At 32.4% G+C, this 144,179-nt stretch overlaps 6 protein-coding genes and 1 long non-coding RNA gene across 15 annotated transcripts in view; 3 read left to right on the top strand and 4 right to left on the bottom strand.

Annotated features, from left to right (window-relative positions):
- The window catches only part of LOC105317571 (SCO-spondin), an 18,855-nt gene extending 15,504 nt beyond the window's left edge, over positions 1-3,351 (bottom strand). For all 3 annotated transcript variants that reach the window (XM_066068994.1, XM_066068993.1, XM_034473940.2), the window contains exons 1-7: positions 3,217-3,351; positions 2,932-3,123; positions 2,727-2,845; positions 1,669-1,834; positions 868-969; positions 374-544; positions 55-207 (exon numbers count right to left, since the gene is read on the bottom strand). In XM_066068994.1, the coding sequence (XP_065925066.1) occupies positions 55-207; positions 374-544; positions 868-969; positions 1,669-1,834; positions 2,727-2,845; positions 2,932-3,123; positions 3,217-3,283 (970 nt within the window). In that variant the 5' untranslated portion in view covers positions 3,284-3,351. The remainder of the gene's footprint in view (positions 1-54; positions 208-373; positions 545-867; positions 970-1,668; positions 1,835-2,726; positions 2,846-2,931; positions 3,124-3,216) is intronic.
- A 26,804-nt stretch (positions 3,352-30,155) lies between these two features.
- Positions 30,156-43,300, bottom strand: LOC136270659 (A disintegrin and metalloproteinase with thrombospondin motifs adt-1-like). The gene is made up of 19 exons (XM_066068995.1): positions 43,157-43,300; positions 42,873-43,064; positions 42,660-42,778; positions 41,606-41,771; positions 40,894-40,995; positions 40,212-40,382; positions 39,889-40,041; positions 39,013-39,183; positions 38,755-38,919; positions 37,889-38,056; positions 37,149-37,313; positions 36,715-36,885; positions 35,555-35,719; positions 35,258-35,428; positions 34,847-34,996; positions 34,097-34,267; positions 33,242-33,445; positions 32,887-33,044; positions 30,156-30,340 (listed from the first exon to the last, which is right to left on the bottom strand). The coding sequence occupies exons 1-19, from the start codon at positions 43,221-43,223 to the stop codon at positions 30,299-30,301; spliced, it is 2,871 nt and encodes a 956-aa protein (XP_065925067.1). The 5' UTR covers positions 43,224-43,300; the 3' UTR covers positions 30,156-30,298.
- A 10,117-nt stretch (positions 43,301-53,417) lies between these two features.
- On the top strand, positions 53,418-65,380 carry LOC105348202 (DNA polymerase nu). The gene is made up of 21 exons (XM_066070430.1): positions 53,418-53,575; positions 53,935-54,870; positions 54,979-55,091; positions 55,429-55,587; positions 55,731-55,769; positions 55,913-56,019; positions 56,258-56,379; positions 56,712-56,821; positions 57,070-57,288; positions 57,525-57,608; positions 57,733-57,885; positions 59,094-59,286; positions 59,577-59,663; positions 59,861-59,975; positions 60,318-60,400; positions 60,576-60,654; positions 61,218-61,273; positions 61,691-61,801; positions 62,215-62,293; positions 63,932-63,999; positions 65,061-65,380. The coding sequence occupies exons 1-21, from the start codon at positions 53,434-53,436 to the stop codon at positions 65,198-65,200; spliced, it is 3,195 nt and encodes a 1,064-aa protein (XP_065926502.1). The 5' UTR covers positions 53,418-53,433; the 3' UTR covers positions 65,201-65,380.
- Positions 65,381-65,481: 101 nt separating this feature from the next.
- Positions 65,482-88,558, bottom strand: LOC105348192 (nicotinamide/nicotinic acid mononucleotide adenylyltransferase 3). 4 transcript variants are annotated; one of them, XM_034473944.2, is made up of 10 exons: positions 88,278-88,558; positions 87,042-87,130; positions 83,787-83,854; positions 83,346-83,518; positions 82,823-82,953; positions 82,442-82,543; positions 82,247-82,305; positions 81,636-81,731; positions 78,598-78,820; positions 65,482-66,654 (listed from the first exon to the last, which is right to left on the bottom strand). In XM_034473944.2, exons 1-10 carry the CDS (start codon positions 88,417-88,419, stop codon positions 66,562-66,564), a joined length of 1,176 nt encoding a protein of 391 aa, XP_034329835.2. In that variant the 5' UTR covers positions 88,420-88,558; the 3' UTR covers positions 65,482-66,561. The 4 variants fall into 4 exon arrangements, with proteins under 4 accessions (XP_034329835.2, XP_034329837.2, XP_034329836.2 ...); XM_034473945.2 differs by having other exon boundaries at positions 65,483-66,659; positions 88,278-88,553; XM_034473946.2 differs by lacking the exon at positions 78,598-78,820 and having other exon boundaries at positions 65,482-66,659; positions 88,278-88,557.
- On the top strand, positions 67,452-72,158 carry LOC136271109 (uncharacterized). 4 transcript variants are annotated; one of them, XR_010708942.1, is made up of 6 exons: positions 67,452-67,908; positions 69,512-69,554; positions 69,888-69,962; positions 70,103-70,130; positions 70,309-70,380; positions 70,632-72,158. It is a non-coding gene; the product is annotated as an uncharacterized lncRNA (long non-coding RNA). The 4 variants fall into 4 exon arrangements; XR_010708940.1 differs by having other exon boundaries at positions 67,455-67,908; positions 69,888-69,956; positions 70,632-72,157; XR_010708941.1 differs by lacking the exon at positions 70,103-70,130 and having other exon boundaries at positions 67,458-67,908; positions 70,632-72,157.
- A 216-nt stretch (positions 88,559-88,774) lies between the features above and the next one.
- LOC105348079 (nucleolar protein 14) lies at positions 88,775-100,976 on the top strand. The gene is made up of 23 exons (XM_034473943.2): positions 88,775-88,855; positions 90,645-90,904; positions 90,993-91,127; positions 91,492-91,627; positions 92,289-92,419; positions 92,605-92,703; positions 92,867-92,950; positions 93,086-93,154; positions 93,249-93,340; positions 93,532-93,773; positions 93,973-94,091; positions 94,201-94,255; positions 94,526-94,656; positions 95,035-95,259; positions 95,919-96,020; positions 96,274-96,336; positions 97,743-97,833; positions 98,036-98,108; positions 98,905-98,988; positions 99,092-99,236; positions 99,881-100,002; positions 100,118-100,276; positions 100,553-100,976. Exons 2-23 carry the CDS (start codon positions 90,725-90,727, stop codon positions 100,659-100,661), a joined length of 2,646 nt encoding a protein of 881 aa, XP_034329834.2. The 5' UTR covers positions 88,775-88,855; positions 90,645-90,724; the 3' UTR covers positions 100,662-100,976.
- Positions 100,977-101,683: 707 nt separating this feature from the next.
- Positions 101,684-112,284, bottom strand: LOC105348070 (trimethyllysine dioxygenase, mitochondrial). The gene is made up of 7 exons (XM_011457375.4): positions 112,154-112,284; positions 108,334-108,488; positions 105,712-106,166; positions 104,954-105,177; positions 104,061-104,236; positions 103,520-103,744; positions 101,684-103,094 (listed from the first exon to the last, which is right to left on the bottom strand). Coding segments are annotated over exons 2-7 (1,356 nt in total). The 5' UTR covers positions 108,336-108,488; positions 112,154-112,284; the 3' UTR covers positions 101,684-102,820.
- Positions 112,285-144,179: the final 31,895 nt, after the last annotated feature.

Raw genomic sequence — 144,179 nt, 5'->3', positions numbered from 1 at the left:
AGTTTTTAAGGATCTTGAGGACAAGACGTAGAGACAAGAAAATACACATCATACCTCTTGTGGATTTTTCACATAAAGTTGGCAGAGATTTTGTACAGAGTTGTGGATATGTGATCTGATAAAGGGTGCCGTCATTATTGACCTTGACCGCAACACAGTGACTGGAATGAAGGTTGTCTACCATGGTTACCAGATTTGAACCTTGACCTGTAAAAATATTGAAATTACATATTAACGTTTTTTTTTCTGCAATCCTTGCAGCATGTACCTTTATGCATACAAAACACCTCTACTGAAAGCATTTCGATGTTTAAATAGCATCTGAAGTTGATAAAATCGAATGAATGGAATATATTCTTTATTTTTCATTTACTTGGTGGGGTCCATTTCTCGATGCTCCTTCTATAGAATCCTGTCCACAATGAATAATACTTGACAGATTCCGTAAGACCATTATAGTATCCATTGAAGTTTGCTTGCAGCTTGCCACACCGTTTGACGGCCTCAGTCCATGGTATTGTGTCGCTTATTGATATCTGTCCGTCTGTAAAATATAAGAATCTTCTTTTGATTTTAAGAAGCTTGATGGTCAACAAAGTAGTCATCAAATTGTTAAGATATTATATGTTAAGCTGATCCAATCGATCGATTAAGCCACAAATTGTGATTTAGCAGTCGTAGAATATTTATAAAGAAAAATTCAAAATATTTTGACATCTAAATTTGAAAGGTTTCTTGTATCGTTATATTAAGCTTGTTTCTATCTCGTAGGAGACATATAAAGTCTCAAAATGGTCACAACTACCCAACCGTCAGAGAAAAAAATATTTATACCATACCCGAACGAAACTTGCCAAAAAAACTTACTCTCACAGATCCTTCCGAGTCTGTTCAAGCAGGAAGAGTAGGCGTGTCCAATGGGTTGCGTTCCAAAGAATCGGAAGCTGGCACAGTTCCCAAAGTCATTTTCTGAGCAAAATATATACAACAAATAGGTATTTGATATGACATCGAAGTGATTCGATGCACACTTTAAAAATTCAACAAAATTTGAATATTGATTTTATTGTGTAACGTAGATAGCAAGCTCTTTCATAGCTACATGTTCTTTATAGTAAATATGTATGATATATCTATAATCTTTATTTTGATTACCTCCTTCTCTTGTACTGTTTGCGGTGAATAGTATTGATTTCATTTAAAATGATAAAGAGGAATCGTGCGTTTTGGGATTTCGTCAGACGAATTTTTTCTTACAAAATTTTAATTGTTATGTTGTACTCAATGTACTTCTGCAGATGACTCTATAACAAATCATTCCAATTCTTCTATACACAGACTTGACAAGTAAAGTAAGATGACGAAAATTATGTATGAAAACGTAAATGTACCTTTTTATCAATACTTAAGGTTGGCATAGCAAGTTCCACCTCTCCTCTCTCTCTTTTCTCTCTATCTCTTTTTTTTAATCTTTTTTAATTAACTTTATATATCCATAGGAATATAAATTTATTTTTGCAGGATTTTTATGGAGGCAGTAGAGAAAGGTCTAAATAAAATCAACCCCTTTATTTCCAAATTTAAACGAAATTATTCGGCGGCATTGTATGCATATGGTTATTTGCTCTGGTTTGGTTTCACTGTAAAAATGAAATAGATTTTTCTTACCCGCTGCCACTGGCCTTGTTTGATGGTATTTGAATACAACCACACTTCCGGGATTTGGGGCGCCATAAAGTTCATCAGGGTTGTTGGGAAAATCTTGGTAATAACACTGTTCGCTGCCCAATTTACGGTAGTTGTCAACGTTGTCATAGCAATAGCATGTCTTTTCCTGTATTCGAAATAGTGAAATATTTTCACCTTATACCACATGCTAAGTTCTTTTGGGGGTTGTTTTCGCAGTCAGAAGTAAAACTTTATGATTACAACTCGAAGATGGTGAAATAAGGCGGTCAAAATGTTTATATAATAGAACGGAAAGATAACTAGTACTGAAAAATATAATTATTAACAGTTCTGATAATTATTTAAAAAAATTGTTTCAAGCAATGTACGTTGATATTGTTTATATGTATCATAAGATCCATCTGTAAGCGCTAGCCTCAAATATGTTCAATCCTTAAAAATGGATTTGTTCAATTCTTAAAATTTATTGATTTTAGTGTGCGTGTATCAAACCCTCAAATTGCATCAACATTTATATCTATAATTCATTTTTATTTTATTGAATGGACCTGATGAGCTCCATACATATATTCTTGTCAACAAGTCTAACGAATGTTTAATGGAAAACGAACTAATTTCAATGAAAGATTTGGAGTAATAACCCACTTTACATTAGAAATATCATTTTATTTTCTTCTTAACATTGTACATTTTAAAGACAATAATTTTTTTTTAAAGACATAAACTTGTGAACAAAGCCACATATATAGCATTTTCATTAAACGCTTTGTTGTGACTGAAATGGCTCTTTAGTTAGAGCACCAGAACTATGCTTTAAAGGTAAAGGGTTTCATATCACAAAAATTGATGTATTTTTTATTTCTTACTGTGTTAAATTTTTCTATCTGTTGATGTAAAAAAAATGTGCTTTTGTGATTTTTTTAGAATTATTACAGCAGATTTGAATAGAAAAAAATTAAACGTATTTCATCATTGATTCAATAGGCGTTAACGCTATCTTATTTAAACCCTTTAACATTTTAATTAAGACAACTTACCGATATACCCATTGTAAAGTAGATTCTGAAACTGGCACAAAACAAATAACAGGAGAAAGTGGGAAACGTCTCGTTGGAAATGTCGTGTTTTTCTGGAGCCGTGGGTGTCTCATAACAGCCTGAAAATAAAATATTCAAGCTTGAACCTCTCTCTCTCTCTCTCTCTCTCTCTCTCTATCTCTCTCTCTCTCTCTCTCTCTCTTACCAAGATGTGTAAACCAAGGTGTCTGTTGAACTCGAGCTCCGATCCAGAAGAACTGATCTTGAGGGTAGTTTGGGGGACGCTGAGGAACCTGAAAGCCTCTAACGCTGAAATCTCCGTCGTCCCAGGCCCCCAGCTGCTGGCAGCTTTGGGAAGACTGATCCCAAGTTCGAAGGGTATTATCATAGTAAGGTCCTAAAAATGAATTGGATTAATTTCTTATATGATCTTCCATATATATACTCCAAAAGTCCTAAAATGCCTAAAAGTAACAAATTAAATTACTACCTCTGTCCGCAACTGCAGTTACTATGAAACAAGAAATCAGGAACAAAGCCCACGGTCCCCGCGCCATTTTGGGAACGTATCAACGAAGCACCTTCTCCCTTTGCTTGACCAACAGGACAATGATCACCAAGGCCGAGTGCGGGGGGATGTCCGTGTTATAGGGACAAGGATACCATGTAACCAACCCAGATAGTTACGATAGGGTTACCGTGTACCCTAAACCAGTGCAATTATGGTTTCCAGGATTTATTTATAATGGTTTATAATGTCTTTACGAAAACGTAATGCAAACATTATTTGTTTTTCAGAAATCAGCAAAATCGTTCATAGTTTTTTGTTGACATGGATGATTTGAACAATTTTGACAAAACATCTGTTTGAATATTTTTTTATTTTGAACTAAAGAAAATATATCGATAATGTATAAATATTTTCTCCTTCCAGAAATCTTGTCTTTTTTTTGGTCAAAATCGGTGGTCAAAAAGTTATTTTTAAAAAATGGTTTAGCATTCTGTTTGCAGCTGTATTAAGATGACCTGATTGGCTGAGTCATAACTGATAACGAAGAACAAGAAAAAAGAGGTTTCCTTTTTTTATTATCAGAAAATTTGTTGTAATTAACAATGGATTAATGCAGCAACTAAATTTGAGGATCTAATGAAATTCATAAGAAAAAAAAGAAGCATTTCTCAATTTAATGTGGTTGTTAACTTTCTGAAGAAATGTGTTTAATTTTTATGTACTTAATTGTGCACTTTTATGCACTAATATCGAATTTGCTGGTTCATTAAATTGAGTATATATTTATAATAAACAATTTCGTCAGGATATACTGTAATACCCGTGACCCAAATAACTATTAGCACAGAAATCTAGATCCTGAATGTTTGCAACAGCTTGTAACTTTCTATAAAAGGATGTTTATTTCTTTATAACATAACAATTAAACACTGTCTTTTACAAGACGCTCTTGTAAATTTTTACTAATATAATTTCAATAGCTAATTATCTACCATTACGCATTAATACTTATAAATTGAAGTATAAGTATAAACAATTGTATTTTTACGTTATGTACTTGAAGGTAGAAAATAAATAGTTGACTCAAATGTACGCTGTTAAAAAGTTTAGAAGCTCAGACGATTCTTTTTTTTTTTTTTTTAGAAAATCTATACAAATGATGTTTACAGCAATATAAACCTCCACTATTATACGGATCAATATCTAGTGACCAATATTTATTAGCAATTTATATTCGTATTTAAAACGTAAATATATATAATCTTAATTTAATCTCTATATTCAATATCGTGTAATACTCGATATCATATTTCAAAAAATGCACAATTAAATCTTTAAAATTATTATTAGAAATTTCGGTTGGTAGATTTTTCTCTATTACAATTATTTGAATAAACGAATAAAAGTTTTGCATTATTGTATTACATGTAAACACCAGCCCCCCCCCCCCCCCCCCCCAAATTACTAAAAATATGCATCGGATTCCCCCTTCCCATGCAAATATAAATATCCTCGGACCCCCCCCCTCCCCCGGAAAAAGCCTGCATCCGCGCATGTATTGTGCGCAACATTAAAAATGAATTTTAGTTAACTTACGCTATACTTTTAAACTGCCAAACATAATTCGGTTTTTTATACTGCTTTATACCGTAAATCCATTAAATCTTTCTCTGTCTTTTATTTATAATTCCATTACTGATGAAAGTGTAAAGTTAGGAATCTTTTAATTTGATCAGCAAATACACCAAGTATTCCGTAGAAACACGTGTTAATTTCAGTACTTGGCACGACGAATTGTACGTATAATTAAGTAATAGGTCGGGTTGTGCAAGACAGGAATCGTCAGATTTCTTGTTGTTACATCCGGGGTTAAAATTGGAGGTTTAACACAAAAGGAGGGGGTTAGGCGGTGTCGACAGTCATGTCCATTTGGGGGGGGGGGGTAGGAATTTTGTATCATGCACCTTTGCCTCAAAAATAAAAGCTATGAATATAGTTTTACAGTATGAATGTGTTTAGAGATTATAAAAATCAATTGATAAGCATCTTTGTTGAAATTGCATGTTTAGTCTACAGAATTGTTCATAACATTAAATGATTTCCGAAAACATTCTTTATTTTTTTTTTATTGTTTTGAATGATACCCTTTCAATTCTACAACTTTCAATTTGAAAATGTGTGCACGTGTGTGTGTGTGTGGGGGGGGGGGGGGATGGGGGGGGGGGCTCATCTAAAAAATCTAAACAAAAAAAATTACTTTAAAAAAATCCTAAACTCTAACCGGGGGATACTTTTTTACATGGTCCTATAAAATGAGGAGCGGGGAGGGACAATGATACAATGCAAATATGTTAACGCCTCATTTTCTAAAATACAGTGCCAATGAGTATGTATTGTGCGTGATACATTATGTTCATTGAAAATCAGTACTAAGATTTTAAAGAGTTCCTACGTTTAAATTTATATCAATTTTTATGAAGTTTAATCTGATTCATTTAATCTTTATATAACAAGATTATTTTGTTTCATTTAAGATTAAATATGTATGTTTTCAGTCATGTATAAAATGACAATATTTATGTTTAAGTTTCGCATTAATTCGCAAAACTTTATAACGCTAGCTGTCGAGAAAAAAAGGGAAACTATTGCGAATTAAGGCAAAACTTTCGCAAACGAATGCGTAACTTTCGCGAATTAACGCAACATTTTGCAAATAAACGCGTAACTTTCGCGAATAAAAGCGTTACTATTGCGAATAAACGCGTAACTTTACTATAATCTTTACTATAAACTTTACTCATTTCATAAAAAACCCTTATGAAGAACAATGACTGAAAACAAACGGATCTTAGTTTTAAATAAAACAAAATCTGTTTTATATATAAATATAAATAAATCTGATATACATTCAACCGTGGGAAATCTTAAAAGTCTTAGTATTGATTTTCAAACGACATGATGCGTCGTGTTTTCCATATTCTCCCGAGCGCTGTATTTTAGAAAATAAAGCATCGCATCAACATTTGCATAGTTAAAAATTTAATTCGATTAAAAATTATATCAAATACTAATGTTTAATTAAAATTATATCATTGTTCAAAACGATATATAACGTCTAGTTGGACGGGTTTATATCAGGAAAATAAGTCAAGCTATGAATTTTCAAGCTATTATTCAAATTTAGATAACTTAAATTCGTCCTCTAAATTTATCACATATGTCGTTTGAAAATCAGTACCAAGATTTTAAAGATTTCCCACGTTTTAATGTATATTAGTTTCAGAAAAAAAGATAACTAATTGGTGCCTGTTCGAACACAGAGTGGGCGAACAAATGAAAAAAAAATGATGTTCTACCTCCTTATCTACATGAATCATCTTACAGTTTTATGATTTTTTTTAAGATTTATGCATATCTATATATACAAAAAAAATTGTCTTGATTAATCGACGTTAAACAGATAATGTAATATTAATAATGATAATAAAGAACTAAATACAATCTTCCGTTCGATTTTTTGAAACGATACGATGAAATATCGATAAAGATTTAGAACCCTCCCCCCTTTTTCAGATAAAGTATAGGATTGCCAAAATCTTTAACAATAACAATCAACAACGCTCAACATTTTTTTTTTACATACGGTGCATTGAAGGTCAGAGATTTAAGTCCCCTAAAAATCCCAAATTACATGATAAATCGTGTGGCAATGAGTTTTCCAAACAGATATAGTTACGATCAATAACTTTGCTTCTATATTGCATTACAAAATCTTGATCATTTTTAATTGCAACAGACTTTACGAGTCTCCTAATTAAAGGGACTAGCCGCTTTTTCTTGGGTTCATACAAAATGTCTGACGAATACTAACATTGTTTGTTCTTACTCCTCTCTAAAATTGTCGTTATTTTTTAGACACAAGTGATTAAAAATTCTAGGGGGCTAGCCCTGTAGAAAATTTTGATTCAAAATTCGAACCCAATTTTCGTGCCTGGAAGAACTCTAACGAAAACAAAAACAATAGGTACAACCGGGGTACATGTAAATCCTTGGCATATTTCCCATTCATTGGGGGAAAAAATGCCGATTTCATGTAGTTATTAACTTTTGTTGTTAGTTGTTTTTAAGTTACGGTTAAATCTATGTATTGAATGAATTCAATGTGTACTTGAGTTGTGCACTTTTATACGCGCAGCTTGGTAGATTTTACTGGATCATTGGGTATGTATGATTTATGGAGGATACACTGTAACATGCATCACCCAGATAAATATTGATCCTGAAAATTTGCAATATCTTGTAACTTTTTATATGTGCATGTTTATTTCTTCATAATATAGAATAACAAAGATATGTATGTTGCATTGTGGCAGCTCACTTTGAAAATTTTTTGAAGTGCGTTAAATCTGGGACCAAGTTAATATATTATGTATATCTTTATCATTCACTATGGGCAGGTATATGTCAATTTGAGAGTTATTGAAATGTGTGTGCTTATATATATATATATATTTATACATATATAGCTTCTGAAGATTTTAAAATGAAAGCGCTTAAGCTATATTGAACGTTTTTCGTGTTTTCTTATTTAATTTTTATCTATCTATCTCTCTCTCTCTCTCTCTCTCTCTCTCTCTCTCTCTCTCTCTCTCTCTCTATATATATATATATATATATATATATAATATTGTTAATATCTAGTGATCGATAAATATTTTTAAAAAACTTCTGGTTTATATTCGAATTTGAAACGTAAATATTTTTGATCGTAATATTCAAAGCGATGTGATGGTTTTTTTTTCAAAAACGTGCAATTAAATCTTTAAACTATAGACGGACCAATGGAGGAAATTATATCAGTAAAAATCCATTCAGAAATTAAACATGTGCATGTATATTTCTTTTTGTTACAACTACACTTTTTAAAAAAAAATATACGAATACAAGATTTGTATTACTGTGCAACATCAAAATTTGATTTTAATTTCAAAACTTGTGTTGCCTTTTTTTATTTATGGTTTCAGTTTCTTTTCATTTGATCAGCAAATACACATATTCAGTAGAAACGCGTGTTAATTTCAGTACTTGACGTATATTTAAGAAACAGGTCGGGTTGTGTAAGACAGGAATCGTCAGATTTCTTGTTACATCCGGGGATTAAAATCAAGAGTGCCTTGTTTTACACAAAAGATGTTAGGGCCATGTCCATTTTTTATAGACACTTAATAACATGCATTTTTCCCCCAAAAATGAAAGTTATGAATAGAGCTTTATGCTATGTTTGTGTTTAGCGATTATGAAAATCATTTATAGCTTTTTGGGCCGGTTTCAGAAAACTATCTTGTGACTAAGATCTGTCTTCAGATCAAAATTTGTCATAAGATTTCATCATAGCTGTCTCAAAAAACTGTCATATTTTATGATTATCTTAAGATTTGTCTTAGTCTTTTTTCAACACAGAAGGTCGAAGTGTTCATGTTCAGTCGTTTGTTTCTTAACTATTGAGTTTTTGATTAAACTGTCAATTTATTTAAATATTTTTGTTCAATTTAAGACATTAATTGGGTAAACTACACGGATAAAATAATGTACTAAAATGGCAAGTCCTGCTTCGGATCCGGTATTGTAAACTATAAATGAAGCCGAAATAAAGGTTTAACCCCCTCTAAAATTGAAGAAATTTCTTGACAGGAAGCATGTTAAATAGCACTTTATAATTTTATATTAGAAATACAAAAAAACAAGAGGCCCATGGGCCACATCGCTCACCTTAGCAACAATAGGTATGATAAAATCAGCTCAGATGAGTCATAATAAAAATATGTAGACAATGTGGTATATTACAGGAAGATCCTGTATAAATAAAAGTCCACCCCCCCCCCATATTCTATGATCCAGTGATGATTTTATAATTATATCACGTTGAGCATTGCAGTTCTCAAAAAGGTCCTAAACAATTGTTTATAAACGGGATATAAACCTACAACACACTCTAAACCCCTTGTGAGGCCCAAGAATCGTCCAGCAGGGGCTTAAGTCTAAACAATTTTAAAGAATCAGCAATATGTCAAAATGCTTGCATATAAGTAAAACCATACACGATAACATTTCAGTTTTTGTGAATAATTAAAGTGTTTTCCTTTGTACAACTAGATCCCCAATGTGGCCCCACCCTACTCCTCAAAATTTTGATTTTAACGAATTTGAATCAACACTATCTGAAGTTGCTTTCACTTAATTTACAGCTTTTCTAGGCTGAAGAAGTTAAGATTTTTCTTTATATATTCCTACGTAAAAATCCCCCCCCCCCCCGTTATGTCCTAACCCTGGGGATCATTATTTGAACAAACTTGAATATACACAACCTGACGATGCTTCCACACAAGTATCAGCTTTCCTGGTTGATTAGTTTCTGAGAAGATTTTAAAAGACTGTTCACTAATTACTCCTATATAAAAATTTGACCCCCCATTGTGGCTCCATCTTACTCCCGGGAGTCATGATTTTCACAACTATGAATGTACATTACCTGAGTATGCTTCCACACAAGTTTCATCTTTCCTGGCCAAATGGTTCTTGAGAAGACGATTTTTAAAGATTTACTCTATATATTCCTATGTAAAATTTGACTCCCAATTGTGGCCCCATCTTACCCCCTGGGGTCATAAATTTCACAACTTTGAATCTACACTACCTGAGGATGCTTCCACAAAAAATTCAGCTTTCCTGGCCAAATAGTTCTTGAGAAGGTTTTTAAAGATTTCTCAAGAATTTTCAATAATTCCTAATTATCTCCCATTGTAAAAGGGTGAGACGGACGGACGGACAGACGGACGGACAGACGGACGACAGACAAAATGTGAACAGAATAGCTCACTTGAGCTTTCAGCTCAGGTGAGCTAATAAGGAAAAATAACTCATTTTTTGCATTTCTGGCAAATCCCTTAGGTTCTAATGGTAAATATTGAGACGACTTCAATAAAATCGGGCTGCCAAATGTATGTTTTGAAATATTAGTAGAGTAGTAAAGTAACTGTAGAAAAAGTTTATGCAAGAAATTTCATGAGGATTTTATGAAATAAAAGAACCCAACTTCTTGGACTATAAGAATGATGCAAATATTAAATATGCTTCTGTGACCGTACTTGATTCGAAAACATCAATGCTCCCCTACCATTAACTCTTGACATTTTCGTTTCAACGATGATGCTCTTTCCCGTCAATTGAGCTTATGCTAGTAGCTATATATGTTGGATAGTTCTGGAAAATTATTTTTTTTAAAAATCAAATTTCTATCAAAAGTTTTTTTTTCTAACGACAATTTTCACGAATGTTACAATGTCTGCTTATTTCTACAGTCTTAAAACTTTGCCTTCTTTTTTTTTTAATTTGATCGGGTTAGATTTTTATTTTTTTTAAGTCATGTGACAGACACGTGGTTCAGCGTGCAGACGATAATGAATCGCCAAATAACTTGGAAACCAGTGAAAGATGCTCCGATTTTAAAGAAGTTCTCTAATTTATCAGATGATGTGTATTCTATCAGCATTTTACAAGGGTCAGCGTCAGTCGTCGAAATTGGCATCTCAGAGAGGTTGTTATGACTATTTCAAAAAAAAAAATTGCTCCTATAACTGTATATGAGTCACTATTCGGGATTTTCATAACCTGGACGAGTTATCTTTCCATTAGAGCAGGTATACGATATCTAACCAATATAAACAAATGGTTATCATAAACGTTTTTTGTCTTGTTTAATCGGTTATTGATGTAAATTGTGAATGTAAAAAGACAATTGTGCAATTAAAGGATGCTGTAATACTGCAAAATCAGCACGAAGATTTGACTAGTGCGTTTAATTGTAGCATCGTTTTTGAAAGTGTGTGAGGGGGGGGGGGGGGGGATCCAAGAAATCTTGACAAACCATGAAAATCCAAATCCGTTTGTGTGGGGAGGGGGTAGCGTACTGTACTGTATACCTTTAATTCTTCTTTTCACAAATTCATAATTCTTTTACATTGATGATGCTCTGGCCTAATAAGTGGTTGGGGGGGGATTCATGTTTATTCACTTTTAAATATGTAAACTTATGAAAACTAATTATCTGTTGCAAGAAGAAGCGGGGGAGGGGGCTCCCTGCCCCCCCCCCCTCCCCATTTATGCTACGCGCCGGCCATCTACCAATAACTAATGCAATTTCTTGCGGTGAAGTGCGTCGTTTCAGAAGAGAGCAGTTGATACATGTGTATGAACTTCCAGTGAAGTTGACATGCAAAACAATCATAAAGACATGTCTGTCCACCTTTCTAAAGAGCATAATTCATTCTATCAGTAGGTTAAAGTACAAAGATAGGCATTGTACCTACGCATCGCACTGATCATTGGCGGGCGTTACTACACTTCCTCTTGAAGGATTTCATTTAGATTAATTAATGACTAATTTCAATTTCATCATGAGAATTTAAGAGACAATGAATTAAAATATTGGCAATCTAGCTTTTGTGGAATTTTTCGCATATAACTTGCGATCATGTTTTCATTTAAAGTTGCGTTTCAATTTTGATCGACAGCATTCACGTTTATATTTCTATTTTAAAATAGTTCATTCCATTCTTAAATTACATCCATGTTTCTTTGTTTTTGGTTTTCATGTGCATGGCCAATTAATATTAATTTATATATATATTAACATATTAATTTGCTCTTGTGCATTTCTTTTGAAATTCAACTTTAATATGACCTTACACTTTACCATTTATTTGTTTGCTAGATGGTACGTAAATAAAGTACAACTCAATTATATAAAAATCACTATGATAAATGATAAAAATGATGAAGGTACTAAAAGTTAAATGAACAAACAAACTCCAAAAAGTGTTTTTAAGCAATCTCATCAAAGGCTTTAAAGAAAAAGTATGTCTTGTTTTAACCGAGAAAAAAATTCTAATTTCGATGAAACATGATCTATATAATATAATACTGAGCTCTAATTTCAACACTGTCATTCCTCTTAACCCTATAATATCTATTTAATACAATGAGTCTGTTTTGTTGAGTTCAAATGGTTGTCTTTGAATAAACATCGTACATGACAGGTACAGCGCTGCTTGAATTGATGACCGTCGGTGCCTGGTGAGATACTAATAATGCGTCTCTACTGACAGTATATGTTTCATGAATGCATGGCATTTTGAACGAATGCATCTCAACAGGCTAGCGCAAACATTGTATTTTGAAAGAGTGTGTGCGTGAAAGGGGAGCAGACCGACCTTAAATCATGATGAAAACAATTTTAAAATCAATAAGCTCACAAATTCCCAAAATCAAGGTCCGTAAATTTGGGGTCTCGTACATGTATATCTCAATTTAATCAGAATATTATTATGTGTAATTTCCCTTTATTACTGTTGTACTCAGAAAAAAAAATAAGGACAATTCGTTAGAAATTTATATTTCAGATCTATTGATTTCTAGAATAATAACGATTTTCAATTCCAGCCCTTTCTAATATTCATAACATCTTTCATTTCTGCCTATCAGGTGGGATTGTTTTATCAGAGAATTCACGATATCATCATCCATCCGTTAGCTCTAAAATGGACAATAGGAGTAATTGTTCGATAAGTAAGAATCAACATGTCTTTCATTCGCAATGTTTATCGATTGATCAAAAATTATAAATGTTATTGATTGTAATCAAAAGTTTTCTTTGCATTCTTATAATATGCTGATTTTAAAGGTACATGTTTATGTGGCGTATTTGGAGTAAAATTTTTGACATAAGTTTTAGTAAAAATATACATCATGCTTCTTATAATTAGACGTTTCACAAACTCTAGGCCCGTAAAACATGTTCTTTCTTTTTTTATATGTCTCTAAACTTTGATACTTGTCTGATGAATATTAATGCGATCAGCCATTTGTAACGCCACTGCGCATGAGTACAGGAAAACCTAGTATTGAAAACACGATGGAAGAACAGTTTGTTTACAAATTAGAATCCCGTTTTTCATGTCTTAAATTAGATAACTCTTATTTCAGATGATACCCGAAGCATTATTATTCCATTATTCATTAATGCATTAATGTTGAACGATATAAATTGCTAATTATGTGTAATAAAGATGAAACACTATTTTAGCATCAACGACACGGTAAAATGAGTGAATTCCCCCCCCCCCCCCCCCTCTAGCCTCTCCTGAGGGATGCATGTACTGAGATTGTTTATTTATTCCTTATTCAAAAATTTCTCTAAACGAAAATCCACTTGTGGTTCATATCATATCATCGTTATGTGGTTTTATAAAGTAAAGACATGGAACACGTACGAACCTGACTAGCAAAACCCCTACAACTTCATGATAAAAACATCAGTTTAATTCGGCCTTAAATTCCTATTCCATCAATCTACATGGTCTCCGATGACAATATTCCCTTTGTTCCTATCATTGTCAGACTTTAATTTTTTTTTCTTGGCCAAATCTGTCAAACTTAACGGTATTACGGGTATACCTGTCTTCATTGTTGTTCTGATAGACTGAGCGTGGTATCACGTGTCCGATATAAGGCGGGGTTTATTCAAATGCTGTATTTATTGTGGACGCGAAAATAATTATAAAAATTATTTATTAATTTCTATATCTTTTTAACCCGATATACATAAACTGCGTAATTTATTGTGAAGATATATCTTTATATAATAAAGAATCTGGGGGAATAAGCCGAGGCAAATGCCCACGTCCTTCTCATACCTCTAATAAGAAGTAATAAACGTACGAGTTAACTGGGCATTTAAACGATGGACAGTATTGATGTCCAAAAAAGGCTTAACTGTGCTTAAATTTTATAGTATTTACATATACTTTAAACTGGCAAATTTGAAATGACAATCACATACTCATTTAAAGAGTTTAAATACAAAAATGTTGATAACTTTCTAAAAATATTTTATTGACTAATTTACCTCAGTCATCATATACAACCCCTAACGCAGGGGAGTCGACAAAGAGTAGAGGGGAGTCGATTCCACCATTTGTAGTAGTCGATTTCTTCCGCTTCGGAAACGGGAGGAATTTAGGTAACACCATTTGTAGGTATTTAAAACAAGTTTTTTCAAAAACAATTGAGTGGCGTCGGAATCAAATTGAAAGTGGGGGGGGGGGGCTAGACTTGTACAAAATATTGACAAGCAAAAAAAAAAAGGGTCTTTGGAATGTATAAATTTGCAAAAAAAAAAGTTAGCGCCCCCACCCTCCCGGTTCCGACGCCTATGATATATACCATACGGAAGACAGCGGTAGTCAAACCACTACCGTATAACAAGGGGACTTGTTATTCGTCACTGGTCATACTTTGTGTTGCGCGGGGGTGTTAAGGAAGCATATGGAATCTGAGTTACATGTTATTCCGTGAAATCACAAATCTTACTAATTATGTACACATTCAACTATCTAAGCAACGAAACGTAGACCAAAAACTAATAAAAAATACTGAAGACAATTTTTTTTCAGAAATTAGTTTGTATTACGTAGATTTACACATTGATGACGTCATGACTAAAAGTTGAATGTCGTGTGAATTTGATCGGAAAGCATTGTAAACAGAGTCAAAATATAACTAATCTAAGAACTCTAATAAAGTATTGTGGTGTGATTTATTGAGAACTGAACATAAGAATACTGGGAAAGAAGTTAGTTTTATCAATCATTCGCTAAAAGGTATGTAAATTTGCTTTTATTTATCGGCCAGGCTTTCCTCTGTCGTTGTTTACGATATAAAAATCCGCCTAGAACAACACTACCCCGTATATATTGAACTTGAAATTTTATACGTATCGTTAGTTTGATCAATGCTTTATTTGAAAAGTGCTGCTAGAATCCCATGTTTTGAGTTGTTTTGATGGAACATACCGTTTTCCGTGCAAACTTAATAAAAGTTGGGAAGGTTTTACGAGAGCCGGATGAATAACTATTTAATTAAGAAGAACATAGAATTCTAGCAGCGGTTTTGATTAAACTGAGATGATTTGCCTTCACTTGGTAAGTTTATTTTATTTTAGAAACCGAGGGGTAGTGTTGTTCTATCACATTTTACGTTAAGGAATATACGTAAGCTATTTATAGTTGTCACGTGATAATGCACCAATGTGGCAGTAATGTACTACCCGATTTTATTGCACGGACATCTGTTTTAAAGGATAATACTAAGTTTTTGATCTTATTCAAAATATTTATTTAATTTCACGATTTTGAATATAACAGTCAAAGTAAGACGCTAAATTGTCCATATGCTTCCTTAACACCCCCGCGTGGTCATTGGTCCGAGGGGTCTATGTGTCTTCTGGTACAACTACTTTGCTTTTTCTTTCACAACAAAACACGCATTTGTAATGTGATTTTCCTGCCTAGTTAATCGTTGAATTTTCATTAGGCGCACACTGTACGTTTGACTTAGCTTGTATTCTGCATTTTAAGCACAACTACATGCTTTTTGTCCAGCGTATGTCCCTGTTGCGTTAACAAGACTCTCAAGGATTTAGAGATCGAACGTTTTATCTTGCCATTTAATAGTTTCTTGCATGCACAACAACCGTCTGTTTACAATATGAAATCGTGCAATCTTAAAGAGAATAACATACATTTCATATTTTATAAAAGTAGTAGAAAAAGCATATCAAATAATTTCAAGTTATTATTAGCAAATTTTTAATTATTAAGAAAAGAAAAGAAAAAGACATTTTAACAGTGTATATTATTAAGGTGGCAGGGGACAGTTTTTTAAATACAATTCATTGTAGCCAAGGGATGCATGTCTTCGGAACTCTGTAACTAGAATTTCCTCAGTTCCCATTCAGCACAAATACCTTTAATTCACTCTTTATAAGACCAATCACCAATTTCTGAAGAAAATTACTAATCAAAACCTGTAAAATTCTCTACATACTGGTTTTTATGAGATTTTGACCCTATCATATTTTGCTAATTTTTCATGATTTTTCAGCTTTTTGGACCTCCCCCAGCTAATTCTCTGCAGAGGGTTGACCTTCCGTACCGCGTGCATGTTGTACTATCACATGTCAGAATCTTACCGGTGCATAGTTTACAATGTCCCATCCACCTACTTTTCGTGTTATTTTACCTCCCGTCTGTAACTTGCATTTTCACTGTGTAAAGTCAGCACAACAGTCATGGCTGCAGGTTTCGCATTTTACTTCTGATTCTCATGTACCTAACATAAGGGGCCTACATATTGCATATCAATTTCAACAAGAGACACCCCTCTAACTTATGATAATCATTAAAAATCATTTCATGAATTTTAGCAACACTCATAAGCCTTCAAGTACAGCAACTCTCAATTTTACAAAAATATTGACGGGTACTTTATTCGAAACTGTCCCTTGCAACCTACAGTACAGGCAACGCGGATCCCGTGTTTCCCGCGCCCCGTCACGGTATAAACACATCGAGGTGATCGGCCAGGTGAGACAGGTATACCGCGTTCCCATCACGGTAAACTCATCATCTACCTGTCCCCGCCACGGTAAAATTATCGATGGTAAAGTATCGTATACAAGCGGGAGTTATCTCCCCGAATGACAAATAAATTGAATGTTTCTTTATATTTAATGACGATATTTAACCCGATTTTGACAGAGATTATAATCGAAATACTTGGAGTCTTTTTTACTATTTTTTTTATTTCATAGCTATTAAATAAATTATAAAAGTATTTAAAATTTAATACTTGTGCAGCAATTGCAAATAAAATATTTTTGAATCCATTATCATATTTTAAGAAGGTCGTTAAATTAAAAATTATCATGAAATGATTATAATTGCCAATAAAATTATAAATGTGTACGCAGTGTGATTGTGTTTTCTTAACAATTAATTGGTCCGCCTACATTTGTATTGTTTGTTTTGAAGTCCATGCGTGTCAACTAATGATGAGCAAGTGATTAAAAATTAGGGCTTCCTATAAAATTACCAACCCGGTATTTTTAGCATGTTCCGTTCATTTCTTACAAGGTCTTTTACGTGTAAAGAACAATTTTTGTGAATTCACGTTTTATTGAATTTGTGTTGCGTTACTTTAGGTACATGTATGGCTTGTCGTTTGTCATTGCGCGAGGATTCCCACTTTCAAGTGCGTTACGTTTGCGACGACAATCTTTGAGTGCGAAGCCGTGTGTTCTTATAGAGTCAGTCTGACTGAGAGAGTAAGGAGCCTTAGAGATACCCAGAGTTGCATAAAATTATGTAATCGAAAGATATTGTGGGTATCCCATGTCATGGTGTCGTGATGGTGTACCAGCTACCCGCCGTGACGGCGGTTAGCGTTCGCTCGCGACCGAACCCCCCCCCCCCCTCTCACTCTCTCTTAACAGAATAACTAGATAAAAAATTTTGAGAAGGAAATGTTTTTAAACTGTTCTTATGTTCTTACACATTTCAAAGAAATTAAGAACATGTTTTGAAAGTTTTGCATTTCATGCCGATAAAAAAACATTTAAACATTTCAGTAAATGTATTGATATCATTTTATGTGGGCATGTACATGTAATCTTATTGAATATAAAGCTACTACAAATATGTAAACCCGTATCCTGTAATCGTAACCTTATCCCCCCCCCCCCCCCCCCCCCAACCGCTTTAAGACTGTCGAAGTTAACATTATTTGACTTCAGTCCCAATTGTTTTACACAAAGGTGTGAAACCGTCGCACTGACAGGAAATCACTCTACGCTTGAACGCACAGAATACACAGGAATGAGGCAGGTAGATAATCTGTGTAATGATTGACCAAGAAGAATTCTACATGCATATCAAACAATTTTACTAATAGTTACATCAAATAATTGATTTATTTTACTGCGTTCTTTAACCGCTAAACGTGTTGAAGATGTTCCTTCCCGCAAAAAACCTCCATTATAAATTAAACGAGAGATAGAGAAAAAACACAACGAATTAAACTTTCCAAACACAGTATATCATGCATCACGAACATTGTAAAAAAACTTAACTGTTAATTAAACATACTTCTTATTTTCTTTATTAAAAATAAAACTAATAGAACGAAACTTTATCATGGAGGAAACACGTGGTAGAGCTAGCGGGTTGATTTGATTGACAGGTGCAGCACGTGGACTCAAATCTGAAATTGCATGATGGATTCAATCACAGTGTACCATATTCTTTTATGAATATTAATTTTATGAATATTTAGTATTGGATATTAGTATATTTCACATAAGTGTACGTTAAATTACGCCTAAACGTCTCTCTCTCTCTCTCTCTCTCTCTCTCTCTCAGTCTATCTGCTCTCATTTCTCTCTCTCTCTCTCTCTCTCTCTCTCTCTCTCGTAAGGTGTTGTGCGATTAGACGAAGCCGGACGCGATATAGACTTTTTCTTTTGTCGTGAATAGGTGTGAAAACCCTCAAGGGCATGTCGTTTTCTACCCTGAGTTTGTTAATCACTACATGTATACACAGAAAATGATCGTGACTTAAACTTTTTATGTATACACAGGAAACGCATACTGATACACGTTATGATTCCATGTGCTTTAACGCAGCACCAACTTTATATATGAATGATAATTTTATTAGTGAATGGAAAAATAGATCTCTTAGTTGATTCCCAACATTTGTTCATTTCTCAATTTAAAACATACACAAGTCATGTATTGACAGTTTACGGCGCTATGCGTGTAAACTTATAAAATGAGAAGATGAAATTGCTCTGCATTGATACGAGATCATCTAATGAAAATATTTAATTTTAAGATTGTTATAAAAACAGGATTATCAACTAATAGAAATAATAACTGAAATAAGCACGTCAAATACAAAGATATGTGTTCTTATTTACACATCACAAAATTAAACAGCATAATAATCATGTTATGTTGTATTTCGAATGTAGTTTCCGATGTCATGAAATTCTATTTCATAAATATAATTTATTAATTTTATAATAATATGGACCACAATATATTTACAATGCAGCTGTTATGCTTAAATCTGAAGTCGCATATTTGACGTGGATTTACGCGACCTACATTGCCTGTAATGGACAGTACAGGTAAAGAACAACAACAAGCAGCAGCAGGAATAACGGTAAATCACACCGTCGCGGTGTCATCACGGTCGCAATCCATACCGCGATCAAAAACCGCGATGGTGTATCGCGGGAACGATAAAAATACCGTGACGGTAACGCGGGCCAATACGGGATCCGCGTTGCCTGTACTGTAAGTATAAAAAGAAAATTTCATTTTAACAATGTAAACAAAAAGATAAACAAAAAAACCAAAACGCGTAAGATTCGAACACCCGCTTTTACAGTAACATTTGTTGAAAGAACTCCTCGCTTACCACTACACCACCGATTCGCTTGTTTAGAGAGTATAATATAGCTGATTGTATTGTTATCAGTATTACGCAAACAACTGGACTTAGCCATTTAAAGACCAATCTTAAAAATTAAAAGAAGAAAACTAGCTTTTTACCATACAGTGGGTTTTCGTACCATTTTTTGGAAAATCGAAAAAGATAGACGTTAATATGTGTTATCAATATTCGTTCTTTAAAAAATGGTACGATGACCCACTCTATGAAATAAAATAATTTGAACATCCGATTTCTATATCATTTTGTTGCCAAATTAGCATATAACTATTTTGTTGTCTTAATAACAATTAAATGTGAAGTTACTTTTTGTGGGTTATGGCAGCACTGACTGTATCTGATTACATATGTTTAATAAATGTAACAAAAGTAAAATTTGTTAAGAAAAAAAATGTTAATTTTTTTAATGGACCTATGTGGTTTTTTGCCTCAGCTAATTCCCCCAGATTTTTTAAATGATTAAATGAATCAAATATTTTTAAGCATGAAAAAATACGCCACATATACTTTTAATTGTTTTTAAATTTTTATTAACTGTTAATATTTTCTGTTTTTAAATATTATCAAGTGTTTTTGTCGTAAGAAAAGTCGTACTTGTAAACTCCCGCACTGCTTACTTATCTTTGAATACCCCGAAATAAAGCATACCTGCTGTAAGGGCTGATAACTCTTTTAGTAACGATAACTCTAGTTTATGAGAAACTGAATATGTTATATAACTATATACTTTCTGCTGGCGTTAAATATGATTAGGAATTTTACAATGTTTACGATATTTGCATAAATGATGGATTGATAGTTATATTGTAGCATTCGATGTCGTCTCAATATAATTAGAAATAGAATTGTTAAAATTTTATATTTGGAAGACATCGATTTTTCGTAAAATTAATCATTAAAAGTTGCTTTTTTGATAACTGTAATGGAGGAATACAGTAACTGCAGTAAAATTATTGGAGGATAATTTTTCCCACTGTTTTATATGGTCAGATGGTTCCAGATGATAACCAAGTGTAACCAAAGGCTAACATTTATGTCAATTTGACAAAAAAATCGTTCATGGTACTACCTATACAAATTGATACAAATGTTAGCACATGGTGATCAATGACTACCATAGTTCACCGATGCGACCAAATGCTCCCAGTGGTAGATCTCAATTTTGCCAATGGTACAACTCAGAACGCAACTAGTATTTTATAATATGTTGTAGGTGCATCAGAGTTTGCGCAGATTAACAATCTACTGTCTGATTCACCGAAATCTATATTTGATTTGATACGTAGAAATTCCAAAATACAGGCGATAATTCACCTCAAGTTAAAAAGCATAATGGAAATGAAACGAAAATCAAAACAAACTAAAACCACCGTCACAAGTGAAAATTTCAACGCATTAAAATACTTGACTTCAATTTACTTCACCAAATCGGCACAAATATATTTTGCATGTTTTCAAATATTCCCTTCGCACGTAAACTGTTGTATAACAAGCAATGAATCTTTGTAAGATTGACCCATTTATCATTCGTCCAACATGGCTGCTTCAAACAAAACACCTGGTTTTCGATATATATGAAATACCGTACCTGAAGTTATAAACTGGTTGTCTTCCGTCTCTATTATTTTGTAAATTACTCAAATTTGAAACAGGAGGTAGCCCATATTTTTTCAATTTCTATTTTCCTTTCCATAAGGGTAATCTATTCTAAATTAAGTTGAATTTGACTCAGTAGTTCTTGAGAAGATTTTTTTTTAAAGTACTCCATTCTTACATTTTTGAGTTTCTACGTTTTGAATAAAGATCAATCTTTCATTTCTGCAATTTATATTCACAATACCATAAGGATACTTTGTGTCAAATGTGGATGAAATTGGCCGATGGTTTTAGACAAGTTCAAAATGTGAAAAGTTTACAGACGAACGGACAGACAGACGGGCTACGGACAAACTGTGATCAGAAAAGCTCACTCGAGCTTTCAGCTCAGGTGAGCTAAACAAATTTAAAAAGTGAACACATATAGTGATGTTGTAACACGTTTAACTGTCTAATAAATTTCACGGCGTGCAGCTAGCTTTTTGTGTGAAATAAAAGTTGCACTATTACCAGGTTCCAGTCCGTTCAACTCATGCTATATTCTACATATGGTACATTGTTTATACATTGTAAACGGTAACGTAAAATATATTTGTTCACTAAACAATATCTGACGAATTTCTTGACAACAAAAATAATAAACAATATTCAATGGACGAAGAACAATCAAACTTAAACTTTATGCGCCCTTCCCTGTTTTTGGAAAGCTTTTTCTTTTGGTGGAGGGTGGGGGGGGGGGGGAGTTAACCACTAACATCCTTTAAATTTGTTCGTTGATATCGCTTCCTTTGTTCTAAAATAACTCTGTCATTTTCAACTTGCAAGCAAACCTTTCTTACTCCCACATTTGTCTCCCAAGTTCTAGGCATCCATGAATATGTTCAATGGGCGGATCTATTTACAGTTTCTTACCAATTTCTTCACATTAAGGTGGTTTCGAACCTCAGGTAACTTTGGGAATACAAAATTATATCACGTGACGTGTAAGGTAGGTAGAGTGTTATGTACAAGCTATAACAATGTTTTCGAACACGTTAAGTTGTCAAGCATTGATTACAAGTCTTTTGTACTTGCATGGGCGTGGTCTTATTGTTGGAACCATAGTAAATAGTATACTTGTACCATATAGAATAGAAAGGGCTATGGTGAAAGTGTAATCACAAAATGTTTATACATGGCATCGTTATTCATGCTAGTCTAATTTTAGTACCATTCTGATAATGCGAGCTCCACCTCTTATGCTTATTAATTTCAATTTTATGTTTGATTAAGGGCAGATAAGCGAAAACTCTCTTTCTTCGAAAGTTGAAACATTAAATGAGTTAATTCTATCTCAGTCTAAAATATTAATTTACGTTGGAAATTGACAAGAGTCTTTAATAAGATATTAAACATAAGTGATATTAGATTAAGAAATAAACGCAACAGAAGTGACCAAAAAAGACCCAAAACCCAGTCATTCTTTAACCTTTTCAAAAAAAAATTAAAACGTATTTTATGGTTAAATATTGTTTAATTTGGAAATTCTAAACCAGTGAAAGTACTTAAATTATAATGAATGTTAATCTATATTAGTATTGACAGGTGTCCCATACCACCTTAAGGTACCTCACTACACTTACACTTACATTTGTATATACTTTTTAGGACACTACGTCACAAGATGGCGATTTCAATGTTTTGTTAAACTGTTTATATCGTTCGATAGGGTTGCATATCGACCTAACTCAGTGGTTAAAGTATTGAACCGCAGATCATTAGTTCGAATCCACCTGGAGCTTTTGTTCATGTTAACTGAATTTAATTTTTGAAAATGTAATTTTTCATCCAAAATTGCAATTTTTTGCTAATCAGACCTAAATACTTCTTATCACCTAATATTTACATTCTACAATGTTTTTCCAATAAAATCTGTGATGTCTAAATGCAACACCTATTCACTGCGTATGAATTTGCAAGTAATTTACATAAGTAGTTCTCAAACAATGATTTCTATGTTATCGGTGAAAAAATATATTTTATAAATGTTGTCAAAACACCATGTTTTACAGTTATTCAACAAAACAGTTGACTTAATTATTAAAAGCAAAATTTTAAGAATTATTTTTCATGGATTATATTTTCATGCTCGTCGATCTCATCTCAACAGTCTATTAGATAACCAGTTTAAACCGGTTTTATAAACAGCTCTTCTTGCTGTTACTAATTTACTCCCTCGTTATCCGCAATTTCTATCGATTTATTTAAATAAATAATTGATTTCATCAGTAAGGTAATGTAAATATAAGAATTAAATGGATTATTTTTGACGTCGTCGTGTCAATTACTGCCGTCAGGTGAGCAGACAAATTATCATAATGCGCTAACGCGCGTTATTCATTTTGTCTGCTCACCTGACGGCAGTTATAACTGATAACTGATATAACCTTTTACCTGTTAAAGTAAAGCGTATTTTGAGAAAATTGTTGACATGAGTTTGAGTAAAAATATACATCATGCTTCTTATAATTAGACGTTTCACAAACTCTAGGCCCGTAAACCTTGTTCTGTCTTTAGTTATTTGTCTCAAAACTTTGCTATAAGTCTGATGAATATTAATGTGATCCGCCATTTATAACGCCACTGTGCATGAATGCGGGAAAACCTAGCATTGAAAACACGATGGAAGAACAGTTTGTTTACAAATACAGTCACGTTTTTCATGTCTTAAATTAGGTAATTCCTTTATCAGATGATACTCGAAGCAATTTTTTTCCGATATTCATTAATGTAGAACAATATTTATTGTTAATTATGTGTAATAAAGATGAAACACGATTTTTATGGGATCATCGACACGATATACTGAGTGAATATACCCCCTCTCCCTGAGGGATTTATGTATGTACTGACAGTGTTGATTTATTCTTTATTCGAAAATTCCTCTAAACGAAAATCCACTCTTTTATAACTTAAAAAGTAAAGACATGGAACACATGGAGCTCGAACCTGACTAACAAGGCCCCTACAACCTCATGATAAAAACTTAAGTTCAATTCGGCTTTAATTCATATTCCATCAATCTACATGGTCTCCAATGACATTCTTCCCTTAGTTCCTATCCTTGTCAGTCTGTTTTTTTTTTCTTTGTCAAATCTGTCAAACTTAACGGAAAACCAATCTTTCTCGTCATCGTCATTGTTGTTGATAGACCGAAATGGATGTAAGACGGGGTTTATTAAAATCGTTTGTATTTTTTACCGTACTGTATCTTTGTTATGCGATTGACGTATCAAGCGTAATTTGTGTGAAAGTCATATCTTTTAGTAAAAAAATGAATCGTATAATCAGATATTGTTATCGTTATTCACTAAAATACGCCACATATACCTTTAAAGGATAAATCATATCAATATTTCAGAGAATTCTGATCGTAAATACAATTTTAAGAACTTCTCTTTAAAAATGTGTTTTATTTTATCTTATTGGTTTTATCAAATTAATAAATAAGCAAATGTTGTTGACAACTTAAAGAGGACTGCTCCCAAGTTTTTAAGGAATTATCATAGTAGGCACCTATGGGTTCGTTATGATAATCGTTAATGATTTGTCAAATAAAAAATATTGGCATAAGGACTAAAACTGGCCAATGAAAATGCTTGTTTTATAAAATGCAGCCCGCGATTCAAATTGTTAACCTATTGCACCAAATAGTGTCGTCATTCAACATATCAGCCTATCGGTCGCTGCGTGTACACCCATGCTAGATTTACGACAAAAACAGTCAATGCTAGATCTTTTTTAAGTGTTACATACATGTTTCTTAAAACTCATTTTTATTCTCATATAACTACAAAATAAAATATTAGAGTTACCAAATCAAATGAATATTCCGGAGTGTTATGATCCTTGGTAAAAGAAGCTTTGTCATATGCGGTTAGTGTAAGTCATTCGCCCATCATGACCAAATGAACTATGGGATCAAAGGCTGTAAGTTAACCCCTAGAATCGTATTCCATTACAACTTACAACAAAAAATGAGGCTAGCTATCCCTTTTAATGATCATGCAAACCTAATTTCTTCTGATGGTCAAATAGACCTTTCTAGGGCCCTATCCTGTCCAACTATAAAGGCTGAAATATGGAATCCTGGATGTATGCAAACCCCTAGAAAAGTATCCTTATTATAACTCTAGTATACGAAATCTGCTATTTTAACCAGGCTTCCTTTACCTGTTTATGGGTTTGTAGGGTCAATTGGGTTTTCCCGGAGACTCAAGCCGAACAATTATGAAGGCTGGAATATGGTGTTAGCCATACCTTTGATTAAAATTTCTTATCATAACTGTATTATATATAATTTCTCTTTTTTCCCCAGGCTAGCTTTATCTGTTAGTGGCCGTGAAAACCCAATTCTTTTTGACGTTGGACTGGTTGTAGTTTTCCAGAGCTGCATCTTGAATAAATATGAAGGCTGAAATATGGGATCTAGGAAGTAAGCCAACCCCTTTAATAGTATTCCCATTTTAACTGTTTTATGAGAAAGTTTCTTTTTAACCGGACCAGCAATACTTGATAATGATTCTCTAAACCTAATATCTTTTGAGGATCGAATGGACTTTCCGGGTACCCCATCGTGACTAAATATGACGACTGAAATATGGAATCCTTGATCTCGTTTCCTAAAGGGTTCGTAGGACCTGACTTAACACTACGCGGGTGTAAATATGGAACTAGTTCGAATATTTGTGTTTCATTAAAGAGTGCATCTTTACGTCCGACTAAAATTAAGCCAAACTTTCACGTTCACTCATAGGTAGGCGTGACACAAGAAAGCATATATATTATGAAACGACGATTGCATTTTATCACTTATGCGATTTAAGTTACATGTATTGTCACATTTTGAATCTGAGAAAGAACGATTTATACTTTAAATTCTGGAATTTAATTGCCATGGGAATTTCTACCGAATAAATGATGTGTGTGTGTGTGTGTGTGTGTGTGTGTGTGTGTGTGTGTGTGTGTGTGTGTGTGTGTGTGTGTGTGTGTGTGTGTGTGTGTGTGTGTGTGTGTGTGTGTGTGTGTGTGTGTGTGTGTGTGTGTGTGTGTGTGTGTGTGTGTGTGAGAGAGAGAGAGAGAGAGAGAGAGAGAGAGAGAGAGAGAGAGAGTATAATATAAGGTGTGAAATACATTATACATCTATTTACACTTTTCGACATACCTTTCACAAAGCATGTTACATGTAATCAAATACCTTCATATTAGATTCATATGTGTTGCATTTTGTAAACTTACATTACATTTTTCTAAAAGAAATTTTCTTTCTACCACATTAACCCTGAACTAGCTTACATCAAATTTATAAATAACTTTACCTTTAAAAAATCATTCAGTAAAACGTATGCTTCCCGAGAAAATAGCTAAAAAAGTCTTCTTCTTTTTTTTTGGGGGGGGGGGGGGGTAATTTATAAATGAACAGTATATTTTTATAACCTACGATGTATGTACCTGTAGATGCACTAACATTAGATGCAATTATTACTGAAAATCGAAGCCGATTTAACTCAATGATACTGATGCACAATCATAAACTTACTTTGCGATTCTCTTTTTAAATTCAAGATATATTATTGATACAGGGTTCCTAACTACAATAATGATGACACTTTTTAGTTTTAACAAATTTGCAATTCAAACTGATTTGCTAATTACACTTTATAATTTTTTAATACTGGATAGAGAATTTCCCCCTTGAAATTGTAACTTATCATAATACATGTACATGTATAATAATATAGAAACAGCCAGACTGAAATCTACACGCCCCGTTTATCGATTTGTCGAAATCTGCAGCGGCTGAAACTGACGAGAAAGTGATAGGACAGAAATTGACACGCCCTGTTTATCGATTGGTCCAAACCTACAGCGACCTAAGAAAAATCACGGACTGCACGAAATAATCATGACGACGTCAGACTCAAAGTTTCACAGGAGACGATTCGGCCGTTTCTTTTTGCTAACGTACTTATGTACATGAACAGTAATTTAGTGATTTTTATTTACTCTTCGTAATCTTATTTATTAATTAATTAAAAGAAAGATGTTAATATGAACAATAAAATGCTTTCTTTGGTGATTCATAGTTATGAAGGTAGCGATCATTGCAGAAAAAATTTTAAAAAACCGCTATCGCAGGTTATGTATTTTTAATAATTTTTTTTGTTTTTGTTTTTGTTTTTTTTTTTTTTTTTGCAATTTCGCTAGCTTTATATCCCGAATAAATCATCAAAGAAAGCATTTTATTGTTTAAATATTGTATTGCGCTAAATTACAAAACATCGCATGATGATTAAAAACAAAATAACACGCATTGACCTTGTTTTAGAACCTTTAAAATTCATTTGAATTGAAATGCGCATCCAATGAAAAAGACTGACAAAGTTTAGAAAATTGAATGTCAACACAAAATTTACAGCATGACAACTTCTAAATTAACATCGACCCAGTAAATTCAAAATTTTCAATATGATGGAGGTAATAAGTTAACAAATATTTTGGACTTCTTAATTACTGAAAATGATACTTTGATAATTGTAAAACAATTCATAAACAATTCAATAGGCATGTTTTTGATTTAGCAACAGTAGTTGATTTTATTTGAAAACATTAGTTTTTACTTCAAATGGGTTACATTTTTGCACTTGTAGGAAGCATAACGGCTAAAAAGGAGCATATTCATCTTTGCTAGCCAAGGTTTTCTGATACGTACCGCTTCTCGCCAAGGGTCTGTGAGAAGCGGTGCGGGTCAGAAAACCTTGCTTAGCGAAGATGGGGCATATATATAATTGTAAAATATATTGTATTAGCTATGCCCCAGATGATACCATGTAAGAGGCGGGAATTTTTGATGTTATAGTGCATCTAGAGGCAGTAGCCGTAGTGTATAGGATTATTTTTCCTTCATAATATGAAATGAAATAATAACGACAATACACACTGCATGTACTGAATTGAGAGTCAAAGGAAATCATTTTCAAAAAATTTGAACTTTTCCTAATCCTTTTCTAATACAACACGATCATGTGACATGATATTTTGTATTTTTAAGCAAGGTATAAGTAACAGTTCATTATTAAAAGCATGAAATATTTAATTATGTCAAGGTAGCTACAACAATTTCATTATTGTTTTATGCTTATGTAGATAACGCATCGGCGAAACCAGGCAATAACGATCTTTCGTACAAGAAATTTTACTATGATCTTGATATCAATATTAAAGTTATATTTTAATGATTTATATTTTACCAAAAAAATAAGCATTCGGATTTGGCGCATTTTTTAACGTTCGTTTCTTCTCATTTACAAAATTGTGTAATCATCTGTACTAAAAAATGAACTTTTTATGACTGGACACGAATTGCTTTGCATTGCTTTAAATTAAACATGCTTTACTTCATATTCTCTTTTAAATACAGAACATAACATTTCCGAAAAAAAAAATTCTAATATGCCTGTATAAATGAAAAGATTCATACATGTATAATAGTGCCATATTTCGGATCAATGTTTTTTTTAACAATAAAATGCCTTCTCTGGTGATTCATTCGGGATATGAAGGTAGCTCATTGCAGAAAAAATACATTTTTTCTGCAATGATTGCTACGTTCATAACCCGACTGAATCATCAAAGAAAGCATTTTATCGTTTATATTAACATTTTTCTTTTAACTAATTATTAAATTGATTATGAAGCGTTCGTAAAATTCACTTAATTACTGTTAATGTACATATTTACGTTAGCTAAAAGAAATAGTCAAATCGTCTCCTGTGAGACTTTGAGTCTGACATCACCATGATTATTTTGTGCAGTCCGTGATTTTTCTTAGTTCGCTGTAGATTTCAACTAATCGATAAACAGGGCATGTCAATTTTAGTCCTGTTAATTTCTTCTCAGTTTCAGCCGCTGTAGATTTCGACCAATCAATAAATGTGGCATGTAGATTACAGACTGGCTGTTTCTATAAAGCTATGATTTAACTATAAGTTTCCATAAGAAATAGAAGAATTAATACTTGGTAAATGTAAATATATCAGTATAACTTTTTATACCCGCACTTTCTAAATAAAGTTCGGGTATATTGTTGTTACCATGTTTCGTCCGTCCGTCTGTCACGATTAACTTTCTCAAACTTCCCTTACATCTTAAAAAAAAATTCTAAAACGTCATCGTGAAAGAATTCTGATTATAACACTTTTATCCACATAAATATCAACATATGTCTTATCTATGGCTAAACAATGAAATGCTTTCTTTGGTGATTCATTCGGGATATGAAGGTAGCGACATTGCAGAAAAAAATGCATAACCCAAGTCAGCGGGTTATGTAAATTTGTTGTGCAATGATCGCTACCTTCATAAAGCATAAAACAGAAATTATGATGTATATATCACATGTGCACTCAATGCAAGAATTTTTCAAAAAATATGAATATAAGCATTAAATTATTTTTTTTTGAATGATATAGTCTCATAACTGCACAAATTTTCATAACGCGCTAACGAGCGTAACTCAATTTGTATGCTGCAGTGATGAGATCATATCTTTCAAAAAATAATGATTCAATGCTTAAATAACACACGTTAGCGCGATATCTGGTTTGTAGTCTTCTCATCTGATTTCATTCACATTCTTCTTGACTTTTAAAATGAGGTTTTTAATAACTTAAAGTGAGTCAAGCCCGAAAAGCAATAAAGATTGTTCGTTGAAGAACCTTAATACAGTAGTGCATTTCACCAATCTTCATTGTAATTTGTAAGATTAAACTACTTGTTCATCAACTTTTAGACCCTCTTTATTCAAAAGAAAGCTGCGGCATTTATATAATTGAAATAAACAAAATAACAACAAGAAATTCCGCTATACATGTATTTAATAGGAAAAGAATGTAAATAATTTGTAGAAACTAGTGTTATACAATAAAAATAGAAGAAAAAAACGGAATAATTTCAGGTTCTGAATCCTATGTCTTCGAAGTACTAGTAGTTCTGTCGTCTGTTAACAATTGTATCATTCGTTTACACTGTGATAGACAACGCGTGATTGTCTTCTCTAAAAATACAAAATAAAAAATACATTTAAAATTAATCATAGTCAAATTAATTTTTGTGTGCATTTGATAAAAAAAATCATACTAATTTTTATTTCTATTGTAACCTGCAACACGAGGTTTGATTGGCTAAAAAGCCGGTTCTATAAATTTCTGAACACCCAGCTTGAGCCGTAGGAAAATAACGTGACGTCAAAATGCATTAAAAGTGATGTCACAATGCATGAATTGCGTCAATAGCATATCTTGAAAGTGTAATATACCATTGATTTAAGGTCAAGATCTAGTACATGTAAATGGTTCCAGACTGTCTCTTTGGTGATAGAACCATTATGACGTCATAATTGATTTGATGAATCTTTTCCCGTATTTCACGACTTTAAAGGAATTACCGTATGTACAAAATAAAACAACATTTTGACATTCTATATTTAATCACGGGAAAAGTAATCCCGGTACCTATATTCAATTTGACATTATTTTAAAGAGGAGGTCAACAGCTTGTTTATTGCCGTTTTTGGAGAGACTGTAGGCATTCTAGATATATTTCATTAGTCAAAAATGGACAAAACTCCGAAATTTGTTACTTTTATCCTTCATATTTCATAGAAAATGGTTCTTTAAAAGCAATCGGTTTTTGGAACGCAGTTTGCAGTTCGCAATTGAATAGTGAACTACGTTCTAGAACACAGTTTGCAATTCAAACTTTAGAATTCATATTTGGGGCCCGAAATTTTCAGTGGCATCTACTAGTGGTATTTCACTACTACTGTGAAAATATGGTGATGCAGTTATCTCTAGTTTTTGAGAATCGGGCTTACATGTGATTGAATAGTGAACTGCATTCTAGAACGCAGTTCGCAATTCAAAATTTAAAATTCATATTTCGGGCCTGAAATTTTCAGGGGCATTAACTGGTTGTATACCAGTGTTCTAGAACGCAGTTCACTATTCAATTGCATATAAGCCCGATTCTCAAAAACTATAGATAACTGCATCACCATATTTTTACATTGGTAGTGAAATACCACTAGTAGATGCCCCTGAAAATTTCGGGTCCCAAATATCAATTCTAAATTTTGAATTGCGAACTGAATTCTAGAACGCAGTTTACTATTCAATTGCGAAAAAGCCAAAAATTTCAAAAACTAGAGAAGACCACTTCGCCAAATTTTCACAGTGGCAGTGGTATACCACCAGTAGATGCCCCTGAAAAATTCGAGCCCCAAATACGAATTTTAAATTTTGAATTGCGAACTGCGTTCTAGAACGCAGTTCACTATTTAATTGCGAACTTCGATCCAAAAACCGATTGCCTGACTTGTTGAAAACATGATTTTTCATTGTGTTTACCAAACATTTAAGCCCCGGTACACCCTATGAAACAAAGATATTGTTATGAAGCATCATTAAAAGAATTCATATCTTGAATTTCATAACCCTGTAGGCACCTTTCATTTACTAGATCTTGACCTTAAGGAATGAATTCAATGTTTTTTAGTTTTATACGATATAAAATGGTTTTGGGCAGTTTACGCTTTATAAACTGCGAAGCGGTTTATAAAAAAGCGTTAACTGCCCCATATCGTATAAAACTAAATGATATTGCATTGATTGTTTATAATTTAATTTTTTGCTATTAATTGTAGATAAAACCATGCAGTCATTTGACCTTTAAAATGACATCAAATTATACAAAATTCAAACGTAACGTCAGGCGGATTAATACATTTTTGACGTTAGTCTTACTATGACGTAGGCAATATTCTTTATACAATATAAAATAATTTTATAGCCAATCAGAAAGCGCGTTACAAACGGAATTTAATTCTAAGACAATGATACATATATATTAGAATTACATGAAAAATAAATTCGTTATCCAGGTTTAATGAGGGGTGTACGGGGACTTACCCCGGATTGTTAATATGGCACGCTAAATTCGCAAAAATGAGCTAAACATAGTTTTACATTTGATAAATTAGGTTTATCGACTGGTTACTAAAGTTTACGAACCGCAAACTATAGTAAACGATTCGTAAAGTATAGTTTTCATCTGTATAACTTTATTTAACGGTTGTAATCTATAGTTATATACTATGTGATAATCTAAGTTTTTCTGTCTGCAAATAAAGTTAACGATATATTTTGCTGATAAAATATAGATTCACATTTGTAAACTTTAATTTACAATCATTAACTATGGCTAAGAGTTGTTAATAATAGTTTCACATTCTTGAAACTATATATGTCAGATAAACTATGTTTTGCAATCGCAAATAGCTGTTTTCATTGTTTATTATAGTTTTGCTCTTCTAAAACATTGATGATCGCGTTAATTATTGTTTACAGATGTGAAATAAAGATTATCGTCGTTAATTATAGTTTTATGTCCGTAAATTATTATAATAGTTTATAACAAGTAAACATAGTTTATCGACTGTGAAACTATGATTAGCTCATTTTTATGAATTTGGTGTGCCATATGTAAAACCCCGCACACCCTTGATTTAACCTGGATAACTAATAGTGTTATTAATATTCTTACCAGTTTTATAACAACAAGGAGAGAAGCTACAATCATAACGCCACCAATAAAACTAGAACCCAGCAAGACCCATCTCTTGGTATTCGTTTCTAAGGCAATATTAGTCAAGCGAGTAGACTCTCCATTCATTTCGACAGACCTCTTCATTCTGAGAAACCCTGTTGCAAAAAAGTAAAACCAAACAAAGTCACCTTTAAAAGAAAAATTGTTTACATTAATAAGGACAATGGAAAGCAGATGTACCATTATTAATGCTAGTAAATAAATTAGATATAATACATCGACTACATATGAATTTCTGAATTTGTTTCTTTTGAAAAAGAATCATTTGATTAAAAAAAATAAATTTCTTTACTGTTTGTTTTAGGCGTTGTTTTGGGAGGAGGGCATGTTGTGGAGGTGTGCCAGGTGCATCCTTTCTCACGATCGTCCCAAACGAGTCTCGGAGGGCAGCTGAGTTTGTACATGATCTGGTTTTGACATTGTACAAATCCGTTGCAGGTTTCACATGACTGATACTTGCCGTCTACCCAGTGCTTACAGTCGCTAACACAGGAACCTTTTAAAGAGTTCAAAACCACTGTAGTTATCTTGACAATCATGTAACGTCCATTTGAGAAATTGTGTTATACAAACAAATTCGCATAACACAAATAAGTACGTTCAAATGTGAAATTAAAGAAATTGTGAAGTAGATTTTGGCAGAGTAACAATTCATTTTGCTTTTTTGTTCAAGTAAATTAAAAATAATTTTTAAACTATCTAATGTGCATTGAAAATAAAAACATGTTCATTAAGTCATGAAATTTCAACTTTTGAGAAAATAATACTGTATTAGAACGAGAATAGAGTTTTCCAGGGCGGAAGCCCACATTCCACATCACATCAAAATTATTGACACTAGCCAGCACATATCTTCAACTTGTGTTTTTTTAATATATTCTGTATCAAGGATAATTTTCGCACGCTGTTATTTTCGCCCTATTACACAAGCAAACAGTTGACCTCGTTTTGAATTGGCCCAGGTTCAGTTGTGTTATAAAATAGATATACTAATATTTGAAACTTTGGAATTCGCCAAGTTTTAAATTCGTGCAGATAACAAGGACGAAAGGAGCGAAAATAAAACGAGGACAAATATTTCCTAGTAAACATCAGTCAGATAAAAAAAACATAAATTCTCGACTAGGCAAAATGAAATCTAATGTACCAATACATGGGACCTTTGGACAATTATTAGTTTCAGTTTCCCTCGTGAAACATTTGTATTTTATCCGTGAAGCTATTGGAAGTTCACAGGAGCGCGTCCTTCTTTGCACTCCAAAACCACAGGTGACAGAACAATCAGACCAGGCAGTCCAGACAGGATCAGGCCAGGTTCCTGTAATTAAGCGTTTTTAAAAATGCAGTCCTAAGCGTTATCAATCGAAAATAAAACGGAATTTCATTCTCATTTAAACTTTTGAACATCAATATTTATTGATTTGTGAACATTTAAAAAGTTCTTGAAGATCTACAGAATCGTGTAGGAAAGTGCTGCCTACAGAAAAAATGTTCTACTTCATTGAACAATAGATTCTTCTATTTAACCCAACAACCATTTTCATTACAAGCAAATATTGATGAAAACGCAGTCACCTTTATTATTTTCAACATTAAATTCAATTCATCAACCTAAATACAACATATATTCAGATCTGCAAATGTCAATATCTAATATGCTCATAATTTCTCTGCACACCTCCGAGTCATTTAAAGCAACGACAAACCCCTTTCATTGGCTTTTATTCAAAAAAAATTTTTTAAAGAACGATGTTTTCAGACTACTCGCAGCAAACAAAAATCATGACAGTGTTCTATATTTTTTTTTCGAAAAGCGTGATGATGGCACATGATTTGCTCACACAAGAAATGTGATAGACAATGTAACTTTTGCTGCAATATTAATGACGTTAATCACCTGGACAGCCTAAACACGTTTCCCCTTCAATAGATGTCCCATGACACGCTCCTCCATGTTGGGGAGGGGGGTTGTTACATTGCCGGATACGAGAGCGGCTATTCACACAGCATTCACTCCACATTGACCATGGTCCCCAATTTCCATCAACTTAAAATATTCCAAAATGTGACTAATCTAACATTTTAATGCAAAGTATTAACTAAAAGTAGTTGATTAATAAACAAAAACCATAAACTTTATAGTAATATCAAACATTAAATTGGTAAAAGCAAGTCAACGGTTAAAAGAGGACAAAAAATTCAATTACTAGTATTCAAAAATAAAGCAAATTTAAAGAAATTAACAGCAATCAAACCTCACTTAATTGTGCATGATTCAATATTAATCAAACAAAAATGATATTCATACTTGGACATTCTCGTATTTTGCATGGCTTTTTCTGTTCGTCTTTAAAGGTACAGTTGAAATTAGTTTGTTCGGCGGGTGTTAGATCACACTCTCTGAATCTGCTCTGTTCTCCGCTTCCACAAGTTACTGAACACTGTCCCCAAGCTGTCCAAGGGGTCAAAGGTTTTCCGTCTGTTAATAGAAATAAAACGTTCCAGGCTTGTATTGACTTCATTCTTAAAATTAGAACAATTTACTTCCTACACTTCGATACTCTAGCAACATGAGAAGAAAAACAATTGCAAGTGAATATGTTACCTGGACATCCTATACAATCACGAGATTCCGTGCCAGATCCTACACAGTCTGCGCCTCCATTTTGAGGCGGTGGGTTTGTACACGTTCTTGTTCTCGTTTCCTGACCACGCCCACAATTGTTAGAACATTTACCCCATGCGGACCAGGCAGACCATCCACCGTCAACTTTTAAAAAAATACGGCCATTTATATTGTTATCGTTATAAATCATTTTTCGATTCAGCTGTCTATCATTTTTTGGGTGCATTGAAACTAACTTATATTGAAGAGTCAATCAACGACACAAATTAAATTGGGATGGCTTTTTATTAGTCGGTATGAATAATTAGAATTAATAAAAAGAACAAACTTTACAACATTTAAACGATTCCTATGAGTCGTTGATTTTATTTTAGGTAGATGAGCATCTCGATTTGATTAAAACCTTCGAGATGATACAAATTGAACATGCCCATATATACCTTTCACGCCACAAACGTTTTCATATTGAAAACTCTAACAATATTTCGATATTATTCTATAATTTCCTAATTTAAATGTTTCATATATCATAAAATTTTCTTTAGGAACAATTAAAAGGTTTTTTTTAAATGTAAGAAAAAATTAAAATGACAAAACAAATATTGCATTTAAACGTACAGTTTAGGACAAAATATGTATGACAAACGACTTCTTTTACATACTGGAAATTCCTTATTAAACGCGAGGAATAAATGTCCTCATTAAATCGCCAGAAGCACATCTCTCGGATTTTAAAAACTCTCTTTATTTTTTGAACAGATATGAACTGTAAGTATATACAATATTAATTAGTGTTCGCAAGTTTATATTCTCGAGATTTGATGTTAAACGATAGAATCGATAAATCAGGTACTACTGTAAAATAAGAAATTTATAGTAATTTCAATACTTTGAAATAATTTAAATTCGTTGGAATCAATTTTCATGGATTGCTGACATTTTATATTTTTGAGGGGACGTTCATTCGTTGTTTTTCTTATACCTTCAAAAGGATATATAACTTTATAACCCTTATTTAACAATTCGTGGAGGATGTTTACTTGGGTTGAAGGGTACCCACGAATTCCATAAAAAATAAAGCAAGATGAAATCTAATGATTTCACAATCATTCAATTCGAAAAATTAATTTGATACATACTCGGACAATCCGGCATCTTGCATGGCTTTTTCTGTTCGTCTTTAAAGGTACAGTTGAATTGAATTTGTTCGGCGGGTGTTAGATCACACTCTCTGAATCTGCTCTGTTCTCCGCTTCCACAAGATACTGAACACTGCCCCCAAGCTGTCCAAGGGGTCAAAGTTTTTCCTCCTATTAAAAGAAATAAAACATTCCAGACAATTGCACTGTATTTCAATTGATATAATTATATTTCCTTACTTTTAATATTGATACATTTGTTCCTACACTTTGATACTCTACCAACATGAGAGGAAAACCAATTGTAAGTGAATATGCTACCTGGACATCCTAGAAAATCACGAGATTTAATGTACACTGTAATTAAAGAATTTTGTCTTTTTTTAATGGTGAACTGTATCAAAATCGAGATATGAAACATTGTTTTTGTTCACCTGGACAACCGATACATTTCCTAGATTCCAGTCCCACTCCCGGACAATCTTTGCCTCCGTGTTGTGGGGGCGGATTTGCACATGTTCTTATCCTTGTTCCCTCGCCATGTCCACAAGTTTTAGAACATTCACCCCATGTAGACCAATCGGACCAATTTCCATCAACTGTACAATTTAAGTTTGTAAATATGACATGTTTACAGCATAGTTTTATATTCATGATTTTTTTAAATCAATATCTTACATTCTTGATTTACATTTACTTTATTACCGGCCGTCAAAATTATATGAAAGCTGCAACTAGCATTCATTGATTGTTGTATTAGTTTATATCTGATATTGGCTTTTCAGAAAAAAAATAAATTTAAAACTTATCTTCAAAAGCAGGCTAAAACAAAATAATAAAAAGCATTTTTTTTTCGTAATAATGCAGGTACATATTGGTGGGTGTTAACATAACCCATAGTTATATTTGGGACATAAGTCTCATCAGGTCATATGTTTATCATTATGATTTTTGTGTGTGTAAAATTATAAGGTTTTTTTAATCAATGTTTTTCTTTGATAACATATTGTTGCCGGTGGCATATATTTTATGCATGGTGCAAAAAATATGTCTACACATTCTTAATAAATAATAAATGCAAGATACGAATTGATCATGTTAAGAATCTTTTTACCTTTCAAATTATACTAAAGAAAAACGATGCAGTCACCAATATTTGCGGTGTTGTACGTACTAGGACATTCTATATTTGTATTGCATTCTCTTTCGTCCTTCTCTTCATAACCACACAGATGTTTTTCATCATCCTTAAGATCACATCTTCTGCTTCTGGACTGAATTCCTTTACCGCATGTTACAGAGCACGTGGACCATGGCGTCCAAAGTGTAAGTTCCTTTTTAACTGAAATCAAAGTACTGAAGTACTGACGGGAGTTGATTTTATTTTGAAATCAACTTATCTTGCATTACAATTAGTTTCTAGTCTGTATCTGAATTACGCACTTTTTCATCATATGAATTTTTAGACTATTCCGACAAGAATTTTGAGAAACCCCATATGAATCATGTTTTGTTATTATTTAACACAGGTGTCATCATTTAAAGATAGATTTTAAACAATGTATTAGTAATCGAAACAATTATAAAAATCGTATGGATCCAAGCACTATTGTATCGAACTATAGTATCGTTCAACCAGACGCTCGGCTGTATTCGTTAATCTCCAACAAGCGAGAGAGCCTCTCTGTTTGTCGGAGATTTACAGAGGCAAGATAAGTTTCCTTGAAAAACAATGCTTCAGCATACCTTACATTGAATTTTTCTACTTTTTTCAAGAACACTAAGTTTTGTCAGTGGTGATGATTTGTGCTTAGGTCCAATCACTGTTTCACTATTGGTTTTCCAGAGTAACTGCATAGGAGAGTTCATTAAAATCAACTCCCAAAAAATGAAAAGTCGCAAACATTACGAAATATCATCTCCCGTTTGCTCCTTTGCAGGTATTTTAAAGGCAGAAATCTTAGACGATAACTTGCAAGAATTCATTTATGATGAATATAATAAACTCTGCTTTAAACAAGAATTACAAAAGGAGCATACATGGACACCCGATGCACTCCTGGCGTTGCCTCTCGTCACCCTCGCAGTCCTTCCCATTGTGTTCAGGTTTGGGGTTGTTACATTCCCGGCTGCGCCATTGTTCACCTTTCCCGCAGTCAGATGAACAGTTTCCCCATGGACTCCAAGATGACCAATTGCCGTCAACTAAATGAAACATGAATGGAAAAAAGCAAAATATGTGTCTAAACATTTTATTTTATTGCTTGGTCATTCATTTTTCTTTTATATATAGTGTACCTGGACAGGGATTTGTATTACACGGTTTAGATTCGACAGCATCTCCCACGCAATCGCTCCCTCCGTGTTTAGGTGGTGGGTTTGTACATTCGCGACTCCGTTGTATGGTACCCCCTCCACATGTGACAGGGCACTGGCTCCACACACCCCATGACGCCCAATTCCCATCGACTTTAAGTAACAGAGAACATGTAGCATTGCGGTCAGAACGGCAAGATAGAGCAGATAACCAATAACATGCATACTGATTGGAATGAGCGATCGAAAAAGATCCACACCTTAATTTTTTAGATGTGTTTTTTAAGGTCAGGACTTTTATTTAGTAAAGAAAATCTCATGTTTTTAAGCTTTAAAATTAAGACCCTACCTCACAAGATAGCAACTTAAATGTTTTGTTTAATTGTTTGTATCAATCGATTTGATTGTATATCATTTTAGCTCATTGGTTAAAGTAGCAGCCTCGTGAACCATACAGAACCTGAGAGATTTTGATCATATTTACAGAATTAAATTTTTGGAAAGATATTTTTTTTTAAATTAAAAACTGCCATTTTTTAACAATTTGACTAATATGTACATGTTATCCATCATGTTATTTATTATAATCAAATAGATTTTCGCTGATCTTTAAGGAGATCAATTTCGTACAACAATTTGTTTTTTTCAAAGTGCCTTGCACAGACCATTTAGTCCTCAAAATACACAAGCAGCGAATGATCGACATCCATTGATTTTATTCTGGACACAGGGTAAAGTTCTTGAGCGGACTTATTCCAAAAGCAACTACATATAAAAGTATATATATAAAGTTTTCTTTAAAGAAGGTTTAAAGGAACTTGAGGACAAGAAGTAGAGACAAGAAAATACACGTCATACCTCTAGTGGATTTTTCACATAAAGTTGGCAGAGATTTTGTACAGAGTTGTGGGTATGTAATCTGATAAAGGGTGCCGTCATTATTGACCTTGACCGCAACACAGTGACTGGAATGAAGGTTGTCCACTATGTCTACCAGATTTGAATCTTGACCTGTAAAAATATCGAAAATATATAATAACGTTTTTATCTACAACCCTTGCTGCATGTACCTTTATGCATATAAAACACCTCTACTGAAAGCATTTTGATGTTTAAATGGCATCTGAAGTTGATAAAATCGATTGAATGGAAGATATTGAATTTCTTTATTTTTCATTTACTTGGCGGGGTCCATTTCTCGATGCTCCTTCTATAGAATCCTGTCCACAACGAATAATACTTCACTGAATCCGTAAGACCATTATAGTATCCATTGAAGTTTGCTTGCAGCTTGCCACACCGTTTGACGGCCTCAGTCCATGGTATTGTGTCGCTTATTGATATCTGTCCGTCTGTAAAATATAAGAATCTTCTTGGCATTTCAAGAAGCTTGATGGTCAACAATGTACTGTAAACGTATTATATTTGGAGTGTACGATATTTTGCGGAAATTAGTTTTTGAACAAGTTGGCATGGATTTAAATTAACGTATTCATGAAAGTGACTATTCTTATACATATATACATGACATTTGGCAATATACTTGATTTAACGGTTTCCGCATTCCGCCAAAAGCGCTAAAAAAGAATACACAGCCAAAGGCGGTACGTTTACAGTATTCAACAAATTTAAGATTTTATATTTAAAGCAGATCCAATGGATCGATTAAGCCACAAATTGTGATTAAGCAGTAGAAGATTTTGTAAAGAAAAATTCAAATTATTTTGACATCAAAATTTGAAAGGTTTATTGTATCGTTATATAAAGTTTCTTTATCTCAATATGGTCACACCCACCTAACCCTCTGAGAAGAAAAATGTTTATACCATACACCGGACCAAACTGTCCGGAAAAAAAACTTACTCTCACAGATCCTTCCGAGTCTGTTCAAGCATGAAGAGTAGGCGTGTCCAATGGGTTGCGTTCCAAAGAATCGAAAGCTGGCACAGTTCCCAAAGTCATTTTCTGAACAAAAATATATACAACAAATAGGTATTTGATATGACATCGAAGTGCACACTTTAAATAGATGGCAAGCGCTTTCATAGCTACGTGCTCTTTATAGTAAATCTGTATGATATATCTAAATAATCTTTATTTTGATTTACCTCCTTCTCTTGTACAGTTTGCAGTAAAAAGTAATGATTTCATTTAAAATGATTAAGAGGAATTGTGCGTTTTGGGGTTTTGTCAGACGGACTTTCTCTTACAAACTTTTATATATCCCAATTCTTCTACACACAAACATGACAGGTACAGACTTCTAACTAATATTATGTATGAAATGTACCTTTATATCAATACTTAAGGTTGACAAAGCAAGTTCCACCTTCTCTCTCTCTCTCTCTCTCTCTCTCTCTCCCTCCATCTTTTTTTAATTTTTGATCAGTTTTATATATGTATCTGAATATAAATTTATTTTTGCAAGATTTTTATGGAGGCAGTAGAGAAAGGCCCAAAATAAAACCAACCCCTTTATTTCCACTTTTAAACGAAATTATGCGGCTGCATTGTATGCATATGGTTATTTGCTCTGGTTTGGTTTCACTGTAAAAATGAAATAGATTTTTGTTACCCGCTGCCACTGGCCTTGTTTGATGGTATTTGAATACAACCACACTTCCGGGATTTGGGGCGCCATAGAGTTCGTCAGGGCTGTTGGGAAAATCTTGGTAATAACACTGTTCGCTGCCCAATTTACGGTAGTTGTCAACGTTGTCATAGCAATAACATGTCTTTTCCTGTATTCGAAATAGCGAAACATTTTCACTTAATAACATATGCTTAGTTCTGTGGGGTTGTTTTTGCAATCAGAAAAAAAATCTTCATGATTACAACTCGAAGATGGTGTTCAAATAAAGCGGTCAAAATGTTTATATACATGTAATAGAACGGAAAGATAACTAGTACTGAAAAATCAAAATATCAACAGTTCTGATAATTCTTTCAAAAAATTGTTTCAAGCGATGTACGTTGATTTTGTTTACATGTAACATAAGATCTATCTATAAGCGCTTGCCTCAAATATTGTCAATTCTTAAAATTTATTGATTTTAGTGTGCGCGTATCATACCCTTCAAATTGCATCAATATTTACTAGATCTAAAATTCTTTTTTATTTTATAGAATGGACCTGATGAGCTCCATACATTTATTCTTGTCAGCATGTCTAACGAATGCTTAATGGAAAACAATCTAATTTCAATCAAAGAAAATTTGGAGTGATGACCCACTATACATTATAAATATCATTTTATTTTCTAAACGTTGTACATTTTTACGATCATAATTTTTTAAAAAGTGCATAAACTTGTGACCAAAATTACATGTACATATATAGCATTTTTAATTGAACGCTTTGTTGTGACTGAAATGGCTCTTTAGTTAGAGAACCAAAACTATGCTTTAAAGGCAAAGGGATTGATATCACAAGAATTGATTTATATTTTACTTCTGTGTATGTTAAATTTTTCGATCTGATGATATTAAGAAAATGTCCTTTTGTGAATTTTTTAAAATTATTAAAGCAGATTTGAATAAAAAAAATTGAAATATATTTCATCATTGAAACAACAGGCTTTTACGCTATCTTATTTAAATCTTCTAACATTTTAAATATGACAACTTACCGATATACCCATTGTGAAGTAGATTCTGAAACTGGCACAAAACAAATAACAGGAAAAGGTGGGAAACTTCTCGTTGGAAATGTCGCGTTTTTCTGGAGCCGTGGGTGTCTCATAACAACCTGAAAATAAAATATTCAAGCTTGAACCTCTCTCTCTCTCTCTCTCTCTCTCTCTCTCTCTCTCTCTCTCTCTCTCTCTCTCTCTCTCTCTTACCGAGATGTGTAAACCAAGGTGTCTGTTGAACTCGAGCCCCGATCCAGAAGAACTGATCTTGAGGGTAGTTTGGGGGACGATGAGGAACCTGAAAGCCTTTAACGCTGAAATCTCCGTCATCCCAGGCCCCCAGCTGCTGGCAGCTTTGGGAAGACTGATTCCAAGTTCGAAAGATATTATCATAGTAAGGTCCTAAAATGAATAAGATTAATATCTTATATACCCTTCCATATATATGCTCCAAAAACCCTAAAATGCCTAAAAGTAACAAATTAAATTACTACCTCTGTCTGCAACTGCAATTACTATGAAGCAAGAAATCAGGAACAAAGCCCACGGTCCCCGCGCCATTTTGGGAACGTATTAACGAAACACCTTCTCCCTCTGCTTGACCAACAGGACAATGATCACCAACGCCGAGTGGGGGGGGGGGGTGCGTGTTACAGGGACAAGGATACTATGTAACCAACCCAGATAATTACGATAGGGTTACCGTGTACTCAAAACCAGTGCAATTACGGTTTCCAGGATTTTTACCCAATTCAATTCAATTCATTTATTTCAATCTCAACACCATTGCACAATGGTACACAGAGATTATACCCTAAACCAGTGCAATTACGGTTTCCAGGATTTATTTATAAAGGTTAATAATGTCTTTACGAAAACGTAATGCAAACATTCTTTGTTTTTCAGAAATCAGCAAAATCGTTTTTTTTTTTGTTGTTGTCAACATGAATGATTTGAACAATTATGACAAAACATCTGTTTGAATTTGATTTTGAACTGTAAAAAATATATCGATAAAGTATAAATATTTTTCCTTTCAGAAGTTTTGTCTTTTTTTTCTTTTTTCTTTTTTTTTTCTTTTTTTTTTGGAGGGGGGGTCAAAATCGGCTGTCAAAAATTTATTTTTAAAAATTGGTTTAGCATTCTGTCCGCAGCTGTCTTAAAATGACCTGATATTGGCCGAATCATAGCTGATAACGAAGAAAAGAGAAAAAAAGAGGTTTCCTTTTTTATTATCAGAAAATTTGTTGTAATTAACAATAGATTAATGCAGCAACTAAATTTGAGGATCTAATAAAATTCATCAGAAAAAAAGAAGCATTTCTCAATTTAATGTGGTTGATAACTCTTCTGAAGAAATGTGTTTAACTTTTATGTACTTAATTGTGTACTTTTATGCAGTAAGATCGAATTTGCTGGATCATAAAACTGAGTATATATTTATAATAAATACTTTCTTCAGGATATACTGTAATACCCGTGACCCAGATAACTATTAGCACAGAAATCTAAATCCTGAATGTTTGCAACAGCTTGTAACTATTAATAAAAACACGCTTATTTCTTTATAACATAACAATTAAACGTTGTCTTTTACAAGACGCTCTTGTAAATATTTACTAATATAATTTCAATATGTAATTATCTACCATTACGCATCAATACTTTTAAATTGAAGTATAAGTATAACCAATTTTATTTTTTACGTTATTTACTGGAAGATAGAAAATATAATGTTAACTCAAATGTACACTGTTAAAAAAGTTCAGAAGCTCTGACAATTTTTTTTAGATAATCTATATATATGGTCTTTACAGCAATATAAACCTCCACTATTATACAAATCAATATCTAGTGACCATTATTTAAATAAAAGCCTGTGATTTATATTCGTATTTGAAACAATCGTAATATAATTTGTATATTCAATATCGTGTGATGATTTCTATTTTAAAGAATGCACAGTAAATTTTTACACAAACTAATGAACGAAATCATCATTAAAAATTTCGGTTGGGTAGATTTTTTTTTCCATAACCGTTATTTGAATATACGAATAAAAGTTTTGTATTATTGAATTAAACGCCAGCACCCCCCCCCCCCCCCCCCCCCTCCGGCTGAATATTTAAATTTCTTAAATTTACATGAAAAATTAGCAAAAATATGCATCGGATTCTCTCCTTCTCCGGTAAACATAAATATCCTCGTCAGGGTAACAAGTGAACTCGGCACCTGGTGATTTTGGCACCTGCGTAAATAGTGAAGTCGGCACCTGGTAAACTCGGCACCTGGTAAACTCGGCATCAGGAATCTTGTGAACTCGGCACCTCGATATTTTTTTCTTATCATAACTTTAAATAAACATAGAAGGAATACAAAGTCGTTTTTTTTATTATCATAACTCAGATATGAAAAAAAAACAACATTGAAGAAACACAAAACCATGATGCAATTGTGACAAATAAAAATTTCACGTATTCCGTGAATAAAAGCAGTTAAAAACAACTAATACAAAGAGGATATATATGATTAATATAATAATTAAATATAAAAACGAAGAAATAAGGTAGATTTGTAAACATATTAATTTATTTCCTATTTAGAACAGTAATATAATTACGTATACACAACATCAAAGGTACTGTACTTAAGCATGCGTTATCCAGTGTGTACCTTGTTTAAATTGCTAAAACAACAAGATGACAGCGGGGTTTTCCTAGTATACATGGAAGGGGCTACCAGGTGCTATTTGACGGTGTATTACCCGTACACATAGAAGAGGTGAGATACTAATTATGAGGAGGTTAATGAAGAGACCCTGTCAACACATGGGCTTCCCAATGTCACCTTTCTTGCGACTTCAAGAAGACAACAGCAACGGGTGGTAAGTAAAATATATTTTTTACATTATAAACACATATATTTAAAATAACAAATTTGGAAAGAAAGTAAATATGTAATAACTATGCATATATTTATTGTTTGTAGATTTATAAAGTTCACTTGAATCCCCTATAAAATAATATCTACATGTATAATTATGAAACTAATTAAGATATTACCATTAGACTCTGACTATTTATGGAACTTGATATTTATGAAATATTTTAATTTTATGATCAAGGCACCACATCAATTGATTATTTTTAAATAGATGACATTTATTTAAATAGAGTATATTATATAAAAAAGAGTTTATATACTTTAAATATATACAATTTTAAATATAAACTTTATACTTGATTCCCATATCTACATGTATGATTAATATGAAACTTATTAAGACATCACCAATAGATTCTTACTATTAATTGAGTATTTATGAAATATTTAAATATTTTAATTATATGATCAAGGCACTATGCAATATAACTAGTTTAAGATCACTAAAAATAGGAAAATATATAAATTTACACTGTATAACCCAACTTTCAATGCTACTGAATTTACACGTCTTGTAATACATTGTATTAACTTTCTACAATCAATTACACTTTTGGAAAAATGCATGAAATTTCAAATCTATTCAACAATCAATGAAAATATGTTGAAAACAACTGATTCTCAATCTTCTATCTAGGAAGTTAACCTTTGTCTTGATACTTGTGCTGCAACACAAAAATACTTGTCAAAGTATAAATTCTAAGAATGTATTTTATCTCTGATTAGCGCAAGACTGTTTTTGAACTCTCGCTCTCTCTCCCTCTCTCTCTCTCTCTCCCCCACCACCCCCTCTCTCTCTCTCTGATAATTATAAATAAAAACACATAGAATGTGGCATTAAGTTAAAACGTAAATTCACAAAGGCTATTGTTTAAATTCATGAAAATGAACTGTAACAATAAGATACCATATTGAATTCTGTTTACACCTGAAAAAGCATTTTACAAGTTATCCAACGTAAGTACCAAACAACATATCCTTTAATTGCCTGCAAATGATTTCCATGATTGGATATTTTCCCTGAAAGAAAAACTGGCAGTTCATATCATAAGTATAGTTTTATATAATTTTTTTGTGTCTTTCTTAAAAACAAGTGTACAAATGCTTCTTTTTTTCTAAATAATCACATATATATATATATATATATATATATATATATATATATATATATATATATATATATATATATATATATATAGTTGTATGTATAGAATTGTAGCAAGTGTAATGACATTCAGGCTAAAATTACACCAGTATGTAGATATTTGATAAATGTAGTAATTGAAAATAAGCAAAATGTTTTCAACAAAAATAATTAGATTTGTGACTATTCAAATCTGCCAGTATCTTGAATATAAATTAGAAAAAAAAGTATTTATTTTCATGCAATTGTAGTTTGAGGAGACCTTCCTACGTCTGGATGGGCGTGCACCAGAGGTTCTTGTTCCAGTGATGGACTATGTCTACAGGACGTGGATCCGTTCTTCAATCTTCAAGATCCATCACTGGAGTGTGTTCATGACGTCCATCCGGACGAACAATGATGTGTGGGGGGGGGGGGGATGGCACAACCGCCTAAACACCAGTGTTGTCACCAGGGGATCGGTTCCCTTTTACCATCTTCTTCTTGTTCTGCATCGGGAAGCGACAAACATCACAGTGCAGATGAAGATGGTATCTGAAGGGAAGATGCAGAGGTTCCAAAGGAAGAGGACATTACAGGTGGAAGGTCGTGTCTTCAAGCTTTGGAACAACTACTGTGAAAGATCGATCAATGCGAGTTAACTGTTAACAGGCTGTGCTTCTATTAATGGACCACCAGCTTTGAACATTTGATTCGTTCAGATATCGTGATATCGACAGCTGTGCCCCCCTTTGTGAAATGTGCATCTTGTAATGTAAAAATGTCTTTAACTTATAAAGTATGTTTGTTATTGTCACTGCATTTAAAATATTTTGTTTTGTTTTATTGAGTTTTTTTTAATCAAAATTGCTATTACTGTTTTTGTTATTCGTTGTGCCTATGTTCATAATGAATAAAAAGATGGATGTAGCTAAGAATATAATAATTGTTGTTGTTCTTGAAAGGATTTTAATGAATTAAATTAGACAAAATTGCAAAATGAGTTAATTGAATATACAACTACAAGCAATATTATAGTTCACACAGTATCAATAATTTCAGTGGCAAGTGAAAAATTTGCTCTTTAATGGTAAAAAAAAAAATGTAGTAAACATACTGCAAGAAATTAAGGACATGATAAGAAAATGATTTAAAAAACCACAAAATAATCATTTCTGATATTCAATCTGTCTCCTATTAATTATTTCTGCCTATAGTAATTATTGTAAGTATTTTTACTACATTTAGCAATAATATGGTTATATGGATTAATTGTCTCAATTCATCTTTTAACTAGGCCTATTTTCTCCGACCGTAATTAGCTTGGGAGCGCCTCTGATAAGCTCATTGATGAATGTGAAGAACATCGCGCCAAGATGAAACTAAACTGGTCATATAACAACCAAATGTGCAAATGTTCATAAAATTTTCATATTTAGAAAGATTAATTCTTACATAAATTATATCAATTCAAAATATATGTTAAGCCAGTGAATTATTTCGTATCTGTTGATAAATGTGGTCGTAAGTAATAAGTTACATTGAAAAAATCACCTTTCTTCATAAACAGACATTTCCATGATAAAGATACAGTCGTATACATTGTGTAATCAATTTTTTTTTTAAAATGTGTGTCTAGAAACAAAGAGATAAATGAATACTATGCCAAATTCACCAGATGCCGAGTTTACCAGGTGCCAAGTTTACCAGGTGCCGAGTTTACCGGATGCCGAGTTCACTATTCTCGGTGCCGAGTTCACCAGGTGCCGGGTTTACCAGGTGCCGGGTTCACCAGCATTCCTCGACACCCCACCCCCCTCCCCGCCCGAAAAAAATTTGCATCCGCGCATGTATTGTGCAACATTAAAAATGAATTTTAGTTTACGTAAGTTATACTTTTAAACTTCCGAACATAATGCGGTTTTTGTACTGCTTTATACCGTAAATCCATTAAATCTTTCTCAGTCTTTTATTTATGTTTCCATTATTGATGAAAGTGTAAAGTTGGGAATCTTTTCATTTGATCAGCAAGTACAAATTTGTATTCAGTAGAAACGCGTGTTAGTTTCAGTACTTGGCACGACAAATTGTACGTATATTTAAGTAACAGGTCGGGTTGTGTCAGACAGGAATCGTCAGATTTCTTGTTACATCCGGGGGTTAAAATCGAGGGTTTTACACAAAAGGAAGGGGTTGGGCGGTGTCAACGGTCATGTCCATTATTTGGGGGGAGGCATGTTGTATTATGCATCTTTGCCTCAAAAATAAAAGTTATGAATATAGCTTTACAGTAAGAGTATGTTTAGAGATTAAAAAAATTATTTGATAAGCATCTGTGTCGAAATTGCATGTTTAATCTACAGAATTATTTATAACAATATTTATAAGTGCTTGAAAATATGCTTCGTTTTTGTTTTTGATTGTTTAGAAATGTTTTGTTTTGGATGATATCCTTTCAATTCTAATGTTATTGAATTGAACATTTCATTCGAATTAAAATTGTTATAGTGCAAATATGTTAATGCCTCATTTTCTATAATACAGTGCCCATGAGAATGTGAGGAGCGCGATGCATTATGTCCTTTGAAAATCAGTACTGAGATTTTAAAGATTTCCTACATTTGAATTAATATCAATTTGTAATAAGTTTAATCTGATTTATTTACAGCTTTATATAATAAAATTATTTTGTTTCATTTTAAATTAAATATGCATGTTTTCAGTCATGTATAAAATGACAATATTTATGTTTAAGTTTTGCATTAAATCGCAAAACTTTTGCGAATAAATGCATAACGTTTGCGAAAAAACTGTAAACTATTGCGAATTAACGCAAAACTTTCGCAAATGAACGCGTAACTTTCGTGAATTCACGCAAACTTTTGCAAATAAACGCTAAACTTTCACGAACAAAAGCGTTAATTTCGCAAATAAACGCGAAACTTTAATATAAATGTTGTCATTTCATACAAAAACCCTTTTGAAGAACAATGACTGAAAACAAGCGCATCTTAGTAGACATAAATAACCGTCTAGTTGGACGGGTTTATATCAGAAAAATAAGTCAAGCTATGAATTTTAATAAGTTCAACCAATCTTTACATTTTTTAAGCTATTATTCAAATTTAGATCACGTAAGTTCTTCCTCTATTTATCACAAATGTCGTTTGAAAATCAGTACTGAGATTTTAAAGATTTCCCATATTTGAATTTATATTAGTTTCAGAAAAAAAATAATTAATGAATGCTTGTTCGAACACAGGGTGGGCGAACAAATGAAAAAAAATGATGTTCTACCTCCTTATCTACATGGATCATCTAACAGTTTTATGATTTTTTTTATTTATGCATATATCTTTAAATAAAAATAAATAAATAAAAAGATTTTGTTTTGATTAATAAACTTTAAACAGATATAATATAATAATAATAATAATTATAATAAATAGAATCTTCCGTTCGATTTTTTTGAAACATTACGATGAAATATCAATAAGGATTTAGAACCCTCCCCCCTTTTCAGATAACGTATAGGATTGCCAAAATCTTAATAACAATGCTCAACATTTTTTTTTACATACGGCGCATAGAAGATCAGAGATTTCAGTCCCCTAAAAATCCCTAATTACGTGATAAATGGGTGTGGCAATGAGTTTTCAAAACAGATATAAATACGGTCGATAACTTTGCTTCTATATTGCATTACAAAATCTTGATCATTTTTAATTGCAACAGACTTTACAAGTCTCCTAATTAAAGGGGTCAACCCCTTTTTCTTGGGTTCATACAAATGGTCTGACAAATACTAAAATTGTTTGTTCTTTCTCCTCTCTAAAATTGTCGTTCATTTTTTAGATAACAAATGATCGAAAATTTTAGGGATTAGCCCTGTAGAAAATTTTGATTCAAAATTTTAACTCAATTGTCGTGTCTGGACGAGCTCTAACGAAAACAAGAACAATAGGTACAACCGCGGTAATTATAAATCCTTGGCATATTTCCTATTCATCAGGGGGAAAAAACCATTTGTCGATTTTATGTAGTTATTAACTTTTGTTGTTGGTTGTTTTTAAATCACAGTTAAAAATATGTTTTGAATGAATTCAACTTGTGTGTACTTGAGTTGTGCACTTTTATACGCGCAGCTAGGTCGATTTTACTGGATCATTGTGTATGTATGATTTATCTATATGCAGGATACACTGTAACACGCGTGACCCAGATAAATATTGATCCTGAAAGTTTGCAATATCTTGGAACTTTTTATATATGTATGCTCATTTCTTCATAATATAAAATAATAAAGACAATGCATGTTGCATTGGGGCAGCGCACTTTGAAAAAAATTACGCATTTTGAAAAAAAATTTCGAAGTGCGTTATATTTTGGACAAAATCAACGCACTTTGAAATAAAATTTCAAAGTGCGTTAAATTTTGGACCAAGTAAACCCACTTTGAAAAGTTTTTTCATTGCATTCATTTAAGTAAGAGCTAATATTCAAATCTAGGTCGTCAAATATTTGAAACATTGTCAAGCTCGGAACCTCTGACGATTTTTTTCTTTTTTAAATAATCTATATATGGTTAATATCTAGTGATCTATATATATTGAAAAAATAAAATTGTGGTTTATATTCGAATTTGAAATGTAAATATTTTTGATCGTAACGTGATTTTCATATTCAAAGTCGTGTGATGGTTTTTATTTAAAAACGCGCAATTAAATCTTTAAACTTTTGACGGACTTATGGAGGAAATTATATCAATAAAAAATCCACTTCGAAAATAAACCTGTGCATGTATAAACATTCTTTTTGTTACAAATACACTTTTTAAAATATATATATATATATATATATATATATATATATATATATATATATATATATATATATATATATACACACACGAATAAAAGATTTGTATTACTGTGCAACATCAAAATTGAATTTTAATTTCAAAACTTGTTGGGTTTTTTATTCATGGTTTCAATTAAGTAAAGGTCTTTTCATCTGATCAGCAAATACACATATTTAGTAGAAACGCGTGTTAATTTCAGTACTCGGCACGACACGTATATTAAAGTAATGGGTCGGGTTGTGTAAGACAGGAATCGTCAGATTTCTTGTTACATCCGGGGATTAAAATCAAGAATACGTTGTTTTACACAAAAGGAGGGGTTAGGGCCATGTCCATGCCCCCAAAATGAAAGTTATGAATAGATCTTTATGCTATATTTGTGTCTAGCGATTATGAAAATCATTTAGCATCTGGGACTGGTTTTAGAAAACTGCATGTCTTATGAATAAGATCTGTCGTTAGATCAAAATTTGTCATAAGATTTCATCATAGCTGTCTTAAAAAAAAACTGTCATATTTTATGATTATCTTAAGGTTTGTCTTAGTCTTTATTCAACACGGAAGGTCCAAGTGCGCGTGACTTCGCGCAATTTTTAATTTTATGTTCAGTCGTTTGTGCGACGTTATAACCAAGTTTCTTTAGTATTGAGTTTTTGATTAAACTATTAATTTAATTCAACATTATTTATTACATTTGTGTTCTATTTAAGACATTAATTGGGTAAAATACACGGATAAAATAATGTACTATAAATGGCAAATCCTGCTTCGGATCCGGTATTGTAAACTATAAATGAAGCTGAAATAAAGGTCGTGAATTTATTTTTTCAAGGAATTTATTGACATGTTATCAACAGAAGCATGTTAAATAGCACTTTATAATTTTATATTAAAATACAACAAATAAGGAAAATTTAACTCATTGTTTGCATTTCTGGCGAATTCCCTTAGGTTCTAATGGTAAATATTGAGACGACTTCAATGAAATCGGGCTGCCAAATGTATGTTTTGAAATAATAGTAGAGTAGTAAAGTAACTGTAGAAAAAGTTTATGCAAGAAATTTCATGAGGTATTTATGAAATAAAAGAACCCAACTTCTTGGACTATAAGAATGATGCAAATATTAAATATGCTTCTGTGACCGTACTTGATCCGAAAACATCAATGCTCCCCTACCATTAACTCTTGACATTTTCGTTTCCCCGATGATGCTCTTTCCCGTCAATTGATCTTATGCTAGTAGCTATATATGTTGGATAGTTCTGTAAAATTATTTTTTTTAAATCAAATTTTTATCAAAAGTTACTGTCAGATTATTTTATTTAGGACAGTTGAATAAAATTGAAATTCGTCAAAAACTGTTCCGGTGACATTACAAGCATTTCAAACTTAAGTCTTTCATGAAATGGTAAAATACTTAAATTTCTTTAGTTAGATGGGATACAGTAAGATTGAATTCGAACGGTGCATGGTAGTCCTAATAATTTGTGTTTATGTCAAAAAATTCCATAAATAGTTCGATGATTTTTTTTTTCAAAATCTTTGTTGGTTTGTTTGTTTTATTTCTTTTCAAGCTAAATTGTATGGCATACTAGCAAGGCATACATGTACCAATACATGTATCGTGAATCGGAACATTTTAGGACTAGCATGCTTTCCTTCTGGATAGTTTTTTTTTCAGTGAAGTCGGGGTTTTTTTTTCTAATGACAAGTTTCACGAATGTTATAATTTATGCTTATTTTTACAGTCTTAAAACTTTGCTTTTTTTTTTATTTGATCGGGTTAGATTCTTATTCTTTTCAATGTCACGTGACAGACACGTGGTTCAGCGTGCAGACGATAATGAATCGCCAAATAACTTGGAAACCGGCGAAAGATGCTCCGATTTTAAAGAAGTTCTCTAATTTATCAGATGATGCACAGTGTATTCTTTCAGCATTTTACAAGGATAAGCGTCAGTCATCGAAATTTGCATCCCAGAGAGGTTGTTATGACTATTTTTATGAAAAATTTGCTCCTATAACTGTACTTCAGTAATGCAATGTACACACAGACCAGCCTTATACTATTCAATTAAAATCACGTTCAGCACAAACTACATGTAACTCCAAATTTTGACATGTGTATTATTAACTTAATATCTTACCGATATGGAGAGAGAGAGAGAGAGAAATGTGTTGTAAAAAACATACTTTCAGGATCTTGATCTCAATTGAAATCGTGATATGTGAAAACTTTCTTGGGTCAGCTAGTCATTGATGCCTATATACACGAAATAGTGTATCATTGAGTGCTATATGTCTCAAGTGGTTATTAAATTGATTTCTTTTCTTTTTTCTTCAGATGTTTCAAGTTATTATCAAGATATCTATAGAAAGAAATTTTGTTTGTCTTCAACCCAAGGTACAAACACAACAATCAAAACAGAAAAACTGTCCTGGAATGAGCAAACGGACATGGGATATTCCTCTCAGCAACAAAATTTTGGTATAGATTTTGAGGAACTTGAGGAAGAAAGAGGTTGTGTACCTAGGGAACAAGTTACAGATTGTCAAAACGATGCAAAGCAATTATTTCTTGAGAAAGAAAATAATTTTAAAGGATATGGTACTGATAGAAACTCTCTCCTGTGTAAAAGCCAGAACAGCAAGTCAAATTTTCAGAGATATGTAAGTACTACAGCTCATAACGTTACATCTTTAGGTGATAAAAGGCAGCTTTCTGGCAGTTTGTTTGGTACTTTTCAAAAAAGCTGTTATTCAAACTGTTCTGCTGACATCGACAGAAAAACACATTCTGGTACAAGTTTCAGAGATCATTGTAGTAAAAGTGTGCTGATCGGTAGAGTAAATTGTAAAGATATAAACCCTGTGACTCTTTCTGGAGAAGTTCAAATATTTGAAAAAGTTCAAAATACCAGTCTTCCAAATTTAGAAGCTGGCATTCATGGTCCAAATGAGCTGACCAACAAATCAACAGTTTCTCAGTTTGATGACATCAGTACAAATGAAGAGAATGGGCAATCCAGTTCACAGTCCTTATTCTCTCAAGATGAACTAGGCCATAAAGAAGAATCAAAGTTTTCAGTTGATTGTGAGTCAAATGTGCAAAAGAATGGTATTGCAGTTCCTGTCAAGGAAAATGAAAGAACTCCTTATGCCATTGCTCCAAATTCTGTCACCAGTATTAGTTCCAAAATAGCAAGGAGGTTGTATCAGCACAAGCAAAAAAGGCAGGGAGATCAAAAAGCTGAGACAGAATGTAGTAATGTTAACAATGGTAAGAACATATACTTCAAAACATTTTAACCTGTTGGTTTTTTTATGAACATTTTTATATCCTATTACATTATATTTCATTGATCAGTTTCCTTTTTCTATTGAATAGATAATGGAAAGAAAAGAAAGAAAAACCTAACCCAGTATTTTGTGCCTTACAAGAAAAAGAGAAGTGAAGATGAAAGAAAAGAGGACTTCAAAGAGCAGAAAAATCAGCCTGAGGTAAGTATTATGTATTCATTTATGTATACCACATATTAGGTTATAATCTATGACCATCAAATTTTTGCTTATTTTACAATCCCCAAAAATAGCAGAAATTTTCCGGCATTGCATAATGCTATTAAAAATTTTTGAATTGCTCAAAATGACTTGCACAAAGAAATATTTAATATTTTTTTCATTTTTGCGAGTTTTGTGACATTTTGTCACACACACCCCCAAAAAGATTTACTGTATATCTAGTAAATTCTAGTTATATACATGTATGTACATGTATGAACTAGTTTGTAGAATAAAGTATAGAGTCATTACAGTTCAAGTTGAATTCATTTCAAAGGTTGGTGTATCCAATGTGGATAAGATGTCAGAATGGGAGCGAAAAAAAGTATTTGAAAAGTTCCTACAAAGTCGGGAAGTAGCCATTACTCTCGTGTACTCAGATGGCTCAACACAGCTCAGGGAAAATTTGGATGCTACAAACAGTAGTAACACTAAGGTATATAAGATAATTTCAGTTGGTACTGCACGTACATGTACATTCATAAAATTATGTACCTGGTACAAACTTCACCATTGTACACATGTACTATAGACAGTTCTTTAAGGGAGACTGCTGATTTTGATTCTATACATTTGCAGAAGAAAAGCAGCACTGTAAAGATGAAAAACCTATCACAGGTAACAATATACATGTACAGTGTATTCTAGTACCTAGATACTGGTAAATTACTGTATGTAGTTTGATCATTGCCAGATCTTTTCATGCATGAGATCAACATTTGAATAGACATGTATGTATCTACATATATCTGCATCTGCAGGTCTCAGGATGGTACATGAAATGTAGAAGTAATTTAGTTGGACAAGATGATGAAATTCTCTACATTCCTCAACATACAAGAGATGTTTCAATCAATGAACAGATCAGGTATACATATATGTACATATATTCCACAAAATGTTATGTGTTTAATTCAATTATACAGAAGCCAAATTATAAGTACCTACTGGAATGATATTGTTCGCATTAAGCTACATCAACCTTTAATGATTTTTGAATACGGTAGATTATATATAGTCATATGTCCACAAGCATGCATACGCATGTTTAAAACTTACATGAAATAATTATAACTCATGAATCTCCCATGGTATTTTACTTGCAGACAATTTCTGCAGGATTTTATCAGAAACAATTGCAGGCAAGTATGCTTCTGTGCTAAGGACTTTCTGATTGTGCTATTAAAGTACCTGAATGTAGAAAACGCAGATGCAGGTCATGAATATGGTATGTATTTTATGTTCATTTGAATACCAAAAAAATATATTATGCATTAGTTTGCACTTTTTAAAAAAAATGCTTACGATAAAATGAATGATGAAAACAAATGTTATTTCATTGTTCAAAACAATAAAAAAAGGTTCGAATTCGGCTTATATTTATGCATACAGCGTTAATTACTAGCAAGGGTAATAATTGTACAATCACAATCAATTATTTTGTTTAAAAAGAGAGGGGATAAGAAACTTAAGTTTGATTTTTCCCAGTTTCTTCAGAAAATGAGAAGTAATATATGGCAAAATATAAATCTCTGACATTTAGATTTTCATCTTTCATAGTGTTTGAAACAAATATATGGGATCCAGTTGTTGCACAATGGCTCTTAAATCCAGACAAATCTACCTCATCATTTCAACAGATGCTTGCTGATAATGGGATTCAGCAAAAGGTATTTTTTATTTGTTTCATTAAAATATCTACAACTGCATACATGCAGTGAAGACAAAATCGGACATTTTTTTATTGTTATTTATTAACGTTGTAATACACGTACTAAAAAAAATGTGTTTATCTTTACATGTAATGTTTTAATATTGTCACATGGATATATTGACAGACATATCATTGGATTGTTGTGTTAAAAGATGTATCATTTATAGATATGTTTATTTTTTCCTTTTTTCTCTCTCTCATTAGAATATCTCAATTGATCAGATTGGACACAATACCATTTCAGATGATATGGAAATGTTACTGGATCTGATTCAAAAGCAGTTCAATAGTATATGCTCTAAAAACATGAGACAGTTGTTTCTCCGAGTGGAGACAAAGCTAACACCTCTCCTGGCCATTATGGACACCCAAAAAATCAAAGTTTCTACGGACACAATGTTGAAATTCTCCGATATTTTACAGGTACTAAACAATCCTTGTGTCGAAAACAGAGAACTTCATTTTGTGGAAGAAATCAATGATAATGATATCTTTACATTATCTTTTCAATTTTGTTCGACAATGATGAAATTATTACATGTTTGTACAGCGATGAGCCTTAATATGAATATGATTATATATGAATGTACATCTCAAAAGTCTTTTACCCGCAAACCCCTAGTTAATAAACTACGCTTAAATCACAATTTTTTTTCCAGAAAAAGCTGGAATTCCTTGAGCAGAAGGCATATAAGATTGTGGGTCATTCTTTTTCAATTACCAGTCCAGCTCAGATACGGCAGGTTATGTAGCGCATTCTTATTGTTGATCAATGTAGACATGTACTTAATTCATTCTATATTCTAAACAAATTCTAAATAACACTTTAATGAATATGTCTCAAAGTACAATTTTTTTCCTTTAAAGGTAATTTTTGAAGAGCTACAGCTTCATACAAGGCTGAGTAACTCTAAGCTTGCCAAAACAGCAGTGGGACACCAGTTGTCGACCTCAGAATCTGTACTTACTCAGCTGATGCACCTTCATCCCCTGCCTGCTGTAATACTGGAATATCGACAGGTGTGTTTAATATACCGGTATTACTGAATACTGAAAATTCTTTTGTAATTGTAAATTACAGGTGAAAGGTACATGATATCGGAAAATTTGACATTGTTTTGTTACAGGAAAATTTTAACATGGTTTGGCGTTTGATGAATAAATAATTATTATAAGTCAATAGTGGGATCTCAGTTTAATCGTTTTTGCTATTCTGTACCATACAAAGAGAATTTAGCACCATTGGACCATTGATTAGATTTGCGTTGGAATTGTACATGATAATCATTTTTCAATGTCACATGTAGGTATTAATTGTATATACTGTACCTAGCCTTTTCGGCACAGGTGAGTGCATGTAGGCATTTACCTGCTTCCAAAGCTAGGAGTCCATCTACTCTTCTACTGACGTGTTATGTACTATTGTAATACATACATGTGGAGTTGAGAGATGTTTCTTTTTGATCAACCAAGTAGAAGGTCCACATGCAATTTATAACTTTCCATCTAATAAAAAAATCATCTAAAGAAATTTTTAATATTTATTTTTAAGACCTTTGTTTGAAGTTAATTTTATGTTAAGAAGCAATAACTTTGGCTGAATTAAACAAAATTTTTTGCTCTTTTGTTAGTTGTACATATGAATAAAAGTTAATACAAGTGTTTCATATCTTGGCACACACTTCCTTGATTTTTTAATAAAAATTTACCCGATACAAGAGTTGCTGTTCTTTGACAACGGCAACTTAATGTCTTTTAATCAGTAAAAGAATAATTTTTATCCATTAGAATTAAAGCAACATGTTGTTTATTTCACTATTCAAAGTAAAAATCTACTTTTTGATTATTTGACAATTAAGATCTCTCTTGAAATTTGCTCTTAGCTACAAAAAGTGCTTTAAAAGGGCAATAACTCCTAATATTCCAAATATTTCTACACACTATGAATTTTAAAATCTTTTTTGCAGTCATTTAATCTTTTTTTTTTTCTTAATATGTATGTCTTATTTATATTAATCAATATTCAGTAATATTCTAGTCAGTTATTTCCCTTGAAAAGTTTTGCTAATGCATGCTAGCAGAGTAGCTATTAGATGCTAAGTTGATCGATACATGCATGTTCTTGATTTCAACTATGTGCATGTACATGGATATGCTAAATCTTTGTTAATCATAGCTTTGCGAGTCTCAATAACTTGATTTTAATTAGTTTACTATATTCTTTACAGGTTCAAAAACTGAAGTCTACATATGTAGACGGAATGATGAGTGCAGTGGTCAGTGGATACCTGTCAACCCACTGGGACCAAACCTCGGCCGCTACTGGTCGGCTCTCCTCTCACTCCCCCAACATCCAGGCCATCCCAAAAACTGCCAGTTCTATTTCAGTCTCTGCAGGTAAAGACAAGGAATGCATTGTGGGTAAGATTTTTTTCACCCTTTTGATAGTTTTCTTACAATCAATATAATTATATTTTGATTTAATTTTACTCAATTATATTGGATATTGGACTTTTTGTACATTGTATCGGATATTTAACTTGTAAGGTAAACAATGGTAAGGGAAAAGATATAATGTCAAGAGTGAGCATAATTGCAAAAATATTTCACAATCCTTGGAGCATTATAATTATATCAACTGAAGTCTATCATGCAATTTCTTTAACTGATTTATGATATCTCATATAAGATGTGATTTAATTAATGTGTAGGATACACAGATCCTGGAGAGAAAAATGTAGATATATTTGCAAGGGATTCTTTCATCAGCCATGATGGATGGTCATTTTTATCAGCAGGTAAAAAAGTATTTGTAAATATTAAACAAAATTGCAAATATTAATAGATAAAAACACAGAATGAATTATGCAGTTTGTCCCGTTAATTAATTAAAGACTTGACTATGATTTCTCTCTTTATTCCCATATTCTATTCTCTTAATTTTCTTCATGTTATAAAACTCTAATTGATGCATTTTTGTATTTCATGGTAACAGATTTTCAACAAATTGAACTAAGATTGCTAGCTCATTTGGCAAATGATTCAACTCTATTACGACTGTTCAATGAGAGTTGTGAGAAAGACATATTTGTAGAGCTTACAGCACAATGGTATATGTTTAATATAGTTAGTTTAATTTAAAATATAATTATTGTGACCCCTTTGATTTTTAATTAAATAAAGCCCTAATTTTCGAAATAAATCTGTGTTTATCAAGTTTAAGAATGATGCTTATGTTTTGTACCTGTATGAGATGAATCTAAATTATGTAGATTGCTTATAATATACAAAATATCACAACTGTCTTATGAAACTTATGAGGGAAACAATTTTGAATTTTAATAATTATATTTCAGATTTCTGTTATTGTAAAATTATATTAAAAAAAAAAGAAAATTACCTGAAATTGTAGCTGTGATACAAACATAGAATCTGCATATAATTTTTTGTAGGTTGAGGAAACTACCTGATAATGTTTCTTCAGCTGAGCGGGAACAGACAAAGAGAATAGTCTATTCGGTCATGTATGGTGCAGGTACATGTACATTTTGATTTATTTCATACTTTTCTATGCAGTCCTATAAAATACGCTTTTAAATTAATCATAAAGAATAGCAATAATATTATGCTAATTAATAACAATAATTTCTTTAGGTAATATTTTGACATTAATATGATAATTAATGCAGATTATTTTAATATTCAAACAGGAAAAGAAAAATTGGCTGAATATTTGAAGATACCAGCAGTAGAAGCTAAAAATATCATAGATAGTTTCCTAGGTACTGGGTTTCACGATATTGCATGTTATATAATATTTGCTAGAAAAATCTTTTTACAGAGATGTTTTAAAAATATCTCATTTTTCATACATAATCATACAAGTAAATATATATAATTATAATTCAATTTCAAAAGAAGCTTTACAATAGTATACATGTTCAAGTGCTTTACAAATATACTTGTAGCATTTTCTAGCTTAGTTAATTGTAATGAAAACTATAGGAAAAAGGAAGATTTGTGTTATATATGTTGCATTAAAAGACATGAGGGTCAAACCAACTGCTTTTCATCAATTTCGTAAGATTGATTGAGGTTCACTATAGTTGTTATACCACTAGTAATGAGCCAATAATATGTCATTGACCATCAACTCAATAGAAACATCACTGGTATAAGTTGACATACTCATTTTCTATAAAAACCCAGATTTAAGAGTTCTCAACCCCTGCTAAAAAGTGGACAACTCAGATGAGAGATTTTGGGAAATGGTATATTTATATATGTTATACTTGTGTACTATTTTTTTTTCTGCTTATTTTTCATTGTCTTGTTTTTTCTTTTTTATGCAGTTTCCCTGCTGTGAATCATTTTTCAAGAAGATGCATTGAATTTTGCAGACAGAAAGGTATAATTACATTATATCTATATACCTGGTACATGTAGAGTGCATACTTCATCATGTGATAGGTATAGCCTCTTCAATGGGATAATTTGATCAATCATATTGCATTGTTCAAAAATATAGTTCGATCAGCAGCAAGTGGAAGTTAATTGTTGGGTTAAAATTACATGATAACATGCATGGAGGAAATTTTAATAGTTGTCTTTTTGTTAGCTATATACTTGTTGCACCTTGGCCTGCATGCTTTTAACTTGTTAAATGTTTTAGATGATGAGGAAGCTGATTGGGCATGCTTGCATGAATGTCATGCAGTTTCTTTTTTGTTTGAGCCAAACAAATACTCATGCATACAGCTAGTACTTTTTGAGTACTGATCAAACGTTAAGAAAAAATTAGAAGTTATTATTCATCTATCGTTAGGTTATACAGAGTCAATATTTAAGAGAAAGAGGATGATTCCAAATATCAATCACCCGTCCCCTCCACTCCGAGCTCAAGCTGAGAGACAAGCAGTCAACTTCTGTGTCCAGGGTATGTTCAATAATATATGTCCAATCTACTACTTTGTCCTTGAAAGAAAATCTACTCAAAAGGGTAACTTTACGAAACCTACTTTGTTGATCTAAATCGGCAGTCTAGAATCAAACTCAAACAGAGAGTGACAGATCTAGATTGAAAATTAGATAATTTCATAAGCTGACATTATGTCTTGATCCATGCTTTATTGCTTTTGATACTGGAAAATAAAAATTTGAAATTCATTTCCTGACATTAAACACTAATACCCAGTCAAGATCAATCTGGAAGTGACAGTCTGACATACACTTCTCCTTAGCATTTTTAAGTTTGAAAATAATCTGTATGCAAATCAGTTTTACCCATTTATTGTTACCCAGATATTATATTGCATGAATGCTTGATCTTGAAAATAAATGATGTAACAGGTTCTGCTGCTGACCTGTGCAAAGCTGCAATGCTTCAGGTAGAAAACAATCTAGTGCAACACTCAGAGCTACGAGTCAGGTGGGAAATATTCTTGTTTTATGACTTCTTTGTGCTTCCTAAATCAGTGTATATTTGTGACATGCATACAGTCCCTAAAGCGTTCTACCTTCCAATTTTTCCATGTGTTCATAGTGCGCTCACTGTTTGTTCACTTGCGCTCTCCACTCCGTTCACTCTTACTGTTCACAAAGTGCTCACCGTGTGCTCACAACACGTTCACCTTGCGTTCACTGTTCACTCAGTGTTCATGTAATGTTCATTTAAAATAATGCAAGGCATTAATTTTTTTTTAAATAAAATTTTAAATTTTTTAAACTAAAAAATTAGATTATACGTCCCTGGATACAGGATATATGATAGGATAGGATTGTTTTGTCAACTTTCATGATAGCAGCACTGTATATGTAGTTTACGGTATTTGCTAGTTTTTCCTGTTTAACAAATAAATATAATTAAAAGATAACTCACGAGGCACTCCGAATAAATCGTTAATCTTGCATTCACAAAGCATTCACATATATCGTTCACCATGCGTTCACTGTTCACTTTGCGCTCCGTTTGCGGACTGTGTTTGTCCATCGTTCATGTGAATTAACGTTCAACAAATTCCATTCAGCGTGAGTTTAGTGTACCCTCTGAATGCGCTCACCATTCACCATTCAAGTAGGAAAGTAGAAAGTAGGTTTATCATAAGTTTGCCTCAGTATGAAGTGAATATCACCAAAGTGAAAAAATTATTAAATGCAATGTGATAACACAATGAATTTGAATTGCAATTGGCTGAAATTATGCCCAAATCGAGCCTTGATCTCAATATTAATAGTGATACTGAGACATTTTTCGGACTTATCCTCTTAAACCAATGAACAAAATTGCAAAATACAGCTGTGATTAGCAATATTAGGACATGATGTTTTGATATGCTTAATTGAGTGCAAATTCACAGGAAACTTTAATTTGGTTGTTTTGGGGGAGATTTTCTTCTTTTAAACTAAGAAGTATGGCTATTATTTAATATTATCTAATACCTGTAGTACTACATGTATATATAATACAGCAACTATAGTCAGGGTAATTAACTCCTCCTCATGCAACAATATTACATATTTTCAGGAAATGCTGGATTATTTTTCATGATGGGATCAAGTTCCTGAACAGAACTTCCTGAAACTTTTTAAGTAGTAAAGACTTACCCTTCAGTTTTGCATAATTATTTGCAGGAAATTTTTTCTAGCTGGGATTTTTTTCCATTTCATTTAATCATTTATTGTATAAATGCCATTCATCATGTGAAAATTAAGACTGACTAAGCAGCAGTGATAATTACATCTATGAATGATTCTTCATTAACATATTTTAAAAAAGTAAATTAAAGAGCAGTTTTCACATGGATATGTACTTGAGCTAGGATAATTTGTGCATGTAAAAGTATGTCATCTTGTGTAATGTCTACCTGTACCACCAATGAACTCTGCTCAAGCCAATGAATTGAAATAAAGAGTTATTCCCCTTTTCAGTCTCTCTCTCTCTCTCTCTCTCTCTCTCTTAGGAAGACAGCCCATTGTTTTCAACAAATGTTTTGAGCATTGTTTCAACAAATGTATTGAGCATTGGTAACATGATAAACATTAAATAGGGCATATATTTATTTTCCAGACTATTGGTTCAAATCCATGATGAATTACTGTTTGAGGTTCCAGATGAGCATTTATCAAAAGCTGGAGGTATGATTATCTGTATTTGGAAACCTTAAGACAACTAATTTAAACCCCTATATATGTATACTTATATAAAATATATCCTTTTCTGCCCGTGCAATATGAACAGAAAATTTGCCTACCCATGTGTAATAAACCCGAGGGTGTTTATAAGATTTATTACACTCCCCTCCCCAGCAATCTTTGGTTGTTACATGTATTACACACCCTTTCTGGTGAACATCGCCTATGAAGACGTAGAGTTCATTAAATGTCCTTCAATTCTGATCTCTGAGAATGATGTAAAATAATTACGTCGAAGTCAACTTGGTATACAAACAGCTGACGTAAAATTTTCGGGAAAGTTTATAAGAGGCGGAAGTAATATATAGACATGGAGCGATTTGTTGACAATAATCATTCATCACCTGATGTTTTTTCATTTTTCTTTGATATTTTCTAAAAGTACTTGTATATGATATAAAAATCATGACAATGCATTTTTATATCGCATCCTTTATAAGCTATGGATCAATGTACTGTAAACTCCTTATTAAACGCGAGGAATAAATTTCAGCATAAAATCACGATTTTAAAATCTTGCTCTTATTTTTCTGACAGTTTGGCGCTATTTGAAATCATAACAAATAATTGGTGTTCACGATTTTATATATATATTCTCATGATTTGATGCAAAACAGCGGAATCGTAGAATTAAGTACTCCCGTAAAATGAGGAATTTACAGTATATCAGCCCTCCTGTCTGACGGCTCTCGGGCTGATATACAGAGAACTTGGGCTAATAAAGGATGCAATATAAAAAATGCCATGTAATAATCTATATATTTTGAGTGACAGATGTACATATGCAATGTAAGTCCCCATTAAATCAAGACAATTATTTAACTTTAAAGTGGGCATGATTGCTTGTATGGGTTAATTAGATAGTCAAGGGTTTTAAGCTTAAACTCCTGTTTTATTTATTGTGTGTCAAGTATTGTGTAAATACAAGACCCCAGTAAATTGGTAATAAATATTTATTGGTACTTTAAGACAGTTGACAAATTACGTTCCCTGTGTCTTAATAGCTCTGATAAAGTTGTTGATGGAGGACAGAGAGACGCTCTGCAGTGAGTTCCTAAACCTCCGAGTTCCTCTCAGAGTCTCGCTGTGTGCCGGGAAAACCTGGGGTCACATGACTCCCCTACAGAACAACTCCAGTCAGTAATTTGTGTTCGTACGCATAGATAAACATGTGTTTTAAGGAAATACTTTGTACAACAAGTAAAATTATATTTCTTAAATTTTGCAAAGATCATTGTATACAAGTGCTTCTTAATAAATGGATTGCTGTTGTATTTTTATTATTAAAAAAAATTACAATTAAATAAAATGCAACATAAAAAGTGTCTTTTTTTGTAAGTCTTTATTTACAATAACTTTTTAAAGTACTGAAAGCATATTGGGCTTTGACAGTTGTGAGGAGGACATGTACAGTTTATAAGAACAGGGACACAGCTAGTAGCTTGTTTGGGATATAATATCCTAAAAGGGATGTAAATTTGAAATATTCTATAAATAAATATGCGTTAATTCATATTTAAATGCAACATTATTTGGTTAGCAAGTTTCCTGTAAGCCTTTAGTTTGTCAGATTGATCCCCAAGAAGTTTTTAATATACTGAGGGATCAAGATCTGTAAAAGTTTGTTTACGAAAACACAAAAGTTGTTATATTTCATTTATTATATCGGTAATGGAGATTTGACCTAATTATTTTTCTCAAAATGAAAAAAAAAAATTTTTTGCACTTCAATTTATGTCCCACTTGGAACATTGTATCACAGACAGACCATTATGTCCCATTTGGGAGATTGGTCCCAACCTGATTAAAGAAGTTGGTTCTGTCAATTTTTGATGCCATGTATTTTTTTATGGCAGTTATTTACCAAGCCTTCTTTGATATAAATAAATGCACTCTCTCTCTCTCTCGCTCTCGCTCTCTCCAATGAAAAACAGGTCATTTTAGTCCAAATACCTTGATTTCCCTGGCTTTTTTAATATTTGATCTGCCAGAAAAATGTCAGAACCAGAGCCATAACAAAGATTGGAAATTTCACTATCTCCAACTAGAGGTACACATCATAATTCTAATTTGTATAAATATTGGTAGCACAAAATTTTATAAAGCATATTTTGAACACATTTGTACACTGTAGCAAATTGAAACAATTACATACAAAATTTACAGAAAATTTAGCAAAACATGAACATTACCATATGAAGGTAAATACCAATTCACAGATGATATATTATAGGAACATGGTAAAATTTTTATGTATATATGCAGTCGAACTAGGACTGTTTAAAAACTTCAAAATATCCGAGTATTCAAGATATCAGTGTCCGAGATATCAAAGTTCAACTGTACCTTCTAATGATGCAATGTTATTGTGAAATAATTTTTTTGGACTTTTTTTTCTTCAAAACACAGAGAGTATACACAAATATTCACACAAGCAGAATGTGATTACTCTGAAAATGTTCAATTTGACAGCAGGGGTGAATAAAGCAGTCACATAAGGGACCGTTACCACAGTACATAGCCAGTCTTTGGGTTCTGACAATAGCACATACTCATTGGTTTTCCACTTGGTGATGTTGAAACATCCCCTGTCGAAAGCTGTACTGAAAAAGATGCCAGCACAGAGAAGAGATTTTAATCAGAATGCCATAATGCATGTATATGATAAAAATTTGATAAAATTTACCCGTAGTGTACATATCATTATACTGAGGGGTACACATAATTTATATTGTGATAAACACAGAAACAAGTAACATTTTTTATTCTTGTAGCTTTCATACTATAAAGGCTTTATCATACATGTATAAAGTATTAGTAAGAGTATAAATTGGGCTACTATTGACATAATTAATACTAAAATGAAAAAAAAAACTATTGAGCAAATTTAATCAAGCAGTCAAGATATATTCATTATTTTGGCATATGTATGGTTGTAGCTATTGCTGTATAAATTAAAGCATATTTTCACAACATGTACATGTTCTTGTAATTTATCAATGAAAGACAAATGGATTATCTCATTGGTTATTTGGTCCATTAAAACATGGTCTTAAATCTGTTGTCTCTTAAACAACAAGGTGTGGTTAGGAAACATATTATTTATAATACAATGCCACCTAAAAAGCATTGGTGAAAAGGTCCTGATGAGAAATTTCAAGTGAAAGAATCTCAACTTTAAAGCTGACAGTATTTTTTATGTCCATATTAGTTTGATGTTTAACCTTTTGTGGACTCAAACTCTACTCCTTTAAATGTGTAACAGTGTACTAAGTTTAATGTCTGTGCAATAACACCTGCTGAAACAATCAACATCTTCCGACTGACTCGTACGGAAGCGTATTAGTGACACATATACACTTCACATTTTTTAGCTCACCTGAGCTGAAAGCTCAAGTGAGCTATTCTGATCACTTTTTGTCCGTCGTCCGTCCGTCCGTCCGTCCGTCCGTCTGTCCGTCCGTGTTTACGAGAGTGCATGTATTGGGTTCTTTTTATACTTAATTGGTACTAATTGGGTACTTTTTTCTTATTGGGTATACCCAAGAGGAAGTGTCGCTTAATCTACTTAAAATGCCTTAATTGGGTACATGAAAGTTAGTACCCAACAAAACTTAGACACTGCGACTTGTCCAATAAAGTGTCTGAAAAAGTTGCTTCTATGGACGCACCATGTATTCGCTTCTATATCATACTTTCGGAACACTAAATTTAGCTTAGCTGCGGTCATAGTAACTCCCGAGAGTTCCGAAAAGCAACCTCTGTTAATCTTGTTCTTTCAAGCGTTTGATATCACACACAACAACAATGGCGTCTGCAAGGCATAGTGAGCACGAGGTCAAGATCCAAAAAGTAAGTTTCTTGATTAATTCACACTTTGAAAATAAGTCTTGCTTTGATACATTTTGTCAAACATAAGGATATTTTACTTTATTAATCAATTTTGAACTACATTCGGATAATTATAGTAATAAAAGGACTTATGTGTATTTCGAATTTCCTCTGTCTTGATCGTCTTAACATACATTGAATAGCGGATGCCCTTTTTATTGAAAGTAAATTCAATTCAAAACCACCATTGTCCTAGCCTCTGTTTTTTGCAAAGTTAAACCCGAACTTGCTGGACTTCACGCACGAGTGACCTGAGACAATAGACAATACAGTTAAACACTATAGAGAGGCCCAAGCTGAGGGGGTATACACAGCTGTCCTGTTAAATGGGTGATTTGACACCTAATTACTGGTGCAATAATTTGATAAATAACAACTGTATTATCTCCTTGAAATTAGTAGGCTAATTGTACAAGCTAGATTAACACTGAGACATCGTAAGGTTATCTAAAAAATAGAATTAACACAAAAGAATATATTTTATGGAGATAATTTGGAATTTCAACACCGAGGCATCTAAAACCATGATTTGACTAAAGAAACATTTTAATAAAAAACTAGATGTGAAGTTTTCCTATTCTTTTCTAAGCTTTTAAGCTATCGTCAGATTAACCAGAATTTTCTCTGTTTTCCAAAAAACGTAACTACACTTCTTGAAGAATGCAGAAACTTAATTAATTCATAATAAAAGATTGCAATATTGTTTTGCAGATTTTAATGCCACTTGATTTTTAAAAACCCTAAAATAACAATTTCAATATCCAAATTTCTGTGGTAAAAAGGGTTTAATAATTTTGCTATCAGTTGTCTACTTATTTTCTTTTGATTGAGAAGTGGACAGGCATAGTCTACATTCATGCTATGCCTGTCTACTTCTCAAAAGAGAATATTGTCTACATTATACATGTCCTATGATTCAATCCTGAATACAGATGTGTTCAAGTTTACATAGAGCCTAAATGAAATAAAGAATTTTTAATGCATTATACTTTAAAACTAGTCAGACTGTTCTAAGGGATGAAAATAAATGTAAATCAATTTAAGAGAGAAAAAAAAATGAAAATAAAATATTGAATTAACAATTAATATGTGAATGCAAAAGCAAATCATTTTTTGTACAATAATATTGTTTCACTACAGATCTTGAGGTCACATTTGATTACGATGCAAAATTTTCCTTAATTAAAATACGCTTGTTTCCAAGGATTAATGATTTATAATATTACCGCAAAAAAAGGTGCCTCTTTCAAGGTTTTATAATATTTACCGCAGAGAAAAGTGCCCTTTTCACCATTATTTAACATGCCCTTTTCAAATCCTAGATTTAACACTATACCAGGCTATATATTAAAAACTATATTATTTATGAAAGTGAGAAATCGTAAATGTGGATTATGAATTTTTATACTATGCTAACATCTTGTATATTTTTGACGATGAATACATTGTTGGGTAAAATAATATTAATAAATCGCTTGTCCAATTTTTTTGTTGGATATCGTGAATCAGTAAGTCCATTATAAGTATAAATATAGAGATATATTTGCATTTTTATTATGCACAGGTGGATCAACTACCAAGAGAACAAAAGATGTGCTAATTTTAAGGTAAGAGCATATAATGATACGTGCCACATTAAATATTTTACTTTCTGTAGTAAATTGAAGGTAAAGAACATGGCGGTAGTGTGTTGTGAGGACCAAGCTGCTATGATTGTTGGTATCTTACACTTGTAAATTCATGTGTATTTGTGTGTTTGTATTTTAAACTCTAGATTAAATGGCCATAAAGAAACAAGAAGTTTGGTTTCTATGGTTAGAACACTGACAGGTGTACATCAAATAAATAGTGAATGTAACCTTGGCTTGAATTTAAGCAAAAACATGACACAATGATCAAGCCTTATGAATTTTTTTTTAATCGATTTCCTTGTATTTCAGGAGATGCTGTAGCTCTTCTCCTGGATGGGGGTGTTTGGTGGCCAGGAGCATGTTCCTTGACGGAAAAAAGTAAGTGTATGTAATATTTTTTGTGCTTTTTTTCTTTTCTTAGAAACATCTTAATGCATGTTATCTTCAAGTGAAAAGCACATTAATTTGCTATTTCAAAAGTTTTGAGAAATGGATTCCTGTATTTAATTTTCTTAAGATTTCAGTGTGAATGCAGACAAAGGAAAAAAAATTGTAATGAACATTTTTTTACTGCTTGCTTGTTTACACCATCATAATTATATTCCTTTGATGAACAGTTAGATGTAAACCGTTTGTTGTAAAGGTGTTTGAAAATTTGGTTTCTGGAACTTGATAAATTGGGAAAAAAGCACTTTTCAGTTGCAATTAATTGAATAAAACTTTCTTGTAGTGATAGAAGAAGACATACAGGAAGATGAATAAGAGAGTACATCACTTCGAGGAAAGAAAACCTCCTCATCTAGTAAATATTTTTTTCTTCATATCATACCACATGACTGATTTGAGTTAATCTATTAATTCAATTAACTTTTCTAATTTCAAACTCCATCCAAACAGGATATTATCAGTCAAACTTTGTGTGCAAAGTAATTAATTGTAAATGAGGCCAAGTGTGTGTTTCAGCCCTTGTTAAGATATGATTTGAGTTATTTTATTTTCTATCTTTATTTAATTAACATATTTTATGTGACGTACAAATTTGTTTCATTGCAGCATGAATGAAATGGACGGAGGCTGAACTGGAGGAGGTTAAGGAATATTTCAGAGAATGTCTGATCTCGAACACCACTCCAGGAAGAATAACTTGCAATATGTGGATAGAGGAAAGCAGAGCTAATATAATAAGCTATGGGAAACTCTAAAGAAGAAAGTGTGGAGTCTGCCACCCCCCCAAAAAAAATAAATAAAAAATAAAACCACCTTGACAGTTTTTGGATATAAAATCTACAGCAAAACTTAATTATGTAATGATGTTTGTTTTCATCTTCCTCCTTGCTCTTATTACAGTGAATTTTTATTTTTTTAGTTTTGAGACAATTTTTTTTCATTTTCATCACCGTTTACCATACTTTTCACTGAAATTGAATCAATGGTAATTTCTTTTATTGTGAGAAAGACATGCATTGTATCTTTTTAGAAAGGATGTAATCAGTTTGAGAATGTTATCATTCAAAAGTACATTTTCATTTAATTGGACATTTGATGAGAATTTTGCTTGATCAAGTCAAATTATTGCAAGATTGCAATTTATTTAGCAGTATGGTAGTATAAAATTATTTGTAGTATTTTCATGGATTTTTCTTCATTTGATGAGAACTTCTTTTATTAAAGGAACTGATTGCCAATTTTTGTAACTAAGCACTTGATTTATTTAAGACACCGTTTGCCCTTTGTCATAAATATATCTTTGTATCAAAGCCTAGATTATTATCTTTCTGTGTTTTGAAGATAAAAACAAAAGAAAGTTGACACCTCTTAGTTTGGTAATTACATATACTTTGTGGTAGATGAATTGAAGGTTTGTGGACAAAATATTTTCATTATATTGCTTGAATTTTCCTATCATAAATTGATATTTGTAAAGGTTTCTAGACCAGATATGTAGTGTTCAAAAAATATTTGAACTATTTAATGCTTATAATGCTTATGAATGCCAATTGTTTTTTGAAAAATAAAAACGAAATGTTAAAATCTCGTGAGATTTGCTTCTTGTGATTCAATGTGGTTATACATTCCTCGTATTTAATTAGGAATCTTCAGTACAAAACAAGGGCTATATAAATGCCCTCTACTGATTGGGTTGTATTCTAATGCAGGAGAACAGATATTGAAGAAAAATGCCGACAGATGTTCCAAATATCTGTTAAGTTATATATCAGTTAAGGAAGATAGGTAACAAAGAGGATTTGGAGAGCCAGGTGTCCAGATCTTGTTGGGTTGTATTTCAATTAGAGAAAAATAGGTTACCTACAGGATTTGGACCGTGTCCAATTCTTGTTGAGTTGTATTATAGTTAAGGAAGGAAGGTAACCAAGAGGATTTGGACAGGTGTCCAACTTTTAGTGGGTTATATTCCAGTAAAGGAAGAAAGGTAACCAAGAGGATTTGGACAAGTGTCCAACTTTTATTGGGTTGTATTCTAGTATTAAAGGAAGAAAGGTAACCAAGAGGATTTGGACAAGTGTCCGACTTTTGTTGGGTTATATTCCAGTAAAGGAAGAAAGGTAACCAAGAAGATTTGGACAAGTGTCCAACTTTTATTGGGTTGTATTGTAGTAAAAGAAGAAAGGTAACCAAGAGGATTTAGACAAGTGTCCGACTTTTGTTGGGTTATATTCCAGTAAAGGAATAAAGGTAACCAAGAAGATTTGGACAAGTGTCCAACTTTTAGTGGGTTGTATTCTAGTAAAGGCAGAAAGGTAACCAAGAGGATTTAGACAAGTGTCCAACTTTTATTGGGTTGTATTCTAGTAAAGGAAGAAAGGTAACCAAGAGGATTTAGACAAGTGTCCGACTTTTGTTGGGTTGTATTCCAGTAAAGGAAGAAAGATAGCCAGGAGGATTTGGACAAGTGTCCGACTTTTGTTGGGTTGTATTCTAGTAAAGGAAGAAAGGTAACCAAGAGGATTTGGAAAAGTGTCCAACTTTTATTGGGTTGTATTCTAGTAAAGGAAGAAAGGTAACCAAGAGGATTTAGACAAGTGTCCAACTTTTATTGGGTTGTATTCTAGTTAAGGAATAAAGGTAACCAAGAGGATTTAGACAAGTGTCCAACTTTTATTGGGTTGTATTCTAGTAAAGGAAGAAAGGTAACCAAGAGGATTTAGACAAGTGTCCAACTTTTATTGGGTTGTATTCCAGTAAAGGAAGAAAAAGTAACCAAGAGGATTTGGACAAGTGTCCGACTTTTGTTGGGTTGTATTCAAGTAAAGGAAGAAAGATAGCCAGGAGGATTTGGACAGGTGTCCGATTCTTTTTGAGTTGTATGCCAGTTAAGGAAGAAAGGTGGCCAAGAACACTTGTACAGGTGCCCAATTATTGTTGGGTTGTATGCCAATTGGAGATGAAAGGTAACCAGGAGGATGTGTACAGGTTTCTTATTTCTATTGGGTTGTATTCCATTGAAGGAAGACAGGTAACCAAGAGGATTTGGACAGGTGTCCGATTTTCATTGGGTCGTATTCCAGTTAAGAAAGAAAGATAGCCAGGAGGATTTGGACAGGTGTCCAATATTTATTAGGTTGCATTCCATTTAAGGAAAATAAGTAATCAAGAAGATTTAGACAGGTTTCTAATTCTTGTTGGGTTGTATTTACATTGATAGGATACAGGTAACCAAGAGAAGTTGGATAGGAGTAGAATACCTGTTGGCTACTTGTTTGTATCAAATATGAATGGGACTTTATCATAAGACTTGCTTAGTTTTCTTGTAATGAATAACATGCTTTTCAGTAGGAAGCACTTTAAGGTAAATTGTAGAAGGAAATAATATTTTTTTATCTTAGCAAAACAACTTCACAAAAAAATAGTTTGCCTCACACAAAACATTTGCAGTTTTGTCACAATATACCTACAAACAATAAAACAAGCATAAATTTGGAATAAATAAAGAAAAATAAAAAATAAATTCAATAAATGTGGACACTTAAATATATTTACCCAATTAGATTAAAACAGTTACAACCCAAAAACTACACTCTCGTATGTACGGTTTTTTCATATCCAATAAGCAATATCCAACAGAACTTGGACTTGACGAACCCAATAAATAGCCTAATGTGTGTCCGTCCGTCTGTCTGTCCGTCTGTAAACTTTTTACATTTTGAACTTCTTCTCTAAAACCGCTTATCCAATTTCAACCAAATTTGGCACAAAGCATCCTTATGGGAGGGCGAATATAAATTGCAGAAATAAAAGTCAGATCTGTATTCAAAGCGGAGAAAACCTTGAAACTGTAAAAAAAGGGGGGGTGCATTTTAAAAAATCTTCTTCTCAAGAACTACTGATTCCAATTCAACGTTGTTTAGCATAAATTATCCTTATGGGAAGGAAAATATAAATTGCAAAAATTAAGGTCTAATTTTGTTTCAAATCTGAGTTATTACGAAAATTATAATAAAGGAAAGGCGTGTTTCAATCAGTTTAATAGCTTCGGATTCGGCATTCGGTAAAATGGGTAGACAAGACTTGGCCTGGGCAAAACAAAAGATTGGCAGTTATTAATCTGCCAATCTCATTAAAATTTCAGGATATTTGATGGACCAGTATATTTGTATTTGCTGTAAATATTGCTGCAAAATAATGCGTATTTGGAATTGACGATTGCCGATCTGCCCCGGCTTTTATTTTGCCACGGCCCAGGTTTGCGTACCCATTTTACCAAGACTCGTATTCCATACATCTAAAACGAGGTTCTTTGTTTAAAGCAGCCATGACATTATACGAAAAAGGGTCGATCTGACTATGATGAATTTGCTTGTTGTGCAACAGTTCGCGAATGAAGGGAGAGTTTTGAAACATGCAAAATGTATTTGTGCCGATTTTGTGAAGTAAATTGAGGCTAAATATTTCAATGCATTGACAGTTTTCACACATGACGTTGGTGTTAGCTTGTTCTGATTTTCGTTTCGTTTTCATTATTTATGCTTTGTAACCTGGGAACTATCGTCTGTATTCGTGATTTTTACGTATCAAATCAAACAGAGACTTCGGTAAATCAAACAGTTAACTGTTTACCTGCGCAAATTAAGCAAAATCTGATGTATCAAAAAAGTACTGAAATACAATTCATTCTATCGGTAATTCGGCATTATATTTTGCGTAATGGTATATTAATGCAATAGGTTTTGTTGAGATGCTCGGCATTTTCTCGAGTTTATTCAGTTTAAATAGAGTTTGATATCGCTGTCGGAAATATGTAGGTATATACATGTACATGTATATATATGATTCATTTCGAAAAAAATAAATTGTGTTCTTTATTTGTTATAGTGCATGTTTCTTGTGTTTTATATAATTGTTTACAATTTCTATTTACTAACCATATTTGAGTGTTAAGCTTCGAATTATAAGCAAGATACAGAGATTTGCTCACAATTCTATGTTTGTACACAGATCTTAAAAACTAAAGATTAAAAAACTAAAAAAAATTTCAATATTTATTAAGAAAATTTTCAAAGTCTCTTCTTCCAGAAACCAACTTTAACAACTTATTGCATTGTAAACTTAACCTTTTTTAGCTCACCTGAGCCAAAGTCTTCTCAAAAACTATTAGGTCAGGAAAGCTCAAATTTGAGTAGAAGCATCCTCAGATAGTGTAGATTCAAGTTTGTTCAAATCATGGTTCCCGGGGGTAGGGTGGGGCCACAATAGGGGGATCATGTTTTACATAAGAATATATAGAGAAAATCTTTAAAAATCTTCTCAAAAACTATTAGGCTAGAAAAGTTCAAATTGAAATGAAAGCATCCTCAGGTAGTGTAGATTCAAGTTTGTTCAAATCATGATCCCCGGGGGTAGGGTGGGGCCACAATTGGGAGATCATGTTTTACATAGGAATATATTGAGAAAATCTTTTAAAAATCTTCTTCTCAAAAATATTTGGCCAAGAAATCTCAAATTGGCATGTAACCATCCTTAGGAAGTGTAGATTCAAGTTTGTTCAAATCATGGTCCTTGGGGGTAGGGCGGGGTCACAATGGGGGATGAATTTTTACTTAGGAATATATAGAGAAAATCTTTAAAAATCTTCTTTTTAAAGAATTTTTGGCCAGAAAGGGTTTAAACTTGTGTAGAGGCATCCTCGGGTAGTGTAAATTCAAGTTTGCAAAATCACAGTCCCTAGTGGTAGGGCGGGACCGTGATGGCGGTTTGAATTTTTACATAGGAATATGAAGAGAAAATCTTTAAAACTATTCTGGGAAAGTGTTCGGTTCAAAACTCAGTACTTAGTGTGAAAGCAAAGGTTATGCAGATTTAAGTCTGATGAAACCATGATTCCCTAGAGAAAAATGGGGCCATGAAATGGGGGGGGGGGGGGGTATATAGGAATAGAGACAAATCTTCTTACAGGTACAACAACAAAAGGGGCTTGGTATTTACCAAAAAATAAGAGGTTGATAAAAATTGGCAGATTTTCAGATTTTTTTAGCAAGATCTACTGTACTCAGTTGTCAAGATATTTTGATACTGTAATGCTAATTTGATCAGAATTAAGGCAATTGTTGCTCAGGTGAGCGATGTGGCCCCTGGGCCTCTTGTTTTATTTTCTACGCTTTAAGCTGTAAATTTTACACTTTAATCTGTAAATTTCACACTTTAATCTGTAAAATTTACACTTTAATCTGTAAATTTTACACTTTAATCTGTAAAATTCACACTTTAATCTGTAAAATTTACACTTTAATCTGTAAAATTCACACTTTAAAGTGTAAAATTCACACTTTAATCTGTAAATTTTACACTTTAATCTGTAAAATTCACACTTTAATCTGTAAAATTTACACTTTAATCTGTAAAATTCACACATTTTAAAGTAAAAAATTCACACTTTAAAGTGTAAACTTTAATCTAAAATCAAATTTTAGCTCTCATTATTTTCATTTCAAGTTATGCCACCTACACAGGAATTATTCAATTTTTAACAATGACAATGAACTTGCAGTTAACTGTCAGTTACTGAACCTAAGTCAAGTTCATGAGATCTTCATGTCATAAGCAATCTTTATGTGAAGTAGGAATGTCCTTTTTTCTCCATCAAAAAGGCAAAGACTTGACAAAATAATGAACTTTTTTTCCCCAAATTCCAATGACCTTGAACTTGCTAAACGACCTTGGGTCAAAAGCATGAAACACCCTCAGATCATAACTAATTGTTAAGTGAAGCAAGAACTTTCAATATTTCTTGATAGAAAAGATATAGACCAGACACAAATTTTGCGCTTTTTCTTCAAGTGACCTTGAACTTATCCAAATAAACTTGGGTCAAAATCATGACATACCCTCAGGTCATATGCCATTTTAATGTGAACTAAGAATGTCTAATGCTTTTCCATGAAAAAAGTATAAACCAGACACAAATAATAAACTCTTTCTTATCAGTGACCTTGAACCTGCAAAAATGACCTTGGGTCAAAATCATTACACACCATCAGGTAAAAAGCAATCTTTATGTAAAGAAAAACTTTCAATGTTTCTCCATAAAAAAGATAAAGACTGGGCAAAAATTTTGCACTTTTTCTTCCAGTGACCTTGAACTTGCTCAAATGACCTTGTGTCAACATCACGACACACCCTCATGTCATATACAATCTTCCTGTGAGGTAAGAACTTCCAATGTTTCTTCATAAGAAAACTACGGACTATGCAAATTGCTTAGGCAGACAGAAGAACTGTGGGACAAGGTTATTCCTATATAGTAATATACACCCCCAAACTGCGTTTGCTGGGAATATAATGATTATCTACTCCTCCACGAATATCTATGGCTCTTAAAATATACATTTGTCAATAATTTATTAGTTAATACACAATTAATAGGCATTGTGTACTTCCAAAGAGTTTCAGAGTAGCAAGTTCCATGTCTTTTTAGAAAAGGGTTAATAACTTAAGAGATATTGACTAAGAAAGACATATTTCACCTGTGCATGTAATATGTAGTTTAAACCTTGACCTTTTACCCAAAAAGCAATATGGTCATCTACTCCTTGAATGAGAGGTTCCTCTGTATACCAAGTTTGAAGTCTGAATCTTGAACCACTGACCTTGAAATCACCAGCTCGTCTTACTGACCTTTGGGCTATCTAAATGTCACATTTATAGCGTATGTGCAATAAAAATGTAAATGTAATTGTGCAGTTTACTTGGCATATGATAAACTTAAAGATGGTATGTTAGGCCTAAAATGATGGTGCAGTAGTTGTGTATGGTCTGAGCTATGTGGAGATGATTATAGTTTTAGAAAGCAATACAAGAATTCTAGAAAACACAAAAAACCATAGGAAAGACAACATTTAACACACATTGAGTTGTTAGTCTTAGATCAATCTAAAAAATCTGCACAATCACAAATATTAACTGTTAACTTGCTTTACTTATTTACCCTATCCACTTCTTTCATGGTAAGAAATCAAACCAGCATACATTTATGTAGTTGTACATTTAAAAATGAATGCCCCATTCACAAAACTACTCCTACAGGAAGAACCGATTTTGCTACCAAATTCTGATAAAATCTTCCTTTGGACATCATGCAGGTGTCACAAACAGGATAGAGCGAGATTATAAGGATTTCATTGATTTTTACGCCGAGAGCATCTAATTGAATTTCTGGTCAATTTGTCTCGATGATCAACATTCATACGCAGAGTACTGGTGAGAATCAATACCAATAGAGCGCCGAGATTGAATCTTTAATTTTTTAGGTACTGAAGATAATCGAAAAATCAGTGCTGGGTATAAAAAGATTTAAAACACTAGATGCTTTCTTGAGGGAAGGAAAGCAAATTTAAGCAATGGCGTGATGATATAAAGCACTCAGCAAAGGTGATGAACCAACAGCCAGCAATGGTACATTTGGTTTTTGATATAACTATAGCAAAGGGTGCTGCACCGTATGACATTAGTGCTGAGATCACAACCATCACACACAAGTTTCTGGAGCATAAGCTATGATCCGTACATTTCTGACTCTTCTGACCAAAGATCCTAAATCTGGGCCCATACAAGGAACATGACGAGGAGACTTGGGAGATGGGGGCCCATCGAAAGGATCTTCATTGATCCTCTTTGGAGACCTTGGTACCTCCTCGTACTCCGAGCTTGGCCCCTCCGAGTTTGGCCACTGTACGTCGGACACAGCATTCTCCGCTACTGGGGAGGGAATAATGTCATTTATATACTTACTATTTATCCGAGCAGCAGAAAAAAGATAAAAGTGGATTGTTTAGAAGTATGCACATATCCAGTTACTGATATCTGATAGAAAGCAAGTGAATGGAAATAAGGTTCGATGAATATCCTAAACAAAGTACTGTAACTGGTATAGTCAGGTTACATGTGTGTCATTATGTTGTTGTACCCATAATATGCCTGAATGATATTCATGTCAAATACTACAGTTAAGTTCCATCAAATTTGAGTACCAGTGGTACATTATTTACAAAAATTCCATCCTCATCACTAAGGAATTCAATCAATAGGAACCAATGTGTCAAATTGTGATTTCCACTCGGGATTACTGCAATATTCCGTCCCATCAAATATTGAGGTGGTGGTTTAATGATGGGCATTTGTTACATCACCGCCTATCAAAATGCCAGTCCTAGCTGTTACATTCAAAGGTTATATAATACACCATGACAGCTTTCTATGTTTTGACTATCAAGTTTTCAAAGTTTTATTGACAAATATTCATGACTGAATAAAACTTTCTGTATTAGACTTTGTACATTCATACAATAACAAACAGACTGCACTTTCAATGCATATCATAAAATAAATACTTTAATATAACGTTCCATTCTTTTTCACAGGAGATATCAGTACAACCGATTGCTCCTTACATAAGACCTACATATACCAACACAGACACACTCATCCTATCAGAATTAAACTCAAAAAAATATAGATAAACAATCAACAAGCTAGAGTTTAAAAAGACGACCTAACATGTACACGAGCTACTTAAAAAAAAATCGTACTGGTGATTAAATGACAATGTAAATGACCTCTTGGAACTTAAAAAAGATTGAAATAAAACATCAATCTACTGCTATGAAGATGGGGTTGATATGATTTATAGAGATATGAAAAATATCTTTTCTTTTTTAATATATACTTTCTGAATGTATATCAAAGCACATGACTAATGAGAAGTACAATGCCCTACCAGTAGATCATTTATTTTCACTTGTTTTTAATAGAATCAGTTTTACATTAAAAGAAATGCCTACAACTTTTGTCCATCTTAAAATGACATGGAAATTACCTGATATTACATAAAAATTGAATACACAATAAAATGTAAAAAGGCATCCTAAAAGCATTTTTCTTCACTATACATATGCAACCTTACAATTGAATGTACTGACATGAGCTAAGAAATGGACTTAAAAAAATAAAAGTATATGTACCTGTATAGGTTCTATTATAACAATTCTGATCTCTTTTGAAAATATATTACAGTTTAAATGGAATTGCCTGCAATTAACAATTATGATTCATTTAAATGCAATTCATTTCTGTTTAGTTTATAATATATAGTTAAAAGGAGTGAGAATGAATTCCCTGTAAGCATAAATTCATTGTAGGTGTATTCACTGTAATTAAATTTGACTGTATTCTGTCCAGCGTACCAAAGTTCAACAGTACTTTTTTATAAGGCAAGTCCCTATTTGTAAACTGTTTAAAAAAGAAACACATACTCTTTAATACAAGAAAATAGTCTGCCAGTTTCCCTGAAATAACAATTTTTTGAGGTTTCAAAAATGTTAGGGAAAAAATAAATATTATAAAATCTGATGTTTTATTTACTTCTGAAGTGAGGCAAGAACCACATATGAATATATTTTTTCTCTTTTAATCCCATAATGTTAAAACTACTTGTATATGTCATAAATTTTACAAGTCATGAGAGTAAATAAATAAATAAAAAATTAATAAAAGTTGGCACTAGGGTTACTATTATTGGTTAAAAAATAGAAATGCCAGCATAATTTCAATTAATATGAAAGCTATATGTTTCTAAACTTAATACAATAAAAATAACTAAGGTACTAACTTTCATTCCGATTCAAGCTATGATTTCTGTAGTACATTTGTATTCAGTCACACATTTCATATTTTACAGACTATTTTGAGAAAAATGTATACCATTACTTTCTGAGACCCTGATAACAAAAACAAAAACATATAAGAATTATTTTTTCTAACATAATCATAAGCTCGGTTTTTTTAGATACTTGTGGTATATGTGTCCATCTCCTCGGTCAACCACAAATCTATAAAACTGTTAATAACTTTTTTCAGCTGAATGTATTTTTTGTTTAGGAAATAATTAATATCTAAAAACATCAATATCCTTCCATAAACCAGTACATAGCTTTGAATATTATTATTCTGTTTGAAATACAAATGTATGTTTACATGTTATTTGAAAACTAAGTAAGAATCTGCAGTTACTGCATATAGTAAACAGCTGAGCTGATTAAATTAATAAATTATCACAGCAAGATAATTAGCATTAAAGTCTCATATTGTTATGAAGTACAACAGAAAAAGAAAAAAGCATCCTTTGGTAACATGTCATACATGAATTAAAAACTAAAGATAAAAGTGACAATCATGACTGCTTTTAAAACAAGCAAAGCAAAAATAAAATTCATTTGAACATGCAGACCAAAATATTACAAGCAGATTAGTGTATACTACATGTATAGTTAAAATATATGATAAAAATGAAAGTGTCTGATCATCACAGATAAAACTCATGTACAGTTACTAATGTATATCCCATTCAATAAATACCGGTAACATATCAAGATGGATTTTTCCAGAAAAAGAAATAAAAAAAACTCTTGAAATTCTGAGAGTTGATGGCAATCTTGAACAAACTTAAGAGAAATAAACAGAGTGAGAGGGAGACAGTTGGATACATGAACAGCTTGCTGGACACTTATACACAGACACCGAGAGTGAATCCATGCAGCTCTCACTCACTTGTCCTCTACGCCATACAAATGATTCGCTCGGATGTAATCTATCACAACGTCCTGTAAAAGGTATTTCACACTCTCTCCTCGCCGCAGTGCACGCCTGAAACAAAAATGTCACCCATTTTATGCATATATACAGTAAACAAGATTTTATTTGACGTGTGCAAGGAAATTCTGCAAAAATTTAATGACCTCATGATTGCAATATATGTTTTTTATAAGAATTAGCCCTCTTGTGTATTACTGTAAAGGTACTACATTTGGCTGTGTATTCTATTAAGCGCTTTTGGCGAAAGGTGGCTTCCGCTAAATCAAGTACATCGCTAAATGCCACGCATATATGTATAAGAATAATCACATTCAGGAATACGATAATTCAAATCCACGCAAACTTGTACAAAAACTAATTTCAGCCAAATATAATACGTATACAGTACATTTGCATTACTTCTTGGTTTAAAATAATCTACAAAGGCTCGAACATGTACAAAAATTTGAATATAAATGTATTATTGAAGATTTCATTTCAAAATTGCTACTTTTTTACTACCAGTAGTTATTATACCCGTAAGTTACTGCAGGTATATAAATATTAAACAAAAGAAAATTACCTACCTGATTTTTGTGGAACTAATGTCATTGAATATCCACTCTGTTACAATGATGATATTTTCCTGTAATTTTGAACAGTTTATCAAATAATATAACTTTTGGTAAAATAAAAAAATCTGAATTTTGTATTTATTTTTTCATTGAAAGATACATTTCTGATATATACAAAAATATATCTGCTAACATATAGGTTGTTACCTGATACTTTGATAATACATCAGATTCATATATAAACTTTCTAGGATCTGACCCTTCCCTTGTAATGCACACAAGTCCATACTTTCCAACTATTTCCTCAATCTACAAAAACACCATCTTAATATATTCAATACACTATAATTTGTCAAAAAGACCACTTATCAATACATGTATCTACTTATACATTTATATTTCCTGACAGCTGTTCACTCACACTGGAACTAAAAAATTCTAGCTGGAATTAATTTGACACTATTTTAAAAATATACAGGGTATTCATAAACAAATTTTCAAAATAAAATTTTTAAGAGTATGATTCACTGGTATACTGAATGGTTGGGTAATTGAATTGGGAGATTAATGATGTGTTTTATTATTTACATCTTTGTCTGCCCAAAGGCCAGGGGTTCCGAATGATTCCAGTAAATCTGCTCCACACAGTAATCTAACACTGACACTGTCCTTCTTCAGGGCCGCATTGATCGCATTGTGATCATCTACCGACATGTCATCTGAAATATAAAGCAATATGTGTCTATTGTAGTTTCTTAATGAAAGTCCCACTGGCGAATCTGCATGCTTCTTAAGGCTAACACCTGATTGCATGAAGCGACATACAGACTTAACGTTAAGATCAATACGGTTCCATTAATCCATGTATATACATCATAATATGGTACATATGAAACACAATAACTACATAGTCTATATACAGTGTTAATTACTGGGTATTTACGGTTCTGATATCATTAGGTACGAGAAAGACGTTACATTAATCCATGTATATACATCAAAATATGGTACATATGAAACACAATAACTACATAGTCTATAGACAGTGTTAATTACTGGGTATATGCCATTCTGATATCATTAGGTACGAGAAAGACGAGATTATTAGTACCATAATCATTGTCATTGCTGTTGATCTGAACATTACGGAGGTCTTTTCTCCTCTTCTTTGTGGGGGCTGGTTTGGATCTCGTGTTGCTCTCTCTGTCTACCTTGGATTGATGGTATTTTAACACTTTGGCTGTTTCTGTCCATTTGCTTTGTTCACATTCCCAGGTGTCCATACTTATAAAATTACAAAAGTATGGCTTGCATATAATTGGCTCTTTGCATTTGCTAGCGTATAGTATGGATTTCTATGAAATTTTACACTACAAGGAAATCGAAGGCTTAAATCAATTTAAAAATATTTATAATACATGTACCGCTATATGTTTCTCAACCATCTATGGTTGAGATTTCTTATTATCATCTACCTGGTATGTGCTTATTTCCTACAGTTACAAAATCAGAAATTCAAAAATTGTGAAGATTTTTTTCAAATATAAATTACTTGATCCAGTTGCTGGACTTTAGAGCCAACTTGAGCATTTCACACCGATGACTAGCAGGCAGCAAATCCTACAATGTAGAAAAAGTCCATACATGTATGGTAATATATAAAAATTAACCAAAAAACCAGCAAAATATGTATGGAACATCTGCTGGCTTGTATTCAGAAATGATCCTATTATATACATGTTAAGACATCAACCATATATAAACAGCAACTATAAAATCCTAAAACTACATGTAGTGACACTAAAAACAAGCCTATTTTGTTATTTAATAAAACATGTCACACTGTAGAAGCAAGGAAGGTTCAACACTGGAAAAGAGAGTATAAACCCAATACATCCTCAATTCTAATGATTTTCTAATGTGTCTGTAGAGTTAGAGACTCTCAACCTACTGTTTAGACAATAATCAATCAAACCTAATGACCTTAGACCAGTAGAGGTCAACTTCTTCCACACTGCATCAATATTGTCAACCAAGGAAACATTCAACAATTCAAAGTTTGAGGACTGTCCAGAAAATGGCTCCTATCCCCTGACAATATCGAAAGTATATTGAATGTAAATGTATATATATCCACAAACATGGTGATCTTAATTATCAATAAACTGTTAGTCTGCATGTAAACCAACTTTTACTTGTTACTATTAATATTTATATAAATGTTCTTTATTTTGTGAATTACAGTGTACACATGATAAACTGGTTTCTACTGACTAATCTTTGCAATTACAAGGTAACTACGTACAATGCAATGAACTGTGACCAAGGTTATATGTATGTAAGTCTCAAGATATCAATTAAACAACTTTTTTTCACAATATGGACTTTTTTAATTCTCCTAACTTATTTTCTACAAACATTTTGTATTAAAAATTAACATACAAGTTAAACAATTTTACATATTGTCTATTCAACATTACCAGTACATGTATTAGCAAAAGAGTGAGCAGCAATTAAACAAGGGAACCATGAAGCACTCTGATCAGGGAGTCATACATAGTACCCAAAATGTTGCTGGTTTAGATTCTGCTATGCAGAGGTAGAATTGTGTGTTTGGAATGCACTTGATCAACATTGTATAATGTATTTATACACTATGCCTTTAAAGATAAGGCACCTGTCTACATAGCTTCATGAGCCTCTAGGCTTGGAAAATATTCACTGAACTTTCAATGGGGACATTTTGTTATTTATTTATCATCAAATTACAACATGAATTGTTATTGATATTGATTTTTCTAATTTCTCTAATCTTATAAAACGACGGTAAAAAAAACTACGATGGCAAATGCACCGCAGTTTTATTGTACATGTTATAAAAGCTGTATTTCTAGAGTTGCAATATTTCCTTATCATGATGTTACAACATACCAGTATTAAATTGATTTTAATTTCTCTGCTTTCTCTGTCTTATAAAACCTGGGGAAAAAAACTAATATGACAAATGCACATCAGCTTTATTATATAGCTGTATTTCTGAAGTTGGAAGCACAGTTGTCATGGTTATTCAGTTAGAAACTTTGAGCCATATCTAATTGGTTTGTGTTCAACTGATTGATTCATTTTTTATAAAAAGAAAAATATATTCATGCTTATAAAGATCCAGCCAATAGTGTATTCTGTCAAACTATGTATTGTTTTAGTCTATTTAGCAGTATAAGAAAATTATCTAAGCATAGCATTGCAGTTGGAAATGTTGGTTGATCCTCAACATAGATATAAGGTTGAGAGAAAGTCTTCACTTGTTTAACCAAGCAGATGACAGATGCTCGGAAAACAGGGACAATCAAGCCAGGACTGTCACCGATTTTCTTTATTTATAGACAGATCAATGAAAAAATGTATTGATTTTTAACACCACTCCTGAAAATTCCATAAAAACTGTGCTTGGTAATACCCCACAAACTCTACAGCCATTATCCACTCAATATCTGTGGTACGGACAGGAAGCCGCAGGATAAAAGAGAAAGGTAATGACGATAGCACTCCCACCTAGCTCCCACATCTTCCAAAACATTAAAGTAATTCTAACAGTTTTTTTAATTGAGATTCATATCACTCTATCATCCCATTTAACCTTGAATGAATCGGGTATTTCAAGTTGGTACCTAGCTGTCATTTTGTGGAACATATTGACGATAATCACATATTACCGTAAATGCAAAAGGTGTTAAACTGCCAATTCAATACACAAACATTACGCTACAGAACATGCACAACTTCTATAGAACTACTACTGGAATGGATGAAGATCCAAATATTTGATATATTATGTCAACTGAATGTACCAATTTATCGGTATAGAAGGCAGTCCCATTACCCATCTTTAAATGAAGATTACAGCTTAATTATAACAATGCAGCTTTCATGGAATAGACAGACATTATTATGATAACCTTTTATATGTTAATTCAATTATTCTCCGATGGGCAAAAATGTGTGCATGAAGCTTGTTGAATCCACTGATCAGAACACAGCAATATATAAAGAGCAATACGCTTCATATCCATGTACATATTGTATGTTTTAACAGTGAGTTTCAATCTGATGGATGCTTCTAATTTTCACAACTATTGGATGAATTCAATAATCAGGGCAACTAATCTAGGAATATCTGATGGCAATTCTATTGAAGTTTCTCATTTCATAGAACAATTACCAATAAATTAAATAACCTGAAAGGATGCATTTAATCAAATGGTAGAATGTATTAATTCATATTGATTTTATCATTCCGTTGTATTGACAATTAACACAAAGTTACTGGGCAATTAACCAAATCAATGCCATAAAACCTGTGAACCTTTAATATTTTAATAAATCTGCCGATTAATTTTCACATTGATTAAATTAATTTGTTATTCCCTTTCAAATTGTTGTGAAATAAGGCTCATCATGAAGAATTGTTTGATAATGATTTTTTGTTTTCATTCAAATAGAACTTCATTATAATTCTATTTTTCCACATGAGTCTGTTATATTCACATTCAAATTGTTGTGAAATAAGGCTCACCATGAAGAATTGTTTGATAATGATTTTTATTTTATTCAAATAGCTAGAACTTCATTATTCTATTCTTCCACATATTGTCATACATATCTATGACAATTTCTTTTACTTTATATATCAAAATACATATACTGTTTAGTGCAATATCCAACTTAAGTTAGAACACACCATTTATCATTCATGCAATTTTTAAAAAGTAGTTAGTAAATATGCATATACTGGTAATTTAGCACTTACCTTTTTACCATACCCATCACTGACAGGAGAAATTATCCCTTTCACCACAGAAAATTTCTGGGTCCTATGGAGAGCATCTCTAGCTATCTCTGAAATTTTACATTTATTCTGTCATTTCTAATATCTTAAAACTTCATAATATATGATTATTGAATATATAAACAACTGATGATGATCTAACTCTCTATAATATTAAATGTACATGAACATTTATGTAAATTCAGCAGTCTTACATACATTGGGTGCATTGAACTTGTCTTTCAACCCCATTATTATGTTACTAAGACACTACACTATATGATACACAGGTTTCTAACATATCAATGTTTTTGAAATAAAATTTTCAAGCAAAAATAAAGTAATTTTCATTGTCATATAAAAATACACTATAGCTGTGTAACTTTCACAATTACAAATTGGTTTATATATTGAATGATTGAATGTCATTACATGTATTTATCTGCCAACTAAAACTTCAATGAACCACTGTATATGAATTTGTCCTGAATATAGCAATACCTATGTAAAGGGCTTATCTATTTGTTTATTTTTTACTGAAGGAGTCAAGCTTAACTAAGACAAATTGGATTATAAACAAGACACAACTTGTATCACAAAATAAGAACACTTATTCATCTGGCATCATAGTACACTGGGTCCAGTACAAATATGGTTGCAAAAATATCTAAATTGCAAAGCATAATTTTAGACTAGCAAAGGCAATGAAATCAAAATAGATTATTTCAGTTAGATTTTCCATATGTATGTTAATAATGTTTACTTTATTTAGGAGACATAAAGAATGTGGTTTTTTTTAATATCTAGATTATTCATTAAAAGGGGTAGCTGGAGGCAGTTTTCATCTATACTTGGATATTTCATGTGATTGAATTTTGGTCAAATTGCAATATAATTTATTCCAAGAAAAATAAGTTTAGGAAAATGAAAGTGAAAATAAATAAGCCTATATAAATCCGAGAAGAGTAAATTCATCTGTTCAACCTTCCATTTCAACATTTTCGGCATTTACAAAATGTGTGATTTACAGAGTCTATGGTAAAAAAAAAAAATCAGAAAATGAAACACATTTCCCCCCGGTACTTTTACAGAAAAACCTTCCTGGTTACCCATTAGGCTTAAACATTAAATTTATGATAAATAAGAAAAAAATGATGGTTTCAGTTTCTTTTTCTGATCAGCAAAAAGTGTAACAATATTGACACATGATTTACTTACCAAACATTCGTAAATGCATATTTGTCACAGGGTTGAAAGATCCACAAGCTAACAGAACACATTTGGTGGGATTGCTCATCGTATCCTCCGAGTCTGAACGTGCTGCTGCGTCTTCTGTTGTTGACGGAAACTCATCCGTCATTATAATATCTGGCTCGGAAACCGGTAATTTTCTAATGAGTATTATATTTTATGTTTTAATTTTTTTTGGTTGCTTATAATTCAGTAATATTGTGAATAGTCCGATCATTTTATGAATGCTTCATTTAATCAGACCAAGATCTGTATGATATGTAAATACTGCTTGCTCTACTCTCGGGCTTCTGAGGCAAATCTGAACAGAAATGTGACCGAAAGGTCTTTATATATGCTTACGGAACTCTTACCCACTTTACAAATTAGTTTGCATTTTAACCATATTTTAAACATTGATCCGTTGAAAACACTTTGCATATTTTTTCTTCTTTAAGAAGGTGGAGGAGGCCCTGGGGATTGGGGGAGGGGGGGGTGTCCACGACAAATACAAGAACAAGTTACCACAACTGACAAAATGGCGGCTTCCATACACATGTGAGAAGGTACTGTTTTGTTTTCCGTTGATCTCTGTGAATTTAAGCGTTTTGCCGTGATTAGAATTTGATTGGATGTTATGATATACTTATTTACATTTTAAGTGGGTAGATATTTTGTTCCATTACTGTACAGCATAGCCTTCATCCACTTTTCTTCACAAGTAAGCATAGGGCTATATTTTTGTAACAAGGACAGATGTAGACCATCTGGGGTTTGAACCCAGGTCCTCTGGCATACAAATTAAGCACTCTACCAATCAAGATTAGTTACAAACCCTCTATAGCCAAAGATTGCTGGAATGCAAAAGTGCAGGAATAAAAAAGTAAAGAGTCTGAGGAATGAAGCCGTGATCAGGTTGGGCACCAACCCCCGTTTGGTAGTTGGAGTCCCATTTGGTGGTTAAATGCCAAAAATGTGTGGAAAAATCGACACATAAAATTTTTTAAACGAATGTTTAATCATGAAGTAAACATGTCGGAGTACTTACCCCGGTAATAAACGTGATGCGCCTTTTCTCCAGAAAAACGTTATCTGAGTTGAATGAAAAATGAGTCCCATTTGGTAGGTAAAATAGGTATACCATTTAGGCATTTAACCACCAAATGGGACTCCAACCACCAAACGGGGGTGGGTGTCCAACCTGATGATATATTTTGAATAAAATCAATTTTTTTTTTAAGAAAGAAACTCTTATAGTTTGTCCCAAGATATTTTTGCTGAATATTTGGACGATTTTTAGTAAAATACACATACCTTTGAAAGAAGTGCAATTGATATCGATGAAAGGGAAAATTTCCAAGATAATTTCATTCACACATTATCATTTTTCCCTCATAAAAATTCACAGGAATGAAAACAATATTCCTACGGAGATTCATAATGGGGAATGTTGACATCTTTTCTCCATTCGGAAGTCACTCGGAATAACTCGCACAATTTTTTAACATTATCATTGGGGCTTAATTATAGCTGATGCAATGCAAAATCCCCGTAGACATTCCATTTTTAGCCGTGTATTGAAACCTGACAAGCTTGAGAGGGCGTTTCAAAAGGGAAATCTTGGGATTTTTTCAATCTTTTGAATGAACATCGTCTGAATCAAGAGGTATTTATAAATATCGAATAATCTAAGAAAATATGCAGCAAAAATATCTTAGGACAGACACTAAGCAACTTTTGAATGCATTTCATTTCGACCTTTGTTTTTAACACCTGAGCGCAAATATTGACACATAGAGTTTTTTAAACAAAGGTACATATGTAAAATAACAATGCCATGGTGGTAAACATGATGCACTTTTTCTTCTGGAAGACTTAATCCAAGAAGATTTTAAAAAAGAGTCCCGTTCGATAGATAAAAAAAGTATATCATTCATCCACAAAATTGGAGTTAAACCACTAAACATGGGTTGGTCTCCAACATGACTTAGACTCTACCACATTTTGATTCAGTAAATCTTATTTATTTTACTAAATTTGACCCGTAGCTTCACACACTGCTTATCAAGATTTTTTGGGATGAGTCTGGCCCCCCACTTTCAAAAACGATGCTACATGCCTGTATAGGACATTTACCACTGTTTACGAAATGGCCTACATCGTCACACCGTATTGTTGACATTTACATAACCAAGCTTTAAGATTAAACTGGAGTCTATTATTTTAATATAGTAGTATAGATATAAAGTTCATATCTTTGAATAAGTCTGTATGGTTTATAAAGATGGCCGAAACATGCATAAATAAGTTCAGCAGAATCATTCACAAAGTTTATTTGTAAAGATGTTTTTTCAGAGACCATTGCCAGACGACCTCTAGTATTCATCCGTAGAAATATATAAGAATTGAGATTGATATTTTAAAAGAGGATAAATATGGCCAAAAAGAAGAAAAATCTTGCGGATAAAACAAGGAATAAAAAGCGAGATCCAGAAAAGAAAGTAAACCCATTTGAGATCAAGATAAATCGACAGAAACAGAAAGTAATGGGCCGTAAAGTATCCAAGCATGACAGAGGGATGCCAGGGCTATCAAGATCTAAAGGAATCCAAAAGGTTAGCTAGATTCTTGTGTACAAACTGTTTGTTGAACATCACGGTGTACCCAGTTGAATTGACAATATTTTCTTTCTGTCATATTTAGAGAAAAGCCACATTACTTCAGGAATATAACCAAAGGTTCAAAAGCAATAAATTTATTGACAAAAGGTTTGGTGAGAATGACACATCACTCAGTGTAGAGGAGAAAATGATGAAGAGATTTGCCATGGAAAGAGCAGTAAGTTTAGATTGATTTTGAACATAGAGAGTTAGACTTCAAAACTCCAATGACAATACATGTACCGGTACTATAATATTTTCACAGTAATGCTCATACAGAGAACACCTGATTCCCCAGGCAGAATTTTAGGCTTTAAAATATGTACATGTATCAAATATGCATCATCGTTTATTCCTAAATTGTCAGATAAAGATTTATCTTCTAGATTCCAACAATTAGTTTTTGCGCAGAGTAATACAAATAACAAATGAACAGTAAAATATATGGATATCTTTATCCACAGGTGTACTTGTAGATAATACATTGTACTTGGTTTATGGTAATACATTTGTATGACACTGATTTCAAATTTATTTCTCAGAAGGAGAAAACAAACAAGTTCAGCCTGAATGAAGACGAGGATGATCTGACCCACTTTGGCCAGTCTCTTTCCTCCATTGAGAAGTTTGAGGAGCCACTCGTCAGTGAAGATGAAGAAGATGGTGGCAGGATTGATGGTCAGTCATATTATGTAATTTATTTTTTTTTTTTGGCCTCCAAAAATTTTGAGTGTGGCAAAATGTCTTTGTTTCAACTGTCTTCCAGTTCTGTTTGTTAAAACTTGGATAATTGGTTCAAACTTTTGAACTGTGCCAGGATTTTCTTTATGTCAGGCATGCATATTCAATAATTAATGCCCTAATCTAGGGCCATCTCTTTGTCTGTTCTTCCACTATTGATTAATAATATCTATAATAACCTCCAGAACTGATCGGGATCAACAATTGCCCTTTCTCCCCTTTGAAAGATGCATTAATGTAGCCCTCTCTGATTTTTTTTAATCTGATGTTTTCTGGAGAGGGCAGCCCTCTCCCCTCCCCCTACCATTCCCTAAAAAATAATTGTGAGAGGGCTACATTCTTTAAAAGACCTTAACTTTTTTTATGTTTATTACTTTTAAAAGATGTACATATATATCAAGAAACTATTGTTCACTTCTTAACTTTGACAGACTAAGGGGACATTTACCCAGTACGTTTAACAAGCAATGTACTTTTTTCTGTAAACAAGTCTAGTATACAAAAGGTGCTAATGCAATTAGCTCTCTGAGGGAGACAACTCTGTATAAACCTTAAAATGACACATATCACTAACAATTGTTGTGCTTGTTGCTTTCAGCTGATATGGTGGCAAAGGAACACTTTGGTGGCTTTATGACAAACAGTAACCATGAAGAGTTAGGTGGACAGAAACAAAAGAGCTGGAAAGAGAGAATGGAAGAAATAATTGCCAAGTCAAAAAAGGAAAAGGTTGGTAAATGTACATGTATTCATTCATTTGTTTGCTGATTTCCTGAACTTTCTCTGAGAGGGAGTCTCTGATTGTTTTTTTTTTATTTCAAATTGTTGATTCTTTGTTTGCTGATTTCCTGAATTTCCCCAGGAGGGTGTATCTGATTGGTTTTTTTTCTTCAAATTGTTGACTCTTATTTCAGTATGAACGTCAAGCAGAGAAAGAGAAAACAAGGGAACTAACAGAAAAGTTGGATGCTGAATGGAAAGATGTTATGAAGCTCATGTCTGGATCAGACAAGGTTTGTATTAACAACACCAACAAAATGAATTACTGACAGAACATAAAGCCGATTGTTTATATGTTTGTACAGTGTATATATTGCTGCATGTGATGAATTATGATGAGTATCAAGTTAATTTTATAGTTAAGAATGTTTAAATTTAATGTTCTTAATATTACAGAGAGGCCCTGAGGATAATTTCCCAAGTAAAGCAGACGATTTTGACATTGCAGTGAGGGAACTCAAGTTTGAAATGAAGGGCAAGGTGAGATGATGATTTCCAACTGATGTCTTTAAACTTTAATATTCAGCAGAAAACATTGATAAAATCCAGTGTACAGGTATGTGAATTCCAAGAACCATTCATTAATATAGTCCTTTTTTGAATATATTTATGCAGGCCACAGACAAACTGAAATCTGAGGAAGAACTGGCAAAGGAAGAGAAAGAAAGACTTGACAAACTTGAGGTAAATTACCCTAATATATAAATTATTAAGTGATGTGATGTGTTGGCATTTTAATTCCACTTTCATTGTTAACATTATTCTAATTTTTGTGAAGGCTGACCGTCACAGAAGAATGAAGGGAATAGCAGTTGAAGAGGAGGAAGAAAAGAAGAGGGTTCATTTCTCTGCTGATGATCTCAATGACAAGTAAGACATTGCTATTTGTAACAAACATAGACTTCATTTCTAATGATGAACAGGATTATGTAATATTAAAAATATGTTAAGAATATGAATAAATATCAAATGAAATATAATCAATATACAATATTTTTATCTTTTTATTCAGTTGTTTGGTGAAGTGATGCATACAACTTAGTTATTTAATTTTTTTGCAGCTTTTCTGTGGATATTCAACCTCGATTCCATGCAGTGTTCAAAGACGGAAAAATGAAGATGAATGGAGATGAGAGTGAAGATGAAAATGATGAAGAAGAAGAAAGTGAGGATGACGAGGATAAAGAAGATGATGATGGTGATGATGATGATGAAGAAGAGAGTGAAGAGGAGGAAGATGGTGAGGAGAGTGAAAAAGATAAAGATGATGTCGAAGGAAATGACAATGAAGAGGACAATGAAGGTTTGGCAAATTTCACTTAAGGTGGTTTAATTCTAAACATTGAAAGAGGGGTATGGTTGTGGCCATTTAATTAAGACCATATGTACATGTATCTCCATGAGAAGTTTCATAATGTAACCATAAAATGTGCGGATTTTTTCTTTTACTAAGTAATTGTTAATTGCTTAATAATATCATATCTCAAATTTAAAAAAAACAGGTTCTGATGATGATTCTGATGATGACAGTTACAAAGACATTGATTCAGAAAATGAAGGAGATTCGGACAGTGAGAAACCGACAGTAAGCCAACCCAAAAAATCAACACTAGACCTCAAGGTTAATTATGTTTGTCACTGCTGTATTTTCTGAATTTGTCACTGTTGCAATTTGTTATGCATATGTAGTGAATGGAATATTGTTGATTTTACACTTAATCTTGTTGCAGGAAAGGAAGAAAGTCATGGATGAGGCACGGAAGGAGCTTCCTTACACTTTCCCAGGTATTTATTTTATTGCAAATGTTAAAAATAAATTCACTATTTTTATTCAGAGATTATGCTTATCACCCAATTAAATAATTTTAGCTGCATAGTCTTTCATTACTATTTTTATTCAAAGATTATTCTTATCATCCAATTAAATAATTTTAGCTGCATAGTCTTTCATTCATTCATATAAAGTTCATTGTGTCAGCATCAATTTACCAATAGTTTGTAAACTTCAGTCTTTATACCCTTAATATGAATGCTTAAAATCCCTTTGCCTTTCAGCACCCAAAGATTACGATGAGTTGCTGGACTTGTTACAAGAGCACAGCGAGAAAGATCAGCTGACCATTATAACCCGACTCAGGAAATGTCACCACGTCAGCCTGGCAGAGGGAAACAAACAGAAACTAGAGGTATAAATAATATGTAGTAATATCAGAACTACATGTATTTGGAACTTTTCAATGAAAGTTGTTAAAATACTAAGACATAATTTCTGCTGAGTTTAAGCTTGGCTAAATTTTTGTAGCTACATGTCAATGAAGGCATCAGTCCAAATATCAAGCCAAGCTAAATCTCAGCTAAGAAAAAAATAAGACTTAATTATAAAAATACAAAGATCAATTGTAGTAGTCATTATTACATGTATTATCTTTGGAAGAATGAGTCCTACATGAGTATTTCTGTATCTTATTATATACCATGGTGTGAAAAATATGAAGAAAAAAATATGCTAAATTTTGTTGAGGTGTTTTATTTCCTCATACAACTATGTACCTTGTATTGTACAGACCCTGTTCTCCTGCCTGGTCCAGTACTTTGCTGACCTTGCCCTACAACAGCCCCCACAGCTCCAGCTGATGGACAAGCTGGTGCCCCACCTGTACGAGCTGTGTCAGGGGTCCCAGGTGTCCGCCGCCCAGGTGTTAGTGGACCAGATCACGGAGAGGCAGCAGGAGTTCCAGGCCATCTGTGATAGTAGGAAAGGGAGAGGACTCTATCCTGCCCTAGATACTGTAAGGAACAGCACACATTATTATGTATTACAGTGTACTATCGCCAGCAAATACTGTGGAATCATTAGAATTCCTGGTGGCTCAATTTTTGTAGTATTCGTGGGTAGCCCTTCCCCACGAATTTACATCCTCAACAAAAAAAATTTAGAAAGAGTGTTCTTTTTTACTAAAAGTGAAAACTGACGCACCCATGAAATTAAATCTCCATGAATAAGTAAAAAACCCACTATCCGCGAAAATTGGCCCCCACGAATTTAGATGATTCCACAGTTTAGGATCTGTCATGATTTGCAATGGTACATGATTTTTTTTTCCGATGAGTTCTGTGGGTTTTTTATCAATGAGGAAGGGAAACACACAGTGAGTTGGAAAAAATACATATATCGGTACAATTACATATTGAAGGACATTCTTTTCTTTTTCACATGTTTGAACAACCTGTTTTGTGCTATCCCTATTTATAGGCTTGGGTAGTAAAGACATTTCAGCAATTTTTCTTGACTCTTGATGATGTCATTGTATAGTATAATATCAAAAATTTACTACATGGGTGATCCACAGTATATTGTGGCAAACATGATTGACAGGAAAAGAATGTGATTGTCCACTGCAGAATGATTGACTTGTGTCTTACAAAATGATATCTTATTTCCTTACAGTTGATGCTTTTGAAACTAGTTGCCATATTATTTCCTACTTCTGATTTCCGCCATGCAGTCACTACTCCAGCTATCATCTTCATTGCTCAGATGCTGGCAGAGGTAACTACTCTATAAATACCAATACCAAGTATTTGCTACTCTGAACTTAGTTAACTACATCAGATCTACTGTGTACATAAACATTGTGGTACAAATTTTTTTTTCTGCTATCCTACATTACATGTAAATGGAGTTCAGTTAATCTCAATTAAAATTGTACAGAAAATAATTAATACTGTAACATCCACTTAATAGTTCATAATGATTTACATGTACTTTGATTTTTTACAAGAATGCACTTTTACTTTATTAGACCTCCGTTAAACATGAGCGGGATGTGGCAGTCGGTCTCTTCCTCTGTACGCTGGTGCTGGAAGTAAGAAGTGCTCATTTTATCTTGTTGAAAACGTACAAATTATCTGTAAAGCATTTTCATGTTTTGAAATACTGTATACAGGGTTATTTTCGCCCCGTGTAATTTTCGCCCTTCTACTCTTGCAAACAGTTTCGCCCCGTCTTGAATTCGCCCAGACACAGTTGTGTTTTAAGGTAGTCCTATACTTGGCACTAAATGGGCTCAATCATTAAACGCTTAGCTTTAAATGATAGATATACATTTTAGCAATACATATACAAAAGAAAATATGCATGTTTACATGCTAGTTTGTTTGTTATCACCTCTCAGACGGGTGTACCCCCTTGCGAAAATTATTGACAATTACGAAATTTGTCAGACGTCCGTTTTTCCTAAAAATAATAACCAATTTTGGGAAAATTAGAACTGAACATACAAAATAGAGTATAAATATTTATTTAAGCCATATCACATCAATAATTTTGCGCAAATTTTTGTAAGTAAGTACGCTTTATGGACCTGATGTATCAAAATAGAACACAAAAAATGCAATGCTAGTATTGCGTTTGGTAATTTTTTTTTACTATTTTATGGACTCAAACTTAAATTCATGGTGTTTATTCTATAGATCAACATCTTAAAAAAAAGATTTGGTAAAGTTAATTATATGTTGATGGATTACTTTTCAAGCTATAAGCTCTAAACCAAGTAGACCCTGACGAAAAAATCCATAAAAATCACATTTTGCTACAGTTTTCTGCCTAGATCTGTCAACAATGTTAGATATCATTTAAACATTAATTAATTGACGATTGAATAAATTCGAAATAGCTTCTGTCTATAGATTTAAACCGGTTTTGGTAAAAGAAAAAGAAAATTTCGGGGGGGGGGGGGGGGGGGGGGGGGGCATCTAAACAAAGAAGATTTAAGCATACCTGAGATCCTGGTTAATCAGACACTTCGTTTTTCATTTTACTTTAACAGAATCGAGTTTCTCAACATTAATCATTTCTATCTCTCATAGAATACATGTATTACCGTTCTAATTGCTTATTATTGCCATTGTTTACAACAGCGATGTAGAGCAAAATCAATACCGGGTATCTAAAACGCTTTGTAAAAGTGGAACCAATATTGTAAAATCCGTATTATGACGCAGTGCGATACTTGGACTACTTTAAGAGAGATAGTTTGAGACATCGTAATTCGCCCAGTCTTAAATTTGCACCTGTTACCAAATAGGGCGAAAGGGGCAAAATTAAAACAGAGGCGAATATTTCCCTGTATACAATTCATGTAAACAGAATGCTTTATGTATATCTTACTATACATTTACGCTCAAAAATTATAAAGTCATTTTCATCATTTTGTAAAAAATATCTATCAAAGTATTCAATTCAACCAATTTCTTTTTCTGTACTTTGCAGTATGTGTCATTGTCTAAAAGATTTGTGCCAGAGTGTGTGAATTTTTTACATGGACTTCTGTTCCTGGCATCAAACAAAGACCCCAACAAATGTAAATATATTTATCATTTTATACCATATTGTTATCTTCATTATTTGGAGGGCCTAGTGTTCGTAGATTTTGTAGAGGAAACTTCATTATTACCCCCTCCTAATCCTAATGAACCTGGTACATGTATGACTGTAAACCTGTGCATATATTAGTTATTTTTGGGCTGCCCTGCTTCATATTATATTTGTCAATTGTATTGCAGATGCCTCAGTTATTCCTCCATTTAGGCCAGTCGGAAAATTCAATGACCTTCTGGTGGTTTCAAAGACAAAAAAGTGAGTTGTTATGGCTGTATTTAAAGCTGAACACTGTTCGTAAGAAGGCACTGTCTGCCATATTTCTTTCATTACCACTATCCCTGCATCCCCTATATAAGCCACAGACCAGTGTTTGAAATAACCATCTGCCCATAAATGCATAAAATCCAAAGACCTTGAAAGGAATACATATACCTCACATTGGCCGCAAGTTTCAGGTGTGCAATTAGATGTAACAAAATTGAAGGGTTTGTGATGGTGCTTGCATGTATTTACGAGCCGTGTTCAGCTTCAAGGTAATGGAGGCAGGATACATGTATATGCAATGCCATATATATTTCAAATGCATGTACTTGTACATGTACCTTGACATGGAATTTGTAGGGAATGATAGCTAGTAAATATGATTATCACTTATTACATTTACCTGTAAATATTTTTTCTCAACAGGTGCCATTTTAATAAACTTAAATATTAATTCATTTATAAAGAATTCAAGAGTATATTGTCTATCTACAAAATTTTAACAATACCAAAAATTGCACTTTAACTCATTAGAGTAAGTTATAATTTGGTTTTGTAACATGCTGTGACTGATTCTTTTCTACAACTAATAGCAAAAAATCAAGGGTTTTTTTCAACACTTATTGATTTAAAAAAATAATAAACTGCCCCAACCCAGTTTATGCATGTAAAAATTGGGTACATTGTAGCTATTAAATTCAATACTTAATTACATGTAAATGGTACATGTAATAATAAAAAGGTTTTTTTTATTTGTTTTTAAAATTGTACATGTATATTAATTTTATAGAAAAGCAGATGTCAAGATGTTAAAAATGTCTAAAGTGTTGAATGTGGAAATGGATATAGATGAACTACGAAATGATGACTTCAGGTATGAAATCTTTAATAAATTGTTTGCCAGGCTGTTCATTGTTACAATATTAAGTTCACTCAATCAAGCCTTGGTGTTATTGATGGCAGATTTTCTGTTTTAGGTTATCTGTGATAAAAGGCTGTGTGGCTCTTTTGTCGGAGTTCCAGACTCTGTACCAGGAACTACCCAGCTACAGAGAAATCTTCTCCCCCATCCTAGACATGATGGACAAGTTACCAGTCAATAAATACCCCCTCACACTACAGGTAAATTCTTGTTATACTAGTATCGTAGGCATGATCAACAGAGCCAGCGCTTTCCAAAATTCCCTATACCCGCAACGAAATTTTGGCGAGTGCTTGCTCTGTTGAACTCACCTCCGATAACGCAAAATATGACCATTACCGGTATTTGTTTCAGGTACATTTATATATTCATGTTTGGTTATTGTTTGCTCTGCCATTTATACGTGTATGGCCTGGGCATGTATCGGTAATGTTTGTCAGGTTTTATGCTGCAAATACCTAATTAAATGCAAGGAATTATTATTGGCTTAAATCCTGAGAAGCATTCATCACAGACTTTATTAAAATCTTGCATGTAATTTTCTGACAGACTTGAACTATACACATAAAGAGCTAACTTTTGTCACTTGCTATTTTATATTTTTGTGATACGACACAAAACAACAGAATCAGGAAATTAAGTTCTAATACATGGATTCAACAGTAATTGTCTGTCAGAAAAAGATTAAAGATTTATTTATTTCTTCTTGAAGAAATTGTTTATTTTCATATAACTAATTATAAGATACATAGTTATAATATTGGCAAGAACAGTTCAAATGTGTCATATAATTTTATGAAGTCGAAAACAATATATTTAGTGCATTTTGTGTTCTAATTTGCAGGAATCGATAAAAGATCTTCAGAAAACCTTAAAAGAAAGGAGTAGCAAATCTCGAATGCAAGTCAGTATGCCACATAGTAAACCCAAACCCCTGAAGATGTTTGAACCCAAGATAGAAGAAGTGTAAGTTTCTGTTTGGGGGATGTATAGATCTACTTGTAACAAATCTATATAAATTGTCCCTATAAATAAGGCCCAATTTTGAAATGACCAATAAAATATTGGCTTTGTTATTTAGGTTTGAGGACAGAAAGAAAAAGAAGGCAGCGTCAAAGGAAGAAAATGAGAAAGGGAAAATGAAGCACAAATACAAGAAGGAACTGAAGGGTGCCATTAGAGAGATCAGGAAAGACACGCAGTTCTTGGCTCGAGAGCAGCTCAATGAACAGATGGAAAAGTAAGTCATCAGGGGGAAAATCAATAGCTTAAAAAAGATAAGGTCGTACATCCATACATTGCAGGTCAACAAATGGAAAAGTGGTTTTTAGCGAACACCAAAAAAACCATAAGATGTGATGACTAAAGTCATCTAATTATCATTTATATCCCTAATAAAACTTTAGCGTAAATATTAATTGGAGATTGAGTCACATCAAAACATAACACTTTCAAATTATGCAGAGAGGCATTTTCAATTTCGGAATATTAATGTTCACCTATGCTCATGTTACAGAGATGCAGAGAGAAAAAGAAAAGTCAAAGAACTTTACGGCATGCTGGCTACACAAGAAGGGGATTATAAAGCATCTAAAAGAACTAAAAAGAATAACAACCCATTCTAATGAACCCATCATCAGCTGGATCTGTATTTCCTCTTCATGAATTCTGTTGTTACTGTTATCTATGATGTGAATACAACATGTATGGTTTAATACATATAAAGTGCAATTATTTTTGAAAAGAAAAAAGAAACCCATCACAGTACTTAAAAATATGATAATTGGACATTAGTGTACATAACAATAATCATGTTATTAATTTGCTGTCAAATATTAAAAATACATTTTCCATCATATAATGTTATTTATGGATTTTAAAACTGAAGTAGTGGTACATATATGTTGTTAAAAGCAAATAAATTTCAATCATAAAATGTTGACCAATATTTATGGATTTTGAATCTGAAGTACTGGTACATACATATATATAGTTAAAAGCAAGTCACTGGCAGAACTAAATTTTCATTCATGAAATGTCTATAATCTTGTAAATCGAAGCAAAATCTCTAAGCAAATTTAGGTCGAGATATTATTATTCCAACAGTAACTTGATATGAAGAGACAGTTCACATACAATTAAAGTCTTATTGAAATGGGCTGGAGAACAGCTGTTATATATTGTGTACTATGTAAACAATATCAGAGAGTGCATGAAACATCTGCACAGAAAATGAACAAACACTGCAAATAATTGGAATTTTTCTAAGTCCAAGGAGCATAACTCAAATTGCTCAATCGTATCCAAAACTGAAGCTGACCTTGATATCATTATGATAAATCTGTACACAAAATTTCATTTCAGTAAGTGAATCCTCTGCAAAAATGAAGGAAAACTGCAAATAATTGGAATTTTTTACATCTAAGGGGCATAACTCTGTCGGAAATTGCTTGATCGCACCCAAATTGAACTTGACTTAAATATTATTATCTGTATACATTTCAATATGTGCAACCTCTGGGGAAGAAAATGAACGGAAACTGTTGGTGGACCATTAGACTGACAGACCAACAGAGACAAATGAACAGCAGCAAAGCAATATGCCCTCCTTTCTTTGAAGAGGGGCATAAAAAACTAAACACAGGGACACTGTTTGCAAGTCATATTTAATACTCATGGCACTTTGAAACAATATGTAATTCAGTTACAAAACTGCAACAAAGAAACAAGTCATTAACTGCTAGCAACTTTAAAACTTTTATCTGTAAAATTAACAGAAGAAATGGGAAAACAATTAATGAATGTCACAAAATTGAAGAAAAAGTCAACAAACTTACAAAAGTCACAATTGCCCATACATGTCTTGTTACTTTTGCCAATATTGTCACAAAATGTGATGATTTACTTGGTAACATTTTCATTAAATATACAAAATATACACTTAAGCAGAGCAGTATACATGCATGGGCCTCTACTTGGAATATGGTAGTAAAATGAAAATGCATACATAATTATACACATGTACATTGTACATATAATTATATGATGTGAAGTACACAAAATGTATGTAAGAGTTAACCATTTCTAGTTTTACCACAAACACATGTAGAACTAAATGAGAATACAATCAAATATAAACTAAAAAAGAGATCACACACAACTGTTGAGTGTACATAAACACCAACTTTGGTTTTTAATCAAATACTGGTATCTATCTTGCATTGATAATTTGTTACCTATATGTATAGTTTTGTTTTATTACTAAATTGGTATATGTATATATATACTACTTATAAACTATTACTATGTTACATAAACTATTTTACATAAACTATTTATCACAGACAATTACAGAAATCACAAATTATTTGGCATCATATTCCATTTCTTAAAAAATCACAAAGAATATATAGCCGACACATTTGTATGTCATTTTGCATGCATTTTGCGGATATCATAAAAAGATTTGACATCATCACATATTTTTAAATCATCAAACTATATACCGGTAATACATTTCTGCAGGTCAAAATTGAGTGGGACATTTTCAATTTGAATACATAGGGTAAATGATTATGTTAGATGTATACTATCAACAAAACTATACACTGCACTTTAAAAAACTTTAACTATTCTGGAAAAATGTATATACACAAGATTGTCCAGAACAAAACAACCTTCAGCATAGATCAGGTTACATGAATGTTTTGATGAAAATGAACTTCCTTCTTTCGAAAAAAATACATTTAAAAGAAACTAAACATTATTTTAGGGGAGTGGGGTGTTACAAGTTCTGGAGTCCAAAAAGTCTTGCTTTTCCAAACCAGTCGTCTCGGGGTAAATAGCACCCACTGACTCTTCGCAGCCCGGTGAAGGATGATCGGCCATGCATGACTCGCCAGTTGTCCACAAAGAGGACCATTCCTGGTTTTAGCTTCAGCCAGACTTCACTCTCTGGTTTTCTGATTTCTTCTGTCAGTGCTGCGTAACTTTTGTAGAATTTTTTTATTTGATCTGGAGGGACGGTGTGTAGAGGCGATCTGTCATAGGGATTGAATCTGTAATTGAAAATGAAAGAAGGTGTTTAGGAACATGTATTTACAATCCAACATAGGGCCTAATACATGTACAATATATACACTAACAAAAGGTGTGGAGAGTTTCCCGCCTATGTTAACGAGTGAACAATAATAAATCATAAAAGCATACAAATAATGGGGTTTATACATATCATGACATGGAACAAATGATGTATGTAAGCTTCACAATTGTTTTCATGTAATATTATATCTTGACTAGTAGAACAGTACTGTACTTGATCCTTTTTAGGTTCTGATGTCACATTTTTGAGAGTCTTGGTCTTGGACGTTTAAATTATAACTATAGTACCAGACAATGTAACAAACATAATTGAGTGCAAATATATACACAATATTAAATCTCACTTTCAGTTTTAAAATTCCGTATGCTGTGGTAAGTATACCTTATGCTAAACATTTTTTTGGTAGTAGGATGAACAGAGAGAACCGTGCCCAAACTCCTGACTCGATGGTCACTATCGTAGAACTCGTGAGCTACAACTGTCTCGCTCAGACATTTGAAGGCTGTGGGATTGTCTCGTCTCAGAGTCTCTGCCGCAAAGAACCCGTCCACCAGCAGGGTCTCTCCTCCCGTTCCCTGATGCTCCAGCACATGGAACACCTGAATTCTGTAATTACATGCATGTCCAGGCACATGTTGAAATACATTGTACATCGTAATTATATAAATGGAGCACTACACTGCATATGGAAAAGAAAAATTAAAATCCACTTTGTATCAATCCAACCTTCAGATTCATGAGAACATCGAATGGATAATACATGTAAAAGTGAGTTGGGAATTTATGGTCTGGGCCTTTCACAAATTCAGGAATATTGCTCCTCCACAAAATTTGAAATGACTTTTCTGTGGCACATCAAGTTATAAGCTAGAGGAGTTGTTTTCTGAATGTGATATACCAGTGGCAAAGATGGAAAGCTTACCCAGACGGAGACATGAAGTAAGTATTGTCAGTGTGGGCCCCTAGACCCAGGGTAGTGTATGCTGTATCCCCAAAGGCCATGTCTGATGTGAAGCTCCATGAGGGGCCGAAAAAAGTTGGCTGTAGAAAGGTCAGGCGCTGAGATACAGCTAACGTTCCCTCGTGACTGGGAGGGGCCTGTAGGGAGACAAAACTGAGCATAAAATGTAAACTATCCTCATTTATAACTTATGGTACTGATTTTAAACTTAATTAGGATGTATCCATGCACCAATAAGCATCTTAATTTTAAATCTTTGAATAAGACAATATTATTTAGTAAAAATGCTATACTTCAGAAAAAAAAATTCTCCAATTTTTTGCAGCCAATATATTTAAAATTAAATTCTCTATTCACACTCTTATTTTTATTACGTTTATAGTGCAAAATCTTCTACACAATGCATTGAACAGGGGGTGGTTTGAAGATCCAATTGAACTCTAACTGGACTGATCTGAAGCATGCACTGAATTTTGAAAACCCAAGTTTGTTGCAACATCCAACATACTTGAAGCAAATGCCAGCATAACATTAATTCAGGCTTTTTGGTTTAAGTTCCTGGCTTAATGTTACATCCATCATGTACTGTAGATCAAAGCACATATTTTCGTTGGGTTAAAATTTCATAGTTTTTAAACCAAATACAAATTTCGTTGGCTTTTAATTTCGTCACATCGTAATTCCATTTAAATGTATCGCATATCAACTATGTATCTATTAATATTTGGGTTAAAAAATCCTCGTGGATTTCATTTCGTTCATTTATACTGCCAACGAAAATAATGAAATTAAATCCACAATGAATACATTTATTTCTGCTTCTACAGTATTGACTTGTAAACCTGCGTAGTTACCTGTGTAACGACAGAAAACCCATACTTCATCAGGTTCTTCACATGCTCCTTCAGTCCATCCTCTGTCTCCATGAAATCCTTGTACGGCACCATCGGTTGTTCTGTGACGGTGGCCATGATGGCCTTGTTCCACAGAACTCTCTCCACCCTGTCGCGGTGCTGGTCGTGGTACGTGTTCTCCAGCAGCCAGTCAATGTTGTAGCTTGTCAGGTGCTTGTCTGGCCCTGTGTACCAGTAGATGAATAATATCGTAAAATTTATCTACCCTACTAGTATGTACATAATACATGTACATATCCATGTATTAAATTTAGGAAGAACATCAATGTTGATACTGCGCCATGTAAAAGCATAAAATTTCATTGAGAATTTTTATAGGAATTGTGATGCAATTCAAAAAGATAAGATTTTCGTATCCATAGTTCGCTTTTGAAATTCAAGTGGGTGTAAGAGATGCAGTTAAGAAATATAATGATTTGTTAACAGTGGCCTCAATTGACCTTTAAAAAGAACCTTTTAAGTATTTGTAGTGGCTCGATCACTATCTGAATATTTCATAGGTCCCTGTCCTCCACAAACTTACATCCTTGACAAGTAAAGAAACTTAGTTTTGACTCATTAATCATCCTAGTATATCAATAAAATTATGCCCCTATGAATTTAACTTCGAAAGATTAAAAATCCACAAAAATTAGCCCCAATAAGCATGATAAGTTTTTTAATACATGATTTCACAAGAGCTAAAAAAAGACAATTACATTCTATGGTCAGTACTGTGCTGTCAAATGAGACCTCGGTCGGCCTGATGTCCAAATCCTGCTCAAAGTTGTCAATATTCTTCTGGCAGGTCTGATGATTGTAGCAAACATCACAGCGACAGTGATCTCTCAGCCAAACATATGGGAGATCAAGATGGTAGTGTCCGTATCGAACTGATAATTCCTCCTTGTTCAAAGTTATATCCCTGTTTCTGGATCCCTGAGGTGACACAAAACTGCTGCAGCTTCTATACACAGCTTTCAGAGAGTCAGGTTGTCTGAAGATGGATGGACAGGAATGATGTCTAGCTCCCAGGAAAACATGTTGTCTTGGAGAAGATTCTCTTGGAAGAGTATGTAGAGAAGACACCGACTGTACTGCTGATAGTCTGATTGGTTGTTGGAAGATGGAAGTGCACTTGAACAGTTGCTGAAGTAGTTTTGTGTTGGTTGACCTGTAAAACAAAAATATTTATTAAAACATGACCCAAGAAGATCTTAATATACCATGGATTCTGCAGCTTCCTGTAAAAATATCAGTGTAAGAAATTTTAAATGTACTTGTACATATATTACCCGGTAATACATATTGTTTTTAAAACAAATAACTCAACCAAACTTTCATACCAATATTCACAAATATATGAGAGGATTCATGAAGCATCACTTTGACCTTTGACAAACAGACTTAATCAGAGGTCACTGCACACCCTTTACCTACAGGCATGGCTTTGGTAAAGTCTGACCTTGATTGGGCTAAGGAAAAAAATATGGTCCTAAAATAAATATAGAATGGTTCTGCTGTGATCTTCACCTTTACATTAGCAACTTGCCAGGTTCAATGTCAGTGAAAAACACTACAATGTAACTTGTATTTCTTTAAGCAGATAAGGCTTAAAGGAAAGAAAATATGAATTAAGACATGGTTTGGCTATGACCTTAACCTTTGATCTAAACACTTTGCTTAGGGTCATTGCATATAAACCCTTTACCACCTGGCACTTTGTGAAGTATAAGCTAAATGGGATCAAGGGGACAGAAAATATGCTCTACTGACAAGTGATTCTGAATTGATAGATTGACTAGCAGTAACAGACTGATAACTATGGGGAATCAAAAGAGCCGAGTCTTAACAAAAGAAAACTGTTACATGTATTTCTAATCTTATGTAACTCTCTCTCTCTCTCTCTCTCTCTCTCTCTCTCTCTCTCTCTCTCTCTCTGTCTCTCTCTGTCTCTCTCTCTCTCTCTCTCTCTCTCTCTCTCTCTCTCTTGCACTTCCATTAGGAAATTTCTTTTACAATGATATTTCTATTATAGACAATTATCAAGTATTTATATATCCTGTATTTACAATTCAAACTACTACCCATCCAAGAAGCTAATACTAAACAATGCATGATAGATGATAGGTCATGATGCTAAAATTTAACCATTGAATAAATGCTCTCTTTTTTTCTTTTGCATTAACAGCTCTGGTTTAAATTACCCTTATTCTGCCACTGCAAAAGGTTGTTGCAGGATATATTTGTGAAATTCAAATAAATATGTAAAATTACACACATATCTTAAAGACAATTTATTTCTTTGGTTCGATTTCTGACATGTTTTTCTTTGCTTGTCGATTAGGTCAAATTTATATGGGGTGTCTCCTTTAAATGTCTCTAGAGTTAGTCGGCTAACTTAATATTCTTGTTGCTTGAGCAAGTTTGTAAACTCTCAATCTGCATTTTTTACCCTGTCCATTGAAAGGTCTATTTCTTCTGAACTATAATCAATAATACAGAAAAAAGAAATAGTTACATCTATTCATACGTCATTATATTACAAACAGTACGGTATCTGTTTATAGAATTCGTTTTAAGGTACTCATCGTATTTTAACCTGTAAAATTCAAAAAGAAATCAATAACACAGCACTTGTCTATTTTAAAAGACATTAACTTTTAGGCATTTTGTGACCAAGTTATTTAAATATACCAGATAAGTAACATTCTTTATGATTAAACATTCAAGATTTAGCAGACATTGAAAATATCATATTAAATGTTCATATATATTAATTACCATAAACCACTTTCATTTTTTCGGGGAGGGGGGGGGGGGGGTACTTCAAAAGATCATAAAAATCAATACACTGTATCAGTCCAAGCATGTGTATCCTGTATTAAGATAATATCATGTGTTGAAAAATGGAGAGATATAATTAATGTACATGTATTATCAAATTTACATGTACATCTATACATGTACACATTAACACGTAATAATTATAATATGCTGGCTGCATTAAGAATTAATTGTATTATAATGATTTTGCCAGTGTTGCTCTATCTAACACAAAACTTAAAAAATGATAAATGTTTCACACCACTTAATTAATGACAATGTATAAAGGCTCTCAATAAAAAAAAACTTACAACTTATAATGAATCAGAAAATAAGCATATAAGCATGCATTATCAGTATGAATAATACAGTAAGTACATGTCATATCCTATTTTGACAACACATACAGCTCTATATATACATCTACATTACCGGGCACTAGAAGGTCAAAGTAATATGAAAAATGCATGTAATATGGTACATGAAGATCGACACATCCAGCAATAAAAACTTACATGTTTCCTCTTCGTTTCTGTTTAGTATCGAGTTTGATGGTATATCCTTGACCTGAAGGAAAACCGGGCTGTCTATAAGTCAATCATCACCAGATGCTACTCGAGATTATCTCTGACCAGCTATAGGCTCATGGTGACCTCAGTCCTGGGTGATCCTGACAGTGTATATATACATGTATAAACACTGAGTTAAATCAGAACAGGTATTATCTACCCAACTGATAATGCAAGACGACAATTTCTCTACCACATATTTAGGACATAGCTCATCTTTACAGATAATAATAAAAGCGTCTGAAATTTAAATGCTCTATTACAGGTAATTCAAACACAAACACCTATTAAATACACCATGTACATGCAGGCACTGTTTCCTGATTCCTGTACAATGGTATATGTTCACTTCTTTCGAATTACCGGGGTTCAATTCTGCATTTTTGTCATTATGTAGACTTATTTAATAAAGTCTATAAAAATCACAGTCCAGTTTATCCCTGCATGATTTATGAGTCATGTTTCATATCCTAAGCTTTAAGCAATAAATGAGAATAGTTAGGTGTAGCAGTATGTTTGTATTTGTTGGCAGGTGGCTATACTAAGAATGTATACAAGCATTGTGAGTATATCCCTGCCGATCAGTTAACCTTTGCTTCAGAATCCATATGAGCTAACAAATACCGGCTACTAGCATTTTTCATTCTTAAGGTATCCATCCTATGATAACCCCAGATTCAATGAATCTTGATGCATACATGTAACAGATAAGTATGCTAATCTTAATACTCAGTATACTTAGGCATAATATTCATGTTTATATCAATATGTAAGAGTGGAATTCTAAAAAAAATCTATACGGTATAAAATGTTATAAAAAGGTGAATAAGTCATTAGAGGAGAAAACAAGAACATGGTTGACCTTTGAAGTGAATGACTGATACATATGTAATGATATGAAGTACACGATTTTAAGAGTGATCCAATTAACGTAAACAAAAATAATTCTGCATTGTTTAAACAATTTAATTTTATGGGCTTCCCACATCAATTGAATTGTTTAAAAAATACAACTGGAAAGGACTATATATGATAAGGGCCTAAAATGGCCCCCTAAAATGAACATCATCATTTTACTATCATTCTTTGTTTTCTTAATACAACAATGTATGTGATGTGTTTACATAATATTCATTTTGGTTCAAGTGCCCACAATTTAGAAATATGACATTGTAAAGACAACCTTTTTCCGCCATTTTTGCATTTTTCGCGTAAAACAGCTTGTTTTCAAGCAGTTTTTCCTTCCGAAAACATAGAGCGCATTCTTGAACAAATAAAATATTTTAATCAGAGATGTATCTAGGCAAGACTAATAAGTGACAAAAAATTTTTCCTTGTTCAAGCATGCGCTCTATATTTCCCATTCGTAAATATATAAGAAAAATGTCAATTTTTGGCCGGTTTTGATTGAATTATAGAAATGGCGTCACTTCTGACGTCATATACTGCCAGTGAGTGCAAATAAATCAAATAAATAGATGAAAAATATATTTTATATCAACTCTTCTAAAAAATTAGTTAACATTTTATTGTACCCGAAACACTTTAAAAATGGCGAATTATGGGGGCCAAATTTAACTCTTATCATATATAGTTCTTTAGAAAAAATGTGACGTGAATAAAACTTTTACCAACTAATGCAGTGAGCATATTAATATAATTTATCTGATATTAATTTGACAAAATAAAACGTCTTTTTGACATTTTTGTCTTGTTGAAATGATATATACATTGGCTAGTTCATGATCAGTCTCAAGTCTAATTAAAATAAAATGTACTCTACAATAGCACAAAACACAAACAGGTCTGACAACACCCACTGTTCCGCGATGTCAGAATGAACTTTATCAATTCCATTAAAGACAAGTATAAATCAACCAATCATATTACTGGTGATCGTTACGTTACAAAGTCAACCTGGATATCGATAAAATATTGCATCACAATATCACTTACAGAAAAGCATAACTTGCCATCTTATTGGTTAAATTCTTGATTCATTATGACATGTGACAGAACATGACCCTCGATTTCTTTGCATTTTGCACTATAATAAAGATCTGTGTATTAATCAGATTGGTCCATAATATTATAACCCAATGTAATTGCACGATAAGGTGGTTGTGTACAAATTCCAAATAAACTGTGTGAACAGGGTAAATAATTGAATGAATCTAAAGTACATGGTGAGTAGATAACGTTATCCCACTTGAGCACTTCTCTCTCTCTCTCTCTCTCTCTCTCTCCTCTCTCTCTCTCTCTCTCTCTCTCTCTCTCTCTCTCTCTCTCTCATCAGCTTTAGTCAGTTGATTTCAACCTTAAAGTTATTTAAATCTCCTCCACTTTTGCAAAACATGAAACTTATTTTTATTACCTAGAAAATTACACAAATCATACGATAAGTTTATTGATACTCCCTGGCCAATGCCCATCGTAAAATTAGGCATATACAAAATGCAAACAATGTATCAACATATGGTGCAGGAAAAAGTATCAACATTATGCACTTATAAATACAAAAATATACAATATACACTTGCATTAATGTACAATTTACAGTGATAGTATTTTTTGACGTATTACTAAACATTTCTTAATAACGAGCAAGTTTTTTCAGTGTGCCAATATGTTAACAACGTTAATGTTATTATACGGTGGGCAGCTGAATTTCCTATTTGTTTCATTATTCACTTCATGCACATCATCATGCATATCCTCACACCAGAGACATGAATAACAGAGATTGGCAACTTCGCCATTAGCGTGTTTTGTTGTTGAAAAATGTTATGGGACCAACCTTACTTTGAAAACTATTGGTACATATTTAAATTTAGAAAATAGAGATAATGATCTTGAACGAAAAATTGTTTTTATGAAATATGTGCATAGGTTTAAGATATTTTTGAAACAAGAAATTGAAAAATAAGAATAATACATGTATATAGAAAATATACTGGCCAGCTATTAAACATCACCGAAACCTCAGACGACAGGTAGCCAACTGCCTCCTAAATCTCCTCTTTTAATATTGTTTATAAGACCTAAACTAGTGAAAATATAATATTTTGAATGTTTTGGTAATAGGTTTTAGCTGTTTCTATTTAGATATAATTGTTTATTAGAAAGATACATGTATACTGATTTAAACTGGGAATACTTTAGAATAGCGACCACAAGATTTTGATCATTTGCCAATCTGTTATTTATGTCTCTGCTCCCACAGTACGTCATCATGCATATCATCTCTGTTACTTAATTGTTAGTTTCTCTATGGAGAACAGCTTACTGTCAATGCATAGTTTATCATTCCTGAGCAAAGCTTTTTTCCCCATTATCTTAGCTAGCTGCCAAAAGGAAGGGGATTAGTTTCTTGCACATTCTTAATTTTCCTGGAATAATCATCTGTCACATGAGGCCTCTGTTTATAATGTAATTTCTTGCGCGTTTGAAGGATGGCGTCTTTGTCAAGGATGCTGGTCATTAGCTGCCAACACAGCCTTCACTCTTTACTTTTTATATAAATTCTCTCTCTCTCTCTCTCTCTCTCTCTCTCTCTCTCTCTCTCTCTCTCTCATCAGCTTTATAGCTTTAGTCAGTCGATTTCGACCTTATTAAAATATTCTCCACTTTTGCTAAACATAAAACTTATTTTTAATACCGGTAGTAAGAAAATCACAGGATACAAAAAAAAGCAAGTATTTCACTATTTGATTGACGATATAATGATTATAAAGTGTAAATCATAAAACTTTCAATTTTGACTTACCCTCTCTCCTCAACACGGGAAACATGAAGATACACATAATTTGAAAACAAAACAGTGAAAATATTCCGGAAAGTTACTGCGAGCAAGAGTTATTCCGCTTTTCATATCTATAACGGAATAAATTCTGTATGGTCAGTTCATTCCCGTAAACCAAGATACAGATGCCAAAATGGATGTTCAATTTTCCAAATAACGTTAGACTACTGCAAGTAAATGAGATTGCATTCACACCTGCCACAAAGAAAAAGAAGGAAAAGATAGGCTCTGAACATTTTGATTAGATAAAAAATAAAATGAAGTTGTAGGCTTACGATTCACATTTATGTAGGATCTTGCATACTAGTTTTGTCAATCTAGCAATTTTCTTGAGGTTTGGCGAAAATTTTGATAGATTACACTATTTTTTTTTTTTTTTAAAGTAGAATATGTGTAACATTTAGATTTTGAATTTTTTCCCTGAAATTTTTTCTTTGGATTCCGGTTTGGAATTTTTTACGAGCGGGGGAATTTGTTAGTTGCATGTATATATACATATAAAAATGCTTAGATTAAAAATTCAACACGAATATAAATATTGTTACTTGGTCATGATACACAGCGGTCTTAATCGTAATGCGAACATACATGTAATTTTTGAAATTTTGATTAATCTGTAGGCAGAAATAATTTTGATAGTTTGATTAATCTGTACGCGAACATACATTGTAAATTTTGATATTTTGATTAATATGTACGCAAAACTGAAACCCTGTGGGTCTTTCGTAGATCTTATCTTTGTAAGAGTTTTTAACACACATATTGTAAAAAAATATTTATTTAATTCAAAATGTGAACATTTTTACTACGACTGCACGCATATATTTGTCAATGCTAGATATATTTTCAAAAATAAAATGATATATACACTGTACATAGTAACTATATTATGGTGATATAATTCGTTTGTAAATGTAATCCTTGTATATTTCAATGCCAAGAACGTCAGATAAATTGCATGGTGGGCAAGTTAGCAAAGTACATGTATAGAAACAGCTCTCTCTCTCTCTCTCTCTCTCTCTCTCTCTCTCTCTCTCTCTCTCTCTTTCTCTCTTTTCTCTCTCTCTCTTCTCTCTCTCTCTCTCTCTCTCTCTCTCTCTCTCTCTCTCTCTCTCTCTCTCTCTCTCTCTCTCTCTCTCTCTCTCTCTCTCTCTCTCTCTCTCTCTCTCTCTCAAACATGCGATTTTCTGTAAAATTGTTACGTATTAATATTTGTTGTTTGCAATTAAAGATGAAAACTAGAACTAATATTGAGAAGTGAATTGATTGATCAATTTGTTAGGGTGGTTTTTTGATACGTTCTTTATTAATGATGATGCCATTTTCTGTATAATATAAAATTTAGATATTTTTAATTCGAATTGCCAAACTAAAAGATTGCAATTGATGCAAACAGGTGTCATGAGGCGTAAATTTACGTAAAATAGATATGGTTAAAAGATCCTTCATTTTTTATATACGATTGATAATCAATAGATTCTAATCGGTAAGTTTGGGTTAGACGGTCATCAAACATTAAGCCTGGCATCAGCATATGTCTTATTAATTGACTTCTGTATTCTGTCCATATTTCCTCTTTCCAAAAAGAAGTTGAAAATATTGACAAGACACCATTTATTTCACATTATTACTAATCTGCATCCAAGGTCTTGCGTTATAGTGTAGATGATTTATCTTTGGGTTGTGATTTTCGAAATGATATGTGAATGACGGTAATATTTCACAAAATGCATGCTTGATAAATAGTTTACTTCAATAGAAATTGAAGTGTCAATTTACAATCCTTCAAAACCATATTTCAATATCATTTTTCAACGTCTATTCTTGACAAAGCACAAAAATCTATTGATAATGAACCATCAGGAAAATGTTCGACTACTTCAAGTAATTAAATTTGTCAAGGGTAGTCGATCAATATCTTTTTTAAATAAAAAATCAACCGGGACGTTTTAAAAATTTTCTTTCTCTCTAGATCTATTTCGTTGATAGACTAAAAGTGTTTAAAGATGGTGTTGATATAATGGACAGTTTATGATCTAAGATTAATTATTTCCGCTTCATAAATTAATGACCGAAGGTTCTTCCTGCTTTAATACTGTCTTTTCTTTGTTAATTTAGGGTAATATACGCAAAATAAAAAAAAATGAACATTTTTTCCCCGGCGCCACCCCTACCACCACCGAACAAAAATCCATTAGCGTAAAATATCGATTTATACAAGGAATAAGGAATTATTCTTTGAGTATTATGAGGTGATCAAATGCCCTTGGGGGGGGGGGGGGTGGTCAGATCCAATAAAGCCCAAAGGGCTTTATGATAGATTTGATCATGCCCGACCGTATTCGATCACTTCATTATATTCAAAAAATGATTTTTTAATTTTTACTTATAGTTATAAACTTATAGTTATATAGTTAAAATCTCCAGTAATTGTTCGATTACATGTAAAGATATTCATTGATGACAGGTATCGGACTATACATTACAACATTTATTCGTAGTGTTATCAAATACATGTACAAAGACACTGGAAAATGAAAATATATTCATACAGTATAAGCAAAAGTATTCTTTTCAACATAGTTTTGAAAACTTATTTGCGACCTCTTCATATAAATTGAATGTGAAATTGACTTTAGTTTTGCAAAAAAAAATTTTAACCGCAAAAGTAGAACAAGTTTGGGTCAAGATTTTTTTTTTTCGGGGGGGGGGGGGGTTGCTATTCTTTATTCTTTTCAGTAGGACAGTTGTTAGAAGAAGACTCGTAGTGACAAGTGCTCTCTGCCAGTGTAAACAATCCCTATCCTTGCGCCCCTCCTCAAATAAAGCTCCCCATGCGTTAATTTTATACCCCAGTTTGAGCAAATATTGAATTAAAACCTCCCTGTTTTCGCTAATACTGAATGCATCATACAACATATTGTATGGAGAGAGCGAGAAAAAAATCACTGTTAAAGTGAAGATACAATATTAATAAAGATATATTTGTATGATCATTGAATTATGGAAATTGGAGGAACGAGTTTTCTTTTGTAGTGTGTAAAACTCTTGTGTATTTTAGGCGAAGATTGACGCAATTCTGGAAAAAAAGAAAAATGAAATATCATTATTCATTCAAATGTTCAAGGACAATTAAGAGGGACCTTGTTCGAAAAGGGTTACCCGTCAATAGATGATTATAATAATTGACAAGGAGGATTTGGACAATTAAGTTTCAGGCATGTAATTATGGAGAATTGACGTTTAAAATTTCAGAATGTAGGTTAGAGAAAATTTAAACTCATTTCTCTCTCTCTCTCTCTCTCTCTCTCTCTCTCTCTCTCTCTCTCTCTCTCTCTCTCTCTCTTTTCAATTTTACTTTGGGAACACAATTGTTTTATTCACATGTACATGTATATCAACTTTTAATTTTCTTGAACTGCATTTGAATTGCATGGGATATAGAATGAATATAATGTGTAATAAAAAAAAACTTTGACATTTGAGAGAAAAAAAAGCGTGCAAACTTTACCAAATGTCTTTTATTGACGTGCAATAAGTTAAGATACTGTAGAAAGTCTTATTGTCTTTAACATATTTTTCATCGCCATATCAATTGATTTAATTTAGTGAAAACGCTACTTCATATGTTTTTGGACGAGAAACTAGCAAGGGTTTAAACGATGCATGCACGGCGGGAAATATTAATGTCGGTCTTTCTAATATGTGTTAATAATGGCGCACCCATGGACCTCGCTTGTGATCAATGTGGACCGCGGGCTTCAAGAGAACGCAGGGAAATGCTGCATGCTATGGACAGGTCACTTGTCGTTTAGATACACAGAACTGAAAACAGTGTAAATATGTCTTGTTAAATCGAACAAATAAGAAACACTGCGTTTCCCACAATCCTTGGTTTAAAAACTGGTAATGTATATACACCCAAGCAGGTCTTTCATGTTGCCGCCGCCGAGTTAAATTTTGTAAAAGCAAATATTGTTTTGGGGGATGAAACGAATTTTGAAGCGCTACAGAAATCGAATTATTCTTAAAACAGTGGAAATCATTCATTTATATGCCTTTTAGGTTGATAATTGCCAAAACACTGACACATCGATTCTGAAAAGTTTATAAAATAATATTAATGAATAAAAAAAATCGTATCTTTTCAAGGAAAATCATTATTTTGATATTTATCATTTACACGCACTTACGTGGATCAAACTGATTGTATTTTGATGATTTTAAACGTCTTACCGAATAATGCATGCAATTAATATCAAAATAAAGTTGATCAAGTTTTTTGCCAGGAAATATTATCAGTGGTAAATTCTCTGAAAGAGTCTTGTAATATAGACGCAACGTTAAAGATGGCAAATAAATAAACAACCCCTTGAAAACTTTTGGTTCTCCCTCTTTCTTGTAAAATACAAGCATCATTGCAGGTACATGTATGTATGTCAACGCGTGCCTGGTTGGTTTGTTTTATGATTTAATTTTTGGGGTTTTTTTTATGGGGGGGGGGGGGTTGTGATTTTTTTTATATAAATCTATATATTTCGGGTTGATTGTAATTTTTTTTTTAACCTTGGAGCTCGTTGTTGAATTATATTGAGTCGGTTTCGATCAAGGTAGCCATAATACTTGGCTGTAAAAATTACAACGCTTTGCATCACGGTTACCAGATTGCATAGAACCAGCATGTTCCTCTTTTGTATACAGTGAAAAGATGGTTGAGACGCTTTACGGTTGAATGTTGTTATGATCCAAAAATTAAATATTATTTTTTTTTTTCGCTTCTACTTCAACTTGACCTGAATAAAAGACAATGAGATAATACATCTATATGTGTTATGTCAAATTCTGAACTGCATTATCTCAGAGTTTACTTATATATTATTATATATATCTGCATTTTAGAGCACATTCAAAGCAAGAAAGTTTGCCGTGTTAAACTACCAAGACAAGACTTCAAATATCTATTTTTTAGAATTAATAAAATTACAAATTAATATTACAACTTCTTCTTGCAATGTAATCAAATCATCTGTAACGCCGAGATGAAAGCATTGTGTAATTGTAAACTGTGCTGTCTATGACATCTTGCGGATGTTTGAAACTTTAAAAAAATGCTAGATGTAAAATTTACTAAATTACAGTTTATTCAACACATGGAACTTTGGATTTCAACTTCCTGCAATTAAAGATTCTTAAATTTCGCGCCTTGCAATCTTTCCCGTTTCTGTTTCCCAAGCTAAGTTTTATGTACATAGAACCACTTTTCATGCACTAAGTATGCATTAGATTGTTAAAATATTGACTTTACATTTGAAATTCTAATGGAATATCCCTCTACAGAAGCGGGACTAATATTTGCGATCAAGGAATAGTCACTTTAGCCAAATGATACAAGCTCTCTTATTGACTGGACTTAAATATTGACTCAACCTCCTATATCACGCCGAAAGTGTCTGCTAGAGGCTTCCAAATTGAGGATTCTAGCACCTGGTTACACAAAGAGGCCGTTACATGATACCTGTTGTATAAACAGGGTCATCTCTCTCTCTCTCTCTCTCTACATTCCAGCATAACTATGTCACAAACGGCGTTATATAATGAATCTTACTCACCTGTTTCTTGTATGTACCAACACTCCCTTTGTTTACCTGTCATCAAAGGTTGCGGTGCTTGTGGTCAATTCAAAGCTAAAAAAAACCCACAAGTTTGTATATAGCGTATATTCTGTGACTATCCCATGATTTTTTATATGTATGAAAAAAAAATCTAAATTTTAATACATGTATGCAAGTTTTGATGGGGATGCATTGAAAGAAAAGGTGCTTTTACCAAGCATGGATATACACATGTACATGAAAAATCAAGATGGCACATTACGGCTTCAACGAAAGAACTTCAGACTGAAAGCACCTTTTGGTTACAGACGATATATGCAATTGTACTTCAAAACGAGAGTAAGAGCCTATGATACATATAGTCCAGGTCAGACATTTTGCATAATATGTATTTACACAATAAAATATGTTAAAATCAAGGTAGTCCATATATATATATATATATATATATATATATATATATATATATATATATATATATATATATATATATATATATATATATATATATATATATATATATATATATATATCACATTTCATATATAATATATTTTAAGATTCCTAACTAGAATCTTTTAGTAATTTTAACGGTTTTTAAAATAATGAAGTTTCACTTTTGGAAATTTAATAAAAGTTCAATTCTTTTCAAAAAAAAAAAGTTTTCAAGTGCAAAGAGTTCATTTCATTGACTACTAACAGTCTTCAGAATTCCATTTATGTCAGCCTCATACATGTTATAGTTTAAAAAAGATGTTTAATGCACTTAAGATATCAATCACAACTGCTGAATTCACTTAAGTTATACATGGAATACATTGAAATATGATACATTTAATATGTAGAAGTATATGTTCAGACCCTGTTTTGTGACACTTCATCCTTAGTTTATTTTTTTATTTTTAAAATCTCTTTTATTTAATGTATAATGCGATAGAAAAAAAAACTTTACAAAAAGATTTTCAGAAAATAGTATTAACATTAAAATTTTATACATGTAGCACAAAATGTAACAAAATCATAGAGGCAAAGGGAAAATCGCAACACGCTTTAGATTAAATAAGACAAAATAGGTAACACTGGGCTCTAAACTTTGAACAGTCTGGACAAATAATTGCAATTTGTCAGGAGATTCCACTTCTTTGGTATTCGTAAATAAGAGTAAGCAAAGTATTGACTTGCTATTATGTTTTCATTTATTTTGCTTTCTGTAAGCAAACCGAAATTTAAGGTGGGCAAACAGTTATCGCATTACCTAATTTCCCATTGGTCAGGAAATAGGTATTATACGACTTACAATAACCCGATAATGCTCTAATTTCGATCAATTCTTTTCTCAAGAATGTGATTAAAATGTTCACAATAGATCGCTGAAATAAGAATAATTTGTGTTTAAGATTTATATTATCATAGAGAATGGAAAATTCAAATATTTATCTTTCAAACGCTATGAAGACTCCGAATCTATAAATGACGTATTTACATATGCTCTGATTAAAGACCAATATGTCAACGGTCGCTATTTTCGAACAAAAGTATCACTTGTTCGAAGTGACAAAAGCCAAGAGATTTTGAAAACTTTGTATACCTTTCACAGGTCTTTCTTTAGAATTTGTGTGGATATTAGTTTTTGATTGAATATTCTCCCAAAAGAAGTTTTTGATTCTATTGAAACCAGTTGTTGAAATATCAAATTATCGGGGTTCGTTGTTTTGCCAGTGATTCTTTCTGGTGGTTTATGTTTAAATTCGTAACTTCTCCAACAAGTGGGAAATTCTCTCAAATCTGTTTGTCGGCACCCTTAGATCTAGACATGAAAAATAAGCGAATTTCTAAGTCATATTACTGTTCTCTGTTTTAAGGCTTTAAAAATGACTTTCTTTTTTTTTTTATATAATTTTCAAAATAGCTAAGCTATACACGTATACAATGTGTAATTTATTTTCCTAGATATAATGTTTTTCACTATGAAAAAGTATAAAAATCTTTCATGGAAAACATTGTTAATTCTTTGCTATATTAACATTTACTATGATTTATCGCACAAATACGTTAATGTATGAAACCTTCAATATCGAATTAATGCACACACGAAACATTCTTTGAAAAAAAAAAGATAAAAGTACACGTTAAAAAAAACCGTTTGTTTGGTTTTTTTTACTTTTAAAAGTGGTCATATATTCAAGACATTAGCTTTAACATTTGCGGTCTTAGTTTTAACGTACTTAATTTGCTGTCATACGGAAGAATAGACCATTTGTTATACACAAAATGTCACCTTTAATTAAGGAATAAGGAATCATTCTTTGATTACGAATATTATGAGTTGATCAAATATGGTCGGGGTGATCAAATCCAAAAAAAAAAACAAAACGGCTTTAAGATAGATTTGGTCACGCTTGACAGTATTTGATTACCTCATAATATTCAAAGAATGATTCTTTATTACCTAGATTTATATAATTTTCAGCTATTGTGCGATTAAATATTAAAATAGTCATTGATGAAATTTATTGGACTACACATAACAAAATCGATTCGTCGTGTTACCACAGACAAAGTCACTGGAAAATTTAAATATTATGGAATAAATACATTTTTTGAAAATATATAAGACGGTGAGAGTAAAAGTCTTGCCCAAAAACAAAACAACACTTATCAAAAATGATATTTTATAAATTATATGTTTAAATCATTTTATTTAAGTGACCTTAGCTATAACGTACTTTATTTGCTATAAGGAAGAATAGATCATTGGTTATACACAAGGTGTCACCGTTGGTCTATTTACAAGCCAAGGATAGATCGGGAAAACGGAGATTGATTTTTTAATTTGTTAAACAGTTGACGACGTTGTCACACACCCTTTGTACATACACATATGTTTTAAGATGATGAGTTCCCGGCAAAAGTCAGACAAACAGTGATTGTACAATTTATAAAATTATCAGATATCAGGAATAACTAACAATTGAATGTTTCTTCAGATTGAAATTTGAGTTCAAAGATTTTTTTTTTAGTAATAATGAGTAATTATTTCAAATTTTATTTTTTAGCGTCTTTAAAACTTTTGGTTTTTTTAAAGATCGTTGAAATACGTTACCACCCATTACACCAATTAGCAATGCAACAATACAACATCCCTGGCATCTAAGGAACCCATTAACCGTCATCAACCGACCAACCAACCTGTCATCCAACCAATTAGCAATGACACCAACCAACGTGTACTAGGGATCAATTAAAAAGTCAACAAATCATACAAGATCAATACATGCATTGTTTTGGTAAACCTTTTGAAAAAAGGATCATTTTTTTTTAAAAGTACGAAACGCAAATTTGGGGGGTTTTTTCTTAATTTTTTTTTCTCCTCAAAAAATGAAAAACTGCATGGTGCTTGGCACATTTGCTCTTTACATTACTGGTGTATAGTACATACAATCGTAATCAAAACTGGATTGAGTAGCAAGTGCTTTCGTTGCTCAATTCTGAATACAACAACAATTTGCCTTTCACTTAGTCATGGTTGCAATGCGCGGTTATGTAGATTTTTTGTTTTCTTTACGTTAATGTAGTTTGGTGATATTGCAATTTTCATCCCAGTTTCACCCGTTCGAACTGTCACCGAGATAGTATATCATAGTTTGCTTTGAAAACTGATCCTTGCAAAGGGTGGACAACTGTGTATGACTCACTCAAGGGGGATGAAGTTCGCGCGAACTCTCGCGGCGGGAGTTTTTTCGTCAATTATTTCTTGATTCCCCTCTAGGTACTCAGTGGGTTATGCGGTACGCGAGGGCTTCTCACGAGGGTGTTTTATAATTATCTCTCGTATTTACTTTAGAAAACAAGAAATGGTAGAAAAGGAAATAGAGTTGAGAGGTACATTTTTTTTATAGTTCCCGATCCAATTTATTTTCGTGGCTTATTTGTGGACTCTGGTTGTAATTATGGTTTGCGACACGCCCTCTCGCGATGATCATGAAGTACAGTCGAATCGCACCTGCATATTACTACCAGGTAATATGCGTTTGCGGTTCAATCGGTTTGTATATTTTCGGAGGGGATTTATTTGTATGTCCATGGAGACGCCAACGCCTTTGTTCTCCGTAAAATAAATTCCATTTTAATGAGAAAGTTAACAAGCCAAAAACTTTCAAACTTTTTTTTTCGCATTGATTGAGAACAACTTAAATTAGAAATTGGACACTTTGAGCGCCATGAAATTGACATTGTGGTGCATTACTATCCTCAAGATGGGCCCTCACGTCCCTCTTGTCAGGGAAACGGAAAAAAACTTGGAGAAAGCTCTTCAGTTCATGACCACTGGCAAAGCCAAGTCGATACCGTATTGTGCAGCACGTCTTGGGTTCCACCATAACAATGGTCAGCGCCCACAGACGCATTTCATTGGAGTATTTTCTAAAGTAGGCTTTTCTTTTGAGCGCTCGTTTCTCGCCCCACAGCCAGTCTGCTCTTTATGCGATGAACAAACCCGATAATGCCACAATTGAACAAGCGCCGGCAATGAATAGGGAAAATGTTCTCTATACACCAACCAATACATACCAAGGCTTTTGATGAGCATGGTCGTAATAATGGCTCTTTCATTTCTAATGAAAAGCTAAATCCTTTTTCAAATCTTTTCGATCGAATCGTCGTTTCTATTGACTTTATTTCCATTCTTTTCTGACTAAATCCTTGCTCTTTCCATTTAGTTGGTAATTCTGTGTACCAGAAAGGTCGTATTTTGACGTTGGAAGATCTTTTTTCTCAACGAAATCTGTTTTTGTATAGCTTTCACTGGAAATATCATCCTTTCCTTTTCATTCTACCTCAGTGTAATGGAAAATGTTGAATCTGTAATCTTTCATGTTTGTGTGGGATTGTGGAATTTTGCTGAAAGTTGAGGATTTCTAAAGGGTAAAAGTATGGGTAAACCTTGTCTCTATATACACCATAGGGTTAAATAACGCGAATCAAAATACATTTTGATGAAACGTTGTATAAGGTTAGAAAATTACATCATAAATTCTGACTTTTCTTTGTTTACGAGATCATTTCTAGTTACCCTATGAGATATCTGTAAATAATAACCGATAAGTTTATTCGTTTTTTCCTGTAGCAGTTATCGTTCTTGTTGCAGTATAGGACAAATGATGATTCTGTGGTTTGCAAAAGCTACAGACCAATTAAAATGCCATCGAAATTGAACCCTGTCTTAAAAAGGAGAACCTGTCGTTGTTCCTCCGCAAAATAAATTGGCAATGTCTGCCCTTGTCCATATTAAGGGGTCGGCTATCGAGTTTGGAACTTCGTGTTCGAGCAGTCATGATCCGAGCTGAATTCTCATCGGAATGGACGATAAATAATTGGAACATCAAACCTTCCCTCGCCCAAGTGTCATAATTCTTAAACCTATATTCCTTTCTGATTAACCCTAAAATCGATTGTGTTAAGTCTTGCTAAAACAAAAGTTACTCAACGTAAAATTTAATGTCAACACTTGTAGATTGAACAGTGGACTCCACAAACTGTTCTTTATTTAAAGAACTTTTCTAACGCGGGTGTGTGATCATACCTATAAAGTTTGTGGTTAACAGATAAATCTTCTTTCAACGACAATGTCTTTGTAAAAGAACACCGTTTTGTTTTGCAGAATATAACAGCTTAATTCTTGTACTCAAACTGACATGGCGCATGGCGCACTAATATTTTGAAAACATTTCAAGAGAGAGAGAGAGAGAGAGAGAGAGAGAGAGAGAGAGCATATACGACATGTACGCTTGAGCCTAATATAAAATTTTGGTACGTGGTCAAACAATGTCAAAGATTTATCTCGGAATCCATTAAAAGACCCGGATTATATTATCAAGATATTGTAGATAAATCATGATTTTGCAAAAGGCAATAACACACGCTGTGTAAGTGTAACCAGACTGGGAATGGATAAATTTTTACCCTTATTTAACGTAAAAACTAATTATCAAATTTTGAAAAATTTTCAAGAATACTAGTATTATCTCATAATCGTACTTACTATCAGTGTTGAATTAAGAAAATAAAAACACAAATCGAATTGATTTGTTCATTTGAATAATCACTTGAATACACATATGAATAAATGTACATTTTAAACAGTTCAGCTTGTGTGAGAAATGACAGAGTGTTTATATAACCTTATTAACACCCCCTGTCGCACATTTATTCAAACACTCGAATTCAAAGACCGAGAAAATTTATCTTTTGTGTTTATTTTTGGGATTGTTTGCGGTTTATGTTTCACAGTAGTCAAAACATTGCCTCGGTCTCTTTTTAACCTCAATTCACTTTTCAAACATATATCATTGTATATTTAAACGCTTGCGATTGTAATCTTTATTTATCATTAAAAATGATAACGAAAAGATAATACTCTCTACACTACATGTTATATACAAAATAGGTATCAATATTTAAATTACCATTCTCTCGAAATGTAACAGTTTCTTTTTCATAAATTTCTACCAGTAACAAAAAGAGGTGCATGTTTAGGATTTTTTTTCTACATTAATTACACATCTTAAGCTGCGATGTCGTTTGATGTTTATAAATTTTATGATGATCCTGACAAACGTCAAGATAGAAAACAAAATGAAATCCACACAGGAAATGAAAAATCATTTTAAAGTCTAAACGTCTGCTCATTATTTTCGCATAAAAACAGTAAAACATAGAATATTTGACAGGTTGCTGGGTTTGAAAACCTATTAAGCCGCTTTAAAATGTCGATTCCTCAACAATTTTTCTCCAATTTCTTCGTTAGTGACCCCTCTTTCCCGGCTAGATTTCGACATTTTTCTCCTTCCACCAGGGTTCACTATGGCAATGGCGTCGTTTGACCCATTTCGTCACCATCACCGGCAATCTACAGTCACCCGGGTCATCTCGTTAAATCTGACAAAGATGGCCATTTTATTTTTCAATTTTTCTCCTAAATTTTGCAAGATGAAACCTTAACTTTGACTATTATGAGGTTTTGAAGATATTTGGATCAGGTTTTATAAACTATGATTTCTTGAAAGAGAGGGGGAAGACGATTTGTATGTTGTTTTTATTGAATAGCAATAATTCATTAAAACTGTGAAATAATAAAAACGTTATAGCTAAATTACCGTAATAAATTTGTTTGTTTCACTTGTAATAAAATTTGTTTAATATCATCGTCAAATATAAAAGTTAGAAATACTAACTGTTGATATATAGCTTTATTTAATTAATATGACCAGCATCTCTTGACTTTTTTTTTAAATGTCATCTTCGAATTCATTAGTAGCTAAAATTGGCAGATGGTGAGGTGTTGTTTTGGTTGTTTAGGTACACCAGTAGAAGCATTCAAATCAACAGGTTTATATCCATACAGATTCATGTATTTAAATAATAATAAGATATTAGCAAGCAGTATCACTACCAGTTAAATGCAAATCAGAGATTATAAAGATATAAGGAGAGAGAGAGAGAGAGAGAGAGAGAGAGAGAGAGAGAGAGAGAGAGAGAGAGAGAGAGAGAGAGAGAGAGAGAGAGAGATGACAATTGCTCGCTCTCTATTTGTAATCCATTTTTAACGTTTTACACTTTTACTCAATATAGTACCTCTTCAAAAAATGTACTTTAGTATTTTTATAATCATGCATAAATCATTATCAGACTTTTGACACGAAAATTAAAATTCAACATTTGTTTAAAATCGGCCATCTCATGCCGAAACCTGACATTGCCTGACCAGAAATCTCTGATTCATAATTTATTGAATGACAGTTTCAATGGTAGTTTTGACGAATGGCAATTAATGTATTCATGTCATTTCTGGTGATAACAATAGCTAAATGTATACCCGTTACAGAAGTGAAATATGTTTGAATGCTACATTTCTATTGTCTACAATAGACATATTAATATTCATAACCCATCAAACTGCATGATCATTCTATCCTCTAGTGAGCTGAAAAGTTGAAGTTTTGACTATTGGAAATTGATTTGGTTTCAGTGTTTGGAGAATTGCAAAACAATTGCTGATGATAGTTTTTATCTTTAATCATAAAAATAGACGATAGGACATCTAGAAGAATTTGATATTCTTAAATAAGATATATCCTGTTAATGATCTAATTTGTTGAATTTATGTCCTAAATGATAGAAAAAAAGTTAGTTTTTTTTTAAATATTTTCATTACATAGTTTTTTTTAGTTGAAATTTAATTCTCTTGTTAAAAATTAATTATCTCTTTCTGACATTAATAATTCATTCACTAATTGCATTTTCCTTTATTCATGTATTTTTAAAAATTTGAATTGTTTGATATTTCTCATAATTTACAAATAGTTGAAATCAAATAAAAGCAAAGAAATTCAAGCTATATTATTTCTGATCAAATATTCGGTCAGAATTGACTATATTTAGCTTCTATCTAATAATTAACATTCACGGGAAGTAGACAAAGAATTGTTTCTCCAGGTTGACTCTTGACTCAGATCCTATATTTTGGAACACATTTATTGACCAACAAATCCAAGAAATCAATTATTGATTGTGTAAGATTCAATAGGTCCATAAATGTCATTCTGAAAAAACTGTGTTAAGGACCCACAGTGCGAGTGAATGCCTCGCCCCTCACGCTTTTACATTGGTGCTAAAATAAACAAGGTCCGCTTTGAGACCGTGGGAAGAAGTAGTCACCCCCAGACAAAGAAAACCGTATTTGTTTTTCATTGAATTCAATTTTTGTCCAGCGAGAATAAGCTACCCTAAAACTGCCAAAATGGAAACGTCAAACATTTTTGCAGTGTTGTCATTGATTTTGCGACCGATCGTTTAATTAAAAAAGAGAATAGAAATAAAAATAAAACGTGTCATGTTTTGACATAATTTACCGTAAAATTTATTTTGAACCAAGGGGAAGAAAGAAACCATTTTAAAACGGTTTTGCTATGAACATCTATATCGGTATTATGTGCATAGTAAAGAAACGGAGTTTGAATACTTTATTCATTTCATCATCATTGAATCTTTTTTTTCTTCTTCTTCTTCTGAGAAATCTAATTCAATAGATGAAATATTTTTTTCTTACATTGTATTAATAGATACCTTAAAATCAACGAATATACAGATAAACAGAAAGGAATTTGGTCTAGCATGTATTGTGAAGAAGTCGCTCTATAGTTATTGATATTTCTTTCATTCGGTATATAAGGACGGCCCCACTCATTGATTTGATCGTTTGTGAGGAAACACAGGCAATTGATTTCCGAACGCCCAGAAATGAACCCGACTCCAACAGAAATTTACAGCATGTCAAGTCTATTTCATTTCCATCCTTAACGCCTTTAAGAGAAATTTACAAAATTTCATGTCTATTTCCATTGCATCCGACTACAAGAGAAATTTACAGCATTGCGCGCGGCTCACGTCTTGTATATTTCACTGAAATATACAGATATTCGTGCGAGTAGACATTACATTATGGGATTACCGCAATAATGCATTACATGTAACTGTATCTTGGCGTCTATTGTAATCCTGCTCTTCCGCGCTGATTCACGTGTGATGGTTACCCTTTTGTTATTTCCTTTCAAATGACAATAAAGGGCTTTGCAGGCTACATTTCTATATCAAAAAAGACATTTCATCGCCTATTTTTATTTGTATATTATTATTGTAAATCTGATAATTGTTGTTCAAATTGTTCTGAATTGATTTGAAAAATTCTGTTCATTACATTTGAATATAAAATAAAATTGAAAACGAACAAAACAGTTTGAAAAGCTAGTAAGATAAAAAGTGGTGCATTTTTGTTAGCCTTTATTATTTATCGGCTTATAGTAAAGTTTTAAAATCTTAGACTGTGTTAGAAATTGTATATTATAACTAAGTTTTGCAAAGAACTTACAGCCTTATTGTTTGTTTCTATTTTCATGTATATGTTTGTGTAGTTTTCTAATTGCAAATGAAAATATATGCAATGAGGAATTTCATGAATGGCCCTTACGTATATGTAAAATTAAATGTATCTAGATAATTAGGATTTTTATGGGTTTTTTTTTATTTAATTGAAAACTTTTACGCATACTGTATTTAACTGTTCTTTAGTATTTGAAGCAGGTTGTTCATACACACTATCAGTATATCTGTAGTATGCAGTATATAAGAATATTAGTATATTTTTGAAATGGAAATTAAAACGCATTATACGCACTGCAAATACTGAATTCTACTCTTATTGTTATGAATTGTATATCATAGATAATGAATTATTTCATTTCAGTTATGTCATATCACTGTTTAACATTGTTTCTTTACAACAATTATTTCACTATAATTTTTTTTGTTCGACGGTAGTTTTCTATTGTGGTCAACATATAATTTAAGATATTTTAATATGTAGAAGACATTCAAAAATTTAAAATACATACGAGTCATACAATTCATAATGCTTGAAAATACGTTCATTCACACAACTTTCATATTCATATGACAAAGTCTTTCTAATAGAAATGATGGATTGTCTTTATATATACATGTATCAACATTGACATGATATTCTATAATAGGCAGATAAAGTACACGGAAAACGTAAAAAATCTGGTTAGAAATCTGTGAAACTTGTTCACAGCTTCCGCATTTCATTAGCATCGGGTTAGGATGGTGTTTTTGTCAGTTCTCGATCCCCAGTCTTGAGAATTCGTTATCAACTCAACTCACCGACCCTGCATGTGAAAGAACTGCTAATGAACGGTGACAAATATGGAGGGTGCTATTGACAGCAGACAAAGCCCTGACCAGTGCGAGTTACGTAACCGTTTTCCTACAATGAAATCGTTAATTTATTAACAATGTAATGCGGCTCTTAATGAAGACAGTTAATAAAATCCCTATCAACTCATTGCTTACGACGATCTGGTGATAATTCAATTTGGATTTACCGAGTTCATCATACGTATAATCAGGATGATTACCATTAAAATGATGAAAAAAAAATATGTATAAAAACTATTAATAGCATGTCACGAAGTTTGAGTAAATACAATGAATTATAAGTAAATAGGAAATATGAATTTAATTTACATTTTTGGCAATTTCATAAGAGCAAAATGTGATCGTACTGCACCAGATGACAGTTTACATTGAGCTAAATTTGTTGAGCTTATTTTCTGTAATTTGTTTTATTGAAGGAAAACATGTGATACATGTAAATATACCCTGTATTTTGTCCGCTGTCGGAAACTGGTCTGTTCTGTGTTCGGGCCAGTGCAGCGGTGTTTGCGTTGATGGAGGCAAAAACCCCTGACCGCTTCTCGAGAAAATAAGGAGAATCCAGCGGAATTGTTCTATAAATTATCTTTAAATTTGAAATGAATAGAGCTTAAATTACAGCAAAGAAACAAATAAAAGACACAACAGCGCTGATATGGGTCGCCGATAACTCGCTTAAAGGCTGATTATCGGCACGCAAATTATATTTCAGGAGGTTTTTATCCTGGTCTGATTTCATTAGGTCCCGCCAATCAAAGGATAATCTTGTTTCGGCTCCTGCACTGGATATAAGAGAAGGATGGGAGTTCCTTCCCAGGGATAACGACATTACTAACAGACGTTTCGTCCCCACAGTTGGAGTATTGACCAAGATGGAAGGGGCTCAATTCGGAATCCCATATTTTTAACGTTCTTGGGTGGTTTTTTTATTATTTACAGGGTTTCCTCTGTTTTTGTGGTAAATGGGTAGATGTCGGAATGTTTGGATGCTAAATGACAGTATTTAATGATCTAGTTCTAATACAGGCGACTAATTCCAAATCTTTTACGTCCTATATACATGTACATGTGCGCTGAGCTCATGTAATTGCTTAAGTACATGATGATGTAGGTGGCGTTAATTGCTTGTCAAAATTTGCAATCATTTACGATGTACTGTATGATAAATGGAATTTTCATAACTAGGCTATTTTTACGATACAAGTAGTTAACAATAACCAATCGTGCGTGAAAAATATATAGTAATTGTAAGTAAAACATTTGGATACTCTATAAAAAATAGACAATTTTTAGACAATTGCAGACTTTCAAATGTATGGTGTGATCATGAATCATACCATTACACAAACAGATTTGATTAAGGCAACTATATTAACCAAAGGTTTAGAGCTCAATTTTTACAAAAAAAAAATGACATAAAGGTATTTAGGAATCGACTAAAAGGGTTATATATATATATAATTTATAAAATAAAGTTTGCAGTTTGTGTAATTGTAACAAAATTGGCGATGAATTTCATGTTATTTTAGAATGTTAGGAATTAAGTAACTTACGAAGTCAGTTTTTAGCTACAGATAACTGTTCTTCTCCTACTCTAAAAAAGTTTTGTGAAATCATGTCAACAAATATACAATATTAAGAAAATTGTGTTTGTTTATTACAAAAATTAATCAAATTGTGTATTCACCCCATTTACTTTTTTGACCTTTGCAACTTTATTGTGTATATGTAAAAATGTTGGGGTTTTTTCATGTACTTCATGTACCATTATATGGTTTTTGAGTGAAAATAAACTGAACTGAATTGATTACAGTTACTAGTATTTAAAAAAAGTTTTAGATAATGACTAATGAGGTTCTGGTATCACATTCAAGTAACGTATGGGCTAAACACAGGTTACAACTTCATAGCAGAGACATACAACTTTAAATACGAGACAAATCCGAAGAACAAGCATTACATTTCATTTGTTGGTTTTGAAGAGGTTTTGAGTCAACATTGGAACTATTTTTCATTAAAATTTTTCGACGATGATGTGAGCGGGGTTGAAAATTAAAAAGTTTTGATATCCATCTTTTTTAAATTTTTTGCTGAATGTTTGGGTCCACAAAAATTAATTGCAAGTGCAAGGTAAAAGGAGAGAGAGATATAGAGTAATTTGAGTTCTATTGAGTACATAATGTAATATGGTATCGACATTTCTATGACATGCAATGTCATTGTGGAGGTTTTGACACGCATGCACCAATCCAACCTACCAGCAATCGGACCACATAATTATCTTAAAAACTATTGTAGAACAATTTGCCATTCATAAGGAAAAAAAAACGTTGTAATGTTGCTTGACGTTTTCCAATTTTACAAGTCACTGCGGTATAGATTTTCTTCTCTTTTTTTGTAGTATTTTTCGAAGTAATACTCGTATACGGACCCAAGGTCGATATGTTTCCTTGACATTTGAATGAGAAGAAATTATTTTTCTTTTTAAAATTTTTTTTTTACTGCACATAACAATTTTAGACAGACCATATCCGGCGAAAATCTTGTCCCTTCTAATTGAACATCATGGAACTCGGTTGGGTTCATTATTTAGTCCATAGGTCTTATATAAAAACAAAAGGCATTTTAACTCTTGCTTTCTGTGGAAAGCTAATAAGATTGCATACTAGTAATGTTATGACGGAGACCGATTTTAGTACACTCTCCTAAATGCTTAATTTATAAAACCTGGTAAGTATTCAGATTTTGTTCGTTCTTTTCAAAGTCTAGGTTGCTTGCTACGAAATAGTTTTTTCTTTCTATTACTTCATCTTTAACTTATGATAATAGGTTAATTATTAGGGCTTACATGTAGGAGCTCTGAAATTATCAAAATAGTCTGACAAATTTAAAGCATTAAAAGTCAACAAAGACAAAAACTCCAACATAAACATATAAGCATACTTTATTTCCATTCAAACTATACATTTTTCAATAATCTGTACACTATGGATGTGAGCAAAAATCACTTACTTTAAGATTATATACAATCATTTCCATAATTTTCCTTAATATTTTAATTTCAAAAGCTTCTATTTTGATTCGTTTAAAATAAGGTAATTGATTACCTTTGATAACCTTATGGCATCACTCTTTGTATATACCGGTATGTCTTATTCACAATTATTAGAACAATGTAGCGTAATAACAATCTAAATGTTTTGAGTTCTGGTAACATGTACCAATTCTACATGTTTGTTTCAAATTCCACCACCATAAATACATTCCCCCAAAAAAGTGTGTCAAACATTTTATGCAACTGATACAAACAGTGCATGATTCAGTTGTTGAAAATTGTAATTTTTATAGATGCGGATTTGTAGCTTACAATCTATGAAACATGCGGCATTGAAACAATACAACTGAGCAAGGGTGCTATTAATTCATCCACCAATCTTGACTGGCTTTTAAATTAAATGCCAGTTTTCTATTTTTTTATCTAATTTTTTTTTTAGTTTTTGGTTACTTCCATATTTTCAAAAAAAAAAACAACAAATATATGATGAACAATAAATTATTGACAATTCAATGTAAATAATTGATTTCTCATTTTCTTCAAGACGCATTTGCTCTTTTTGCAAACAAGGAAAGAGATATGATACTAATTTAGAAACTCAAAATAAACTCTGAATATTACAGCTGATTGACTAACTTGCCTATAAGTTTTTCATGTACTCAAATAATGATGAAATGGAGTAGTTCGACAACAAATTAAACCTGCGTAAATGTATTCACTTTAAAGTATTCAAGAGTTGAAATCAAACTAAAAATGATGATGAAAACGGTAGAAAAAATGGTGATAAAAATTGGTGTAATTCTACAACAAACTTGTGTGTACAATCATTCACTTTAAAACATTCATGGGTTGAAATCAAACTATGATGATATAAAGGAGTAATTTCGCACACACGAATACATTATTCATTTCAAAACATCACAGAGTGTTACCTACGCCATTTGCGCAAACTGTGATGACGTCATCATTCAACTCTAAGAGAAACAAGCGGAACAATTTCAGGGATCACTGAAACGAAGACATCGTTTGTTCTTTGAGGAACATTTCACGAACGTACTATTTGAAGTATTGTTTCGTTCTGTTTTTCATAGTCAACTGTTTACTCAATAACCCTGCTTTTAAAGAGGATATTCAAGGGGAAATAAGGATGCTGTAGGCAAAGCAAATTTTTGGGAACGCAAACATTTTGATTTTTTCAAAACTATAAATCTACATATTATGTTAATAAATGACATAAGTCATCTTTTTACCACTATCTATGAAATGCACATATGTAATGCATTCATTAAAAAAATCAGTTTATATTCTTGCTTCAATATCAATATTAAATGTTGGTTGAATAAATTGGAGTAATTATCAACATACCCAGTTGAATCAGTTCATTATTGAACAAGTGCGCATATTGTTCATAAAGGATACACAAATTGCGGGGATCTGATATCTGACAAATGCTTGCATGCCCTGGTGTTTGCATTGACAGTTTCTAAACAATAAAGATAAACACAGAGATTTAGATGTATATCATGTCGATATGAATTCGTTCATCAATTCTCCTAATAATTCAGCTGATATTATTTGACAAATAAACACACAAACAAAAGAAGGAAGAAAGATACAAGAATATTTTTTTTTAAAATTTATTTCTAACTTCTAGATCTGTGAAGTAAAGAACAACTCACTTGAATATTGGTAGGAAATACGGTGTCTGTGATCAAGAACGAGTATATATCTTGTCATTTGATCAATACTGTACAAGGTCTGTACATCGTAGAAGATTTCAGACACCTGTGACATTTTTTTTTACCGATTTTATTTGCCTTCACGGCGACACATGGCTATGAGGAAAAGCAGTTATGTTTGACATGAAGATTATTCAATCAATTATTCACTTTAAAACAGAATACTACATGATGTAAATAATCATCCGAAAACCTTGAAAACGGGGTACTTCTGTCAAAAGAGAGTTTGAGAAAATAAATTATACTTGTGTATGCATTACTTTTAAAATTAAAATGGCAAAATAAAATCTTGTCGTGTAATTCAAAAGCGTTAAAACAGTTACTCTTGGGTCATATAAATATATATATATATATATATTTTAAATTATCCTTCATTAATTCATTTTTTCAGGAAATACGATGAACAACATTCATGGCTTTTTTGTTTTAGGTTTGCTAAATGCTGTTCACAATTAACTTATTAAGAAGAAGCTAACTACACCACTAAGAATTAACCTTATTGAGCACATCGACTTAATCAATTATCAAATTGGATGAGGAAGATCTATGTTTGCATTTTAACTTAAACAGAATAAAAATCAAGATACATAAAGTTTAAGTAGGTGGTTTTATTCAATATGCTAGTACATGTATTATCAACACAATTTAAAATGTTTATTGTCATGTAAGTAATATATAATCCAACAACAGTTGTCATAATCTAAATTGTGTATTAACACTCACCAAGTGCTTTCAAAATTTACACTATGACAGTACATGTACGTTAAAATACATACACATAATTATCTAGCATATTGCATACATTGACTTGGGTAATTTATACTATGAATAGGATTTTGTTAAAGATTTCGTTATTTTGGATTTTTTTTTCGAACTTTTGCATTTTATTTTTTACTCATAATTCGAAGCTTTTGATTTTTTACAGATTACATGAACTAACTTCAAACCTTTATCATTGAAAATAACTGACAGTCTCGTAACCTCTGTTGTTTTCAGTAAAACATATATAAAAAAAGAGAGAATGTCAGCCTACATTTTGTAATCGGTTCATTTCCAAAAAGACATTTTATAGCATTTTATTAAAGTTTAAAGCCATTAAGCAGCGGGTTTTTTTTTGTTGTAGCCAGAAACAAACTAACAATAATTTAAAAACAGAAAATTCACACAATAAAAGCAAAAAAACAAGAAAATACAAAGCATTCATTAAACAGGGTAATTTAAAATTCATTTTCTTAAAACAATTGTTCAGCTACCAATTATATTTTAACATTAACATTAGCAAATCACATTCAACCTAACGGTAGAAAACTAAGTTCCCGTCTTGATCAAAAGGAATAATAAGAGGGTTATAGAGTAAAACCTGTGAGGATAGGGTGTTTTTGTTATCAAATTAATGTTATTTAAATAATACACTAGCTTTCCACAATATTTTGATCATTATACATTCATATCTGATGTTACATCTTAGAAGGAACAACCATTGCGTATATTTGCACATTTAACGTAGAATATAGACAGTTATGACAAAGGTACCAGTATTCATTATCTAATTTTTGATCGGAGAAATTGATGTCTTTCTTTGACAATGTTCGTCCTTTTTTTTTTTAGCCATCTACAAAAACACACCTAGCAGCTTTGTTCTATAATGTGCCATTTATAAAGCCTTTTAGGAATCTGTTGGTAATTATGCTTCTCGTTCAAGTTCACCAATGTTTTACCATCAAAGGCAATAGCGATTTTATTAAATATTAATTTAAAGTAGAAAAAATCTATTACAGTTATTTACTTGATTAAAAGTTTTATACCACTAACATTTAAAGATGTAACAAATACAGGTATAATGTACATAGTACATGTCATATTATCGAAATTAAGTTGTTTTATAAAGCAATTTTTGGCGTACAAAACATACATTTTTAGAGATTAGTTGTATACAATCATTTATAATCCTAATGACGAATCGATCATTAAGGCCTAGATATTGGTCTCTTTGAAAGTTTGAGAATATGAAAATGCTTTAAAGTGAACAATTTGATGATGACCACGAAGTTTGATGACATTTATTAGTTTATAGCTGTAGAATTTAAACTATCAACTAAATACAATAGTTAAATGTTTTGAGGGTTTTTTTCTTCTATAAAGTAAGAATTGACTTTTTTATATGCAGCAACTCTATTAAAGTTGTATATGTAAAGTTTATTCCTTTTTATAGGTATACAATGTATACACAGTAACTTTTTTCTGTGAGCTGCGTAGTAAATTTTCAATCAACTTTGTGGTAATGGTTCCTTAGCAATGAAATAAGTTATAGGATATACCTTTAATAAGCATCTACTATAACGAGGGACAAATGGACGCTTACTTACGACAAAAGATTCCTGAAACCAAAGTAGGAGAAAATTTTCAGAATCTAGGTATGAAGAAGGAGAAAATATTAACCATATTCGGGAAAGGTCAAGAGCAAGGCATTGTCATACAGAAGCTATGACGCTATTCCCGACCTCAGAATCCCATTTAGATAGTTATCATCGCAGGGAAATTGAATGTTAATAATGCTTGCATTGCCGCATAATCTGCTGTTAAGACAGCAATTTATCATTTTGATTTCTTTTTTATCCAGCCTGAAAAGGCAGTCAGGAAAACATGTCATCATCTCCTTACCGAGGAACCACGGTGATTTATATAAAACCAATAACCTAGATATACGATCTTCTGTGCTGTCTGTAGGTAAAGTATGTCACGGATCAATGAGCAGTTCAGCAATGCTATGTACAAGATTGTATAAAAAACGGGAAACATTTGTTGACTTCTCCATAAAAATTGACTGAACTTATGTGTCATTTGATACAGCAACCGCCCTTACAAACGTCAACGAAATATGTGCATGCATGTATTATAGGTACGTACGTCAAAAATATGAGACCCCCCCCCCCTAATAAAAAAAAATATAATTCATAATTTTTGCTGTGTTTTGATGCATATAAGAATATAAGAAAGCGTATATTTAATTTAACAATCTATTGAAAGACGAAAATTAAAACAAATGAAATCAGTTAGAATATAGTTTCAAACACTTTCAAATACAAACTTCGATATATTTTTGTTCCTAAAATGTGAAAGAATTTTAATTATCAAATATGAATAGACAAGATTTTTTTTTTTCAAATGAGGAAATATTTAGCGGAAAAAAATGCTTCTCCGATTCTTTTTTGTCAGAATCATATGGCCTCTGTATTGCCCGCTAATTTCCGCTTTGTCGATGTCTTCCGGGTTCTGTGCCAGGGAGACTAATTAACCTGTCCCCAGCAGTTTCACTTCCTGTTTCTGCTTCTCAGCATTGGTGATGGTTACTTCTTGACAAGATCACGAAGAATTCTTCTCTTCATTTGCTGCTCAAAACTTTAAAAATACCGATATCGGTTTCCTTTGGGGTTTAGTTAGAGTTTTTGTGTGTCTGTGTGCGTGCTGGTGGATGATGGTGCAAATGTACGTGTGCATGACACAGTGTCTTGTTACTTATTCTTACTCACTCACACACTTGCTGCGAGTTTCCTAATATCATCTTTTACCATTCTATGTTGCAGGCGCTCTTTGAAATCTAAAGAAATATACTGTAAACAGTAAGATTCCTTTTTTCAAGTTATCCTCCTACAAATTTAGATTTCGCACGGTAAAAACTCAGACTCTCTCTCTCTCTCTCTCTCTCTCTCTCTCTCTCTCTCTCTCTCTCTCTCTCTCTCTCTCTCTCTCTCTCTTCGTTTTTGTTCGCCAGATTAGTGACTGTATGATTAAAAATTATCTTTTGTTAACTCAATGTCAGTGTTTGGTGTCTATATCATGATTAAAATCATACATAAACATTATATATAATTCTTCTTGCAACTCATATTTCTAAATTACTTTGCAGTAATATGGTAAATGAATTCTTTGTACTTCATGATTGATCGGCTCTACTAGCACATCTATGTGTGATTTTAAGGTTATCATTTGGTTAGATTTGGAGGAATACTCAACATTGCAAGGTCCCGACATTACAGAACTACAATATCTGTCACGGGTTTTTTGTAAATCTGATTATCTGTCGGTTGTAGCTCAACATGCAAAGTCTTTGAAAAACAGAAGAATAAAAGACTATATGCATGCAGTAAAAATAACAGAAATGCATGTTTAAGAACGCACCAGATTATTTTTTCGTTTAAAAGGACCATTTTGCTGAGACTATCTATAATATAATGTAAAAAAAAAATATAATTGAGAAATTTGTGTTCATTTTCATTTAAACAATGTATTTTAGAATGTTCATCTTTTCACTCTAAAAGTATTTTTTTTTCTTTGATTTTTTTAAAAATTAAAACATCTTTGTACTACCGTGTTTTTAACCTTTTTTACGAAGGATGAGAGAATCTATATTTATAGATAAGGTCATTCTAATTGTATAATTGGCAAGCCAGCTAATTACAAAGAATTTAGTTTAGAAATGTCGGTAATTCATATCTAGAAAAAAAAAAAGATTGTTAGAACAATTCAGAAACAGTCGCGGCAATCGGATCAATAAATGGGTGTACATGTGCAGACGAATTGGAAGTCATAGAAAATTACTTTGTCTGGGCCCTAATCAATTTATGTAGGCGTACCAGAAAATATGGTCAATAAGTAGAGTATTTAGTTGAAATGCAGATTCTGTAGCCCATAAAGACTCTGTCAGATGCATATTGTATCTAAAATAGATGAGATATCTTCATAGAATGAATAAAATAACTAATTTACTCTTTCAAGTATATAATAATATATCATTGTTCCATATGCAAACTTGAGAGAAAGCTTCAAACAGCATATATATGAAGGATTGTTTAACTGATTATATTCAGCATATTCACATATACTTTTATGGTATTATGCAAATTTCATATATATATATATATTTTTTTTTTAATTATGAGTTTTATTTGTATAAACTTACCTCAACGTTAAGTGCTATGCAGTACATGACATGGCACCTAAATCGGGGAAACGAACTGTTGTAATTAAATACCGAAATTAATCATACACCTGAGGGAGAAAATCATGGTTTATGAATTCATCCCTACACGTGAACTCGTAGGATTCAGAAATAGTTTGCATTTCAAATGAAAAAATAATTATTTTTTCTGGATAATAAGTTTCATTTTAGATTATGGGATTAAATATTGAGATGAGAACAATGACAAAGGAATAGAAGAAGAAGCAGCGATCGCTGCACCGAGGGTATTTAGAGTCACCGGGTGCGTTTGATTTATTGAACAGCAATCCGAAGGTGAATGGTCGTCCCCATGTTCATTTGAGTAGAAAGGTGTTGATTCAATTATTCCAAAAATAACACGTATATATCCATTATATATAAAGTCGTCGACATAAAATAAACTGCCTGTAAGCATTTCATATAATTTTGAATTAGCAAATGTAACATTCAGTCTTTAATCACCAAACAAATGTAAAAAAAAAAATGAGAAAAAAAATATTTTCTTGACAATTTATTTTGTATAATAAATAGTGTAATAATTTATACATTCAGATATTTTAACGTTACATACATTAAGCTATGGAATTCAGAAACTTCCTCTTTGAACATGACTTAATTTTAATTACCCTTTCTTGTCATAAATGACGTCACCAATTGACGTAACACGTTCAAATGTTCATTTACTACATCTTATCTGCATCAAGTAATATTCAAGAATAATTTAATTCTGATTGTAACGCAGCATTTGATTGGATAGAAAAATTAAGTTAAATTTGTATAACCTGGTTTGCACGTCACAAGACACGTCACAATGCACCAACGTACTAATTCACTTGACGTTACGTTTGAATTTTGAACAGATTTATATCATTTTTAAAAGTAAAACGGACTCAATTTGTACAGCAAATTCCAGAAAATTAAATTATAAGGAATGAACTCAATATCTACCCAAGTTATACTGGTATAACCTGGGTTGGAGCAATTTACGCTTTTTTATAATCCGCTTCGCGGATTATAAAGCGTAAATTGCCCCAACCCAGGTTATACGAGTATAACTTGGGTAGACATTGAGTTCATTTCTTAAATATTCAAAAATAAAATATCATAAAACTTGAAAAATACAATTTTTTTAGGTTGCTGCATATAGGAAAAAGGGTATAATGTGATACATGTGCATTCAATTTGTATGGTGATTTAAATTTTATTTAGCGATTTTATTCAGTACTCATGTAAATGTACTTTATAATTTTGTTCGATATTTCATCGCTGTTATTGCGATCGTTTGTCATTTAAGAATTTATAGACATAAATATGCATAAACTACTTCATTTTTTTTATTTTAGAAACAGTCTGTTCTATTGAGCTGAAGCTTAATTAGCAAAATATATTGTTATCATGCACTTGTCAATGTAATGAGATATACCTTTTATTGCAGAGAGCACACCTTTTGTTGAAAACATCTGTTATATTAACTCAATTTACTGTCATGTGTAAATTTAGCTTGTGAAATACATATCTAAATGTTTTTTTGCAATGTTCTATTGAGCTGAAGCTTAATTAGCAAAATATATTGTTATCATGCACTTGTCAATGTAATGAGATATACCTTTTATTGCAGAGAGCACACCTTTTGTTGAAAACATCTGTTATATTAACTCAATTTACTGTCATGTGTAAATTTAGCTTGTGAAATACATATCTAAATGTTTTTTTGCAATCCATAATACATAACACCTTTTCCTAAATTACCGGCAAGGAAATTCATTGGATGGTTTTTAGCTGATATACATGGCATTGCCTCTTCAAATATCAAAAACGTACGTCACTTGAATGACGAGTTTTCACGTGAAGCGTTAACGGGCTAACAAATGCCCTTTGAAATATAAACCATTCGAAGATTAATTAAAGCAGAGAGCACAACAATAATCATTTCAATTTTTCTCTCTCTCTTTCTCTCTCTACATGATATTGAAAACTTTTTGCATGTCTGTTTGGTGGTTAGTGCACGCAATGCATCTGCTCATCTGCCTCATATTCTGTTGCGCCACCATCTGCAACTATTGGGTTTGACGTCTTCAGCGGTGAAATTATTTCATTTCACAATGGCCAACTTTTTTTTTATTTTCCTGGTTGATTTTTTTTTTGAAAAAGGGACGTCGATCAGAGGATATTTCATTCAAGACCATTTCGTATTCCATTGACAAAGCACATTTGATCTGATCACCATATTTCAGGAAGCATATCTAGTTTGGTTTTTTTTTTAGCAACGAAATACAGAATGTATAGACTAAGAGTTTGCTGCATTTATTTCGCAGCTTTCTTGGTTTTTTAATGATTGTTGTTGACAAGATCAAAATGATGTAGTTGATAAGAAAAACAATAATGAAATAAACACTATACCCAATAATTCATACAATTTATTGCGCAGCTTTCTTGGTATTTTAATGATTGTTGTTGACAAGATCAAAATGACGTAGTTGATAAGAAAAGCAATGATGAAGTAAACACTATACCCAATAATTCATACAATAAAATCGAAAAGAAAAAGCCTTTAAATGCAAACAAGGTAATCCATATAAACAAAAACAAAAACTTTATATATGTCTAGGTGACATTCAAATACATGAACTCACACGCGTAAAATAAATAAGTGTAAAATATTTAGATAAAACATCAATTTATAGATATATCGTTTCATTAAAAATAATTGAAAGTTCTTGAAACAGGATGAAATAGGGTTGTTAATATTTTCAAACATTAAACAGTTCAATAATGCAATGTTTAATGCTGAAGTCACCTAAGCAAAACCTTGGTCTAATTATAGTTTGCAAAATGAAATATTTCTCTTTTGATATATAATGACTTACTAAATGGTATTTTAATGCTTTGGGGCTTTCAGAACCCTTTTTCTGGTTCTTATGCGCCCCATTAAAATTTACGAAAGATTGACTCATAGAAATTACCCCCAAAATAAAATGATTTAGAAAATTTCACACTTCACTTTCTTGCTTAAGCCACTTGTTACGAGAAATAGCACCGTCACAAGAGCAGTCTACTCTATATTGTCATTCAAGATTTATTAGGAATAACTCGCACTTATTTATTGGCATATTGGTGAATGTAATTAAATATTTAAGAACTTTTAATCCAAGGTATTCTCTGACGAAGAAAACATATTAACAAGGTGATTTTTTTTTTCAAGGATGGCTAGATATTTTCTTCTTTTTTTTTCTATAACAGGTGCCTTGAAAGCAAAGATTTTGTGTTGGATTTTTTTCTTTTCATAGTGAAATGTCTTAAATATAACAATGTATTTGATAAAAGTATTACAAATCGCAGAAATTCATTTTTCTTTTTCGTTTCTTCAAATAATAAAGCTCTAGTTTTTTTTTTTAGTTTTTTTTTCTTGGAAAGACTTAAGCAATATGTCATTTCATCTAGAAGTTCAAAATGACAAAAAAATGTATAAGGCGAATTAAAGAAACAATAATTCCTTTTATCAACAAATAACTTTATTTTTTAAAGAACAAAGCCGTCATATTCTTACCACAGTTATAATTTCAATGTAACTGGATAAGGACATACAATTTTTATTTTTAACAGATTCGTTCATTAAGACTTGGTGCTAACAGAATTACTGGATTTAATTCAAAGTCAGAGCAGCAATTAATGATTATACGTTCATCAAATGATGCATCTCACAAATGCTGTACAAAAGCAGCGATGATTGTGATTATGATATGAAGAGTCTTATCTGTAAAATGAGTATACTAAACCTTCAAAACGCTTCTTTGTATTTCAAAACGAGGATCTTGAAGTTTTATATGCTTACCCAATCTATTGACAAAACTAAGAGCAAATAAACAGAGTTAGTCTGCGAGTACTGATTCTGATCGATATTACCAGGTCTACGTTAGGGTACGAGGCAATTCTTGAAATCAATAAACATTTCTCGTAGTCCCCCGAGACAAATTTAATTTGTACATGACAAAAGAAAAGCCCTCATTTTTTTTTTTTTACAAAGAAGACTGTTATAAAGTGAGTTAAATGATTGAATAAAAATTAGGGGCAAATTAAGAATGAAGATATGGTAATCATGTTAAGGGAGAAAACGTGTGATTTCTTTATATGTTTCATATAAATACAAGCCTCGTCCTCAATATTATTGGTGAATTCTTATCATAAAACAAAAGGGGCTCTGATTCTATATAAGAAATTATCTGATACATTGTTAATGTTATGTTTCTGTTCAAGATTTGACTTTTTTTACTCATGGTGAAAATAACGATTGATAGTAAACGCTGGTCTCACAGTTTGTAATCGGTGTAAAAATATGTGAATATTTGATTGTGTATTGTACGTGCAAGTAACCATTTTTTTTTTTTTTTTTGCATTTTATAATGAATAATTTATTTGTCTTTTAAAAGATGATACTTTCATTTCCCATGTTATATTTGTCTTTCATAAGTACATGTACTCAGAATTGAATTGACAAAATCTTATTTAAACAGTCATGCAGATGATAGTGAACAAGTAATTCCAATTAAATGTCTGCAAATTATTAATTGTTTAGTCTATAATTACGTTTTCCATGTGTGATAAAACTGTCTAACTTTAAATATTTATTTATTTAACTTTTTGTAAATTGAAGCATTAAAAAAATATAATTTTTATGATGTAATATTTTGTATGTTGTTAACAAAACAAATTTGGTTTGAAATTGTTAAAACTTGTCATTTTTGTCAATCTCAATTTACCAGAGGTATTGATCGGTAGACTTCATGTATAATAGCAAATTTCAAATATTTCAATTGTTCAATTTCAGATGATGTAATCCATGACATACAACCCAACCATGTTGAAAAGTGGGTATTTATGTGGGATGTTTTCATGGAAGAAAGTTTATTTGTTTAAAATCATCGTTTTAACATAGTTATATTTCAATAAAACATCATTTTATTTCATTTGTTCAGTATGCATGAAGGAATACTTTGGTATACATTGCATAATACTGCTTTTTAATGTTATTCCCTTAACTTTTAATAAAAATATAGTCACAATATTTAAAATGTATTTTTTGTATTACTTGATATGTTTTGAATTTTGCAAAAAGTAATTTTCATGTTATAGAAATTGACCAAAATGCGTAATGTATGTACAGTGAGATGAGTTTTTTTGTTTTTTTTAATTTTTATAAATCATTTATATCTATGAAAAATATAAAAAATAAAAAAGATTTTCTTTAAAAATACAAACAAACAAAAATGAATATTTGAAAAATATGTCTTGTTAGAATTTATAAACATAGGAAGAAGTAAAAAAAAAATTGAAAATAATCCCGATCCAAAATGCTTTTTGTTGATTTGTGAAGATAGAGTTAAAAAAGAAAAGAGTTAAAAAATGAAATTCTTAGAATGAGTTCAAAAAAGAATACAAGACTTTTAACAATATTTACAACAGTAAAGAGAAGGTTTTTTTATGTAGGATTAGCAAATCCAAACATCATGCCTTTAATTTAGAATACATGTTCTGTTATACAGAAAAAAAACTTTTTGTGTGGAAAATAAAAGAATCAAATAACAGCATTTAATTTGCATTTTATTTCTTATGATTGCAGCAAATTCAGTAATATTTGACATGTTTATGACTGTTCCTGGTTGAAGGATTATTCCATTCTCATTATGTATTTAACACGATAAAAATTACACATGGAAATCAGGATGTAGACATAAAAACATTTCAAGAAGACACGTTCACTATTTTGTTGAAAATGTATAGCCCAATATAACAGAAAGAG

Source organism: Magallana gigas, chromosome 8 (genome assembly GCF_963853765.1).
Source record: "Magallana gigas chromosome 8, xbMagGiga1.1, whole genome shotgun sequence".
Classification (NCBI taxonomy): Eukaryota; Metazoa; Mollusca; class Bivalvia; order Ostreida; family Ostreidae; genus Magallana; species Magallana gigas.
The sequence above is the reverse complement of the archived record's forward strand: the minus strand, read 5'-3'. Positions and strand labels throughout refer to the sequence as shown.

Coding starts and splice junctions, on each gene's coding strand:
- LOC136270659 (XM_066068995.1), bottom strand. CDS start 43,223: ATGGCGCGGGGACCGTGGGCTTTGTTCCTGATTTCTTGCTTCATAGTA. Junction 40,042..40,211: donor CGAGAAATGGACCCCGCCAA/GTAAATGAAAAA, acceptor ATATTTTTACAG/GTCAAGATTCAAATCTGGTA. Junction 33,045..33,241: donor AACAACGCCTAAAACAAACA/GTAAAGAAATTT, acceptor TTTTTGCAACAG/GGTTTCTCAGAATGAAGAGG.
- LOC105348202 (XM_066070430.1), top strand. CDS start 53,434: ATGAATCGCCAAATAACTTGGAAACCGGCGAAAGATGCTCCGATTTTA. Junction 56,020..56,257: donor TCAATCAATGAACAGATCAG/GTATACATATAT, acceptor TTTTACTTGCAG/ACAATTTCTGCAGGATTTTA. Junction 61,802..62,214: donor AGTCAACTTCTGTGTCCAGG/GTATGTTCAATA, acceptor ATGATGTAACAG/GTTCTGCTGCTGACCTGTGC.
- LOC105348192 (XM_034473944.2), bottom strand. CDS start 88,419: ATGACGGATGAGTTTCCGTCAACAACAGAAGACGCAGCAGCACGTTCA. Junction 83,855..87,041: donor GTGATGGGTATGGTAAAAAG/GTAAGTGCTAAA, acceptor TCTACATTGTAG/GATTTGCTGCCTGCTAGTCA. Junction 82,954..83,345: donor CAGCAATGACAATGATTATG/GTACTAATAATC, acceptor TTTATATTTCAG/ATGACATGTCGGTAGATGAT.
- LOC105348079 (XM_034473943.2), top strand. CDS start 90,725: ATGGCCAAAAAGAAGAAAAATCTTGCGGATAAAACAAGGAATAAAAAG. Junction 91,128..91,491: donor GATTTGCCATGGAAAGAGCA/GTAAGTTTAGAT, acceptor TTTATTTCTCAG/AAGGAGAAAACAAACAAGTT. Junction 93,341..93,531: donor GCTGATGATCTCAATGACAA/GTAAGACATTGC, acceptor ATTTTTTTGCAG/CTTTTCTGTGGATATTCAAC.
- LOC105348070 (XM_011457375.4), bottom strand. Junction 104,237..104,953: donor GGTTTTCTGTCGTTACACAG/GTAACTACGCAG, acceptor GTCTCCCTACAG/GCCCCTCCCAGTCACGAGGG. Junction 103,095..103,519: donor AAAAAAATGTTTAGCATAAG/GTATACTTACCA, acceptor TTTCAATTACAG/ATTCAATCCCTATGACAGAT.